This window comes from Pelobates fuscus, chromosome 3 (genome assembly GCF_036172605.1).
Source record: "Pelobates fuscus isolate aPelFus1 chromosome 3, aPelFus1.pri, whole genome shotgun sequence".
In the NCBI taxonomy this organism is placed as follows: Eukaryota; Metazoa; Chordata; class Amphibia; order Anura; family Pelobatidae; genus Pelobates; species Pelobates fuscus.
Genome location: NC_086319.1, coordinates 25,437,115 through 25,581,293, shown reverse-complemented (window position 1 = coordinate 25,581,293; position 144,179 = coordinate 25,437,115). Strand labels below are relative to the sequence as shown.

Here is a 144,179-nt window from a genome sequence, read left to right as displayed (position 1 = left end):
AAAACACACACTATGAAGTCCTACTCTTGCCTTTACTTCATATTGGTTCTTCATGTGCCCCAGGCTTCTGGACTGTGCCTGGCTGCCTTGCTGCCTATATCATCCTCCCGCCCACTTGACCCAAGTACAGGGCAATAAGCGTTAGTGATGGATGATGCGCCCTTGCTCTGCTGGCGTATTAGATGTGGGGGTGCCTGGCTCTCTGTGATCTTTGCGGGCCACAGGACATGCCAATGGGCGCTAGCCCGTAAGCGCATGTAAGTGCTCTATAGCACCTCATACCAGGGCCTGCAGCACACAATTCATAATTAGTCCCACATAGAGGGCGACCCAAACCAGCAGTAAAGCTGCTGCCATGCTGCGTCCCTGACTAGGTTAGATGTAATGTTATCCTTCACATACAGGGCCACCCCTGCCCCTTTCTTGCCTTCTCTGTCTTTTCTATATAAATGTATTGTTATTCCCCAGTCATTTTTCTCATTATACCATGTCTAAGCCACTAAATCTACTAATAGCCACTAAATCTACATTATCAGTTGCATTAATGCCACAACTTTATTATTGCCCCTCTGCCAATTTAGCACTGCCCCACCGCCTTATTTACCTGCCTTTATTTTAAATTATATACTGCAGACTACCGGCCCCTGTGTGTTTGAGGTTTGTCGGCCACCCGGCTCCCCTGCTGTCATGGCTGGCACACCCCTAAGGCTGGTCCTTCATATCAGGATCCTGCCAGTGTTCCTCCTCTAAGCAGTTCTCCAAATAGCTATACAGGCCGACTGTAGAATACTCTAGGAATACTACTGCTTGCACTGGAGGGTAAGCAAATAACTCGCAACAAAAATGTAATTAGTGAAATTTACTAAAGTGTAAATTATCATTAACCCCTTAGGTAAATTTAATTCATTAAATCACCACAACTACTTTATCTTAATGAAGTAGTTTTGGTGTATAGATCATGTCCCTGCAGTCTCACTGCTTAATTCTAGGCAATTTGGAAGTTAAATCACTTTGTTAGCAGCCCTAGGCATACCTCCCTGCATGTGACTTACAGAGTCTTCCTAAACACTTCCTGTAAAGAGTCATCTAATGTTTACACTTCCTTTCTTGCTAATCCGGGTTAAATTTACATTTTCCTGTCCTGCTTAGTTAACAGCTTGCTAAACCCTGCATGAACCTCCTGCATGAAATTAAAGTTCACAGAGCAGGAGATAAAAACTTTTGTCTGGTCTAAAAAAAGAATGGATCATTCAGGAAGATAAAATTAAAAGATAAAATGCTTCCCACCTGACAAAACAAAATATTTTATTTTCTTATAATAATTACCATGTATAATATAATTTGAAAACATAATTATACAAAACATATCTGACATACTTGTACTTTTCACCCCTTTTTAAAATATATATTAGTAACTAATGGATGTAAACTATTATTATACCCCCTTTTTTTACTTTGTTTGTTAGTTTTTGTTTTACATTTTCATTGTATTATTAATATTGTAATCGATACATTCTACACCTACTGTACTAATTGTTACTATCGATATGTACAATTATTTTAATGTGTAAGATTAAATAAAAACATAATATAGTGAGATAAAAAACTTTTAAATTAAGTAACATCTTATTGAAAATAAAACCATTTTGTTTCATGCAGGCTGTGTCAGTTAGAGCCAGGGGAGGTGTGGCTAGTGCTGCATAAACAAAAACAAAAGTGATTTAACTCATCAATGGCAGATAATTGAGCAGTGAGACTGCAAGGGGATGATCAACACACCAAAACTGCTTCAATAAGCTACATAGTTACATAGCTGAAAAGAGACTTGCGTCCATCAAGTTCAGCCTTCCTCACATTTGTTTTTTGCTGTTGATCCAAAAGAAGGCAAAAAAAAAAAATCAGTTTGAAGCACAATTTTGCAACAAGCTAGGAAAAAAAATCCTTCTTAACCCCAGAATGGCAGTCAGATTTATCCTTGGATCAAGCAGTTATTACCCTACATTGAAAGATTATATCCTTGAATATTCTGTTTTTGCAAGTATGCATCTAGTAGCTGTTTGAACATCTGTATGGACTCTGATAAAACCACTTCTTCAGGAAGAGAATTCCACATCCTTATTGTTCTTACAGTAAAAAACCTTTCCTTTGCCTTAGACGAAATCTTCTTTCTTCCAGTCTAAACGCATGACTTCGTGTTCTATCTAAAGTTGTTTTGGTGACTATAGTGTCCCTTTAAGAGAATTAAAAATGTTAGGCCAAATTAACTGAACTGGAAACACAGGTGACTTTTATATTTTCAGTTTTGCGTATACTGGCATGATACTTTTTGTTTAATTAATGAACAATTCGAATAATTCACATGTTAGCGAATAACATTTTAACACCTTATATCTATAGTCATTAGGGACTATACATAGGACACGAGGTCATGCGTTTAGACTGGAAGAAAGAAGATTTAGAATAAGGCAAAGGAAAGGTTATTTTACCTTAACAATAAGGATGTGGAATTCTCTGCCTGAAAAAGTGGTTTTAGCAGTGTCTGTAAAGATTTTTAAAGAGTAACTAGATGCATACTTGCAAAAATATAATGTTCAATGATATAATTTTTCAACTGTAGGGTAATAGCTTCTTGATCCAAGGATAAATCTGACTGCCATTCTGGGGTCAAGAAGGATTCCCCCCCCCCCCTAGTTTATTGCAAAATTGGAAGTGCATCAAACTGGATTTTGTTGCCTTCTTTTGGATCAACAGCAAAAAAAACAGATGTGGGGAAGGCTGAACTTGATGGACACATGTCTCTTTTCAGCCTATATAACTATGTAACTAAAATGGTAAAATATTACACAGTTATTAAAAGTTCAATTTCTCTGCTGTCTGCCATTTTAATAGTAAAAATAAAGAAACAATATGGTTTTTTCTAATAATACCCATCAGCGGATAGCATGGATTAATAAAAACATACAAATTATACATAGGAAACTGAATTGCTGATCTCACTCTGTGATTACACTACAGTTTGCTTATCTCCTTGTTTTCACTCCTAATAAATTTACATAATCAGTGAGTGATTTCGAGCACTTTAGTAAATACTAACAGACTAATGAATTCATTGTAAATTATTCTGCTACCATTGTGTGAGACAATAAGGGCTAGATTGTGTTTAGTTATAATCACTCCTCAGTGTCTACCGGATGCTTAGCATTATCTGGCTTTAATTTTAACCCCTTCACTAATAATTATTTTGTCGAAACCAAAAAGTAGCCTTTATTCATAATAAAGAATTATGTAAACAGACCAGCTTGATACATTGGCCGTGTTTATATTAGGGATAGTTAAACAATTATCTAAATTTTGAAAGTTTACATTTTTAATTTCTGTTCTTTGTTGAAGTACTGGGAGCATAATGTATGAGAAACTACCGTATCCCTTTTACTGCAATATTTTACACAGTTTACAATTTCACAAAATTAGCACAGCAAAATTAACACAACACAACAGATCAACATACAGCATATGAGACAGAAATAAAAATCAAACAATATTTAAATATCTATTTTATAATACACTGGTTTTGAGTAGAGAAAGCTTTTCTGAGTGTTCCCCCCAAGTTTTTTTTTAACTAAACACTAAAACTCCCCTCCATTCCATCATCGAGTCCATGTTCTCCCCTCAGCCTGATCTTCCATGGCTGATGTCACTTCCCCACGCTGGAAGGAAATTGAGGTCAGGAAGGAAGGACTGAAAGGACAACATGTACTTGGTGATGGAATGGAGATGAGTTTAGTGGGAGGACATGAAGGGTGCCACCATTTGCTCTCAGGTGCCGGCTGTCAGGGTTCCTTCTGTGGTGACCAGGAATGTCCCACATGGTACTCACCTCTTACAGAAGGAAGTAGATCCTCTCCAGCATCTCTCTTCTTTCTCCAGCGGTTTCCACGCCGGGCGCGATAGCCCCGCCCCATTTATGATGCGTTGAGGGTGCGTCAATGTCATGACGTTAATGACGTCACGGCCTGCCAAAATGTTCGGATTCGGGTGTCTTGGGGCGTGGCTACCATCCTAACGAGCCACAGTATAAAAAGGACTCACAGGGTTAGATTCATTGCCCTGTTGTGGTTCATAATTGTTCCCTATAATGCTTTATCTGTATTCATTATTCTAGCTTTTGACTTCAGCTCCGTTTTTGACTACTCTTCATTCTATACTCCTTTGACACAGCCTTAGTATTCTCGTTTATCCTGATCTCTGTCATAGGCGTGTGCACGGGGTGTGCCTGGGCACACCCTAATCCCCGCGACACGCCTGTGAGTCCTGCAGGAACGCGTAGGAACGCTGTTCCCACTGTTCCTGCAGGCACTCTGTTGTCCCCAAATGCCCTCCTCCTCCCCCCGTGTTCCCCTTGTCATTGGGGAGGTGCCAAGAGGTGATGGACACCCCTCCCCTCCCCGGTCGGGTGCCTCTCTCCATCTCAGCCATCATATTCCGGCTCCCAGCTACAGCAGACAGCCCGTGCGGCGAGAGGAAGCAGACACCACACAGCTCCCTCGCCGCGGCTGAGATGGAGAGAGGCACCCGACCCACTGGACCCCAGGGTCAAGTCCACGCCAGCTCTCCAGGTAGGGAGGCTGGGTGGACATTTTTTTATAAAAAAAATAATAATTTGTGTGTCTGTGAGTGTGTGTGAGTGTCTGTGAGTGTATGTGTGTGTGTCTGTAAGTGTGTGTGAGTGTCTGTGAGTGTATGTGTGTCTGTAAGTGTGTGTGTGAGTGTCTGTGAGTGTATGTGTGTGTGTCTGTAAGTGTGTGTGAGTGTCTGTGAGTGTATGTGTGTCTGTAAGTGTGTGTGTGAGTGTCTGTGAGTGTATGTGTGTGTGTGTCTGTAAGTGTGTGAGTGTATGTGTGTGTGTCTGTAAGTGTGTGAGTGTGTCTGTGAGTGTATGTGTGTGTGTGTGTGTGTGAGTGTCTGTGAGTGTGTGTATGTGAATGTATGTGTGTCTGTAAGTGTGTGTGTCTGTGAATATATGTGTGTGTGTGTCTGTAAGTGTGTGTCTGAGTAAGTGTGTGTGAGTGTATGTGTGTGTACGCGTGTATATAAATATATATATATACACACGAGTGTATATTATTTTTTTTGGGGGGGTGGGGAGAGCTCCCCTGTCGGCTCATGCAGAGCTGGCGCTATCTGAGTGCCGGCTCTGCTCTAAACCTCCATGGGCCGGAGGGGAGATCAAAGATCTACCTCACCAGCCCACAGCAGCATGGAGGGAGGCAGGAGAGGACCCGGGGAGCTCTAGACAGAAGCTCCGCCAGGTTCCTCTCGCGAGATCTGAGCATTGCCACGGCAATGCTCAGATCTTGCGAGAGTGAACTCTAGCCCCGCAGGCTAGAGTTCGCTCTCCCTTGGACCACCAGGGATGGCACATGGCAGCAAGGATCCCCCCTCCCTACATAAGGTAAGAAGGGAGGGGGGTTATTTACTAATTTGCCCCCACCTTCACAGTCCCTCCACACATACAGCACACACACCTACAGCACCCACACACACAGCACCTACACACATACAGCACCCTCATACACACAGCACACTAACAGCACCCTCACAAACACACAGAGCACCCTCACACAAACAGCACACTCACAAATACATGACACAAACAGCATCCTCACACACACACATAACACAAACAGCACCCTCACACACACAGCACACAAACAGCACCCTCACACAGCGCACTAACAGCGCACACACAAACAGCAGTATATGTATGTGTGTGTATGTATATATATATATATGCGGCGTGTGTTTGTGCTTTAGGGTGCACACCCTAATGCAATAGGCTGCGCACGCCTATGATCTCTGTACTCCTTGACCTCGGCTTGAATTTGACTACTCCTTGTTCTTATATGTTAGTCCAGACATTCTAAGGTCCGGTATACGTTACCTTTTGTCTACATTCCCATCCCATTCCTGACACCGGCGTTCTGTGTGTGCTGGGATCAGACATCAATTTTGAATTAAAATTAGCAAGCCTGAAACTGTTCTGGGTTGAAGAATGACATTGCTGGAGGTGGAGTTATATCTCTGGCAGCTAAGGGGTTAAGCTCTATACGTGCAATGTTTAAAAGTGAAACACTGCACATGCAGACTCCAGGCACCCTTACCACTTTAAACAAATGTATACTTAGGGCCTTGCCTCCTCACGTCCAGGTTGTCTACACATGGCAATGGGCATGGGATCCTTTACAGTTTGGGAAAGAGAACAAGGTAATGTTATTTTCAGTCACTCTGCATTAAGCAGATGAACTGTCTAAAATGTCAGCAGAGAAACTCGTTTTTTTTTTGTTTCAGCCAAGCTGGGCGAGGACCAGCAGTGAATGAATCAGATGGTAAGTGGGATTAATTGGACTATATTTTATGCAATCCAGTGTGAATGGCTTGCAGTTAGAGAAGGAGTAAGCACATACAATTTATATGCAGATGGAATTACTGTATTTAATAATGTATGCTAGCACAGGAAAAAAAATGTTTAAAATTTACATAGTATTATATTTAAGCCATTTTACTTTTCTGAGACCAAAACAATGAACACTAGATAAGAGTGATATGAATAATCAGACTTACACAGTAGAAAAGTATTGCTAGATGGATAGTGCTTAAAAAACTGTTCTATGACTTGTGATAATAATGGCTCTCACAGAGGGAAATCGCTAAATTCTAGATATGCTCCACGCTCTGTCCCTTATGTATGTCCCTCTGGAAGAAGAGGGGTGTAGATTATCAATGCTGTTATAGGATCCCTTAGCATTGTAAGCAAAAGGGTACACTTTAGCAAAACTAATTTAAAAAAAAAAAGTGTTTTTAAGGAGACACTAGGCTGGATCCAATCTATTCTTTTTTTATGGATTTCAGAATAACATATTCAAATAAAATTATAAAGATACATTTAAATGTGCAATTTTCTTTGTAACTCACTGTGATTTGTAGTTTCAACAATGGCTTGCCCAGACCAGGAAACTACTCAGCCAATCATTACTTTCTATGTTAGTGCTGCACAGCAGTGTTTTCTGGACAGAGCAGGGGTTTCTGGTAGTTGTATTTCAAATCTCAGCTTTACATAGTATTATTGGCATTTTGTATAAAGCTAGCAGTTAAACTTTAACGCACAGAAACTATTGTTGGCCAATCTGCTGACACCAGTTACAACGGTATTATTGGAGCACCTGATACAGAATTGGAGAATTGGAGACTTATGGAGCTAAACAATTTATTATATAAAAAAAAAAAGGCTGAATACTATCCACCATCTGTAACCTAACCTAAAAGTTGCACCTATCTTTTGTGGAACCCTGAAGTATCCCTTTAAAATAATCTACGCAATTTGCTTTGGTTACAAGCAAGCTGCTCGATGATCTTAAAGATGATGAAATGTTTATTTCCTATTTGAATACAAAATCTTTGCATAAATTAAGCCTGTCTATTTTCTGTCAATGTAGTTGAAAGACAATTCTTAATCTACACTAAAAGCAGTATAAGCTTTTACATTGCTAATACAATTTTAGGGAGAGCATCAAAACTACTCAGAATCTCCCCAAAACAAAGTACCGTAATCACAAGTATTCGTATTTCAGATGGACTGTCTAAAGCAGCATAGTACTGTTACATCCTCATATCTTTTCCGAGTTACTAGGAGCTGGGTCCCAACTTCCAAAATTGTACAGAGGACAAAGCCACATAAATGATGTTCTTACAAAACAATCATTCAGAGGATAACGTAAAACAAAAGATTAATGGTTTAACAAGACTTGTGTACTTTCCCACCATTCAGATAACAAAAGGCACTGTTACTTGGCAAAAGATGTTATAACAGAGCTCTATTGTTAAAGGCCATAGAATTCATTAGTAGATGTGGAACTCTAAAAAAACATAAAGACATTTTGATTACGATCGGTGATTAAGTTTTATTTGTATTAGTTGTTAAAAGAAATATCGCTGCTGGATGCATTGTTACCAGTCAGCATTTATGGTTACGAGTTTGTCACATAGAACATTTAAAAAATTGTGTTCACATTTTTGCTACATATTACATTGACCAATCTAAAAGGGATTGTACTAATGGTTTGGGAAATATTAGTAAAAAATATTCACTTTTTGGGACACCACCTACTTCAAGTCTTACATTCACAAGTAGGGCTGTTTATCTAATGGATGGATGGACGGAAGGAACGATTAATTTTTTATTTTTTTGTTTCATTTATTCTTTCATCCAAGCACAAAGAAGAAAACGTGGGTACATGGAAGATTTTGTAAAACAGAAGTGTATTCCAAAGATCTTCATCTAGGTGTGTTATGAAATGCCATGTAGGTAATGTGAAATTTCTAATTAATTCCAGTGCAATATACAGATATACAGATAATTTGTTATAAAGACTATACTTTTATGAAAAAATAGTGAGCCTGTTTTAGACTTGAAATCAACAAACCATTTGTGCAGAATGTTAAATATGGTATGACTAATGTGGTGCATCTTCTTCAGGTTTCTTCTATGAAATGTTCATCATTTGTGTTTCATTTGGAAGAGAGCCGGGTGATTACTGAAGATGTGGAAATCAAAAGATCTATCTGACTGACCCTTTGTCCCCTCATCACAGCTGAGACAGCAGTTGCAGTTGACGGTCAGCAATCCCTTGTGGTCCCAGCACTGAATGTCTCAGAGCACTGCTTTCAGACTGGAAGGACTGCTGACTTTAATCTCCACGTGCTCGATATACAGACCACACAACCCCACCAAACCAATTATGAGCCTGCTAGGAGTGCTTCCACTGGACCACCAGAGATCCCCCCTACTCACAGATAAGCAGGAGAGGGCAAAATTAATACAGTCACTCGAGCCATACAACCACCCCAAACACCAATCGCAACCACTACACACATTCGCACCCCACTCACAGGTACCATACACAACACTCATAGCTACCCCTCCAACAGCCTATGTATGTGCGCAGACACAAACATACACACACACACACACATTGAACCAATGCTCATATGCTCATAACATACAGCCTACCCCCACAAAACCCTCCTAAACATACTGTGCTACAAGCAGCCTCCACACATACACGTACAACCCCGCATGCAACCGTCAACACCCTCGGACTTGTGAGAAAGCTATGAAAACAACAGAAGGAAAAGACAGACCGGGAGAGCAGAGACACACTCAGTGCTAGACAACTAGAAAGACACTGATAAAAGAGATTGGCAGAATGAAGGAAGAGGGAAATTGACAGAGGGAGAAACTAGCGTAAAAAAACAAGCAAAGCGTGGCTGAAGGGAGATGTTGGATATACGTAGGGGTGTCAATTCAATTCAAGAAAAACAAGACTTTTGCCTAGGGAGGTAAACTCCTTTCTCTTGACCTGCATGTAGCACTGTTTTGGATCCAGCATTGTCAAGGCTTGAAGTTTGTTTTAGTGAATTGCCCAGCACTTCCAACCTCTATCGCCAATTTACATCATAATATAACAATTATACCTGTGATAGGAAACTCAGTTGTATGGATGATTTTGCGGATATCCATCCTAAATTTATTAAATGTCTCAGAAGCACCGCTCATTTAGAATTGGGCAATTGAGAAGAACAGTGCATCCCAATTGCCAAAGGACATAGTTGAAGGGTGGAGATATAGTCTGTAATTAGACATTTAATTATTATTGGCAAACTTTATTGGTGTATACAATGTATAGACGCTCCGTTGTACTACAGTGCTTGGCTACATTGCACTAGGCAAACTGGGAGGATAATTTGCTGTGATTACTATTATATTTATTGTTATTATTGCTGAGCTGAAAACATAGGTTTCTATGAGAATGTTTCCCTCAGATATTTTTGCCTACAATGTGCAGTTTTATGATTAATTTCTGACATTTCACATTTTTGTAAATAAACCTGAGGGTGTTTTTTCGATTATGGGAGGGGTGGCAGTGTATTTCTCACGAAAAGTTTAGCTTTTGGGAAAACATTTAAAATTATGAAATGTAGCTTTTTTTCAGTGTTTTTTTGTAAAAAATTTTTATTGGAAATCTAACAATCTGACAGTGATAAACCAAATATAACATCTTTACTGTAGCCCAGTCACATACAGGGCAGGCATTTATGGTGTTCGAGCAGTGTGGCTGCACAGGGTGCAATGGCGACAGGGGCAAGGGGCGGCCACACAGCTCACAATAACTAGGTCCGGCGCTACCTCAGTGCACCTTGGTGGGGGAGAGAATACGCATCCGCCAGCCCTCCCTTAGAGAAGGAGACTTGTGTCTTTATTGGCCGGTGAGGAGAATGAGGATCTCCCTTACTGGTGCTATGTCAGCCTGACATGGAAGAGGGGGCAACTTCGCCAAGTAACACTACTCTTGCAAGCTCTGCATTTAGGTTGCTGCGGGTTACCACGGCAATGCTCTGATGCTATTAGAGGAGAGCTCATGAGAATAAGGCTCCTGCTCTGCATCCAGTGAAGATGCAGAACTGAAACGCTGGCAAACACCAGAAGGCGATCACAAGGGGATCAGTTTCCCCCCCCTTCCTGGCCAAAGACATGCAAGAGAGAGCGGGAGAATCAACTTTATTTTAAAAAGCTAAATTATTAATTAAAAAAAATTAATAAAAAAAAATAGAATTGTTCCCACCCCTCATTTAAATGCTATACCCTCATACAGACAAACAATCTCTATCCCATCCACACTGTGTTCCCTACACAAACTACACACACATTAAATCCCTATCCCACACCATACTATGTTTCCTACACAAACTACATAACATACACACACACACACACATATACACACACTACATCCCTAACCCACACCACACTATATTCCATACACACTACATAAGCTACTTCCCTATCCCACACCACACTATGTTCTCTACACAAACTACATAACCTACACACACACATACACACTCACACTACATCCCTATCCCACACCACACTGTGTTTTCTACACACACTACATCACTATCCCACTCAACAATCTGTTCCCTACACACACTACATCCCTATTCCACCTCACATTGTGTTCCCTACACAAACTACACACACACAAAAACACACACACACACACACACACTACATCCCTATCCCACTCAACAATCTGTTCCCTACACACACTGCATCCCTATTCCACCCCACATGGTGTTCCCTACACAAACTACACACACACACAAACACACACACACACACACACACACTACATCCCTATCCCACACCACACTGTGTTCCCTAAACAAACTACACACACACTACATCCCTATCTCACACCACACTGTGTGCCCTAAACAAACTACACACACACTACATCCCTATCCCACACCACACTGTGTTCCCTAAACAAACTACACACACACACTACATCCCTATCCCACACCACACTGTGTTCCCTACACAAATTACATAAACTACACACACACTACATTTCTATCCCACACTATACTGTTTTCCCTACATGCTACATAACCTACACTCACTACATTCTATCCCACACCATACTGTGTTCCCTATTCAAACTACATACCCAACACACACAGTGCCGGTCTTAGGGGTGTGCAAGCTGTGCGGCTGCACAGGGCGCCGTGGCAGTAGGGGGCACCATGTGGCTGACACAGCTCCACATGCCCCGAGTGACTGATGTGAGGAGGTGCTCAGAGTACTCCTATAATGCTGGTCACGCTGTGTAGCATGGCCCCACGGCACTCGGGTGGAGGATTTCATTTTCCTCCACTCAGAACTATCATAGAAAACATCAGGGGGAAGAGCTACGCAACAGGCGGAGCTAAATGCAGACAAACCAACTGCCTGGTAAGTGAGGGGAAGCAGAAGGGCTCCCCAACCTAGCACTACACAACCGCTGCTCACCGACCTAGCTCTACACTGCCCCTGCTCCCCCACCTAGCTCTACACTGCCCCTGCTCACCCACCTAGCTCTACACTGCCCCTGCTCCCCCACCCTCCTCCACTGTGCCCCTTCTTCCCACACCCCTACTCCCCCACCTACCCACTGTGCCCCTGCTCCCCCACCTACCACTGCACTGCCCCTGTTCACCAACCTGCCCCTTGCTCCTCCACCTACCACCACTGTTCCCCTGCTCCCCCACCTACCACTACACTACTTCTGCTCTCCCACCTGCCACTACACTGCCCCTGCTCCCCTACCTACCACTAAACTGCCCCTGCTCCCCATCTGCCCACTGTGCCCCTGCTCCCCCACCTACCACCAAACTGCCACTGATCCCCAACCTGCCCCCTGCTCCCCCCACCTACCTCACTGTTCCCCCTGCTCCCCACCTACCACTACACTACTTCTGCTCCCCACCTATCACTACACTACGTATGCTCTCCCACCTACCACTACACTGCCCCTGCTCCCCCACCTGCCCACTGTGCCCCTGTTCCCCCGCCTACCACTAAACAACCCCTGCTCCCCCACCTACCCACTGTGCCCCTGCTCCCCCACCTACCAGCACACTGTTCCTGGTCTCCCACCCTCCTCCACTGTGTCCCCTGCAACCCCACCTACCATTACACTAACCCTGCTCCACCACATACCACCACTTTGCCTCCTGCTTCCCCACCTACCATTACACTACCCTTGCTCCCCCACCTGCCCACTGTGCCCCTGCTCTCCCACCAACCACTACACTGCCCCCTGCTCCCCCGCCTACCAGTCCATAATGGAAAGAGGTAACAGTCTGTCTTTATCTATGTGTGTGTGTGTGTGTCCCTGTCTGTAACTGTGTGCCTCCCTGTAACTGTGTGCGACTACTGTGTGTGTGTGCAAATGTGTGTGTGGCTGCTTTCAAATGTGTGTGTGACTGCCTACAACTGTGTGTGTGACTGCCTGCAAATGTGTGTGTGACTGCCTGTAAGTAAGTAAGTGTGTGTGTGTGTGTGTGTGACTGACTACCTGTAACGTTGTGTGTGTGGCTACCTTTAACTGTGTGTGTGACTGCCTGTACCTGTTTGTGTGTGACTGTCTGCCTATAGCTGTGTGTGGTTGTCTGTAACTGTGTGTTTCACTACATACCTGCAACTGTGTGTGTGATTATGTGCCTGGGACTGTGTGACTCTACAAAAATACATCCCTGCATTCACACATGGGCCTACATGCATATTTTTATCTGAATAAAATATCCATCACAAACAGCCAATCAACCCAGCACAAACATCAAATAAATAAGGAGCTGAGGAGTGCAACTTTATCACATAACAGAACCCTGAGGGGCCCTTTATATATATATATATATATATATATATATAAGATTGGACACAATCATATATTGTAACAAGATCTTTCAAAACGCATAACTGTTACAACCTTAGACTGTTTTTGGTTGAATTGTCACTCTAACCACTTGGGGATGGGTGGTTAAATGCACATTGCATTAGTGTTGTGATTTTACAGACAAAAACAAGCTTCCGGTACTTATACCTTCCAATCTACACATTGACTGGCAATTCTGTTAAAACAATATATATATATAAATCGCCTTGTTAAACCTACCCAAACCTTACCTGATCCAAACCTATACATGATATTGACATATGAAAGGAGACTGCAAAGCATATTTAATATGATTTTTTTCATCTTGACAGTAATGGGAACTCCCTGTGACAGTATCATCATGAATTAAGTTTTTTTTTTTTCTAAAGGTTCTGTTAGGGGGAGTTCCCATTAAACTCACTGAATAAAACCAGATGCACAAACTTCATATCATAGACGTGAAGCTCTTGAAGTAATGTTCTGTCAATCATATCATTTTAAAGAACAGCACATAGAATTCTGGGATGCCGCTGACAAAGTTCAAACTTTGTGTTTCCTAATGCTATATGAGATATGGATATGCACTGCAAAGATACAGACTCTGACCTTTATGATAAGATGACCATGATACAATTCTCTTTTTTTAAAGGAACACTAAAGTCACCAAAACATGTTTAGTTTAATGAAGCAGTTTTGGTGTATAGATCATGCCCCTGAAGACTCACTGCTTAATCCTCTGCCATTTAGGAGTTAAATCACTTTGCTTATGCAGTCCTAGTCACACCTCCCTGCATTTAACTTGCACAGCCTTCCTAAACACTTCCTGTATTAAGAGATCTAATGTTCAAACTTCCTTTTTGCACAGTCTGTTTAATTTAGAATTTCTTATCCCCCTGTTCTGTTAATAACTAGCTAGACATTATCTGTGTGTGATTAAAGTTCAATTTACAGATTAAAACTCCTGAAGTTACATCTGATTGAAAATGAAACAATTGATTTTGTGTAGGCTGTGTCAGTCACAGTCAGGGGAGGTGTGCAATGAGACTTCACAGGCATGATCTATACACAAAAACAGTTTCATTAAGCTAAAGATTTGTTTTGGTGACTATATTGTCCCTTTAACAATTTAATAGAAATTTCATCTTTCAATTATTGATTTAATTATGCACACTATTATGACAATCAACTCACAATACTTATTCCAAAATATTCTGCTGTAGATTTTTCAAATTGTTCACTCACTGAACTAATCTATAAGTAAAACAAAACAAGTGTTCCAATGTTTCATCCTAAACACAATTAAGTGACAAAACATGATTCTAAATTGGCTTGTATGGGTGTAGTCCCAGCTCACTATGATGGGGGCCATGTGGGTTAACAATACACAGAATAATTTGATGATGCAAAGATAACATTCTCTCACTTATGATGCACATTATGACGTTTTGTGTAATTATCAGCTACAAGTACACATTGTCCTTCAAAGTTTACACCTAGAAAAACCCAAAACAGAGGAATATTTTTTTTTGTACAAAATGAATCAGCACATTTAATACTTTCATAATTATATTTTTAATTTACCTGAAATATTGAATTTATTAAAAGAATTGTGCAGCTAAACCATGACTCCGTATTTTCAATGCATTATATAAAGCATTCAAATATTATATTAGAAAAAATCTGAAACAAAAAACAATCCAATCAGGATTGTGGGGACTGATTGTATCCCATCAACCCCTTAACGGCAGCGGTTCTTGGGAATATTAGCTCATCCCCGAGTTGCAGTTCCAGTCACCAAATAGGACGATTGGAGCTACATTATAAACTTACTTTAGCCGATACAGGTACCGTATATACTCGAGAATAAGTCAAGTTTTTCAGCACGTTTTTTTGTGCTGAAAAACCCCAACTCGACTTATACTCGAGTCAATGTCTGTATTATGGCAATTTTCATTGCCATAATACAGACAGGGGGCTGTGTAGGAGGGGGGCTGGCAGGGAGCTGTAACTTACCTCTCCTGCAACTCCTGTCAGCTCCCGTCTCCTCCGCGCCGGTCCGGTCAGCTCCCCTGTCAGCTCCCAGTGTAAGTCTTGCGAGAGCCGTGGGGTCATAGCGCGGCTGCGAGACTTACACTGGGCCATGTATCAAACAGGGAGGGGGGACGAATTTTTTTTAAATAAAAATATAAATAATAAAATATAATTAATAATAAAAAATAATAATAATAATAATAAAAATTAATATAACAAAAAAAAGAATATTAAAATTCTAATAATTAAAAAAAAAAATAATAAAAATGCCCACCCCCCACCAAGGCTCTGCATTGCACTCTGCATCACACACACTGCATTCACACACACACACTGCACTCATACACACACTGCATCACACACACACTGCATTCATACAAACACTGCATCACATACACACACACACTGCGCTCATACACACACACTGCACTAATACACACACTGCATTCATACACACACTGCATTCATACACACACACACACACACACTGCATTCATACACACACTGCATTCATACACACACACACTGCATTCATTATATACACACACTGTAAATAAATATTCAATTAATATAATTTTTTAGGATCTAATTTTATTTAGAAATTTACCAGTAGCTGCTGCATTTCCCACCCTAGTCTTATACTCAAGTCAATAGGTTTTCCCAGTTTTGGGGGGTAAAATTATGGGCCTCGGCTTATATTCGGGTCGGCTTATTGTAAGTTGTATTTTTGAGGATTAATTTTATTATTGAACAACAACCATGTTCTCAATGAACCCAAAAAACTCATTAATATCAAAGCTGAATATTTTTGGAAGTAGTTTTTAGTTTGTTTTTAGTTATAGCTATTTTAGGGGGATATCTGTGTGTGCAGGTGACTATTACTGTGCATAATTATTAGGCAACTTAACAAAAAAACAAATATATACCCATTTCAATTATTTATTTTTACCAGTGAAACCAATATAACATCTCAACATTCACAAATATACATTTCTGACATTCAAAAACAAAACAAAAACAAATCAGTGACCAATATAGCCACCTTTCTTTGCAAGGACACTCAAAAGCCTGCCATCCATGGATTCTGTCAGTGTTTTGATCTGTTCACCATCAACATTGCGTGCAGCAGCAACCACAGCCTCCCAGACACTGTTCAGAGAGGTGTACTGTTTTCCCTCCTTGTAAATCTCACATTTGATGATGGACCACAGGTTCTCAATGGGGTTCAGATCAGGTGAACAAGGAGGCCATGTCATTAGATTTTCTTCTTTTATACCCTTTCTTGCCAGCCACGCTGTGGAGTACTTGGACGCGTGTGATGGAGCATTGTCCTGCATGAAAATCATGTTTTTCTTGAAGGATGCAGACTTCTTCCTGTACCACTGCTTGAAGAAGGTGTCTTCCAGAAACTGGCAGTAGGACTGGGAGTTGAGCTTGACTCCATCCTCAACCCGAAAAGGCCCCACAAGCTCATCTTTGATGATACCAGCCCAAACCAGTACTCCACCTCCACCTTGCTGGCGTCTGAGTCGGACTGGAGCTCTCTGCCCTTTACCAATCCAGCCATGGGCCCATCCATCTGGCCCATCAAGACTCACTCTCATTTCATCAGTCCATAAAACCTTAGAAAAATCAGTCTTGAGATATTTCTTGGCCCAGTCTTGATGTTTCAGCTTGTGTGTCTTGTTCAGTAGTGGTCGTCTTTCAGCCTTTCTTACCTTGGCCATGTCTCTGAGTATTGCACACCTTGTGCTTTTGGGCACTCCAGTGATGTTGCAGCTCTGAAATATGGCCAAACTGGTGGCAAGTGGCATCTTGGCAGCTGCACGCTTGACTTTTCTCAGTTCATGGGCAGTTATTTTGCGCCTTGGTTTCTCCACACGCTTCTTGCGACCCTGTTGACTATTTTGAATGAAACGCTTGATTGTTCGATGATCACGCTTCAGAAGCTTTGCAATTTTAAGAGTGCTGCATCCCTCTGCAAGATATCTCACTATTTTCGACTTTTCTGAGCCTGTCAAGTCCTTCTTTTGACCCATTTTGCCAAAGGAAAGGAAGTTGCCTAATAATTATGCACACCTGATATAGGGTGTTGATGTCATTAGACCACACCCCTTCTCATTACAGAGATGCACATCACCTAATATGCTTAATTGGTAGTAGGCTTTCGAGCCTATACAGCTTGGAGTAAGACAACATGCATAAAGAGGATGATGTGGTCAAAATACTCATTTGCCTAATAATTCTGCACTCCCTGTATACGGTAGGTACTTTAAACATACTTTATGATATACTCTGACTCAAGGCTTGTCATTTAGAGAACTACCTATAACAGTTTTCGTATTTAACTCTTTTGTCCATTTGTTGCTGGTGCAAATAGGCGTGGCCAGATTATCTTTTTCGTCTGTTTCATTTGGTAACTGAATATCTCATTTTCTTCACTGAATTACTTGAACATTCACAAATCAGAACAAATATATAATAAAATGTTTACTAACAACAAAGGGTAAAGTAAGATACACTAAGTTGCTACACGCTCGTAAGAGGTAAATAACAAACAATTCTAGTCCATCTATGTGAAATCTCTAAATACATATTCAACGGTAGCTTCAAAGTTCTAGGAAAAAAATAATGTCACCATCCAAATCATTCTGTGTACTCTGTCATATCATGGGGACCTTAATATAAAACTAAACACGAATATGTTAAACTGTCATTGTTGTCTTCATTTTTACCTGTTGAAGAGTGAAATACAATCACTTTTCCCTTATTGCTCAGCAAATATCTTGGGACATGAAGCGTTACCAAGTCTTTTTTAAGGTTCAAGATGTTAAACTTAATATACCATAAATAATCTTTACAGGTAATGGCTAACTCAGATAGCATTTAAAACAATGCGGAGTAATTACGTGTAAATCTAATTCATCTTTTGAAATTCCCTGATAAAGACTGCATTAGAATAATGAAGCAGCAGATAAGTCAAAAGATTTGACTCATAATTTAGTATAAAAAGCAAGACGTATGCAGCAGAAAATCAGCATTAACGTGTTACAGCCTGTGACCAATTTTGAAAAAAATGCATTTGTATTTAGTGCCAGATATGCTCGATCCTGCTATGATTCAGAAAATGTTTGGAACATTAACTGGTCGTGCAAATGTGTTGTTTTTTTTTGCACGCTCTACGACAAGTGGGCACCAATATTTGTTGGATGTTGGCTCCCATTAAAATGATTAGAATAAAATCCGTTGATGCACCATTTTATTTGATCATGCACAACGTGAGAGGCAGTGGATTTTTGCCAACTGGCTGTAAGCTTGCTTGGCAAAGGTACAAAAACAAGTGCCAACAGCCTGGCACTGATTTAAGGCTGGGTCACTTTTAAATAAGGAACAAATATGCATGGTGACTCAAAGCAGACAGTCAGCTTCAGGGATGGAGAGGGGATTGTATTCTGGTGACTGCACCAAAACTTGAGCTGTTTGCTATTGTTATTGTTATGAATATTGGGGGAGCATTGGTGGATGCGGGTGCAGTAGATAAGAAGACAGATGGCAGTGCAGGATTTTAATATTGTTATATGAATATGAGATTGGTCACAATAAGAGATACAGAAAAGGGAAGAGGAGGGAGGGGAGTTGAGATAGAGAAGGAGAGAGGGAAGGAGAGAAAGGGAGATAGTCAGAAGGGAGGAAAATAAGAGTAGGGATGAATGGATGGATGGACAGATGGATAGAAGACAAAAAGAGAGATGACAGAAAGGCAGAGCAGAAAAAGAGACAGGGACAGTGAAAAAAAGAGCGGGCAGACCATAGAGAGAGAGAACACAAACAAAGAGACAGGGAAGAGAGGACAAACAGAAAAAGAAGGGAGAGATAGCAAGAGATAGAGGATGGGGTAAAAATGGAGAGGAAGAGAGGCAATATTTTTTTATGCCAGTTTAGAGGTCTACCCAAGTAATTTACAATTCTATATAGTTTGAAATATTACCTCAATGTATGGTACAATTTTGCAAGAGAAATCTTCCAGTAGCCACTTCTTGGTAAGTTTGTGAAATATCACCAGAGGCAAGCAGAAGAAAATGATGAGAAAGTCCCAGAAGGCCAGATTTGCCAGGAGTGAGTTGGATATGCTTCTCATGTAATAATTATGGCAGACTATACACATAACGGCCATGTTACCCATAATCCCAATAACAAATATAATAATGGACAGACACATGACTGCGTAGGCACCGTAAGAATCGTCCGTTATTGGATAAAAAGGGTTTTTTATGTGCGGTCGCTTGTTTGAGGTATTTTTTGGTACCAAAGCTTGATTAATTTCCATATTATCGGAAAACACCTTCACATCATTGGTGGCAATGTTGACTGAATGGTTCAAGGCCAGAGAGTGAGGTTCTGTCTCCTTGACCGCGTTCTGGTTTTGCAAAGTGTAATTTAAATCCATCAATAATCTATTGTCATCATCACTTGGGTCTTCTTTATTTTTAGTCCTAGAATTTTCCTTAGTGCCTCTTTTTCTTCTAGCGCCCCTAGAGATGGGTTCATCCTCATGTCCAAGCCTCACCTGCTCAGGTGTGTCACTGAAAGACCTGGTTTGGCGAATAGCACCAGTTTGCATTTTGGGTGCACTTGTGTCATTTTGTTGAAGTTCTGCACTCAACACAAATTCAGTCTCAGCAGGACTGTCGGACAGCCCATGTGGCACAGTTATCCTGCATTTACACAGTAGCTTATTTAAAGTCCTTCCAGTGGCAGACTCTGTATAAACAACCTCTGTGCTTCTCCTTATAGGGGAAACTTTGCCAGCCATGCAATGAGGAGAAAGGCACCAGTCGGAGCTAGAATCCACATCTTCAATTTTCCTAGTGCCATCCTGCAGCTCCTGGGCATGCAGTAATAAAATGCACGCACACAACACAGAAATGATCAGCCTGGGTTTGTTCTGCATGATTACAATAAAGCTTCAGCTATAATAACAGTTGTAATAAAACAGGAAAAATGCATTGGGAGTTTCAGGCATGTCATCTGACCCCACCTGAGCCAGACAAAAGCAGCAGAACAAATGGACACCTTGCAGTTTCTTTTAAATAAATTACACAGCTAACAGAATCAGGTTTCAGCTTTTTACAATGCCCAGGAAATCAATCCAAATGGCACTCACTCTGCACCCTCTCACCCTGATACACAGCCTGTTAAGTAAAAGTTAAGGTCCCCAATGTCACAGAAATCCCAGGGCTCCACCCTAGCTGTGCCAATGTCTGCACAAACTGTTGGGTTTGTTCCTTGTTGCTCATTTAATCTTTGCTTCTTCTATAGAGAATCCTGTGTCTTGCTGTAGAGAAACCATGTATGTTCCCTGTCTCCTCTCCTTGTTAATCCCAAATGAATGTAATCCCTCCTTGGAGTAAACAGGTTGCAGCCTTGTCCTCAGTGCAGATTAAGTGGTGTTGGACATGGTTAGAGAATGACAGCCTCAGGGAAGGCAGATTACTAGTTACTTGCAGTGTATCCCTTTGTTTTGAGCTGGATACAGTGTTTGTGCCCTGGCCAGCAAGGTTTGGATGCAGGAGAGGGACCCAGCCTGATCTCCCTGCCTGCTCTGTGAATGCAGTGTAGGGATGATGAGCCCCGCCTGTAGGCTTTGTAAGAACACACACTGCGCCTGTGTGAGCATGACAGTCTCTCCCCTCCTTCTACACACTATCTCCCCATCTAATGTAGCTGCAAGCAATTATCACACCTTGCTGTGCCTCCATCCTCCTGTGTCTGGTCCTGGGTGCAGGAAAAAGGTGTTGGCACAAGCATTGCAGTTATTCATTTTGGAGATCACAGCATTTCCTAGCTTGTATTAAAAGAAGAGGCTGATTGCACTGAGTGGAAGTAAAGGTTTTGTTCTGTTTGGCTCAGTATTACCAGCACTTAAGCTTACACAAAGACTGTGCAGGAGGAGGGGGGTGAATTGCAACTGCTAATGCTGCAAGGGAGATGTAGAATTGGGAGGCTGTTAGGTAGAGGCAGCTGTGCTTCCTGTGATACAGGACTGTTAGCTCTCCTTTTGGTAGAAACAAGGAGATGCAGAAGGTAGAGAGAGGCTACTTTGTCTTGTTCTAACAATGTCTGGCAATGGACTCATCCAGTGTGAATGCAGGTCCAGGGGGGTGGATAATGGCGAGGGGCCATTGGAACCAGGAGGAATAGATTTTAACAATGCTAATTAATAATTTAGCATTGGGATCAGAATCTAGAAACCTGTAACATTCACTGACACAATAAATTATAGATACAAATCAATTCAAACCTGAATACCCAAAGGCATTGTTAGTGCCCAATAACCTCAATATAATTAATTTGGCGGACTACTGGGGAATAATGAACCATGTAAGGCAGTTTGTGAACTGCAATTCCCACAATGCTACTGGGAAATGTAGTTAAAAAATATCTGGAGTGTCAAATTAGCCATTACTAATACAGGGCACAGATAAAATATAAATAGACCAATACGGGTTCGGTCATGTATCTTGTAAAGTCACAGATACACAGCCTGCTTATCTGCCATTAAAATGTCACGATGTCTCTATTAAGAGGGTCAGGTCACCGATACATGTTAACAAGTACGTCTATCAGATGAAGAGATAACATTATATTATAGGCTCGAGGAGCTTAGCAAGTGGCGGGCTACGTGACTTGACCAGAGAGCTCACAGTTTAATTTTGTAGACACGGACAAATCTTTAACTTGGAACATAGCTCAGTTTGTATATTTAGCTAGCTGCATATATTGATTACATTAATTGTATTGTCTACATGGAGGTTTTTTTTTTTTTAAAGTATAGCTGGTCAACTGTAAAAGGACAATAATATCAATGCATTTCGTTTTAATAGAAAGTAGCACGCTGGCAAGTTTGACTATGTTTGCAAAAAAAAGAGTGGGGACATGTCCTGGCCGGCCTGGGATTAGTGGATGTTGCACTTCTGGGTAGCATCTGCTGCTTGAACCTCCTCCCCATTAATATCATCCTTATGGAAATGGAAAAGGAGGGACTGCAGAGACAGAGTGATTCTCTCCAGCTCCTCTCCCAGCCTAAGCGGAATTAAAGGGACACTATGGGCACCCAAATCCCTTCAGATCATTGAACTGGTCTGGGCGCAGTGTCCTTGTCCCCTTAACCCTGCAATGTAAAAAGACAAACTGCAATGTTTACATTAAAGGGTTAAGACTGCCTCTAGCCACTAGAGACGCTTCCTGCAGTTTCACGAAGTTTAACTCACATCACACCCTGTTTCCCTCGCTCCAGTTGTCATAGCTGCTAAACTCAGAGTCTAATAATATTCTAGGATGTGTGCACCTGTGGCCCACCGTAGAAAGCCACCTTAACGTAAAGGACAAATTCTTCATCATCAGTGAAGCTGTGACAAAACATCTAAAGACATTTCACTATTAAGGGGACATGTTGAGATACTAATTCAGAAGGGCTTTGTTTCAAGATGACATTTTTTATTTTAGGGAGCAGAACACCGAGACAGGGATAAGATTCTTACTATGTCATTAAATTATGTATCAATTGGTTGGTAAATTCACACGTCAATTAGGTTTGTAAATAACAAAACAAAGTACAAACAGACCAGGAATAAAAGAAAGGTTTAGTATTGAATTATATATCTGACTGCATACACTATACCCAAAGAAAATCTCCTTGCTATTATGTATATTTAGATTCAAATCACGGAAAATAGAGGAAGCAGGATAGAATAACAAAAGCAAATGTGACTAATATAGTCAATATAATTGCGGTAAACCACAGAGAGACACAAAATATATAATGTTTCCGATTTTGCTTGATGCATGGGATTGCTTATGTAAGTATAAGGATTCCACAAATAAAGAAGAGTATTTGCAGAATTGAAAGATTTGAAATACGAGTACTGTAAGGGAATGTATATAGTATATTACAAATAGATATGTGTCGGGTATTAAAAAGGGCAAGTTCGAAAGATATTACAGGCTGGAACCGGGTAAACATAGGTAATGAGTAGAAAAAAATACGTAAAAGATACTTTTGAATTTAGTGGTTTTTTTTGCTACAAATCCCAGGGTTTGCGGCTTCCTGCGGCTAGATCTGAACAAACTAGGTTGTAAGTGACACCTGCCTATCACTGCTTTCATATTGCTTTAAATCGGGATAATGAGTATATCCCATAAACCATTCCCTTGCAGAGATTTATGGAATGTCAGAACCTCCATTCCTCATATAAAATAAATGAACCTTATAACTAAGCTGATAGCAACCGCAACATGGATCTTTGGGGTACTGATACCCAAAGGTAATTTTGTGGGGGTGATGAAAAGGGAGAGACCCCCAGTTATGAAATGCACACAGCGTACAAGCACTTGCACCCCTACAGCACCATGGGGGTTATATTAATAACTGATTAATTGGTTTAGTTATTGACAAGAATATCCTACAGCTAACCGAACGTTTAACTATTCTGTGCCCAGGGAATGGGGGTAATTTTTACAGACATGGCGTCTGTGAAAGAGACCTAAAACGGGTTAAAACAACAATAGGGGAGGAGGCAGAAAGATAGAGGGGAGAGGAAGGATGAGATTTAAAGGGTCACTGTAGGCACTGTATGTGCTTCATTTCTTTAAACTGGTTATAGTCTTAAGTCCCCTGGTGTCATAATTTCATTCAGCATTAAACATGTTTTCATTTTTTTATGTTTTAAAGCTAAATGCAAGTTCCCAGCAGCCCCTTCCCCTCTTTGCCGCTTTGGTTAATGAGGAAGTATTAGTCTGAACTCAATGGAGAGTTGCAATTGGATGAGTGTGTCAGCTGACTGCTTTCAGCCTATCAGAGCTCCAACTGATGGTATTAAAGGTATGTGTAATCTCTGCCTTAGCCACATCTCCAGAAGGGGCCGGACTGTGGGTGACCAGGGACCCTTATTTAGTGTAAAACATATCTAAAATGGTTTAGCACTGACTGGAGGCACAATGCCAGTTGACTCCATGCACTATAACTAATTTAAAGAGATGAAATAGTTATAGTGACCACAGTGTCTCTTTAAGACGGAAATGGAGCGGAGAGACTGGGGAACAGAGGGAGCGGCGTAAGGGGGGTACTAAAAAAGGTAGTACGATAATGGGGGCACAGTCCAGAATAACAGGTTAAAATCTTAAGAAATGAAGAGAAAGAAAGATATAAAATGGTAACATGATGATTGAGAGAGAGAGAGAGAGAGAGAGAGAGAGAGAGAGAGAGAGAGAGAGAGAGAGAGAAGATGGGGGTGGATAAGACATCAAAATAGAGACAGATAACACAGAACAAGGCCACAAGACAGAGATATATTAGAAAAAGGTACACACAGGCAAAGAGACACACTACAATCTGTGAACAATATTTAGAATTAGTGTAATACATAGTTGTTGTTTTTTAACATTAACCCCTTAAGGACACATGACGTGTGTGACACGTCATGATTCCCTTTTATTCCAGAAGTTTGGTCCTTAAGGGGTTAAAAATACCTTGTAATATTTAAAGAGGCATTGCTGAGAAACAGGAGGCTGATTATAACTGTAGAAATGCTATGAGATTGTTTACAATTACACAAAACAGGATATTTGTCCATTATTGTTTATATTTTGTGTTAAAAATCTATTATATATTGGTGTAAAGAAAGAAAAGATGAATGAAAAAATAATTTGTGTACATTTTCGTAGATGTATATTTTGATGTATTTCAATTAGCAGTAATTTATCATGAAATTGTTGTCTCGTCCTACATTTTTGTTTTAGATATGCAGCCCTTGTTTAAAACCAATTTAATTTTTTATTATTTAGTTTTTTGTTACAAGCAGCACACATCACATCTGCAGTCTTTGTTCTCTGGCGCAAAATATAAATAAACTTTTGATGAATCCCCAACGGTAGTTTTACTCTACAATATCTTCAGGCTTTCGAACCTAAGTGACAGATGAACTCAAAAAGCCTGTTTTGAAATGATTGAACTGGACATTGAAGGAGGCGGATTATGTAGATGCTTCCTAAAAAGGATATACACCTACAGCAAAAAAAAGATAGCAGAAAAGATCAAATACGATTGGCTTAATTCAAGCAGTCACACAGAGTGCATGCTGTAAGGCTTGTGAGATTGGAGAAAAAAAAAAAAAGGAAAAGGATTATGGGAAAAAGAATTAATGGAATATGAAAGAAAGGTATATAGCATGCAAGATATTGGCGGCTACACAGGGATTATTACTTTTATATTTTATTTATAATTTTTAATTTTTATTTTATTTGTTGTTTTTACCATTATGTTTTTATTCCTTTTTTTTTAACGCCTTTAACATAATTTCAGTGACATTAAACTATGCATATATTACTATTAATATGTAGTAACTATTATAACTATTATCATCAAAATGATAAGACAAACAAAACGCATAACGTATAAAAGCATGTGCTTCTTCAATTTCCTATTATTAAGTAATTCAATTGGTGGTGAGATATTACATTTATCTAAATAATGTTAGTTTTTCTTAGTATGACTATTCTCTGGTTTTTAAGTTTTTTATATGTACCGGTACTTTTTTTTTTTAATAAAAAAAAATATATATAAAAAAATAAGAATTGTTCCATTCTCTTTCTTGTTTTGTACAGTGATAGAATACCATGTTCATGATCAGCTCATCATAATTAAAGAATTGTAACACAAAAGAGTCAAATGTTTTGGCACATGCATGTATTGATCTTCATTGTCTAGTTATACAAAAAAACTTCTAGAATGTCTAACACATTGATTTCACTTTGAGCTATACAAGAGAACAAAACCCATCTGACATCTAATTCTGAATAAATAGTGACACCTTGTGGTGATATGTGGACTGTGTACATTTTGTCTAACCATAAAAACCACATGTAAAAACAGTTATTCATTAAATTATCCATTCTGATAAATTAAAGAAACACTCAATTTATTTTTTGTTATCAAGTTAATACTATAATATGTTTTCTTTGGTGTATACGATAAAATAGATTGAAAAAGCTACAGGTCTGATGTCTGCGGCCTTTGCAAACCCCTCCCCCTATTTCCCTAACACAGATATTTAGTGGTCACTGAAGATAGAAGGTCCAGGCACGCCAAGCCTTGGAGTGCCTGGGCCTTTTTCTATCTTTAGTGACTACAAACTACTTCTTGGGCCTTAGTGCTGTTCCCATGTTGGGCTGCACCCAGGCTTTATTTATGGATTGAGTGCAGGTCTATTTTTTGACACAGATATTTAGGCTGTGCCATGGAATTCACCAATCAGAGACTTCTTACCGAGTTGAGAAGGGTGAGCTCTATGGAACTGACAGAAGCAGAAGAAACCCAGATTGGCTGTCTGAGTGGCAATTGGGTTAGCATGTCTAACTCCCCCCCTCCCCCCCTCCTCCATTTATAAACTGTTGAAATTGACACATTTATAATCAATCAAAAAATGTGAGAGTCCAGTCAAATAAAGCATGTTTGCAAGCTCCTATAACTCTGGATGGTAAAAATGGGATGTCATCAGGGTTGGATTTTTTTTTTTTTTTTTATCAGTACAGGCATTTCAGCAAATCATATTTAATTGGCTAAAATGTGGATTTTCGAGAATAAGTCTATCTACGGAGTATACGTTGAATTTCCGTATGGAAACATAGATTTAGCAAACTCTGGACAATGCAGTGGATACAATATTTTAATCCCAAGATAACTGAGAAAGCTATTGCATATTTGCTTGTTTGTATCATAGGTCTTGATGATCATTGGATATATTTCCTCACCTGTATTACTATTACAATAAAATGTCAGCTGGCAGCTAGTTAAATCAGTGGCTCTAAAACAGTGGGTTATAGACCACCAACGGTCCAATATTCAGGACTTCCCTGATTCTATTTCTTTTTTTTTTTAATTCTTTATTTATTCCAGTACAAGACATCACAAGCAGTTCACATACAGTATCTATTAGTTTGAACAAACAGGCAAGTACATTGTGGTAATAACACATTACTTTAGCAAGATGAGGTAACAGCCTAGTTAATCCAAATCCCATGCCTATAGACTGCTAAGTGCCAGTATGTGTCCGATCCTTAGAGTATACGCAGCTCTATAGAAGCTCGGATATCCCGCCTGGGTTTTAATAATATATAAAACAGTAAACAGATAACAAATGACCAGTGAGGACCGCGCTAAAGGCACAAAGAAAATAATAGGGATGATACAGCTATGCATAGTATAAGAGCAAAACATTTCCCCATGAACCTATCGCATTCCCTTGTGAGTTCCATCACGCGCGGTCGGGCCCAAAAGTGAAAATTTTAAGAATTGGAAAAGAAAGATAGAATAGAGGAAGTGCCCTGAAGATCCGAGGACTTAGAAAAAGGGGAAGAAAGGGATAGGATAGGGGGGGGGGGGGGGGTTGGTCCGAGGAATATTACCCAAGAAGAGGGCGCCTCGAATATTTTACTATACTGACCTCACCCTCGCTAGAGTCCGTATCGATTCTCCCCATGGCCTTTTTGAGTTAACATAATGCACCGCCTTTCGGAGATGACCCCAGATGTGCGTGCGGGAGAGCTGACTCCCCCTCCCTATCTCAGACGTTCGCAGTGCTATTTGTCCAAGGGCCCCAGATTCTATCAAATTTCTTCAGTGTCCCCCTGACCTGTGCCATCAGCTTATCCATCAGGAAAGTATCTGTAATTTTTTGTTTTACCATCACTATATTAGGCGTCTCCCTCTGCAACCACACCTGCGCCAGAGCTCTCCTACCTGCCAGGTTTATTTTTTGGACGAGGGTTTGTTCTGCTTTTGTCCATCCATCCAGGGACCTAGACAACAGATACACCCATGGGTCCAAATTGACCTCTCTGTCAAAAACTTCTTGCTGCAAAGCAGCAATCCGTTTCCAATAGGTTTGTCCAATAGGTTTGACAGTCCCACCACAACCTCTCCAGCACAGGTCCGTCGGATTTACACCCATTCGACACAGTTTCACTGGGGTGGTGTACCACCTGAACAACGTCTTATAGGACTGTTCCTGCAAGGATACGCACACCGAAGATTTTGCAGCGGCCTCCCAAATATCTCCCACTGATCCGCATATGTGAGATCTCCCCATTCCAATGTGTGCGTGCTCAAATGGGAGTACAAACAGGAAATGAGGCCGCTTGGGAATTATCCCTTCTTACACATCTTTTAGAAAAACGTCAATTGTGTCAGCGCGGCCGCCTTGATCCGGGGGCCTCTGGCAAAATCCCTAAGCTGAAGATACCGGAAATAATCAAAGGGGCGCAGTGGAGCTCTGCTTTGTAGCGCATCGAACGTGACGAAGGAGCCGTTGTCAAACATCTCACACAGTCTTTGCATCCCCGTGCCCTCTATACCTTTGAAGTCCCGGGGGTGCATGCCCGGCGCAAATGCCTTGTTTCGTAAGAATGGGGTCATGGGCGACAGAGCTGAAGTCAGGCCGTACTTGATGGCGGCTGCGTACCAAATCTTAAGGGAGTTGCGTATTGCTGGGCATATCACCTGATCAACAGGTCTCTGTTCTTTAGGGGTCCACATAAGGAACTGGGGCATATCCGGGCCCATCATGGAGGATTCCAGATCCATCCATCTCCTCTTATCTGGGGGTGAGTGCCATAATGCAATTTGGGCCAACTGGGCCGCCGCGTAATAATAATACAGGTTTGGAAGGCCCAGGCCTCCCCTGTCCCTAGCTCTATAGAGGATGTTTCGAGAGATCCTATGCCTTCTATTCTGCCAAATAAACTTACCTATAGCCTGTTGAAGCGGACCCAAATTAGACTTAGTCACATGTATCGGAAGGGCCTGGAATAAGAAGAGTATCCTTGGCAGCACATTCATTTTCACTGTATGTATTCGTCCGATCCACGAAATCGGTTTGTCAATCCAGTTATCCATATCGTTTATCAACTGTCTAATCAGCGGGGTGTAATTTTGCTGATATAGTCGTGAGGGGTCTGCTGTCAACCAAACGCCCAAGTATTTGATCTGGTCCCTCTCCACTCGGATGTGATAAGTCCTTCCTATATACGATGCCTCGACTTCGTTCATACCAATGGGGATCGCGCTTGATTTGCATAAATTGACTTTATAGCCAGCTACCTCGCCGTATTCTGCCAGAATCCCGGTCAGAGCTGCCATTGAAACCCTCGGATCTGTGAGCGTCAGCAATACATCGTCCGCAAATCCCGAGACAACGTATTGCGTGTCCCCTACGGTAACACCTTTGATATCTGGGGCGTCCCGTATAGCTTGCATGAGGGGTTCGAGCGAGAGGACAAACAGCAGCGACGAGAGGGGGCATCCTTGTCTCGTGCCGTTGCTCAAATGAAACGGTGTAATTCTCACTCCTGAGATCTGAATCTGTGCCCTAACGTTGGAGTACCTGAACAGTCGTTACGAACCTGGCCGGCATGCCGAAGTGATGTAAGACTTCGAATAAATAAGGCCATTTGACCCTGTCGAATGCCTTTTCGGCATCGAGTGACAGCATCAATGTCGGGGTGCCCTTTGTAACCTGTCTCCCGATAAGGTCTATATTGCGTCTCGTGTTCTCAAACAGTTGTCTGCCCGGTACAAAGCCCACCTGATCCGGGTGTATCAGGCCTGCAAGGATCGGGTTCAACCTGCCTGCGAGAATTTTAGCCAAAATTTTGGAGTCGTGATTAATTAACGAGATGGGGCGTTCTCCGGGGCCGAGTCGTCTTTACCCGGCTTAGGTAATAGAACGATATTCGCTAAAGACATCTCCCTATCAGGCGTCTCTCCATTCATCAAATTGTTGAACCAGGGTTCCATGTGGGGTAGGAGTTCCTCTCGGAAGGTTTTATAATAGCTTCCGTAGAAACCATCGGGACCCGGCGCCTTGTTACTTCTCAAGGCGGAAATCGACGCATCTATTTCGTCAACTGAAATGGGGTGTCCCAGGGCCGCCGAGGCAGCCACATCTAACTTGGGGAGATGCGACCGAGAGAGGAACGCCCGTACCGCATCCAATTCCTGTCCTGTGTCTACGATACTACCTGTAGTATGGTTGTAAAGCTTAGTGTAGTAATCCGTAAACACCTGAGCTATCTCTGTGGGGTTCGTCTGGTATGCTCCCGCTGCATTTTTAATCCTCGTGATATGCGTGCCCCTTTGTCGCGGCCGAAGGGATCGTGCCAACAATGTGTCCATCTTGTTCGCTTTCTCGTAGTAGGCTCGCTTGGACCATATGATAGCTCTCGCGGTGTCATCCAGAAGTGTTTCCCTAATTGAATGCCGTGTGTTTTGCAGCGCCGTTAAGTTCGTGGGTGAAGGGTCCGACTTATGCCGTTGTTCCGCCGTTCTTAAAGCTCCCAATAATGACGTTAATAGTTGAGACTTGCGTCGTTTCTTCCGTGTTGCTTCTCTAATCAGGACCCCCCTAATAACCGTCTTATGAGCCGCCCATACCGTGGCTTTCGAGATCCCTGTCTCCGCTTCCCTGATAAAGTAGTCCTTAAGTTCCTTCCTAATGATATCGACGATTTCTGGGTCTTGAAGTAAGGACCTATTAAGCTTCCAGGACCAAGGGGACGCGACGCTCAACTTGTCCAAGGTAAGGGTGACATCTGCGTGATCTGACCAGGCTATGGATCCCACCCCAGAGTCCGAAACCTTGGGAATAGCCAGCGAGTTGACCAGAAAAAAGTCTATTCTTGAATATGTATCGTGTGGCGACGAATAAAACGTATAGTCTATAATATCAGGATGCTGAGCCCTCCATATGTCTATCAGACCTGTTTGTTGCATGAATGCGTGCAGTAATTTGTCTTGCCCCCCCCTCCTATGTGACCGCGGGATTCCCCTACATGGCCCCTATCTATCGCCGGGGACGGAGCAGCATTAAAATCCCCCCCTACAACAACTATGCCGTGTGGCAGCCTGTGTACTATGTGCGTCAACTCCTTCCAGAATGCACTGGACGGATCGTTAGGAGCGTATATGTTGAGGAAATGCATAGCCTGAGAATGCAAAGACCCCGACAGTAACACGTAGCGCCCACCCGGGTCAGCACTAACCGCGCTGACCCTGAACGGGCATCTATGATGCACGAGGATGGCGACACCATTCCTCTTATTGAGGGCTCTAGCCTCATATGTGGTTCTGTATAAGTGATCTTTAAGGGCGAACTTCGCCGATTTCGACAAGTGTGTCTCCTGTAGGAAGGCAATATCGGGGTTCATACGTTTTAATTCCCGAAACATGAGCCGTCTTTTTTTAGGGGCGTTTAGGCCTTTAACATTAAGGGATAATAGTTTCACAGGCATGAGTTAACCTGTAGGATAGTTCTGTATTTAAGCTTTCTGTTACCTCTGGTCGTAATCGAGCCTTCCTGAGCGTCCTCCGACTCCCCCCCCAGAGGAGAAAGATAAGGAAAAGGGACAGACGGGAGTAAGGGCAGAAAAAGAGTAAAGGATAGGAAAAGAAAGAAACCAAACAGTATGTACATGTATCGCCTGGTCTTACCCATCGCCAGGCGTAGTTGGGGTAGATGTCCCGACATCCCCGGAACGACAAGAGATCCCTGGGGCGTTGGGGACATGGACCAGCCAATAAAGGCACTACTAGAGTGCCAATGGAATCAACGTAAGAGAAAAAAACACATTATAGTCTGTGCCCCTGCACTTAGTACATAGGGCAGCGATGGAAGATCTATCAAGGTACATATCCACATAACTGAAAGCAGATTGTCAAATACAATTCACAATATATCTATAACTTTATTTTTTTTTTTTTTATTATTCTTTTTTTTTTTTTTAGTTATTTTTTTTTTTTTTAAATTAAGGGGAATCCACATACACCATGGTTAAGTTAGGAACATGAAAAAATAAGCCGGTCTTCAATACTCGTTTAGTACTTAACAAGCAAACACGTTAGGAGAGCTTAACTACCCAATGACGCGGGGCTTCACGGCCACCGGTCCGGAGGGGCTTCCCCAGGGGTTATCCTCTAGCAGTGAGCCGTGCACTTGAAAGCCTTGGGGTAAGAGGGATTAGGAATACACTACACCAACTATAGAAGGGGTCCTCAGTACAGGCGAGCTACTCCGGTCCCCTCCCCCCGCCCTCGGGCGGATGCAAGAAATGGCTCCAGATACCGGCCCCCCGCCGCGTCTACCCGCCCCCCTCCTTCCCCGATCCTGGATCCGATTATAAAAGATTCTGCCAGGTAGCCCCCCCACCCTCCCCAGCTTCCGCTTAGGATAGAGCCGAGCTGACTGAGCGAGCTCAGGCGACCCGCCCCAACATAGGCCGAAACCCTCCCTCACACACTCTCCTCGAATCCGGCTGTTGCCTATGCGATCCAAGTTGAAGCGCTATCTCTGCACCAACATAAACACATTATAATGCATACAGATAAATAAATAAGTCCGGGTAAGCGCCGCCCCCACCCCCCCATTCAATCGTGGGTACCGAAAGAAGACAACAACAAAAATAAAAACATTTCAACAGGGGTAGTCAATGCCGCAATACGCGGGAGTTCCGTGACCCGCTCCGTGCCGGCCACTGGGCGAAGAAGTGGCCCCGATCCCCCCTCCCTCCGACAACACCGCCACCCATAAAAATTAAACATCAATGCATACAGTAAATATCGAAACCAGCACAGTGGAACATCCCTAGCCCACCCAAAGAGGGGAGAAGACCCCCCCATACCCGCTATGACTTGGGATCCGCCCGCGCAGCACTAACGGCTGCTCCCAATCCCAGCACCCCAAGAGGGCTCACCGGAGTGGACCAGGCCCCAAAAACAGCCATCCCACACGCAACCTACATACCCTCCCCGAGTGCTACAGCCGACTCGATCCCCCACCTGCCGACCTCCTGTGGATCTGGACCTACCGACATCCGTGGGCCTCACTCACCCGCCTCAAACCACTCACGAGGGAGAGGACAGAGCGCCTCTTCAGCCGGGGGGAACTCCGCCATCGTGACCGTGTCCTGTATGCCGAGGCCCCTCAGGAACTCCGCCGGGTCTCCATCAGCGTTCAGGATTTTAGTGCGACCATCCTTGAACGCCAGCAACCGGAATGGAAAGCCCCAAGCGTATTTGACTCCATGCTGCCGCAGAAGCCCCGTCACCGGGCGCCAAAGCCTTCGTTTTTGAAGGGTAGCAGGAGTCAGATCTTGAAATAAGGTAAGTTCCGCCCCTCCATATCGGATAGGGCCTTCCCTGCCTCGCTTCATGAGGGCTTCCTTCGTCCTGTAAAACAGGAATTTGATAATAACATCCCTCGGGCGGGTATCAGTCGCCCGTTTCGCCCTGAGGGGCCCTGTGCACTCTCTCCATGTGCCATTGGTGCTCAGGCACATCGGGCAGCAAAGGTTTGAGGATCTTGGCCACCACCTCCATCAGCGGGCCTTCACCCTCTTGTTCAGGTAGGCCCCGAAGCCTGATATTGTTTCTACGGGATCTGTTCCCCATATCATCCAGGGCAGATTCCACCGTAGTTAATCTGGTAGAGAGCCGGTTAATCTGGGCTACAGCAGCGTTGTGGGCCACCGCCGTGGACTCCGCCCGCCACTCAAGCCCTGCCATCCGCACACCCAAGGCCTGTATCTCGGCCTTTACTTCGTGGGTGTTCCTGGTGATTTCGGCCGCCAGATAACTGCGGACCTCAGCCAACTTGGCCAGGATTTGTGCAGTGTTAGCCACTGATACCTCCGAGGCCGCCACCGCGCCTGGGCTGGGAGGTGAGCATGGCGCCAGCGGGCTCTCCCGTCCGCCATCTTGGGTGCTTGATCGCATGGCGCGGGAGGCCGCAAACATATCAGGCACCGTTGCTCCCTGTTCCGTCGGCTTTTTAGACGGTTTCTTCGGGGCCCGCTTGTCCATGTCGACTCCCCGGCCCGTTACCTCAGTCAGATAAGTGTTTTCTTTGCTTTAGTTTGCTATTGGCCTCGTGGTCCTAGCAGAGCTTCACTTGGACACGTCCATCTCGCTCCGGCTGCAGACCACGCCCCCCCCCCCCCCCCCTGATTCTATTTCACTGGTACTCAGGGCTGGTGCAAGGATTTTTGCCACCCTAGGCAAAAGAAAAATTTGCCGCCCCCACCCATATGCGCTGCCCACCATGTGACATCACAATGCCCCACACATATGATCTGCCATATGAACTAAAGCCAGTGCTGCACACAGTGTGTGTTTACATTAAAAAGCCTGCAGAGACCGGCTAAAGACACCAGAACCACTTCATTAAGCTGCAGTGGTTCTGGGGACTATAGTGTCCCTTTAATGTAAATTAAATATTAGTGCCACGAATAATATACTAGATTGCCTACTTACAACCAGATGAGGATGGTGATGGGCTCTGGCTGCAGTCTGGCTCCACTGGTCCGGTGTAGAACAGGATCTCTGGAGGCTGTTTGTAACTGTGGTCACAAAATTCAATGTTTTTGGAGAACGGGAAGCAGCTCCATTTTTTGGGGCCCCTTACACAGCTCAAGGTCTGGGCCCCAGGGCCTGGCGGTGAGGATGCCCATGAGGCCCACCCATATGTCCACCTACATGTTCCACCCATGAGTTCACTCACAGGGAGTGGAGTGTGTAGGGGATGTGTTATAGTAGAGGATCTAATGTGTGTGCTTATGGAATGTAATGTATAGGGATACCAGTTTGTGTAGATGATGCAGTGTGTTTGTGTGTAGTGGAAGCAGTGTGTTTTTGTGTAAGGGATATAAAGCAGTGTGTGCTTGTGTGTAAATGATGTATTGTGTGTGTAAGGGATGCATTGTGTGAATCTGTGTTTGTATGTGTACGGGTTGCAAGGTGTGTTACTGTGTATGTAAGGGATGCAGTGTGTGAGTCTGTAAGGGGTGTGTTGATTGTGTCTAAAGGATGAATTGAGTGTGTGTAAGGGATGCATTGTGTGTTTCTGTGGATGTGTGCAAGGGATGCATTGTCTTTGTGTGTAATGAATGCATTGTGTCCTCTGTGTGTAAGTGAAGCATGGTGTGTGTATGCATGGTGTGTTTCTGTGTATTTATAGGGACTCCTTACTCCTGCCGTTTGTGTATCGCAGGAATGGAGAGTCAGGTGGGGTGTTAACCCCCCTCCTTACTGAGCTGATAAAACCCAGATCTGGTCAGAAAAAACTCACAGGTGAATCTATCAAATAAAGGAATCAAAAATGGGATTTTTTTTAAGGAAAGTTTTTGCACAGTTTTTTTTTGTGTGAAATTGGATACTTACATATGGATTAAGTAACTTGAGTTCTTTGTCATCACTAACTTTATTCTTATGAAGTTAATTGGCACCTTGTATGCGCGTTGTATATCTCTGCACTTTATATATTTTTCAGTTGCATCACTTTTTTTTCTCTTTGTTGAATGTCTGCAGCTCCGCTATTTTGGATTAGACAAGTGATTTCCTTAACAGTTCTTAAGATTTTGCAGATTAGTCAACGGGCCAATGATCCTATACCTTAAAAAAATCTGTAAATTGCAGTCTAATTGTACACAGTACAATACACACATAATGAATACAGGTACTCTGTTTTCTGATGTTAAAATGTTACTTTTGAATACATTTACATATTATACATACAAGAGATAAAAAAAAAGAACTCATGGGTACATTTGCACAAAAAAACAACAACCTGTTAAAGTATTATCATGTAGCCATCAAGGTCCCCTAGTGAATTATAATATTAACACAATTCATTTAATTTTCCAGCCAACCTAAAGTATAAAAAAGGAATTATCGTTTTACGTTATATAGCATACAAAAGGAGTGCAGCATTAAAAGTACAAAAATATTCAATAGAACATGTAAAAATACTTACCGTAAGTCACTTCCATAAAAATCAAATCCCTTTTCATGAAAAATGATTTACTTTGTCCTATTCCTAGAGTAATAGAGGACATAACATAGGATCGGAGTACAGAGGATCGGAGTTCTTTAATAAAATAATATCAGATAGTTGTGAGATACAATGCAGTCCTTTGAACTGGTTTTGTAAAAGACTGAAAAGTTGTACACTTTAATCTCTAAATTACAACAGCAGGCTACACTGATTTTTTTTTTTTTTACCTGGGGTCCTCTGTTATTGTCACTTGGCTTAATATGAAACAAGTTAAGAATGGTTTATAAACTGGGACACCCAGCACTCTCAGACAATCTGCGTCATAGGGCTTAGATGTAATTTACATTGATAATGCAGAGGTGTTAGGTGTCATTAATGAGGCCACGGTGAGGACTGCTCCTGGGCATCAAGATAACCAAGTTAATATAAAACTGTTCTCATATGGTTTGGTATTAAATTCCCAGCTTTTATCAATCAAGAGTGTTAAGATCATTTACAACCAACGTCATCAAAAGAGCATATACAGCCAGAGAATGTCTAGCATTAGACTTCTGAACATCACAATGCGTTGGGCACACTTCTACAACGCAATGGGCAAAACAAACAGTTGGTGTAAAAACCAACTTCAGAGCAAGAATACAAAATATAACAATTCTGTGTTCTCCAGCTAAAATATAACAGGTGTTTGTAATTCAACATACATGACCTGCCACCTAGAGGAGATAGGAAGGAAATGCGGTGTAATGAGAGAAATTATTACCTATAAACAATCAGATAGAAGGTTAATGGTAATCACTAATAAACTACGAATTTATCTTTTTATTTGAAATATCAAATTGTTTATAAAAAAATAAGAAAATAATTACTTGCGCACGATCCCAAATTTCTATGCATATTTAAATAGCTGGAGGTTTTCTATTATGACTCCAGTGCCCATTAGATTGTAAGCTCACCTGCCACATCAAGACAAACCTCTTAGGTGAGTTCTACACTAACAATTCACATTGCTTCCTTCAGCTTCAGGTAGAAAAAAAAATCTCTAATGAGACATGAGAGGGGTATTTTCTGAACTCCTACATACTTCTTATCCCTTAATAGGGAACACAGAGGGTGGGCGGCAACACTGTAATATAGCTGTGTGATACAAACGTGAATACAAACATACAAAATAAGCCCTGCGCTCAGACTACTACTATATCTGGGCAGCAGCAATGACCATAGCACACAGCAGCCGCAATACATACAAAAAAAACCATGATGTGTACTGATGTCAATGCTGCCACCCAGGAGTACTAGGAGTCTGAACGCAGGACTTAATTTTTGTGTATTTGTATTAAGTAGTTTATGTTGAACAAAGATGCAAGTACAAGGTTAAGGGACAGACAGGCAATTGAAACACTAGTTGTACAAAGAATGTATTTTATTAAGAAAAGATCGCATCAGCCAAGCTGTGTTGTATATAAATTGCCACAAATTAAGTGTATTTACACAATAAGATTCTAAAACACAATTTCAGATTTAGTTATTGGTATTTACACTGCAACAGAACGCCATAGATCTATATTACAATGCATTGAAAGGTAGCTGCCACAACAATGAATAATCCATGATTCATTTATTTTTGTCTTCCCTTCAACAGATCATATTTAAAAATATATATACAAAAAGACATCATAAGGGATATGCCAATATAAACATGGTCACTATAACAAAAATGAACCACAGCGGTTCATTAGCAGTTAACACACTTATACAAAAGTGTCAGTCGTGTGTTTAATTTAGAATCCACAGTGCTTGATTGAAACAATAGGCAAATTAACATGTTAAACACACAAAAAAATAAAATAAATAAAATTGCTGCTTCTGAACGGGCTTCTTCTTGTAGCTTTGAAGAGATCAATGATTTAAAATTGTTCCTGTGACTTCAGTATCAAATACCTCATAGCAAATGTGTTCTTTTCCGCCATCTGAAGAATTGTAGGAACGAATACAGAATTCCAGCCAAGGACATTCACCTACAAATACAACAAAGCACATTAAGAATGCTAATAAATGCTCAGAAACTTGACCAATCCTGGTCAGAGTATAAAGGCTTTTTAAAGGGACCCTGGTACAAAAACAAACTCTAAAGTTGACTTTTCATAGACAGCTAGGAGATGTATAACATTTTGAGTTATTACAATATTATGGTAATAAAAATGGAATTACACTAGAGATTGTAACAAGCGTGCCCAACCAGGAGTCTGGTAACTTGCAAACGAGATCTCATCCGTGAAGCCACACTAATGTAAGAAAAAAATTCCTAACTAATGTGTACATTTGCAACATTTTACAAGTCTGCCAATTCTGGATATTCAGTTTTTCTCTACTGAAATTTATAGGACAATGCACTAAAGGGTAATTTGTCAAGGAGTGGCTTAGTTCACTAAAACATGATCTGAGGGCATCTGTATATTTCACTATAGATAATATACCTGCATGTATCTCGCACTTAACAAAACCACAGAATGTATGTACAGTTGTGCTCAAAAGTTTGCATACCTTGACAGTAATTGTGAAATTTTGGCATTGATTTTGAAAATATAACTGATCATGGAAAAATAAAATATTTTATTGAAGGATAGTGATCATATGAAGCCATTTATTATCACATAGTTGTTTGGCTCCTTTTTAAATCATAATGATAAGAAATCAGCCAAATGGCCCTGATCAAAAGTTTACATACCCTTGAATGTATGGCCTTGTTACAGACACAAAAGGTGACACATGAAGTTTAAAATGACAATTAAAGGTTAATTTCCTACACCGGTGGCTTTTTAAATTGTAATTAGTGTCTGTGTATAAATAGTCAATGAGTTTGTTAGCTCTCATGTGGATGCACTGAGCAGGCTGGATACTGAGCCATGAGGAGCAGAAAAGAACTGACAAAAGACCTGTGTAACAGGGCAATAGAACTTTATAAATATGGAAAAGGATATAAAAAGATATCCAAAGCCGTGAAAATGCCAGTCATCGCTGTCTAATCACTTATAAAGAAGTGGAAAATTTGAGGATCTTTTAATACAAAGCCAAGTTTAGATAGACCAAGAAAGACTTCAGTCACAACTGCCTGATGAATTGTTCGGGATACAAAGAAAATCCCACAGGTAATCTCAGGAGAAATAAAGTCTGCTCTGCAAAAAAGACAGTGTGGTTGTTTCAAGGAGCACAGTACGACGATACTTGAACAAAAATGAGCTGCATGGTTGAGTTGTCAGAAAGAAGCCTTTACTGCGCCCATGCCACAAAAAAGCCGGGTTACAATATGCCCAACACCTTGACATGCCTCACAGCTTCTGGCACACAGTAATTTGGAGTGATGAGACCACTCAAAAGGTATGCAAACTTTTGAGCACAACTGTACACGGTGTGCTCCCCAATCACCATTTCTCTTTGTATATTTGGAGCCTTCATTTTCATTTTTAAGTGTGCTTGTGTAATGCTGGCTTATTTCATCAGCACCACTATTTAGAACAGCACATTCGGAGCGTGTTCCCCAAATCCTTTTTTTCCATTTGAACAAAACTGATATTTCATTATAAAAATGTTTATACTTACTGTTATTTTTTCTTGGAGGGCACAGTGTTTCCATTATCTTGCAGAGTTTGTCTTGAAGAAGACTGTCCATTAATATCTCAGAGGCAGGTATCTGAAAAAACTGTTCCTAAATTTGGGAAAAGGGAGTGTTACAGTGTAAAACTGAATATTTGTACCATGCCAGCAAATACAATTAAAACGCTGTATGCAAGCCATATGGAATTGAGACAGCATTTAATACACTGACAATGTGTGAATATATTTTTTAGAATTGTAACTTTAATTGTAATTAAATTTAAAACATTCCATTTAAATAAAAACCTTAAAGGGCACAATGTATGCCTATGTATAAGGAATGTTCATCTTAAAGGAACACTAGAGTGTTAGGAACACAAACATGTATTACTAACACTATATTGTTCCCCTAACTATAGATGTCACCCCCCTCCCCCTGCTGTGAGGTTTGGAAAGTAGTTTTACTCATCTTTACTATCTCACCATGCTGGCCTCGGCTGACTCTTTGGCTGAGCTCTTCAAGACTGATGATCTCAACCAATCCAATGTCCATGTTGGCAAAACACTGTGCTGAGCCAATCAAATGGTCTCCAAGATCAAATAACCAAGTTTTACTCTGTTACAGAGGCTGCAGCGCCTCTAGAGGTGCATTTAACCCTTCCATGTAAACATTGCTGTTTTAAGAAAATCACAATGTTTTACACGAAGGGGTTAAACTGGCAGGACCTCTGCAGTGGTCTGTGTGACTTTAATTGCCCTTTAATAAAGTTATTTAAGCTTTTTCTTTTTCCTTTTGTCTGATTTTGACACTATAGTCACCAGAACAGCTACAGTTTAATGTAGTTGATCTGGTGAGTATAATCATTGCCTTTAGGCATTTTGTTGTAAACACAGCCTTTTCATAGAATTGCCCCCACATTTCACATTGCCCCCTAGGGACACCTCCGGTGGCCACTCCACATGGTCAATGGAGGTGCTACCTGGGGCAGTGCTGCACAGTAGGCAGCACCGCCGTTCAGCATCTTCATGGAGACACTGAACTTTCCTCATAGAAATGCATTGATTCAATGCATCTCTCTGAGGAGTTACTGAATGCTCAAGTTGGTGTTTGGCCCAGTCATCACCCCCCCCCCCCCCCCCCCACTTCCGATTTCAGACATCCAATGATTTTCCTATGGGAAAGCATTGGATTGGCTAAAAATCTTAAATTAAATAGTGTCACCAAGGAGGCGGTTTGGGGGTTGGGGCCAGTGCCGGCAGACCCACGCAGAGCTGGAAAAGAGGAGAGTTTTAACCGCTTTTAGGGGGCAAGGGGGGAGGCAAACAACCTTGTTGTTTTAACACGTTTGTGTTTAGTACATGTTTGTATTCCTGATCCTATAGTGTTCCTTTAATTATACTATTACCACTTTTATCCTCAAGTTGACAAATACATGAATAAAGCCTGTTTAGAGAAATTCTTGTGGATTTCTAAAGCAAGTTGACAAACATACATGTCTATTCCTTCAGAAACTGGGAGTAAGATACTACATTTGTTGACGTGTTTGGGTATCGAGTGCTTTATATGTACAGTGAAACCTCGGAACCCGAACTTAATCTGTCCCAGAAAGCTGTTTCAGTTCCGATTTATTCGAGAACCGAATCAACATTTCCCATAAGAATTAATGTAAATTTGATTAATCTATTCCAGACCACCACAATTTTCTGCATTTTAACACTAATTTTATAGTTTAATAATGCCTTAAAATGCATAAAATCGTATAGAAAAAAAAAACAATAAACACAATGAAAGAAAATGTAACTTCACTTTACCTGTAATGATGAGAGTTGATGGCATAAGTGGAAAGGAGAATAAATATTATTGATTGGATGGGGATAGGCATCTATTCTTCTGGCATTTGAAATGTATCTAAAGTGAGACATAGCTTTATAATCGAACATGTTTGTGGCATGATTTGTTTGGTAACCGAGAATCGTTCTTGTACAGAGATTTTTTTCTCAATGTTTTTTGTTCGACTACCGAATTATTCTGGTAAGGGACCATTCGAATTCCAAGGTTTCACTGTACTTTGTTTCATTAAGCGATTAGCAACTTGACTGCATCTATTGTTTTGCAGGCTAGATAATACACTGTCATTTCAGAGACCCTTAGTGTTTCTCTTGTGTACCAGCACATACTGCATACTGAAAAATGAGCAGCTACTGTTACCACTTTAAAAATATATTCATAGTGGAGCATAATGTCAGTACACAATATCTCAAGTCAAAAGAGGCAAGAACACATGTAAACAAAAACCCATAGAAACACAATAAACAAGGAATACAGTTAGAAAAATATATACCGTATATACTAGAGTATAAGCCGAGTTTTTCAGCACATTTTTTGTGCTGAAAAACCCCAACTCGGCTTATACTCGAGTCATAGTCTGTATTATGGCAATTTGCATTGCCATAATACAGACTGGGGGGAGAGGGGGGCTGGCAGAGCTGTACTTACCTTTCCTGCAGCTCCTGTCAGCTCTCTCCTCCTCCGCGCCGTCCGTTCAGCACCTCGGTCAGCTCCCAGTGTAAGTCTCGCGAGAGCCGCGGCTCTCGCAAGACTTACACTGGGAGCTGACAGAGGGAGCTGCACAGACCGCGCGGAGGAGGAGAGAGCTGACAGGAGCTGCAGGAAAGGTAAGTTACAGCTCTGCCAGCCCCCCTCTCCCCCCACTGAACTACCAATGCTGGACCACCAGGGAAGGAGAGCCCCCCTCCCTGCCATGTATCAAGCAGGTAGGGGGGACGAAAAAATTATATAGTAATAATAAAAAAAATATAATAATTAAATTAAATAATAATAATAAAAAAATATAATTAAATAAAATAATAATAATAAATAATAATAATTAAATTCAGATGTAATCAGATATAATAAGGGGGATCTTTAAGTCTATACACTGTAGTTCCTGTGATTGTTACTTTCACATGTGAGTTTTGCATTTGCTAGAGCTGTACTGAAATGAAAACAACAATTTTAAAGAACTCTGACATCAGCATTGGATGCTTTTACCCAATGACAATGCCAGAAGACTTTTAATTTATATAAATTCTCAAAAAATAAAAAAAAATGCCCACCCCCCACCAGGGCTCTGCAACACACACACACTGCACTCATACACACACACGCTGCACTCATACACACACACACGCTGCACTCATACACACACACACGCTGCACTCATACACACACACACGCTGCACTCATACACACACACGCTGCACTCATACACACACACACGCTGCACTCATACACACACACACGCTGCACTCATACACACACACGCTGCACTCATACACACACACGCTGCACTCATACACACACACACGCTGCACTCATACACACACACACGCTGCACTCATACACACACACGCTGCACTCATACACACACGCTGCACTCATACACTCACACTGCATTCATACACTCACACTGCATTCATTATACACACACTGTAAATAAATATTCAATTAATATATTTTTTTTAGGATCTAATTTTATTTAGAAATTTACCAGTAGCTGCTGCATTTCCCACCCTAGTCTTATACTCGAGCCAATAAGTTTTCCCATTTTTTGGGGGTAAAATTAGGGGCCTCGGCTTATATTCTGGTCGGTTTATACTCGAGTATATACGGTAAGTAAATATATAATAAGAGAAATGTACAATGACAAATAAAAGATCCCACGAAACGGGAGAAAGCAACATCACATCGGACACTCATTTGTAGTAGAAAATGTATTTAACCCCTTAAGGACCAAACTTCTGGAATAAAAGGGAATCATGACATGTCACAGATGTCATGTGTCCTTAAGGGGTTAAGAGGAAACCCCCCCAAAACAGAAACAGAGATAAATGAAACAAACAAACAAAAACTTTCCACTAGTGTAGATACTAGGTATGTTAGGATAATTTAAAAAAGTAAAGCTTCACATAATTCAATGCTTTCAGTAATATCTTGGGCCAGAACCACTAGGCTTGTCAAACCTTTAAGAAAATCTGGGGGCACAATACGCCTAATGCACCATTTTCTATAAGGTTACGGCAGGGCTTGATAAATTTGTTTGGAATCTAAGAGGCAGCTAAAAAAATTAGGAGCCAGTCATTTTCAACGAGGAAACGCAATTCTTAAAGGGACACTATAGTCACCAGATCCACTACAGCTTGATGTAGTTGTTCTGGTGTCTATAGCCTGTCCCTGCAGGCTTTTCAGTGAAAAGGCAGGGTTTACATTGCTGCTTAGTAACACCTCTAGTGACAGTCACTAAGACGGCCACAAGAGCCTCTGCATGAAGGCGCTGAATGTTCCTCATAGAGATTCATTAAATTAATGAATTTCATTCTTTATGAGGACATGCAGATCTGCACATTTGTTGCACATGCACGAAATCCCCTCAATGCTTTCCTAACAGAAGTCATTGGTTTAGCTAAGATCATAAAGATTGATAATCTCAGCTATGGAGGTGGAACCAGCCACGGCGAAACTGGCACGGCGTTGGAAAAAAGGGGAGTAAAAACACCTTCCTCATGAGATCAGAGGGGCCACACTCTGACAGGCTAACATACACACTCACGCTGATAACAGTCAGTCTCTCTCTCTCTCTCTCTCTCTCTCTCTCTCTCTCTCACAGGCCGTCTGGGATTTGTTGAGCCCTGGGTTACGGTTTTATGTGTTATTAGTATTTCTATAATATACTGACTGGGACCCTAGAGAGTTTCTATCACCCAGTAATAGAAAGTGTAGTTGTTTGTAGGACAGAAAACAAATACCACCATTTGTCTGGGAATTCCTTTGAATTACTTTCAAATAGAGTTATTTTACATTTTCTCAGCATATATATACCTCCAATATATTTTACAGCGTTTTACGGTTATAAAATGGGGATAATTGACAAGTGATTTATATCCAGAATAAAACAAGGAGAAGAAGTCTCTACTCAAATGAGTTTATGATCTATTAGGAAGGAGTACAGACACACAAGAGAAATAACAGCATGTCAGAGGGGAAGAGGAACTGATGGATAAGATGCCGGTGACGAAATAAGTCAGTAAGACTTGTGTTGGGAACAAGCGAACAGTGGAAAGAGACAGAGTGGGCTGTGATATATACAGGAGAGGAAACAGATGAGGGCAGTGAAATGAGAGGAGTGTCATCCAGGAAGATGGTAGGATTTCCTAAAGAGGTGTGGTTGCAGTGACTTGTTAAAGGACTGGAGGCTAATGTAGAGTCTGATGGCATGGGGCAGGGAATTCCAGAGGAACGGGGCTGCCATTGAAAAATCCTGCAGATGAGAGTAGGCAGTGCGCGAGAATGAGCAGATGTCTAGAGTTGGTCATTTGCAGAGTGAAGGGACTGAGAAGGGGTGTATTTGTTGAGTAATTAGGAAATGGAGTTGAGTGAAGACTTTGTAAGTTAGTGTTAGCCTGAGATCTAATTATCTTAAATGATAGTCAAACTTTAATGCACTGAACCACAAATAAATATATATACACACGCATACACATACATTTTAAAACACTTACTGCACTCGCTAGCATCTCACCCCCTGTACATTTATAAAGACTGCAGGGATCAGGAAACTGGAAGCAGTTATAGTAGCTCCAAAGAAAAGGAACGGTTTACATTTCCATTTGTAAAACTATACATTTTCTGTAGTACTGTAGTATTATCTGTATGGATGTTCGAATAAGATGGTGGAACTGTAAAATGCAGGGTTTACTTTTAAGCAATTCTACTCACAGCATAGTTCCATAGGTAGGCCTTAAGCAGACCCGTTTCATCGGCCAACGTAAAATTCATGACAAACACGTGTCTTAGCGGTTCAATACCCAATGCTAGGGGGGGGGGAAATAAGGAAATATTTAGAACAAAGATCAATCATATATTCTGCTATGGGTTTTAATTTGACTATTTTTATAACGCACTATATAATATGCTTCAGCCCTGTGAAAAATAAATCCTACATGTACATGATAACGAAATATCATATAGTCATACATGTGAAGTGAATGTGCGGTGTTCCATGTCACAGACACTCACGGTAAACTGGATACATTGTGGATATTGTGGATTACATTATAAATGTTATAAAAATAATATGTGTTTGGATTATTGTTATATGAAACCTCACCTTCTGCTATTGCAGTGGTCTCCCAGGAAGATGTGTTTGCTAGAGGAATGAGTGCATCTATACGTTTAACATTGGAACAGTTTCTGCACCTAAAAATGGAACAAGTAATCTTTTGTAAATATTGCTGAACACGGTAAAATATTTATACTAACTTGCTTATATTACGAGAGCGATTGTCAAACACATGTGCCAGAGCAACATTCAGAAAAAAAGTGCATTACTCACTGAAGCATGATACAAACATCTTGTTAAAGGGACATCATAGTCACCAGAACCACTACAGCTTAATGTAGTTGTTTTGGTGTCTATATCATGTCCCTGCTTTTCCGAGAAAAGTCTGTGTTTACATTGCTGCCTATGAACACCTCCAATGGCAGCCACTAGAAATGCTTCCTATCGGATGCAATGCATCTCTAGAAGGACATGCTGATTGGCGCAGCACAATGTTTTGCCAATCACCTATTGGAAAGCATTGGATTGGCTAAGATCATCAATATTGAGGCCATGGAGGCGGGGCCACTACTCCATAATGTGTCTGGCTTAAACATTATGTATTAATCAGGAATATTCACACCCATAACCAACACAGATATAACCAATGTGTCAATCTATGAAGAGTATTCTTTATCTGAATTATTAGTGTAAGATGCATATGGAATAAATACCATAAAATGACAGATTCATAAATAATAGTCAAAAAAAGATTCATACAACTTCAATCTTACCCATAATGCCATCTGTTGCCTTCAATGAGAAACGGGGCCGAGAGATCTATTTCGAGTTGTTGCTTGTCAGATTTAACAGGTATTACGCTGCCGAAGTGTTTTGATAGTTTGTAAATTTCCTGCAACGCAGCTCCTGAAAACACATGCAGATAGTTATAACACTTCACATATGTACTAAAAAATAGGTGTACTAAGTATTACTTGGTATAAAATATTTTAAAATTATACTCTATAATGATCTGGTTTAAGAAAAAAAAATCTTAATTTTTTTTTTTTTTTTAAGTATTCGTAGCAATGTTCATAAACAAACAATTTCCAAAAAGTACTGATATTTTTTTCATTAAATGAACACTCCAAACACCTAAAGCACAATAGCTTGCTGAAGTACGTGAGGTGTGAAAATGTGTGCTTTTTTCATTTTTAAAAATGTGCAGATTTCAATACAAATTGGCATGTCTATACATTAAACTTGTTACACCCCCCCTGGCTGTAAATCTTGATACTACCCGGTTTGGTTAGCTCAGTGGAGACAAAGTCCACAAGAGGCAGCAATGGCTCAGAGCACCTGCCTTGCAAAGACTTTTCAATAAGCTGCATTGGGAAGTCTGTGATTGGAGTCACAGAAAGTCTGGGTGGGGGGAATTGTACGTGTTATGCAAAAATAACCAAGATATACAGGGTGGTCCATAAGTCCATAGGGGCTTACGGGCCACCCTCTAGAATGTTTCAAAAGCCTACTGGCTATATTGGCCTAAAAAAAGGAATGTCCCTGTCAATTCTTTAATATATATATATATATATATACACATACTACTACTACTAACTGACTCTATATGTTTGGCCAGGTACAAGGTATTTGATCCAAAACACATCAGACAGATTTTAAATGGTTGACACTGCAACAATCTGTCAATAATATACTTTATATTACTGGTACCATAAGAACACTACATATAGATGATCAATCTCAGCAGAAGATGTAGACAAGACAAAGTAAATACCATCTGAATCAGCTCTCTCACAGGGGATAAAACGGGTTGAAAACGTGTGCCTGCAATTTTATTCAGAATTCCCAAAAATATGTTAAATTAATAGAATTCAGTAGAATAGCACGGCTATGTTTTTTGGTATAAATACACTTTATGGACTACGGGTAGTTATTTTGTTTGAGACACTTTTTTAAAAAGTTGTAGCAGGAAGTGATTTAAAGTGACCGTATTAAAAAAAAAAAGAAAAACTAAAAGAAACAACCCCCCCCACCCAAATAAAAAGTTTACTTTTTTTACATTTTTGAATAAAAGATAACCTATGCAAATAATAGTCTGTTTTACTTTTTACATTTATGCCATTAAATATACAATTTAATTTCCACCTTAGTTTGTGGTATACAGTTACATAGTTACATAGCTGAAAGGAGACTTGTGTCCATCAAGTTCAGCCTTCCTCACATATGTTTTTCTCTGTTGATCCAAACAATACAAGTAATGAAACAATAGATGCTGCACACAATTTATATACGTACTATGGAATTACAATTAGATACATATTTTGTGTGTGACAATTTGAAAGTACACTGGAAGTTAACTGAAGTCACAGTGACACCTAGTGGATGTTTTCGAGTTCGCGTTTTAATCAGGTATTTTCAGGAGGGAACGATCACAAAACACAGAAAAAATATTCAACTACACATTTTAGTACCAAATTCAGATTTTAGTTTATGCACATCACATATTACCTTCCACCATGATTAAAGTGTTTTCTGGGTCTTGGTGTAAATCACATTTTCTCACAAAATGAGCAGCTATACACCTGTTTGGATTATTAGTGCCCCATACCGCAGACTGATACCACTCTGTATTCTGGATAACTGGCTTTGGATGTAACATGACACGCTCTTGAAAAATAATGTTTAAATCGTGCTCCTCTGGAGCATCCTGCCTGTAGCAATGTAAGTAAAAATAAATCAATTACAGCAGTTATTCCGATTTTATCAACATAGGACAATACCTAAATGGATAAAACTATTTTTATTTTACATTTTTTTTAAATTTAATGTATTTTAGATTTGCAGTAAAAGAAACAAAAACATTTTTATTCTTCTGGAGCTAAGAAGAATAAAAATATATAAGAAAATAAAAATACATGTAACCTTTCAATAAGTATGAATTAATTAAAAATTATATAGTATTTCTTGAAGCTCAGTGTATTTTACGAATTTCTTGATTGAAATAATTTAAAAAGCACATGATAAAATATAAATCTCCTTGCAATAAGTTGCCTGCACATCTTATTGATTCAACATTCCTTACAGAGAAGGCATATACAATTATTTATAAGTGGTTACAGATCAGATAATAGATAATAAGACAAACTGTAAAAATCAAAGTATCCACAGTGGTAATGATAGTATGTGCTCAATTTGAGGGTAAATCTAGAGGATGTAGGAGGGAGGAAGGACAAACTTCACATGTCAGCGGATACGCCAAGGAAAGTTAGAACATATATTGTGTTCCACCGATGACCGTAAAGCCTGGGAAATTTGAACTGAAGAGCTATTTAATAAAACTCTCCTGGGGACACTCTCTATTGTGCATCTCACCAACTGAGGAAGCCAGAATCGGCAAAACGCGCTTTGGGTGCCTGTTATTTTATACTTTATACCCAATTGGCTTTTGTTTTATTTTATTTTCAGTGTTTTTAAACCTTGATTTAATAAACTGTTTATACACATGCTGGCTCTGCCCCTGATCTGCCTCTTTGTCAGTCTTAGCCAATCCTATGGGGAAGCACTGTGATCGGATCAGGCTATCACTTTTTTTTTTAATTCTTTATTTTATTGAGGCTTTTGAGTTATACACAACATAAAATAGCATTATGAGCTATTGGCACATGAACAATAAATGCAATCAAGTAAAATAGGCTCCAAGGAAACACTGCCTCATTTTTTTTCTCTCCAGTAGATAACAATGCCTGTGTGATACATGAAAAGATGAGAACATAGGATATTCTTACGCACTAAAATGAATGAGAATTAACAAAATTATTGATAACCAAGCTGGGTGTTCATGTCTATTAGGCAGACTATGCGTTCAGTTAGACTTAGAGAAAAGGCAAGACATGGTAAGGGTTTTGTATGGAGTATCATGCTAATTGTCAGGTGCTTGTGTGGGTGAGCTCTATGGCCAAGTGAAAACTGGCCCATTAGCCAGTTGGCTCGTAAGATACAGCTACAGGTAAGGTAGCGTGAAGCATAAGACTATGTCATCTTCCCTGTAGTGCAATGTGACCAATAGGTCCATATGTAGACCAAGGGAAAATACTCAGGACAGAGATTAAAATAACACTATGGTGGTGGTCCTGCGTGATTTGAGACCATGGGGTAGGTATGTAACCCAGAGAGACCGGGGTAGACTTTGTGTTGCTAAGGGGGAAGCCTCCCTTGAACCCCAACTCCCATTGTCATAGGTGTTTGGATTTCATCCAATTCCCATACATGCTCTCAAGCCTCTACCTTCCTGCACAGTCTCAGTGAACCAGAGCCCTCTGTTTTGCCAGCTCCAGGGACGGAGAAGGGCCTGCATGCGAGACCCACTGCTCCGTTTGCTCTCGGCCTTGTGAACTTTGTCCTGAGAGGGGCGTGAAGTCTTGCATCGTCTCAGGGGTTGTAGGTGAAGCACTGGAGTCTGCCTCCTCCTGGCCCTCTTCCCGGGAAGGCAGTAGTGGGCGCCGGTGACCTTGACACCTGGGTCGGTGCTGGGGTGTTGGTACCTTCTAGTCCGGTGGTACTTGCGTGCAGTCGGTGGCATCTTCCGCTGACACCGACCTGGTTTAGTGCTGCGGCGATCAGGAGGTAAGCTGCACGACTGGTGAGTATGTTTGCTCTTCTCATCACGCCCAGTCATTCTATTCAAGCCTGTCTCAGGAAGAGACTCTAGGTATCTACCGTAGGTGGAACCGGTGGCACGGTCAAAAAGAACGTTAGTTATGCTTTATTTAGAGCGTTTCGGCCGGAGCTCTCTCTATGTGTGGCCGCTCAGTATGGCGGTCAGGCCCTGCCCCCCAAGCTACCACTTCTGATGATATCAGCAAGCAGTGGGCAGGTCTAAAGGAAACAGGGACAAAGACAGCAGCTTAAGGCTTGAATACAGATTTTACTACATTTAGGAAGGCATGGTGGCTAGATGGTGGTTTTAACCCTATAGGTTCAGGAATTCATGTTTGACCCTATAGTGCTCCTTTAAAAACGGGACGCTGTGAGGCAAAAGAAAATAGAAATGATGTAATTCTCCCTAAAATGTTCAGCTATCGATGTAAAAAGTGATTCGAAGAGTTCCTCAATATTAGAAATACTTACAGTGATTTACATTTCGTGCAGTGAAGCTTAACAGATTGATCGAGTCTCTGCGGCTGAAAACGTTGCAGTTGCGCTCGGACACGGAATTTGTTTGGAGCGGGACTGTTGATTACAGTGGCCAGAGGTATAGTCTGCCAATCACAATGAGATGTGAGAACTGCAAAGACATTTTTGGTTTGCAAAATAAATGCCAGAGGTTTTAAGCAGTATTTAAAGCAAAATTATTTTTAAAAAAAAAAAAAATATTTCATTAGCTTTACGAGCAATGTTCACAAAGGCACAGAGACATTGAATTAAAAGTATAACAAGAATACATTCATGAGGGAAAACTACAAAATAAAAATGCAAATAACTCAAGCCATCAGGGTGTAAAAAAGAAAAAAAACTTGAAAAAGGTTTCTCCAGGTAACCGGGATTTAATTTTAATGCATTAAAGCTCACAGTAAATAACTTACCTTGATAAATAGGCATCTGGTTTTCACAAATAAAAAAAAACTAAACCAAACAGCCTAGGTTTCCAGACTATAATCCTGGCCCGCTGAGCCTATTGCAAACTTTAACAATTATATATGAAAATCTCTTTCCATTGGTCATCTCTGTAGAGTGATACAGGATGCTCGTTTGTAGGAAGAAAACGGATGTGTCGAGCGTGGCAACACCTGCACAGTTTAATTAATAAGCCAGCCACAGAATATAAGGCAAACTAGTTTGCTGGGGGAAATGTTGATGAAATTAAATGAATTTTAGGTATTCCCTGTACAGTGCCTAAGTTGGGCTAATAGGCAATTTCCACAGAGTTTCAAACCGTTGGTGCCATGCTCTATTGATTAATCCCATTCTTGATAGCTACAATCATCAGCCGCAGAAACATTGTTAATAAGCTGCTTCCTTCAAACAACACTGAGGATTCTCACAGGCACTATATGTGTGAGGTGTCCATGGCACATTTGCCAGGGCTAAAATTCCAATCGCTAATGCCTAGCCAGTATCACACAACAGGACGCAAAATATGAACTTTGGGGTCAATATTAGTGGAGCAGTGGGACATAGGTACCCCAGGCTGCCAAAAACTGGTGGGAGTCATGTTCTTGGGCAGAAAATGGAAAACATGAGAGTGGGACAGAATGAAGTATAAATAATATAATAATAAAGTACAGCAGCTTCTTAAATTTAATTTGTAAATGAGACTTCAATCATTCTCAGGTTATAAATATTTATTCAGTCACTAAACGCATTGAGGGATACTTTATTAATTCAATACATAGAGCGTCTTAGGAATGTTTTGACCCCTTATCAACGGTCAACCGCTTGGCAAAGACACCAGCAGTGGTCAAAACGTTACCAGGGAAATTATTTATTTCTAATCATTGACATTTGAAATCTCTGCTCCAGAAGGCAACTGGATGAGTGCCTCTCTGCTTCAGCACTCTCCAAGTTCCCACCAGTTCCAGGCAGTTTGGGACATCTATCCATTGCTGCACCAAGACAGAAGCAACTACGATTTTATAACAAGACAGGAGGCTCGTATTATGCATTAACTTTCTTTACTAAACTCCAGCAGCAAAGAATAGTTCAATAAAGTTTTAATAGATAACAGAAAAAACTATCAATAACTGCAATGGAACACTCCATAGCCAATCAGCACCCAACGTAGACTATATACCGAATGATCCCCAAAGCTCCTTCATCTTTCTTTTGCTGCTCCAGTAGAGACAAGTATTTAAAGTGTACGACTGTATTTTTCTCTTTTGTAATTTATATTAGATTTATTAAATTATCCTTACTATTATTTCCATTATTACCTATAATATAACATCTGTAATAGTATTTGGTGATAGCGTTTATCTTTCCCTGTATCTTGTATCTGGTATTTTATTTAGACCCCTTTACGTATTGTTTTTTAAAGTTGCTCGATATATTCACAGCACCGTTCATGATGGTGGTGTCGTGTGAATCCGCTCGTAATTTAATTGAAATTCTCTTGTATTTCGGTCTGTATTCCTTCTCACTTATACATTCATTTGGCTCACTCTTACTCCAAATACAAGAGCAGAACTATTCTGATGGCTAGACCTCGTACAGACCTGGAACGAGAAGGCCATTTTCACATGGTTCCCACATCTGATTATAGAGACCGACGTGAGTCGTATTGGTTGGGGAGCTCCTTGGGGAATAAATTCAATATGTGATCCGCTTCGGAGGAACACAATCCAAACAACTGGTACTGGTACTGGCACTGTTACTTTGATCTGGACATTGTTTTAAGAGTAGAATATCTTCCCGGTCTTTCCAATACTGTAGCAGATTGGAATATCACATTTCTAGTGGATTAAAGCAATTGGATGTTGGATCCTACCATTTTCCAACATCTATCTTCCCTTTACTGCGATCTCTTTGCATCACGTCTCAGTCGCCAACTAGAAAAGCTTTTCAAGTTGGCTTCCAGATCCGGAAGCGATAGATCAAGATGCATAAGAATGGGAAGCCTGAGTTATGTATTTTCCCTGTTTGCAATGATATATTGAGTTCTTCTCAAAACATCATCACAGAAAACCACCCTAGTGTTAGTGACACTTCTATGGCAATCACGGCCTTGGCACCCTCAACTTCTAAGCATGTTAATAGATTACCCAAGACTCATCTAGATGTGTCAGGATTCTCTTCACAATCCAGAGGGTAATTTTCATTCTCTGGTAGTATCAGGCCAACTACCTCTCAAAGCATCATTTATTTCGGTTCCCACGAATCTCATAGAGAGTTTTCAAATTCAACTAGAGACATTTTTTTTAAATGTATGGGCACCAGGTGTACGTGCAAATTACGGAGCAGTCTTGAAAATTTGGCTCAATTGGTGCATGGAACTGGTTGTTGATCCCGTACATTCCGATTTACCTTGATTTGTTAACCTTCTTTTTTAATTCTGGTAAAGCTTACAAATGTATGTGTTTAAAACCTTGTCTATAAGAAATTTAAATTTATTTCAATTACCAATTTATTTTTGTAAACCTTTTCTTCTTGTCTCTTCTACATCTTTAGCCAGTATTGGTGTTTCTATTTTCGGAGCTTACTCTTCTAGAGGTACTACGTTTACTAAAGTTTTTCAGGCAGGGGATCTTTGTCAGATTTATTAAAAGCAGCAGATTAATCTTCTGAATCTACATTTAAAAGATTTTACTTTCCAAGGGTTACTAATCCAAAAGAAGCAACTAACGCTATTGCAGGAATACACAAAGGCTTTCTTCTCTAAACATGTTGAAAGTAGGGTACTACATGGTCTTATTTTACATCTGCCAGGCCTGATGGCATACTGTCATATTTAACACTGTCATGACCAAAATGCCCGTACACACTGTATTCTACCCATTAATGTAACTGTATGCTATAAATGTAAGACATGATTATTCTGTTATTCTCTAACTACGGGTCCTACGCCAGGTAAACTGCTTCCAGAGACTACCCATAAACTTGGGCTCTCTTGTGATCACTTCCAGAGGGACACCTGGAGGGTAGGGGCAGGGTGCTGAACCCATAAGGAATCTGATCTGGATTCCAAATAGACACAGAAAAAAAGGAACAGGGTGGCACACCCAGAATATGCATTTCTTAATAGTGGTAATGCTTTAAAGAGCATACGTTTGCTTCTATGGAAGAAGTCTAAGCAGGACATATTGCATTGAGTATGTTTATCTTCCATGTTAAAATTAGAGTAGGACCCACCAATATTGAGGTACGTTGGTGAAGTGGTGGGCTTAGCACATCCTGCTTTAGAGAAGGAAGCCCTAATAAAGGCAGCCCAGCTTCTGGGAAGCTAAACGTAAAGGGACTCTATAGTCATCAAACTTAATAAAGCAGTCTTTGTGTATAGATCATGCCCCTGAAGTTTCACATCTCAATTCTCTGCCATTTATGAGTTTAATCCCTTTTGTTTATGCCTACGGAGCCCGAACCACACCTCCCCTGGCTGTGACTGACACAGCCTACATGGAAACAAAATGGCATTTTCCATCAAATGTAACTTACTTTAAATGTTTTTATCACTTGCTCTGTAATTTGCACTTCAATTGCATACAGGAGGCTCCTGAAAGGTCTAGCAAGCTATTCAAAAAGACAGAGATAAGAAATTCTAAATTAAACAGACTGTGCAATAAAGGAAGTATAAACATTAGATGACTCTTTACAGGAAGTGTTTAGGAAGGCTGTGTAAGTCACGTGCAGAGAGGTGTGACTAGAGCTGCATAAACAAAATGATTTAACTTCACTTAAGTGGCAGAGAATTGAGTAGTGATCTACACACCAAAATGGTTTCATTAAGCTAAAGTTGTTTTCACAACTACAGTGTCCATTAAAATGAACTTATAAAACACAAACAAACAACAACTGTAAGACAAAAAAACAAACAAAAATAAATAATGTAATTTTCAAGTTCTGGAGAATTTCTCAATATAATCCATCATCAGACCTCCAGAAGCTCACAATTGACCTGTTTTTCCCACTTAACACATTTCACCATTATGTGTCCCCTCACAATCTATTTGTAATTGGTTTCCGAATCAGTGCATGTTTAGAGAAGTTAAAATACTAATTTAAAATGTGCCTAATGCTACTTTTACTGATACTGCATTTTACATAAGACCAGAGGCTGCCATTAGTTTATTCTCAGCAATTCATTTTCTACAGAAAAAAACTTTAATTAGAATTGTAGCTACCTTTGAATTGTCTGAACAAACATTACATATTACAGTTCTGATCTAAATGTGCAATGTTTGTATTTATTCTGTGTCTCTCTGCACTCTTTCTACATCATTTCTTGCAACAGTACACGGCAAAACAGATGATTTCTGCAAGTTTACAAACAAAGATTAATTTAAACAAGAAAAAAAAGCCAGTTTAGAGACAAGCGGATTAATTTCATATCCCATTTATCTGAGCTTACAAAAATCACTTGTCATCAAGGACTGCAATGACATTGGTGGCGCTACAGCAATGCATCTATTACCGTTGGTTACTGTAACAGCACAGCTATCTCCAGTGCAATGGAGACCTGTTCAACAATGTCAAGAGCCTAATGAAGGTGTTTTGCAGAATTCATTAGGTGATTTTATAATGGATGAATCGGTCACCATGTCCATGAGAATGTCATGCATGCAATTTCGTCTGTGTGAAAAATTAGAAAGAGCCAGTCATCGAGTAAGTCGGAAAAGAATACATGGTAGACATGGGTAGCTAACCAGCGAGATCAGACATCAAGGATTGCATGTCCGCATTGTGTGTCTAAAGTTGTCTAACATGAAAGGACGAGAGTGCTGGGCTTTCGTACTAACCGAGCAGCCGTAATATGGTCAGAACTTGAGTACCGAGGAGAGTCCAAAACCACAGTGCACCACAAATAGCACAATCAGCTGCAGTGGTTATGATCCACAGAGCATCTCTTTAAGAGTTCAGAGTCTTAACATTGTCCAGTGGGATTTTGCAGTACGCGTCTGAAAATCGCTAACAAGAGAGCTTGCATTAGAATGCATTAATCTTCACACAATTATGATAAAATCAGATAGTATCAGAAAAGAACAGAATTACCTTTTTCAGCCCACGATGCTGTCCTTTAAAGAAACATTTAGAAATGTCCTTTTTTTTTCCTCCTTTGGCGCTCGCTCTTCTTATCACGAGAAAAAATGTGTTTGAATTCAATTATTTGTGCCCTTTTACAACCTCAACAACCATGTAACAAAAAGATTATGTTTTGCGGAGAGATACAGCTTGTCAAGTTAGCCTATTCAATTTCTGCTGGAAATGTAAACAGCGGCTTGGGTTTATTTCTGAACTTTAAGCTGTTTTCTCAATAGTTGCAAGAAGATGCACAGAAACAATATAGATACACAAATACACAATTGGTTGCCCGTTTGCAGCTACAACTGCAAATATAACATTGCGAAAATAGATTTTAAACAGGGGCTCCCACAAGTTTAATAAGTGCTTGTCGACCCAAAGAGAAATCTGGCTGCCACCTTGGAGTCAAACATTTTTTACTCAATTTGTGGCAAAATTGGAAAAGGCTTCAAACTGGGTTTTTACCAGCTTTTCAATTAACAGCAGTAGACGGGAGTCTTTTTCAGCTTATATTACTACGAAGTATATGACAATTACTATTGTTTTTCCTTAGAACAGTGGTAACATCACTGCCAAAGAACTGCGAAACCCAGTCAGACCACCTCGCCAGTAAGTGCCACAGACAGCTAACAATACACATCCGCCTAGCCCAAATTCTCATAGATTTGAGCATGGCCTACTTCACCTAAAAATATCCTCGTTCTAAAATTGTAAAGAGTTACAGAATATATTGGCGCTATATCGGGGATATATCCCATATCATGGGATTTGTCGGGCCCATCCGCCCTTAAGGTGGTCGGTTGTCTATGAGTGGAGGCGAGTGAATGGGCGGCCGGCCTGCCCATGAAGAGCACTGGCGTGCGGGCAGCCGGCCTGCTCATAAAGAGCACTGGCATGCAGGCGGCTGGCCTGCTCGGGAAGAGTATGGGCATGCGCATGGTGGGAGGCTCCTGGAGGATTGAGCCAATCCAATGATTTCCCATAGGAAAGCATTGGGAGGCTATTGCGCATTTGTAGCAAAACGGCATTCTGCGCCAATTAGCATCTCCTCATATACATGCATTGAACCAATGCACCTCTATGGGAAACATTCAGCGCCTCCATGCAGAGCTTGGAGATGCTGAACGTAGATTCTGCTTAATGTGCAGCACTGACCCAGGAAGCATCTCTAGAGACCGTCTGAGTGACTGTCGCTAAAAGTGTTACTAGGCAACAATATAAATACTGCCTTTTCTGTGAAAAGGCAGGGTTTACATTGAAAAGTCTGCAGGGATGGGCTATAGACACCAGAACTACTATATTAAGCTGTAATGGATATGGTGATTATGGTGTCCCTTTAAGAATTTTATTTTTGACCTTGGAAAAACCTGGCTCCTAACTTTTTTATGATGGCTCCTAGATTCCAAGCAAATTTGTCGAGCCTTGTGCTACATAGAATCTAACAATAATAATAAAACAGTGTTCTATCACCACAGCTCTGACATCGGCAAAAGCAACAGATGCTTTCTATAGAGGACCAAAACTATGAATGGAAAAGAGATGAAAGAAAAAAGACCAATGCATTTTGTATTGATCCAACACGTTACAGGCATCACTCAGAGTTATCTGTCCCACTGCCAGACTGATGGTGAGGCTCCAGAGAACATGTCTACACCAACACAAAATTCAATAGGAGAATTTATAACTAGCCCACTTCCGTCCGTATTTACTTCTCAATGCTCCTCTCAAGATGCTTTTGTGAGTGGTCCTTTTGAGCTATGGCTCATGTTTTGTTTTGTTTGTAAACTTGCAGTATTCCTTGTGTAGCACTTATTTATGGAGGATGAACTCAGTCGAGGTATTCCACATTTCCTGTACAGAGCACTTTTGTTACATTGGGTGCTTTGTACACTACATTTTGAACAGATCACAACTCATTCATTTCATTCTGTTTGTGGCAATGTAAATGTACTTCATCAGCCTGGTAAGTGGACTTCTAAAAAAAATAGGAATACTTCAAAACTATTAAATATGTAAAATCTCTTGAAAACCGGTGGTTCAAGCGGACCACTGCCAGCAAGTACCTAGAGGTACACTGTCAGACTATCACACAAGTTTTCATACTATTAAAGGTTTACCGTAGTTTAGGGAGGATGCTGTATCATGCACAGATTTTTTGTAACAAGTTTAATATTTTTTAACATATTTGGCTTTATATACAGGTTTATATTCATCTTTTATTTTAAACATAACCTGACCAAGGATATCACTGCATTTTACTTGGGGCTAAGTTGATCTGTATAACGTTCTACTTTCTAGTATTGTTAAAAGTGTAAAAAATATGAAACATTTTCACATATAAAACACAAAATATATAAATCATAAAATGTGATCTAAAATCTAGAAATTCAAACAAGAAAAAAAAAAGAATTTGCTAGATATCTCAAAAAGTCTGCATACCAGGTACATTATGTGTATGTATATATATATATATATATATATATATATATATTATCTGAATTCTCGCTTTTTATCCTTTCATCATTTTATTACTTTACTGCATCTTACAGGAGCCCTACAATAGAGCTTTGAACAGCTCCTTTCAGATAACTGCACAGTCGGCTTTGCTCGCTGTGATCTTGAAATCCATTAATAGTGTTCTACCTGCCACAGAACGCTGCTGGCGTCTCTTGGGAACATCAGAGGGCGGAACCTCTTGGCCTGTATATGAAATTAAAGGGGGGAGAATATTTCCAAAAATGCCTTAACAATTTATGATGGTAACTTAACAGGCAATTCTTATTCTAACCTTGTGTACTGCAGAGTTATGGCAGCAATGAAAATAGATCCATTCAATTTAAAAATGATGCATTCGAAACATGTGGGCAGCTCAGGAACAGTACAGTTCCATTCATAAGAATGAAGGTATGGGAGAGATGGGAGGGGGAAGCCAAGGGAATTTGCCAATATGTTACAGCTAAACAGAATTCTACTTGTTTGGAGCCAAGAAGTATGTCAGTTAGTAACTCACGAACATTAAGGCAAAAGTAGATTTGTGTAGGCACTTATGATTTATGGAGTCCTGTAGCACCGATTCTTGGATTAAAATCAAACTGATTAAAAAAGGTTAATATACACCAAGCGTCTGCCTGGCATATAGGATTTCCCCCACTCGGCAGCATTGATAATGCAAAATTATCACTTTCTCATTATTAATGTCAATTTTGTCCAACTTAGATAACACTGATTGGCCAAGAGGCCTGATTTGTCCTTTGAGGTAATCCTTTGAAGGAACGAGTAAGCAAGATTCCTGAACAAGAAAGTGTGTTCTATAAAGTTGAGAGAGAGAACACTGAAGGCTTGAGTAAATGCTTTAATAGGCAATAGCAAGGCCTTCAAAGTCAAGTTGTGTAAAACGTGATAGCGAGGCCTCAAAAGGGGAAATTAATAATTTAAACAAGTAAACGTATTCCCCAAGATGACAGAGGCCTTAATAGATGAGAGGAAAGCCTATGATGCCGAGATTGAGACTTTCATGATGGCAACAGTGAAATTCTGAAGTCAAAAGCAGGGCTTACAAATGCATCATCATCTCCTTCAAAGGCAAGGGGTCAAAAGTGATGGTGAAGGCTCGTCCCCAAAGATGACAAAAAAAAAACCTCAGAAATTGAACAAAAAGCTCCCAAAGGACAATGAGAGACTCTGAAAAGGACAGAAAGACCACCTGGCCTCCATATTTCCAAAGGCAACAACACATCCCATAAAAATCGACCCATAGGGGAAGAAATAAATCTCAAAACATGTCAGGGAGGCACCAGAGAGACCATCGAAGGAAAAAATGAGGACTTCAAAAAGGTTAGATAGAGATATCACTGAACGAAAGAGCTAGGTCTTTTTAAAGGGTGCAGGGGGCTAAGATAATAATGAAGACATTGAAAAGAATGAACAGTCCTCTGAAGGAGAGATTATGATCCTCAAAAGAAAGGAGAGAGCCCTAAAAGAAAGAAACCAAAGTACACCCCTTCACCTCCCAAAAGGATGGAGACGCCTTAGAAGCTGAGAAAGGTCCATGAATAAAGCTGAAAAAAGAACCTAATGGAGAAAATGAGGCTCTGGAAAGGACAAAGGAGGCCTCCAGAATGATAAGGCAAACCACCAAAGGAAAGAGCAAGGCTCTCAAAATTATGGAGAGGCCCCTGAAAATGCTGGAGAGGCCTCCACAGGATCAAAAGTCCAAATTGAATGAGTGGCTCTCCACAAAAAGAGAGTGAGGCACTCAAACAGGTTGGAAAGCCCCCAAAGTAGATAGTGAAGTCCCTTAAAAGGACAGAGAGAGCAAGATCTTCAAAAAGGAAGGAGCAGTCTCCAAAAGATTAACTATTAACAGTCCTTCAAATACATACATATATAATCTGACCACTTACAAAACCCTATCCAGAAACCTTATTTGGCGACCTCCAGATAGCCGTGATCAGAGCTGTAGGTAGCCAAGCATAGGAGCTTGGCATATGCATGGTTTTAATGGGTAGACCAGGATATTACATAAACTAGACTCATTGAGTTTCTGCATTTACCTTGATTTATTCTCAACAACACAACATTTATCGAACAGAATAAAATACTATTCAATAATTAGACATTTTACACAAAATAATAGGTTCATCATATCTGTATACATGGATTTCCCTAATTATTCACAATTCATAACAAAGACTGGCTGAACACCATGGAGGTACAGTCAGATTAGACAAGACTGGACTTTTATTGTTATAAAATCTCTAGAATCCAACGTTGTCTTAACAAAAAAACAAAAATAGAATAGGCAGGATCTGCACAGCAGAAAACTATCAACTCCTCAATAAAGTGATGATTTGGGCGGGTTACAGTCACTGTTCAATAAATAACCTTTAGCAGACAGATAGCTAAAATGTAATTTTTTTTTTATCAGAATCTTGCACTTACACTGATCACCATTTGATAAAGGGACACATCCAATTTATCCAAACTGCGGTAACTACAGGACCGTAAAACAACATAATCACGCAAAGGTCTGTCTACTTGTTGCAAAACAATGTTATGTTATATTATCTCGGGGTGGGACAAATTTTTTTATTTTTTTTGTCTACGGTAATTAAGTATGGGCACAAATAGATTTAGTTACTTTTTTTATTTTAAACAAGCTACGCAGTTTTAGGAAGAATTTCATTTGAAACAGACATCCACATATGCCTTCTATGTTATTACAAAGAACAATATTCACAAACTAATTTAATTGCCAAGTGTCACCATTGCTGTCCTTGTCTGTGGATGATTATCAGGCAAATAGGAGATTCTAAAATGCAACATTTTGCAAGCAAATCAAAGTGTTTGATACCTTTAAAGTGTCACTTAAATACCTGGGTTGTAATCTTAGATAGGAGTAAGTTGGCTGTCCAGTCTGTCTAACATGGAATCTCTAATTTTGTACTTTTATTCTCTGTAACAGCCTTATTCCACGTGCTGAATTCCTTAATTATCGTGTTAATCTCCCAGTGAAAGACTGTCCCAAGTACTCACCAGCTTTTCTGTAAGGTAGCATTTTCTCATAATACCTTACTCTATTCTAATTGAAAAGGCTGCTATATTTGAACCCCTAAACTGGTTGAATATTTTCCATTGTTTCACCCTTCCGCTCCAAGCTGGTGTAAAGTATACCTGCCAGTAACATACGCTCATATTAAAGAGCGGAAAATTGTGCGAATTGCTAGGAAATGTATGGAATTTTTTTTTTTTTTTTTTTTTTTTAAATTCTTTATTTTGTCAGTGTTGTAGTTTGACATACAAGTTTGCCCTGTCACAACGGCAGGTGTAATTCAACATCAATACAGATCATACTATCTCATAAGCAAGGGAAGCGTTACATATTATGCGTGTTCAAGGTGAGATAGGTATTCTGTGTCACATGCGGCTCATGGCTGTATTCCGCTTTGCTGTGGTTGTCGTCAACACTATTTTTTGTTTGAGATGTCATGTTGGCATACAGTTTGGTTAGGTCCACAGTCACCTTTGGCGTCAAGGGTTTAGCCCGTCGGTGGTGCCACCTGGTGATGGCTATAAATTGGTTACGCTGTGGTGTGCTGGGGGTCTTGGGTCAGTTGGGGGTGTATCCGTATAGTTGGATTCAGGCTGGTTATCAGTGACCCATCTATATGTGGCGTGTCAGGCTCGGTTACAGTTGTCGCCCGTTTCTCGTTGAGTCTCTGTCAGTGTTTCATGTAGGTCGCTGGGTTCGTGTTAGTCCGGTTGTGTGTTAGCTTGTTGGTGTCGGTGCGGGCGGGTGTTGGGCCCCTGACCTGGAGGAGGACATGGGGGGGGGGGGGGGGGGTAGTAAGACGTCATGTGATTCGTGGGAACCTACCATGGGTCAAGTGGGTCTGCTTGGTTGAACCTCCTGTATTGAGGTGTATGTCATGGGGCTTCACCTGTCAGTCCCCGTACTAGTGGTGCGGTTAAGTATTACATGGGGTCGTCAGGTGAGTGGTGGGGTAGCGGGTGCCGAATAAGCATATATACAAATAAACATAAATGTAGGTAAATAACAACATTTTAAAACGAAAAGTGATAAGGTTAAGTGATCTCAATCGAAAGTCCCTTCTTCGTCACTAATGTCCGCATCAGCTCCTGATCAGTACCGTTACTCATCATAGCGTCCTATGTTACAGGTGGTGGTACAGCTTGGGAGCGCGGGATGAAGGGTATAACAGTGTTCAGGTCCCAGGATCTTGCTGGTTGTTCTGGCGTCATCGGTACGGCTGATATGCCCAGTTTTCGTAGAAATGGTGCTGCTTCTTCCATGGTGTGCAAGGCATGTACGGCACCGGCTTGTGTGACTACTATGGAATTGTCCGCTCCCCATCTATACGGCAGGCCTGCCGAGCGTAGCTGGGTAGTAACGGGTCCGCATGACTTCCTCCACAGTAAGGTAGCCCTTGACAAGTCTTGAAAGAATAGTAAGGTGGAGTCCTCAAAGGTAATTGGTGTCTTGCCTTTAACAGCTTGCAGAATATGTATTTTGTCTTGGACGGTGTGGCATCTTAAAATAACGTCTCTGGCGAGGTTGGATTTCGTGTTGTTTGTCGAGGGGAGACGATATATACTTTCAGCGTTCATTTTGCGGGCCACTGCTGGGGGCAATATAGTCGCAAGGAGGCGCCTTATATAGTGGGGTAGTTCCTCTGCCGATATCGCGGCCGGGATCCCCCTGATTTTTATGTGGGTTCGGCGGTGTCGGTCCTCCATGACTGCAAGTTTCCCCATTAGGAGTGTTTGGTTCCGTTGGAGTTGGAGTATTGTGTCCTGTACTGCAGTGATCTTAGTGTGTGCGTCTTGTACGTTGTCGGTGACTGCTCCCACTGTCTCCCTGATCTCTCGCATCTCAGATTTGAGCTTTGCGGAATCTGCGTCCAGTAGTTTGTGGATACTGGCAAGGAGTAATTTTAGGTCCCCCTTTGTGGTCGGGGCAGAGTCATCGTCGGCAGCTATATTTAAGGGCGTTGTTGTCACTATGTTTGGTAGTACCTCTGTTTGCCTTCGTTCCGGCTTCTCCGACCTCTCCGGCCTCTCCGGTTCAGATTCGGCCTCACTTTGGGATTCTTCCGGTGGCGGAGGAGGTTCGGGTCGCGCCGGTCTTTGGAGCATGGCCCCGATGTCTCTGTTGGCGGGCCCGGTAGCCGACTTCTGCGATCTGCGGCCCATGGTCGGGTCGTGTGACAGCGGCTCTGCTCCTGGCTGGTCTGGGAAGTTTCTCCACAGGAGTGACTCAAGGTCTGTGGTCGTCAGCGGTCGGTAGGCCTCCAGGAAATGTATGGAATTTAAACAAGATAAATAAATGAAAAAAATGGTCCCTTTAATTAATTTAAAACAATTCTCAGAAAAAGAGGAGCAACGTGTGAATGTAGAAAGGTTAACAGATGAGTTCTAGAAGGGCCATCCTCTAGGCCAGGCATAGACAACCTTCAGCACTCCACATGTTTTGGACTACACCTCCCATGACGCTTTGCCAGCGTTATGAGTGCAAGAGCATTATGTGCGACGTAGTCCACAAAATTTGGAGTTCAGAAGTTTGTCTTTTTCTGCTCCAGGCAGTTGGCATAAATGAGAAGGTTTTCCCTGCTTTGGGAAGCACTTCCAGGATGGGCCATGACGTAGCAGTGGGACATGAAGTTGAAGAAAAGGTGTTACACAAACCCAATGTTCAGAACCACAACTTTGTAGTTTCATGTAACTTCCCTAAAGAGACATTGTAAGAGATGGAAAATTTAATTCCATAATATATATTATTTTTATATTATTTGTCCCTTAATATCCATCCTTGTTTTACAACAGTGAAAAGTGAGCCAACAGGATTCAAAACTTAAGCACTATGTCTTCTATCATATTTAGATATTTAGGAATATTTATTTATTAACAGAGATAGAGATATTTTTCCACTATTTCCCATTGTGAAAATATCAGAGTTAATGGTGACAGTTGGAGGTGAATTCCTTTTTCTATTACTATGTTGGTTATAAATATTTAGTGACATAACAAAAGCATTCATCTAGTAACATTAAAAAAATGCCTTAAAAATAATTTGCCTACCTAATGGTGCTTCAGAGATGCAAGGCTCCTCGTAACGGTCATACTCTTTTGGGTCAACAGTGTCTAGAAATCTTTGGATAAAAATAATTTTATTAAAAAAATATCCAAGATGAAGCTTCACATCCCACTGCCATTTTATCCTTTTATGAACACAATGCATTAAAAGTATGACAAATAAGTACTGGAAAACTGTCAAAATATGGAAAAATATAAATAAAAATAAACACAAAAAAAAGGTAACTAAATGTTTTGAAATGTACATTTTTAAATTCATTGTACTGCAACTTTCATTCAGTTGTTCGTACAAAACTATGTTGAATTATATTAAGCTTGAACTGAAAAGTAATGAATGACAGATGACAGGGCCTGACAGCTGACCAAGACTGATGCATGTAGCAACTTGCTCCTAAGTGAAAGCTAGAATATTAACATTTCTAACCAACTAAATGCTGGTTTTTTGACTGAATCTAAGAGAGAAGCTTTGACTAAACACATCGGGCCCTGTTTCTCTTCCTTTGGATGGGTGGGGAATATCCTGGTCCTTACTGGTTTGCTGACCTGATTCTCAGCTGAGAGACTACAGATTCCAGAGGGCTGGTAAAACTGATACCTACTCATAAGAAGGCAGCCTCCCGAGGGCCTGCACCTGCTCATACTCTCATGCTACAGACCTCCTCAGAAGAGCAGCCTAACCACGCCTTTGCATGACTGTGTTTGCAATTTCGGGCTAAGCTGCGACGATGAGCGGTGGAGTCCAAATTGATTAGAAGCCCACAACTCTTTTCTCTTCAGTGACTCTAGTTAGATGGCCCACTTATGGCACTTACAGTGCAGAGGCAGAAAAAGAGGCAGCAGCGAGTGCTTCATTAAAGAGGGCCCAGCTCTGCACCATGTTACCACTTACATAGACCACAATTGGATCAGTTTCAATTCCATGGGCACAGCTCACATCCTAAACTGAGAAGGAAGATCCTAGGAGTCTGTTACAGTCGCTGGATGCAGGTGGACACGTGGAGAAAGCGTGCGCTGGATTAAACTAAAGTCTTGGGTTGGTGGAGTGACTTCTAATGGGCTACGGGATTCATACCTTACCACGGGAGAGCTAAGTGCATGGTGGGAATTGGCTTAACTCCTACTCTGTTGTTTAAATAAGTCTCTCAGTCTGTATTAGGGGTGATCATAGTACCGAATGGCATTATTATTCTTATCATTTAATCCTACTTATTTACTCTGGTTTCTAAGTAGTCACTAGACCACTGTTTACTCCGAACACTTCAAGATCTGGCTATTTTGGTTTTGTTGACCCTGTGTGAATTCTGAACCGGCTATATTTTGTTCTCTACAAAAAAAAAAGAAAAGAAAAGTGGTGACAAACTTTTATGCACTTGTACTATATCATCCTTTGTTTGACAATTGCATATGTATTGCGCACCCTGTGTTATGTGCATTATAACACTAAAACAAAAAATGTTATTCAAAAAGTAATGTAATGATACAAAACATTGTAAAAAAAAAAACCTTGGAAAAACTTACTTCTTAAGCTCTTGGGCGTCATAATTATTGTCGGGTAGAACAGTAATTCCACGGCCATAACCTGTGCCTCCATGAAGGTAAAATTCCAGATATGATGCACTGGTTTGATTCTCAGCGTTGGCTGCATGAAGCTTTGTATGTACGCTGTGAATTACAATGCAGCTTCCAACCTAGAAAAGGAAAAATAAACTGTATTTAAAATGATAACGCGTCAAAGGAGGTTGTTCTACAATAACACACACGCACAAAACTCTGAAGCACAATCAAGTTTTTTTTACTACACTGTACATTAGAGAGAATTCACCAGGGAATAGTACATTTTAGTAAATACAGTTGAGTTAGAAAAATATCTGCGAGTCCAGCTCGGCTATTTTATCCTTAGAAGTGCAGTTTACAACTCAAGTCTGTACAGTTCATGGCTTAGTAAAGAACCTTGTCTATGTAATCATTTAGGTATATTTTTACATAGCCATTTAAAAGAATTACCATAGCGTTAGGAATACATACCTTCTTTCTTAACTCTACAGTGTTCCCCTTTTCATTTAGATTCAGTCCCCCCCAATGCTTTACAATGCATAGTTAAAGCTAAAGTACCGCTGAGTTGAGATGAAGTGGTCTTTGTGCAGACAGGGTAACACAGCTATATAAATTATGAATTGGGCGTGTTTATGAAAGAGCTTCATTTTTAGAAGACAGCAGCATACTAGTATATACACGGGGTTCTAAATAAAATTGAGTTGCCACTGGTTCCATAGATAACATTTTGCGATGAGCGAGACGATGCCTGAATCGCACAGACGTCACTTGTGACGGCTGCAGAAATTAGACAAAAGTTGACGGCAGAGCTCTGCTGATTGTCAATCCCAGACTTGTCCTTAAGACATATTGCCCAGTTTGTCTTGTGGTAGCTTTAAATTGCAGTGGAGTTTTAATGCAGTCAGCATTATGAAATACTGATAAGTAATAGAGCTACTTTAATAAATACAATAGGACTGTTGTGTTATCTGCTTAAATGTATTGTCAGAAATTCACAGAGACATTGCAAAGACCACAATATAGGAGCTGGAAACTTGGATGATTAAGAGATTATTTTCCATTTTGGAAACTGTGTCAATTTCCTCATGAACCTACCTGTAAAAAAGAGGAATTCGAGCTCTATACATATTTCTCATGTGAATTAGCAAGAACAAACAAAATGTATTGTTCCAGGAAAAAACAAAACAATACTATAGCACTGTAAAAAAAATATATATTTTAGCAAGTAATATTTATAAACAATGTCACACTCGTGATTCCACTGCAGTCAGTCATTAAAAAGAATTTGAATAGTTATTCTACCACTTGGGGGCAGCATTGCCCTACTTGTTCTATAGGAAAAATGTGGAATGTTTCTCCAATGAATTTACAGCATGAAACGAGTGTGTATTTGAGATATGATGGAATTTCGTGAAAGGTGATTTACACGTTATAGGCAGGCAAGGCTCAAATTAGCGTTCGAGAATAATGATCAAATCACATGACTATTTTACCACACGTGTTAGAAAGAGGCAACATTTAAAAATGTCACTTTCATGAAACAATGTTGCAAGATTACATGTCAACAATCAAAAACACCTAACCCCCACCCCCTAGCTTAATTGTCTTCAATATAGAAATACACCACAAATTACACAGCAAAATGTAATCCTATTGTGCATATGGTTTAAAGGGTTATTTAAAAATGTAGGAGCGTAACACAGGATATTACCACTTAAATGTGCTGACATATTTTACTATTTAAAATTGAATATTTCTATAACCTGTGTGTATTATTCGGTGATGCATGCATGTAAGTAAATACCTCCTTTTAGGATTACTGGTTGTCCTTTGCTTCATAAAGGAGTAGACATCTGTAGGTCCTCTTTGGTGGGAAGCACCACTTGCCAACCCAAATACCATGCACGTAATGAAGAGCCTAGTGCATGTTCACAAACCGTCGCCATTTCAGCCATTCTAATTGTGCAGGGTATTTTTAGTAGAAACAAACAGTGCCTCCAACCAGTGAGGGCTACTGCCGCATAGCAAAGAAGGAGATGCTCTAAACAGAACAATCAACTTATGTAGCATAGCAGACTTGTTCAGGGTGGACAGGTTCAGCCATATTATGTTCTCATAGTGTGTGGCTAAGACCACGCTATCGGATGCCAGGATTCTGAAAACACTAGCTTGTGATTACCTGCAAGAGTTTTGGTCAAATAAGTTCTGCTTCCTAACAATTTTGGATTATAGCGCCTCCCTCCCTTCTCCCCCCCTCGTAGAGCAAGGGTAAGTTACGAGATGTACCAAAAAAAGGCATTCTTATCTATATTTGTTTTACAAATACACTTGAATGTAATAATTTATTTAGAAATAATAAAAACAAAATACAGGTTTCCTTTAATTATATGGGAACCAAAACAGTAAGTAAAAAGCTATTTTTTTTCTTCTTTTTCTTTTAGTGAGTGGAGTAAAAACATTGACACATTCCCCGTTTCAGGCTTTGCATTTTGTCTGGCCAATTGAACGCTCAGCTTCCCCTATCCAAAGTAATCTTGGAGTATTAGGAAGATTTAAACTGGCAGCATCTTAAAGATGATTTTATTAGAACAGATTATATTTCAACCATCAATCTACTGAGAGCACCAAGTTAGTAATCAGTGGCTGGACACTCGAAACTGAATCAATTCTAGAGTTCTTTATTGTAGCCTAATGAACAAAAACAGAATGCAAAAAGCCCCACAAACTTCGGGTAGATAGAGAATTATTATACATTTTGTCCTTGAAAAATTGCCAGAAAAATATATACTTAAATGGGGTGCTGCTGGAAGCCAATAAGTACAGTAAAAATTTAAATCCAGCGCACTCACTTATCTACTAAACAGTTATTATAGAGATGGAAGGATTTCCCCAAGTGAGTAGCTCATTAAGCAGACTGCCAAAGATGGGGTACATTGGCGTTGTGGCAGGCTTATGCAATGTATGATCATATAATGTAACTAAACCCCCATTATTTTTTGCCTAGATTAGGTGTTTTTAATAAAACTAATAAAATTGTTCAGCACTAAAAAAACCTGTTTAGTAGATAAGTGAGTGCGCTGGATTTTAATTTTTACTGTACTTATTGGCCCCCAGCAGCACCCCATTTAAGTATGTTTAGGTGAGTGAAGCCAAACCCTTGTTTTCTCCTAAAAAGGAATGAATTGCACCCCACTAATGCCAAAATGGGTGACTTGCTAAGATTTATTATTATTCTTGGAATTTCTATAGCGCCATTTATATAGCTTTACAATATTATAAAAGGAGGAAATTTAACAATAAATGAGACAATTAAACAATCTGACAGAAGCAATAGGTTGACGAGGACCCTGCTCAAATGAGCTTACAGCCTAGAGCAGGAGTTCCCTACCCAGTCCTCAAGCACCCCTTAACAGTCCAGGATTTAGAGATTACCCTGTTGTGTCTAAGGTGTTTTTCTTTTCTAAATACACCTTAGAAACAACTGGGTATTCCCTAAATCCTGGTCTGTTGGGAACTGGCCTAGAGGATGAGGTCTGAGGCTCAGCTGCTATTGGACTCCACATATGTAATATTCCCACTATGTTGATAGCATAGTATATATAAAATTCCCTGAATTACCTGAAAAGGGACACTATACCATATTTGGCTTAATGGGTGCATTGTAAGCGTTTTTATTTCACAACTCTGTAATAATCAATGGGATTCTTACCATTAGCACCATGGATCAATAATTTACTGCAAAACTACCCCCCCCTTCCCACCCCAACCCCCCCCCCCCAAAAAAAAAATAAATAAAAAATAAATAAATAAACAGTGACTCAGGCTGTGAGTCCTTCTCAGAAGTCTGTATGAAGGATGGGGAACTTCAGGCAATTATATCGTTACTGTGAACTTTCCAAGAAAAAGTGTACAGATTGAATATCTACATACCAGAATGTGAACCTGCCATGAATATGGTTCGTGGATCTAACCTCTACTTCTGTCACCTTATACCAGCTCCACAATCTGTTCAAAGTCAAACTCAAGGTTTGTTGTAAAGTATATACAAATCTAAACAATACAACATATCCTATATGCATTCCCCAATGTCAAACACTTGAATGCTATATTAAATAAAATACTATCCAATACATATTTATCAGTGATGTACAAAAGGACTACAAAGCACTACACAATCTGTGATTGCCAAAAAAAAAAAGAGAATTCAAACCACAAAGTACTATTACAGACAAACGTTAGTGTTTCATTTAAAAATTAGAACTGAAAGTGTTTAAAAAAAAAAAAAAAAAAAGCATTTAGTTTACCATCAAACCACTACAAAATGTTTTGCTCAATATTGAGCTATAGCGGGCTATACAGGCTTTGATGCTTGGTGTATCACTTTAACAAAGATCTTAAAAAAGCAGATTGTTGCGACAACACAGCACGTCAGGATAAAATAATGGGATAAAATTAAATGCTTAGCCCTTGAAATCTAAATATAGGAAAGTAATATATGTGTAATTTCATTTCAGAAGTCATTTTCAAAGTTTAATCATTGTAAATCAACGATCATAGAAATTAATATTTTATTTCCTAAAAAGTAAGATAAATACAACACAAGTAGATAACCTTTTAAACTTTAACCGAAGCATCCTCAACGCTCAGTGCCACATAATGTGATTTACTGCGCAGAAAGCAACGCAATGAGAATTTATATCTGATCAGAATTTCTGTAAGTGTCACTATTTCACATAAATATAAATTGTACCTCTTTGACGGGGCAAAATAATTCTTCCAAGCATAGTGGCATGCTGCCTGACTGATGGATGGATGGATGGACTAAAAATGAGTTTGACATATAGTCACATATTAAAGGAGAAGTGTAGCAAGACATTTTTATTCTTGGCATCAGTGATGCAAATCACGATTTGCTTCACTGCCTTGGGCGTACAGCTCTGAGCAGAGCTTTACTCAGATATATGGGAAATGCACATTGTGGAGACATAAAGTAGGTAAACACTTTTTCTGTCAATTGTAAATGGCTCATGTGTCATGTAAAAGATGTACGAGAAGCAGCCCCTGCCAACTACTGAGCTAAGTTTAGAACTCAGTACACAGTTCTGGTCGAATGAACAATCAATAATGGAGATAAAAAAAAATACTCTTACATATTGGGCATTCTATGAAGCACAGACGGAAACACACATAATCGCAATACTAGGTTTTATGGGGGGAAAAACAAAACAAGTTGCAATACATACACAAACAAATTATTAACTATTAACTATTAACAATTTCCATGAAGGTGCTTTTGTAAAACCACAAAACAAATTTTTTTTCACTAGTTTTACTAGGAAACAGGTAAATTAAGTGTCACTGTCGTAGGAGATAGGTAGATAAAACAGGCTAGGCTGGAATGAGCAAATGATGGGTACTGTACAGATTCAGGTGTCCAGGATCGATCATATATTGAATAATTAAAGGAGCACTATAGTGCCAGGAAAACAAACTCGTTTTCCTGGCACTATAGGGTCAATAGGTCCCCCCACCCTCAGGGCTTCCCCTCCCGCCTGACTGAAGGGGTTATTCTACCACTTACCTTTGGGCTCCCTCTGTGATGGGGAACTCTCCACCCCCTGCCGGCGTCAGCGCCGAATGCGCATGTGCACGCATTCAAACAGCCCATATGAAAGCATTACTCAAGGCTTTCTTATGGACGTCCAGCGTCTTCTCACTGTGATTTTCACAGTGAGAATTGCGGAATTGCCTCTAGCGGCTGTCAGTGAGACAGCCACTAGAGGCTGGATTAACCCTCTCTGAAACTGCTATGTTTTCAGCTGCAGGGTTAAAACTAGAGGGACCTGGCACCCAGACCACTTCATTTAGCTGAGTTGGTCTGGGTGCCTATAGTGGTCCTTTAAATAAATGATGATTTAGTGAAATGTACATAATGTGGACTCATCGCAATTGACAAAGAAATCTGGCGAGAGAGATCCTGCATTTGGAGAGTCTTTGGAAAGAGTCAAACAAACGTACGGTCCAAATGGAAACTGATGAAACATACAAAAGGGGTGGCTTTTAAGATGTCAAGCTTAATTCATATAAAACAAGTATATAAAAAAAATGTTTATGTAGCAGAAAGCTTGGCTGTTCCTCACGATTAGTGTCACAACTAGCATTATGCTTGCAGACAGGCGCTTCTATATTTAAAATAACACTTTGGATGTTCCGCTCGTTTGCATTGCCATGTTAGACACTACACATATTGTTTGCTAATATGGCTTCTCCCTCCTGACAGTTTGGAGCTTTTTTTTTAATTAATTGGGTAATCAAGGTGTGGACTGCTTGCTCACTGTGCCTAGAAACATTAGCACCATTTCACACACATCGATCTTCTTGGTCTACACAAGGAACCCTATTGTTTTTACATTTATCTGTGCTCTCCTAGGTAGGTACCTGGAAATACTGTGCCTACTATTTAATTGAGATAAGGATGTGCATGTTTATTTGTGTTTCTTCACTCTTATGTGTAAGAGTGTATGAAGCTTCGTTTGCACCACTTTCCATCGTCTATCTTGGGGGTAGTCAACCAGAGGTTGTGGACTACATCTCCCTTGATGCCTTGCCAGCATTATCACTGTAACAGCATTATGGGAGATGTAACATCTGGAGGACTAAAGGTAACCCACCCCAGGCCTAACCCCAGCTTGCCCCTAACACGTTCACATTGTGGTGTTACTGATTAGGGCACACGACACGTCACTTTATGTTGGTACGTGGATGCTATGGCAATGTTCACATGTGGTTCTTTCACTATATTTAATATTTGACTTGAAAAATGTCCAGCATTAGGAGTGACTTGGGATTTAATGAAGACCCTGAAATGTTAAATCTGTGTGTCGGCATTATATATTTGGAAGTCCAGGCCAACTCACGTGCCTTATTCCAGGGTCCTATGTAATCTTTCACTGCAGAGAGCCCCAGGACGAACGATTTCCCAAGTAAGTGGATTAATCTTATAAGAGCAGGCATTATTAGCTTGCAAGGACAGTACCTGCCAAAATTGGGGTACATTGACGTTGTGGCAGGCTTATGCAATGTATGATCATATACTGTAACTAAACCCCCATTATTTTTGCCTATATCTGTTTTTTTGTTAATTTTAAACTATTGAATATCGTAAGCTTTGATGTTTGTGTTTAGTGAGTGAGTGTGCTGGACCTTGTATGTTCTAGTTATATATAGTTAGTGTGAGAGATATAAATGTATATATCACAAGGTATTCAAATTTGAGATGTTTTATAAATATATCTACCCCAGCGACTAAATCAAATATTCATTATTTTACGGGCTACAGCATGCATGTAATTCACGAAAATCTCATTCAGCGTTTGACATTTTCAACATAGGAATTTGAAACTACAATTTTCCTGAATTATCGCTATGCCATTTACAGTATCTCCTTGCATACTTAGTAGTAAGCTATTGAATCTACCTGAGGCGCCCAGAACTTTAGCAATCTCATTTTAAACTCCGACATTCCATCTGTCTGATCATTCATCCTTCACTACTGGCTCTTTTACCCGATTATAGGTTCCAGCGTTTGAGAAAAAAAAAAAGAGGGTAACATTGGACCATGCATATTTATATAAATAATGCATCAGAATTATAAACTCCAAGTTAAAAACCAAAGCCTGCATTCTTCATAACTAATATTCTTTCCAATGTAGTTCATACAGTAGTTTTTGTTTCATTTTTATTTATTCTCTGCCTCGAATGATGAATGTTGTTGAAGTGCGCAATCAATTTAGAAAGACATTTGTTTTACGCAGGCTAAATTCTCAGGTGTGCTTGTCAGCTCATCAACCATTTCTTACATTTATTATTTAACAATTCGAACAAAACTCATAATTAACCAAACAAATTAGAAACAAACAAACAAAAAAAAAACTGAATTGAGCAGGGTTTCTGTGAAATATTCATACACATTTCTGCTTTCAAGTCTGCATAAAACACACTGTGCACCAAAGTATGTATGTGAAAACGTATATCGGCTGGCTGGCAGGCAGGCAGGCAGGCACTCTACACTAACTCAGCATTTTAATTCCACAGTTTATCCACACATTGTTGCAGACCAGCTACTTTCTTGCATGGATGTATATTTCAATGGATACTTCCAACACGATAAAGCCTACATCACAGTAAATCGATCTCATAAAAAGGACTAGTTTAATCAATCCAATAACGCACATTTGAGATGAGGTCAAAAGGATAATTGGCAACGTGAGACAAAATATCTACATCAAAGCAACACTAACATTAACCCCTTAAGGACACATGACATGTGTGACATGTCATGATTCCCTTTTATTCCACAAGTTTGGTCCTTAAGGGGTTAAAGGGACATTATAGGCTTTAAAACAACAAGCTTAATGAAGCAATTTTGGTGTATAGATAATGCCCCTGCAGTCGTACTGCTACATTCTCTGCCATTTAGGAGTTTAATCACTTTGTTTATACAACCTTAGTCACACCTCACCTGCATATGACTTGCACAGCCTTCCTCTAGTGTTTAAACTTAATTTGTTGCAAAATCTGTTTATTTAGAATTTCTTATCTCCTGCACTGTTGATGGCTTGCTAGACCCTGCTAGAGTCACCTGGATGTCATGAAAGTTCAATGTACAGAGCAACAGATTAAAAACTCCTGAAGCAAGTTAACATCTGATCAGGGCTGCATAAACAGAAAAAAGGTGATTTTATTCCTAAATGCATAGAATTGAGCAGTGACACTTCAGAGGCATGATCTATACGCCAAAACTGCTTCATTAAAGGGAATCTCCAGTGCTAGGAAAACTATCCCCGGTTACTGAAGGGGTGAAAACCCCTTCAGTCACTTACCTGAGGCAGCAGCGATGTCCCTCACCGCTGTCTCCTCCTTCGCGCCGCTCCTCCTCTTCATTGCGTCGGCCGGTGGGCGAGACTGATCCCTCCCACCGGCCGAGGAGACCTAATGCGCATGCGCATTACGTCTCCCCATAGGAAAGCATTGAAAAATAATTTCAATGCTTTTCTATGGGGAAATGAGAGACGCTGGAGGTCCTCACACAGCGTGAGGACGTCCAGCGACGCTCTAGCACAGGAAACCTGTGCTATGAAGGAGGAAGTGACCTCTAGTGGCTGTCTAGTAGACAGCCACTAGAGGTGGAGTTAACCCTGCAAGGTAATTATTGCAGTTTATAAAAAAACTGCAATAATTACACTTGCAGGGTTAGGAGTAGTGGGAGTCGGCATCCAGACCACTCCAATGGGCAGAAGTGGTCTGGGTGCCTGGAGTGTCCCTTTAAGCTAAAGTTGTTTTGATGCCTATAGTATCCCTTTAAATATAAATAAAAACATATTTAACCCCTTAAGGACACATGACATGTGTGACGTGTCATGACTCCCTTTTATTCCAGAAGTTTGGTCCCTAAGGGGTTAAAGGGACACTATAGTCAGCAGAACAACTACAGCTTAATGTAGATGTTCTGTGTGTATAACATGTCCCTAAACACCTTTTAATGTAAACCCTGCCGGTTTACATTGCTGCAAGTGAAGTGTATCTTCTTATGGGAGGAATGTGTGTTCAACAAAGTGCTAAAATCAAAGATATAAATTACAGCAGCTCTTAACACATTGCCGCCTAGTAACACCTCTAGGTGCAGTCACTCAGACTGATGTTCACAGTCTTCATGCCCCGCATGGAGGAGCTGAATGTTCCCCATAGAGATGCATTGCTTTAATGTATCTCTATGAGGAGATGCTGATTGTTGCACTGCGGCATTGTGCATTAGCCTCCCAATGCTTTCATATGGAAAAGCATGAGATTGTCAGTTTTGATGATCTCAGCCAAGGAGGTGGAGCCAGTCACAGCGTACACACGTGGCGCTGGAATCAAGGTGATTTTTCTTTTTAAAAAGGGGTAGCGACCTAAAATGTTTTTTTAACACTATAACGTCAGCAATGCTGGTTTGTATTCCTGACATTATAGTGTTCATTTAATGTTAGAGGCTTCCTAATCTCTTATACATGTCCCCAACCTACTTTTTATTTATTTTTTAAATGCTGATAAACATATCAATAATACGGTGTTGGGTCCTAATGATATCACCCTAAAGGATGACACAAGGAAGTGTCTTTAGAGTCTGTCTGATGTCTGATGGATTGTTTGATTGACAGCCACTAGAGGCATCCTGGCTACCAAATCTAAACACTGCAGTTTCTCACAAATGGTTTAGATTTGTTAAGAGTGCAGGGGCAAGTTGCATGCATCAAATCAAGGTGAATGGTATGTCCCAGGTATGCTGTCAAATCATTGTTTAAAATGTTGACAACTTACAACCAAACAGAAGGGCACCATATACACTACAATGGGCAGTACAGGTTATAGCGCTTGTAATGTCCCTTTATAAACCCTTATACCATAGACAATATATTTACAAATGAAAATTAAACGATTCAAAAGTTTTTGTATAAAAAAATCTTGGAATAAATAAAAAATGACATTTAACATATTAGGACAAGTGAATCTTGGCCTGTTAACTTCTAGCACACCAATCTCAACGACCCAAGTCAATATAGACAGTATTATATTAATCTACATGCATCTTAAAATGATTTATGGACACGAAGAACTACGTGACACTGACTTTAAATGAACAGAAAAATGCTACTGTCTAATAGTATTACACACATTATTTCAAAAGGCAGATTAGGTTATAAAATGTTTCTCTACGTGGATGGTTACATCATTCCAATCCTACAATTAATAATGGTGAGGAGCAGGCCATAATGAACAGTTACTGATTAGGAGCAATACACCTAATTGTGGAGTTGATACTATGCAGCCAGGTTGGTATCCTTGTAATATTAGAAAATGTTTCAAACTGAAACAATCTGAAGATATAAACACTGCTTAAATAATATGAGAGAAATGGTAGTGCTAAAACTGCAGGAATAAGGCAAAACATTTAGAACACTGCAGTGGCCCCTGACATTAACATATGAAAACATGCTTCACAAAAAGTTCACTTTACATAATGCATTAAAGGAACACTATAGTGTGAGGTATACAAACATGCATTCCTAATGCTATAGTGTCTTAATATTTTAATAAGAGTTTAATTATTGGGCCCTCCATTAGAACTAAAATAAGAGATTAACTTATCTTTACTCTCGGGTCGCACTGGCCATGCGGCCGTCCCACCTCCCTGGCTGAGATGATTCATCTCAGTTCATTCAATGCTTCTCCACAGGTAGCATTGGGAGGCTAGTACACACGAGTTGCAAATCACCTGCTGCACCAATCAGCCTCTCCTCATAGAGATACATTGAGTGAATTCATCTCTCAAAGGTGCATTCAGCATCTCCATGGAGACCCTGAAAGTAGGTCCTGCAAACTTTGCTGAACAGAACTCGGGAAGTCCCTCTAGGAACTATCACAGTGACAGCCACTAGACTAGAGGATGCCTTAGGCAGCTGTGTAAACAAAGCATTGTTTTCAGAAAAGCATCGTTTACAGCGATGAGGCTGCAGAAGGCAGGCTATGTGCCCCAGAAGCACTACTTTAAGCTGGTGCCTATGCCCCTTTAACAGGTCACAGTCCATGGCCTTTTATAGTTATTTCCTAAGAGTAACCTCCAGTTTTTTTGAAAGGATTGTTAATACAGTAGTATTTTTTATTTTTACTGTAAACCTTTTGGTAAAGTTCAGTGTGACAATTTCCATAAATCAAGTTTCAGAAGAAGGGACAGACAGTTCTACTGGTTTACACCAGAGCAGTATGCAGATGCAAATCTGTATTCCTAACTCTAATGAGCCTTCTGGTCTTCTCCTCTGGCAGGTAAAGAGTTAAAAAAAAACAAAAAAAACTTTAGTAACTTGCCCGATTCCAGCGCCGATCACGCTCCACCTCCTCTGAAGGAGGGTGTGGGGGGGAGGAGAGGGCTAACATTGCCTCATGCTTTCTGTAACGGCACCCCAGGCATAAAAGGGCACGTTTGGAAGAAAACACAAAAAAGTAACAAATACAATTACAAATTAGAGTTAAAGCTCCATGGAGCAAAGTGCGCCTAAGTGCCTGTTTGATTAAATAGATCACAAAGATTTCCTTTTTCACACCATTAAACACATATGGGGGTCCTTAAATCAAAATGATTCTTGTATGACCATAAAAGGGCACTCCAAACTCCCGAACCGGAACCGCACGAATAGCAGACGAACAGGAAAAGCTCCCAAGCGGCTTACACTCCTGGCAATCAGTCTCTAACAGCATACAGTGAATCCCCCCAAGAACGAGACAGATCTCAGTGTTGAGGGTCAAGCAGTGGTCTGTTTTAATTAACACTCACAGACTTTTATGCAAGTCCCCATGCAAGGGGACATCCCACAGGGACAACATGTAACCAATCCTGTACAGTAAAACATAAAACACACCCAGCACAAACACATAAAATCCTCCCCTCTGCCTGTGATATAATTACTGAACACAATGGGTTAATGCAATTTATCACAGGCAGGAAAAATACAGTTTTTACAGCATATTCATAACTTCTAAAATATACATCACATTCACATAAAAATTGTATATTCACAATCAACCCATTCAGGGGAACAACATATCAAAAAAATGGCATGAATCAGAGCAGGGGCCTGGCTGGCAGCATGGCTATCTGGCCCAAACCGGTTTTACAGAGCCCTCTATCCTGGAGACAATTGGGAAAATAATCCAATTATATCCAGGGATATAGGCAGACTCCATTGAGCACATGTTACCAGTAAAACACAAAAGGATACAAAAATACATAACTCCTATCATACTGAATTGAACGGGCCAAATCTCCCAGGGTCCATAGACACAGGGCAAGAGGTGGGCAACCAGGCTCCTCCAATGCAATGTGGCGAGATTGGTCTCGTCACACTTTCCTATTGAGATTCTACGGGCACTGGATGTCCTTATGCAGAGTGTGAGGACGTGCAGCGTCAGTTAGGCGACCTAAAGACGGTTAGCAAGCAGGAAGTGACTCTATTGGCCGTCTCACAAACGCTAGAGGCAGTCTTGGACCTGCAAAGTAATTATTGCAGTTTCTCAGATATTGCAATGATTTACATTGCAGGACTAACCAGGACTGGGACACTGCACCCAGACCACTTCAATGAGATGAAGTGGTCTGAGTGACTATAGTGTCCTCTTAATGTTCAACAACATATTGAGCCTTGATAGTAAATCAGCCTATGATTGAGTTGAGTGGCTTTTTTTTTGCTACATTGTTGACACTAGCATCTATCAGACTGCTAGATTTGGAAGTGAGATTGATATATCTGTCCAGGAAAATAATTTCCACTATAACAGTGTCAAATGCCAGTGAGTGTTACACCATTCGAATCCACGATTCGAATCGTGTAAATAATGCATTAAATTTGGACTATTCTACCAACTGTTTTGGTCTTGAGACTGCATAACTGTGCATAACTTTATACCAATGCCAGCAATGGTGCTGGCTGCAACAGGAAAATAAACTATTTAGCAGTGTCTCTGCAATTTGGCCTTACATTGTGGGTTTCAGTGTATGGGAATAAACATAACTATGTGAAGTTAGTCAATAATCTTATATAAATCTTATTTTGTATTCAGGACAAATAAACAATTATGCCAATCAAATCAACATTTAAGATTTTATTTTTTTAACAAAATGTGAATTAAATGCATTATAAAAACCATAATTGTCAAAATTTCTTGAAACTCTTATCATTCAATGTAAATATTCAGAAAAAAAATGCAATTTACAATTCTTAAACTAAATAGATGTGTCTTACAAATTGCCAATTTAAAGATGAACTGTCAGAATTGTGGTAAGTGATTACATATCAAGCCTTTAAAAGCAGCTATTTGAATTACTTTTCTTTTTAAAGACGTGGCTTTTTTTTCCTATATTTCAATTAAGAAAACTATACTCTGATATAAGTACCCTATGAAAGAAAAAAAAAGATTTTCATGAAATTAACTTCCTTTTCATATCATCTGACACAGTGAAATTGTGTCTTTTACATTTCTAAGAACCCCATACCTAGAGATTTTCACTGCGGGATACATCGTGATTCCTTCTGAATTTAAAAGAGCTTGCTTAGATTTTTATATTAATCTACGGTACATGTATGATTGTCTTAAAGGGATTCTCCAGCCAACCCGTTTTACTCACCTGGTTCCAGCGCTGGGAGCCTCGTGAAGCCGCGCCCCCTATTTTGTCAAAATGACGAAATAGGCGGGCGCAAGCAATCAGACGCTTCCATTTGGCTTCGCCGCACATGCGCACATACTTCATAGGGCGGCATTCATGCCGCCCTATGAAGTCCTGAGCGCACTAACGCCCATGCGCGCGGTGTGCGCGGCCGCGAGCTGAGCTGACTGACAGCTCAGCTCGCGGTCTTTGCCCGCCCCCCTCCTCTCTGACAGGCTGGAGAGAGAAGGCGCGCACACAGTGCCTTCTCTCTCCTGCACACGTCAGACGTATCTCAATACGTCTGACGTGTACAAGGCCTTTTTAGGGCCCTATATGATAGGAAGTCCCTCTGGTGGCCGTCTGAGTGACGGCCACTGGAGGTATCCCTATCAATGTAAACACTGTATTTTCAGAGAAAATACAGTGTTTGCATTAGATTGCCTGCAGGGAGCTATAGATCTCACTTGAACAAATACATTAAGCTGTAGTTGTTCAGGTGACTATAGTGTCTCTTTAAAATGATTTATGGAAATAAAACCCATGACACATCTGCTTTAAATGTTTGAACATAAATATGCTACCGTCTACAATGCTATTACATACAACAATAATTTTACACAATTAAATATTTTTTTTAACAGGCAGATTTGGTACAGCGAATGGTCACATCATCCTTTCCATGCAATTATACTCTGTAATGAGCAGCCCTGGTTAAAACTAACTCCCACAAAGCTAAGGCAGTACTGAGGTGTGTGTCTTTCCCGGTCTCATTATTAACCTGTACAACTATACACACACAATGTGGAAGAATTTAGTTACATAAATAAATTGCCCAATATGAAATTTCATGACTTGAAATAAAATGATTATATTAAAAAAAAAAAAAAAAAAATATATAATAATTCAGAATTGATAGTTTTATCCAAATGCACCTGGTGTACATTTACAGTTTGGTTAATTACCTTCAGAGATTTCGCAGATTCCACGTGATTATCATAAACCAAAACATCTACTGTGAGATTGCGCAGTTTGTGGATAAGACTTCTTTCCCCTTCCAGGGCCTCGTCTTCTACACAAATTTTCCATGTAGGGGAAACACATTTGGTACCATCCCAAACCTGCCAAATAAAGTGAAATGTATATATTTAAATATAAATAATACTACTCCCCTTTAATTTTTGATTCAATTACATCTGCAAAAAAACCTGAGAAATGGCACTGATAAATCATATCTTTAAAGCAACATTCGAAAGACATAAAGCACATCAGCCTTGGCTCAAAGTGGAAGTAAGGGTTTCTCACAGAAAGCATTGTATTCATTATCACTCTCTATGGGAATCATTGTATCTGTGCAGTGTGATTACTCGTAATCTAAATGATCTATGCATCAGTCTCAAGTTACAAATGCATTTAGTTATTTCTAATGCTGGAGTCGGCCCTTAAACATGCATTGGCTCTCAAGAAACATGCCACAGTGTCAGTGAAATTCCAATAGTTTGATCTAAAATGTTCAATCCAGCACAATTTTAGATTTAGTAAATAAACAAGTTTGCCTTACTAATAATAACATTTGGAGGATTTTGATCAAGAAGAATGGGACAAATACTTTTGAATAACCTTATATTACACAATCTATTAAAACAAAATAAAAGGTGTATTAAATTAAACCTCAAGTGCAATAAATTACTGCAATATATTTATAAACATGAGTTAATGTTTCATCCAACTGGCTCCTATGTTATTACAGTTAAGTGTCCAGTATTAAGGCATTCTAACATTTCTATATACATTTTGCAATAACTAGGTACGATGAATACGGCAATGAACTTTTAGTCTTGTTGTTACTTTTGTCTCCTGTTCATTTTTATTTTCTTATGTAGCCTTCAGTTTGAGCAGATTAATACACATTACACATGCACGCACACAATGGCATTTACACACTCAAGTCAACATTACCAATAAACAAATAAAAGATCAGACAGGATTGTAAGTATACTTTACATAATAATCAAAACTAAAGGATAAAGGCTTTTTCCTTTTTTTTGAATGCACGGGAGACTAGCCTCTTAGTTTGAATTACAAATATTATTAAGCCTCTGCGGTATTTTATTTAATTTAATGAGGTCACTACGGTTGATGCAGATTTTTTAGCTCAATAAGACCATGGAGAAGGGTGTTTGCAAAGGTTATGCTTGTTAGATAATTGCAGAGACAACTGGTACGTTTGGAAAACTCTAAGAATAAAACCACTAGTGCGCATCAATAAAGTTTACACACCATCCTTTGTGTAAAGTTAAAGGAACACTATAGGCACCAAAACAACTTTAGCTTGACGCAGCACTTGTTTGTATAGATCATGCCCTGCAGTCTCAGTGCTCAATTCTCTGTAATTTAGGAGTTAAATAACTTGTCATGTGTGTGATTGAAGTTTAATTTACAGAGTATGAGATAAAAATGTCTAAAGCAAGTTAACATCTGGTTGGAAATGAAAACATTTCCGTGAATTCTGTGCGAGTAACAGCCAGGGAATGTGTGACAAGGGCTGTATAAACAAAGTGATTTAACTGCTAAATGACAGAGAATTGAGCACCGAGACTGCAGGTGCATGATCTATACCCCTTACAATAAGCTTACGTTGTTTGATGCCTATAGTATCTCTTTATTTTAGACATAGGGACTAATGGAGACTTGATCACACAGTGAAAGGTGAAAAGCACAAGAGAATAGGTGCAATAATTAGATGCATCATCTTACTTTTAGGAGATAAGATGTTTTATCAACCTCTGCCTTTGCAACAAGATGACAGATCAAATCAAAATATTGTAGAGGCTGCACGTCTGACAGTTTTACTCTCGATCCTGGAAGGTCGAGATGATTAATTGCCCATTTGCGTAAAGCGTCTACGTTTTTTTCGTTTTCTTTAGTAAAGGTGTACGAGTTACTTGAGGTTCTGGGACACATCGGTGCACCAACCGTACCATCAAATACCAATGCTGAAAAACCAGCTGTAGTAATACCTTGGATTTCCTCATGGAATGATTGAATCTGCAAAAAAAAAATGAAAAAAAATAGCATAACTTTGATTACATTGGAACAATGCAAATATCACAATACAGTATACGTTTTTGACTGTTCAGCCATGTAGTATGAGAGAAACAATACTTAATTATCGTAGCGCTGTTGCAAAATAACAATGCAATGCACATGAAAAATAACAATGAATACAACATCAGCTATTCAGCACTGAAAGCGGCACTGTCAGGCCAAACTTACCTTTCTGGAGCGGACTTAAGCTCCTCCCTGAGTTAAAGAAAGTCAAGCATAGGAAAAATACATAAGACAAAGTAGTCCCTACATAAGACAAAGTAGTCCCTAGTAGTAGTTTTAAAGAAAACTAGATATAAATAACAAAAGAAGAACAGATCCTGAGACAGGAAGAGAAGAGGAAACAAAAGGAGAAAGGTAAGTTCCGCGTTACAGTTCCACTTTAGAACTGAGCAATATAGTTATAGCAAAACTGAAATGTAAAGTAAATATATATATATATATATATATATATATATATAAATATATAAAAATATAAAATTATTTCAAATGGTTGTTTGAGTTTTTAAAAGTAATGTAAAAAAAATTATTACAATTATATGTATCAATTATAATAGTAATTAAATTATTACTAAAAGAAAAGAAAAAGTGGGAATACATACATAGTTTTTTTCCATTTATAATAATAAAATGCATTTATTATAGCCTCTGTCTGTATAAACGTGTAATGCCCATTTAGTGTATATCATGGCTTACTGCTGCTGCCAGAGGACAGCCATTTTTAAATCCCTTTCTGCTAGGAGCACTTCTTATATAACCCCAAACCATGCCGGTAATAGAGAGAGAATGTTTATTCAGGAATCTGGACATCTCAGAAATGCACGCTAGGCAGCTTTCCAAAAAAAGACTTATTGATAAAGCAAGGTTAAATCAGGAGATGCACGGAAAATTATTAAGTTATATGTGTGTGTGTTAAAAAGAATATTACACAAAGAGGGCTATATGATACATGAAATCTTATTTTTAATGATCGCAATGAAATATCATAGTTTTCTCTTTTTAAAAGGGAAAATGCACGGTGGATTTAAAAATTTTACTCCCACTATTTTAAAAATAAATAAAGTTTGTACTCCGGATCAAGTAAATGTTTTTAAGTGTGTACCAAACATGGGGGGGGGGGGGGGGAGCACATAGAGCATAATACGATAATTTCTACACAATTAACTGTAGACCACATAAATACATTTTTGAGGATATTGAGGAGGAGTTCTAAAAAAAAAAAAAAAGGGTACAATCACCATGGAAACCAATGGTAGCAGGCAGCACATCCCTTGGGTAATTACTGCATCTAATAACGTTGCAACACTTCTAGAACACTTTCAGAAATCAAATATTTATATGATTTAGAGTTTTTTTTTTTTCCTTCCACCCACTTTGTTAATTGCACCTTTACTGGCATCAACACAGGGATATGAACATCTATTACATGCATTTGTGACAAACTATGAAAAATGAAACGTTTCAACCTTTGCCTCCAAAACACAGACATTTATTTTTTCCAGATTCAGTAAATTCAGTTGTTTTTCACGGATATGCAGAAGTCAGATTTCGACTTCTATAAGAGTACGCTGAGGAGTAGCTTAAGAAAGCAGAACGTTAATTGGGAGTAGCGTAGCCTTTGGTATCGATATAGCATAACATGCATCTGAGAACCAATTAATAGTCGAGACAGCAAAGAACGCTGCCGCCAGCAAGACTTAAAAGACTGTACATAGTACAGTGTGACGCAAGTGTCTGTTTGCCGTGGACAGCTGGTGTATATCCACAGTAAAGCTTTAATTATTGCATTTGAAAACCATCACGATACGATCAGACAAGTACCACAGTAGGAGAGAACACGAAAGCGAAGGTCTAAAGATTTCTATTTTTAAAGCAGCTGCTACAATATAAAAAAAAACTAAAAAACTATAACACCACATAAACCACATGGGTATAAACAATTGTCTATGTTCTTAAATTTTTTGGAAATGGTTCCGTTGTTTATAAGAAAAGCTGCTGCTTCCATTTTAATTTTTTTAGGATCCTACCCCTCTCCGTAGTTGTAGTTATTACTATCACACACTGCTTATATGGACACTTTACGCACCATAACCCCTACAGCGTATTATGGAGGTTATAATGCCAGGAACCTATGGGTGCAGCCCTTACAATTGTTGTCAAACCATTTTCAAAAGACCAGAATAAAATATGGGGCTTTCTGCCCCTCCCCCATCCCACCTTCTACCTCCCCCCAGCCCCCGATCCTGTTTTTAAGCAGTTTAACAACAATAGAGAGACTCCACCATTAGCCTTCCCTACCAAAGTAAATTGACCAACACCAAAAATGTTGAAGCTAAAACCTATGAGGACCAAATTTTCTCTTTGCAGATCATAAGAAGCCTTAAAGTTGAAAACTAGCAATGTAGTCTAGACAGCAATGACAATAAGTATGTCTAATTATAGAGTTAAAGGACCAATAAAGTTTTATTATTTCAGAAACTGCAATGTTTACAATGCAGGGTTAAGTCCACCTCTGGTGACTGTTATACTGAAAGCCACATAGAGGTGCCCCACTGAGTAAAACTTGGTCGTGTGACGCAGAAGCCTATAGAAAAACATTGATTTGCTGTGCGTGCGTATCAGGTCCCAATGCTCCTTTATGATGATTGGGCTACTCTGGATGAAGCCAGGCCTCCTCCACGACATCCTGGAGGACAGAGAGGTACGTAGCGCCGAGGGAGCCTTGGCACTGGAAAAAGTTGCATGAAATACTTCAATTATCTTTAGAGCACACAGAAGGAGGGGTGCAGGAATCCTATATAAACAGGGACACTAAAGCGTTAGAAATACAAGTTTGAAATCCTACTGCTTTAGTGTTACTTTAAGGCAACTTACGAAAGTCACTGCTAAAGCCTTTTGAACTCTTCTTGGGGAAGGAATTAACAAGAAAACGTATCTTGCATATAGACTAGGCAGACCCCATATAATATCTTGCCATAAAATACGATGACTGTGCAACCTTTACAATAAATGCCTATTAAACGTATTAACATGTACCTCTTGGAAAAATAAAACCTTTTATATTCCATCCAATTCAGAGTGTTAAAGAGAAGACTTTCTTTCTCTAGAAATGATGCAGGCGAAAAAAATGCTGAAATTTACCTACAACGTCTGTTACCTTCTTTCGTGCGATGCTCAATTTTCTTTTAAATGTGGATTAAAGACTTAGGAACTTAAATTAAAATTCAGTTCAGTCCTGGCACAGCCATGGCACACCTCGCATGGGAGGAGATTTCTTGCTGTACTTTTTAATTGCTGTACCTTTAGAACTTTGTATCATGACAATTTAATACATATCTCACAATATTTTTATTTCTCCATCTCTTCGTTACTATGTTCCAGGCCATTAGTTATCTCCGCCTGCGAGAAGATATATGATTCAAGTGGTCGGGAAGTCTCTATGCTGACCGTGGCAAAAGAACCAGCATTTTGTGGTGAAATGGCAGAAAAGGCAAGAGCTTCTCGAAATGATTGTCAAGGAGCCAAGATGGGGGGCACCCAGTTCCAGTATAGAGGTAAATCCAGCTGTACCGAGTTCTTCATTTACCTTTTCAGTTCTTACAAACTCATTTGACTATTGGGGATAAGTCGACATAAAATCAAAAATCTAATAAGGAAACAGATCCCCCTTGATGTTACTTAAATAAATGAATGCTAATTTCAGGTGCCTTTAACAGGAGACCCAGATCCAATTCTTGGAAAAGTGCTTCCAACGTACAAAATACTTTAAGACTCTCTACATTTTTCTTATTCGAGGCTCTGTTATTTGCTGAGCACTGCACTGCTTCATCACCATTCAACAGTGTTCGCTTGTGGTTTGTTTTAATGAATAGATGCTTTCAAAGGGAATCAGTCTTTGGAGTGTAGTTTTTCTCCCCGTTGTTTGAACTACTGTCGATAAGACTGCATACACAGCAATATTGTCAAGTGTCCTCTTGCTGTGTTCAGGCTTTGGGCGAAAGGAAGTAACAATGGTTTCATGAGTTACAAAACAAACACAGGGTGCATTGAACTAGTATAAGAAGAAGATAAAAGGGTAAACAGGTCAGACAAACACCACGCTGAGAAAACATTCAGAAAGAACATGATTTTCAAGCAATGCATACTTTTTCATGGGAGGTTGTCATAATTCCTTGTGAACAAGACAAAGAAGCTGTAAGAACCATGTACAAATTCTCAGAAAGGCTTAAACAAACTTCTGGAAACCTGAGAGCCAGCATGTTCAGAATCTTTGGTAAGGCTGACCGGTCAGAGTCCAGACAATTGCAACAACGGCCAAGTAAACCGTTCCCAAGGCCATCCAGGGGAAAACACTCAACAATTATTTCAAGAATTCCCAGATATCAGACAGAATACTCCATAGACATACAGCCTCTCATACCGACTTAATACATGCCACCTCTTCCTTTTTCTGCACTGACAGAATTTGAAATAGTCAAAACAGTCAACTCTATTATACTGTTTACCTTCATTATTTAATAAAATGCCAAAAAGTCAGTTTTCAACCATTCTACTTAAATAGCTTCTTAACATTTAGAAATTCTTAAAAACATATTTGTATCCGTTTTGTCGGTGTGGTTGTACATTAATTTGTATGTTTATTTACAATATATTAAAACATACATCACAAATTCATAACCACTGCTATGAATACATTTATGAAGAGGCACAAGAAACCTATTCAGTTGGAATACAAGAAAATTATTAGACACTGGAACCAAGGGAGATATTTCTTGAAAGGAAAAAAAATAAGTCTACAAGGGTTGTAAATAAAAAAAATTGCGATAAATAAAAAGATAAATTGGAAGGCAAACGACGTATGGTTAATTTCTGACAAACAGAAATACACAATCTTAACCCCTTAAAGACACATGATATGTGTGACATGTCATGATTCCCTTTTATTCCAGAAGTTTGGTCCTTAAGGGGTTAAAGTGGGAGTAATGTCTGTGTTTTTCTCCTTAAAGAAATGCCCAGACTATTACGTGTGGACTTGCCTGTTCTTCGAGTAATTGTTGCTGTAGATAAATTCTATTTTGCGCTGTGACTTCATGTATCACAGAGCTTTATGTCCTGCTGTTCCAACAGTAACGGGCTGAAAACACCATAGAGAAGTATAAATTCCATATAGCCTTGCGGCAACTGATTGAGCAACCCACAACTTTATGATATCTAAAACTATAGCTGCCAGACCATATTTCATAACACTGCCTTCTATTTAATGAGGATAACATAAGAGGATAGATGCTTAGACCTTAGGAATGGTCTTATCACAAGGACTCTGGGCAGTAAAGCAAGTTATCCATCACCAATGTGAATCTGGTTGATTGTTGCAAATTTTCTTGGCATAATGGATACAGACTTGTGCCAGCACTACAAACTCTGCCCTATTCTACCTTCTTATGTCCTGGTTACCTGCCACGTACAGTTAGACATGGGGGGTAGCAAATTGTTTGCCATCAAATTCCTTAAAGGAACACTAAAGGGTCAGAAACACAAATGTATACTCCTGACCCTATAGTGTTAAAAACCACTATAAAATGCCTTGTCCCCCAACATATAGTAAAAACTTGCATTTATTCCAGCACCATGCAGGTCTGCCGGCACTGGCTTTGCCCCCAATCCACCTCCTAGGCTGACCACATCAGAATAGATAATCTCAGCCTTCCAGCTGAAGTGGTAGAGGTTAACACAGTAAAGGAGTTTAAGCATGCGTGGGATAGGTATAAGGCTATCCTAACTATAAGATAAGGCCAGGGACTAATGAAAGTATTTAGAAAATTGGGCAGACTAGATGGGCCGAATGGTTCTTATCTGCCGTCACATTCTATGTTTCTAATCCAATGCTTTCCCATAGGGAAGTATTGGATTGGCCTGAGATAGTCAATGCTAATGATCTCAGCAAAAGAGGCAGATTGGGGCAGAGCCAGATGCCACCCTGGCCAATCAGCATCTCCTCTTGAATTTTCTTCTCTAATTCGTGACTTTCTGCTGTATGTAGTTTTTTTGGATTTTTTGGTTCGGTATATTAAACTACCGAACACCGACCACGCTCCTGGCTCATTATCTTCAAAAGTAACCGTCTACTAAGCGCTCTCTGGGCGGCCGTTCATATAGCCGAATGCCACGTGGAAGAGAAAACGGCGGCCATCTTGTTTGCACGAAAGGAGGCAGACTTGGTTGTCGAGTGTCTGGAACTAAAATCAGACACTCGACTTACCGAACACCGCTGAAACATACGAACGCCTGTTTCCTTTCGTTACCGAAGAGCTAGGAGAGCGCCATTCGGTACTTTGATTCATACGAACACATGGAACAATCGCTCCTATGAGCCAGGAGGCTCCATTTGTGCTTTTATTCATTTTTAGGCTGTTTTCTTAATTGACCGACCACACACACTGAATTCGTGGAACTGTTTTGGGCAGGAGCCTCAAGTGCGGTCGGTGAACTAAGACTTCCACACTTTTTGAGAACCCCTGAACCGATCTGGGTTAAATTTGAATACGTTGGTCTCCCAGATCGGGGCTATCAAGGGACATGTAATTTGTGGGGATACCTTGTGTATAAAGGGGTGTTTCAAGTTTTGGGGAAATCTCTGCCTGGAGATAATAGGGTTATTCCTTAACTTATCTCATTATCTCCCAAGCAGAGGAAGGGAGGGTTTTACTGTAATTCTGTGTTATGATTGGTTGTTCCTTTTGTTTATTGTGGGAGGTCCTCTTGCACGAGGATTTCCATAAAAGCCAGTGTGGCATCAATAAGACAGTATTCCTGTTGTACCCTTCATGAAGTCTAGGCTTTTATTTGCTGGGAAGATTGGTCTTGGAAGCTGCATTCATCTACACTGTTCCTCTACACCCTAACTGCAACTATAATCACTTATACGCAGCTATTAGGAAAGGAATAGAAGAACTCCGTACCACAACCACTGAGGTACTTAACACAATGCATCTCTATGAGGAATGTTCAGTGTCTCCATGCAGAACGCGGAAACGCTAAACGTCAGTGCTGCACAACCTTATATGGACAGTAAATAAAGCACCAAATACAACATGCGCTGCATGCGGTGTGTATGATAATGTAAGGCTGTAAAGACTAAAGATGCATGTAATAGACACTAAAGAAAGTTTATACCCACATGATGCTTCCTGCTTGAGTTGGTATAGCTCAATTAACAAGTGATGATATTTAAAGGGGAACTTTCATTTTCCAGGATTTTAATATAAAAGTTTACTTATCCTCTCTATTTAACATATATGCATTTATTAGTACTGAAAAGTAAAAATAAAATGTTGAAATCCATTATATGATGCCTCCATCTTAGCGCCCTGTCAGCCATTGTAAAATAATCTGCCTGTTGCATACAAAACACAGAGGAGGAGGATTAACTAGACACTTTATCATCTTTATTTGCAGTATGTGCTGTGGCTGTGCCTGGAATAAACTGGTTTATGATGGAACTTGCTAAAACGTTAACATTATTTTAAAAACAAACAGCAAAGTCTGTTAATGCATTTTTCTTTGAATAAGAAATAAAATCATCAACAGATACACTATGTGTCGTCTAGCTATAATCACTGAAGTGCGATTGTGACGATCTGAGCCTCGTCAGGTGTTCTTGGAGGGGCCTGCTGGCCAGCCTCTTACCTCAGGACTATGGGCCAGGTCAGCGACTGTAAAGACACATATTTTATTCCCCCTGGTTCGACACTTTCCATAGAACCGAACGCTAGCTCACTGGCGGCCATTCACATTCACCAAAACCATAAATAGACTTCAGGGGGACTTAGCCGCGAATGCCCTGGAACTATTTTCGGCATGAAAACTTTGCGGTTCCCAGTCGGTCCCCCAGCGGCACTTAGCCGTGATTCTATGGAACGGTTTTCGGCAGAAAGACTTTGCGGTTCCCAGCGGCACTTAGCCGCGATTCAATGGAACTGATTTGGGCATGGGACTATGCGTGCAGTCTGGCTAAAATAAGACTTCCAGGAAATTCCTGAACCCCTGAACTGATCTGGGTGAATTTTTGATATGTTGATCACCCAGATCAGGACTATTAGGGGATGTAACTTTTGTGGGGGGTGTGTGTGTTTTAGGGTACTTTCGGGGTGTTTGGGAAAATGTATGTTTTTTCTGTGCTTGGAGAGGATTAGATTAGTATAGTTCCTTCTCCGATTATTTCCCAGGCACAGAGGAGGGATTATCTGATTTTATATGGGAGTGTCCTGGACCTGAGAGCCAATGTGATTGTGTATTTATTTCTACTGTTGTTTATTCTTAGGTCCAGGGGGGAGTGCCCCTTGCATGGGGACCGTCAGAAAAGGCCAGTTGTGGCTGCCGTTAAAGCATTCTGGCTTGTACTCCCAGAACTATGTGTCCTCTGGTTACTGGGAGGGGAAAGGGCTACTCTTTAATCACTGTTCCAGTGTGGAGGATTCAACAGGGAAAGTCCTTGTAAAGACTAGAGCTCCCAGGACTGAGTGTTGTCCGGTGCCTGGGGCTGTCTAGAGCGAGTTCCCTATTCGGCTCCAGGAGAGAGCGGTTCCAGGGCCCCAGTCACGCCACGGCAACTGTGGGCAGAAGTGCAGAGGTTCGCCCCCTGTTCCAGCTAGGAAGCGGTCCTTGGCAGAGGTTACAGTGATTTTCTCCCAGAATAAGAAAAATACTAATTACAGAGTACTGAGCTCCGCTACCGACCGAGTGTCTGGATATTATTTAGAAGGTTACAAAACCGACTGACCAAGAGAAAGTTTAGAGAGGCACAATAAAATGTGTACACCGCACTAATAAAAAAAAAAAAAGCAGAGTAAAGTTTAATAAAGTCACAGATTCAACTAAAAAAACTTAATTCTTGGGGCATGCGAATTATAGGTATCTGCAGATTTCACAATAAAAAAAAAAAAAAAAGATGTCCCTGTCAACGGACCTCATACATACCCTGAATGCTATACCACCACATAATTATTGGTTCATAAGTGCACTTTACAGCTATTCAGTTGAGTTCTCCTATTATTGACCATCTAGCTCTATCACCATAGATTATACAATAAATGGATACACTTTGCAAATAAATGAAACAGACAAGGACACATATGCACATAATATATCAACAGATAATCAACACCTGCAGATCAAAATGTAAAAACATACCTTTATTCTATGAAATCTTACAATATCCCCAATTTTATAAACTTTAGGCAGAGTATCTGTACTTCCGCTGAAGAGCATACATTTTAACTTGACATCCGATGGATCCACAATAGTTATGGCTGAACAATAGTCTAGAGAGAGAGAGAGAGAGAGAGAGAGAGAGAGAGAGAGGAAAAAAACACAAAACAATAAATCACATCAGAATCTTCACGATGTAGGAATAAATCATATGTGGAAAGGATGATTTAGATTTCATTACATTAGGGTTTTTGTATTAAAGGACCACTATAGTCACCCAGACCACTTCAGCTCAATTAAGTGGTCTGGGTGCCAGGTCCCCCAGGTTTTAACCCTGCAGCTGGGAACATAGCAGTTTCAGAAAAACTGCTATGTTTACATTGCAGGGTTAAAACCAACCTCTAGTGGCTGTCTTCTGGACAGCCGCTAGAGGCGCTTACACAACGCTCAATGCGAAAATCGCATTGAGCACGCAGAACGTCCATAGGAAAGCATTGAGTAAATGTGGCTCTGGCCGCGCATGCGCATTCGGCTCCACTCGGGAGCTGACGTCGAAGGGGGAGGAGAGGTCACCAGCGCCGAGGGAGCCCGGCGCTGGATTAAGGTAAGTGGCTGAAGGGGTTTTAACCCCTTCAGCCCAGCGGGAGGGGGGCCTTAGGGTGGGGGGGGGGGGGATATAAGAACTATATAGTGCCAGGAAAACAAGTTTGTTTTCCTGGCACTGTAGTGGTCCTTTAAACTTTTCATTTCTAAGGTCATGACACGTGTAATGCACTCTTAATTTATTAATGTGTGTTTCACTCAAGTAACGAAGAAGTACATTTATAACTAATCAAAGTGTAGCAAGTGACAGATACAAAAAAGAGAAAGTCAAAATACAAATGTTGTAATGTACATAAAAAATGTATTAAAAACTATACCAAACATTACAAGCTGTGCATTAGCTTATTGCATTCTGCAAATTAGTTTTAATTTTTCCAAATGTTTATTTCAAGCATTTTCTATTCAGTTAATATAAAGAACCGTGCAGGAAACTATAAAGAATACGTTGGCTATGGAGCCTGTGTTTTCCTCTTTGTCCTGAATAAATTTCACATTTTGAAATAAAATGTGTAGTCAGACAGACACTATCATGATATATGGGGCAGGGCAACCAAACACCAGATATTTAAGATGGATCTATGACACGGTATGCCCGTAAAGGTGTTCAAATTGCTATTGTAATTGTTAATACATCAGGTTTGGAAGTATTCTGAAATGGTCCAGTCAGTGATCTTTGGCAATACTTCTGAGCATCTAGCTCAGTGCTTAGAATTTGAATTCATATGTTATTAGCCAGCCCTTAAAAGATACCCACCACTGCAAGCCATAGCTTTCTCACTAGCGGTGAGAATTCATACACACTGGGGCAAAATTTTTACTTACAAATGACTAGTGGCAAATGAAAATTTGGAACCCTGGTCTAGTTTCTGGACTTAAATGGACACTATAGTCACCAGTACAACTACAGCTTATTGAATTTGTTCTGGTGAGTAGAATCATTACCTTCAGGCTTTTTGCTGTAAACACGGTCTTTTCAGAGAAAATGCAGTGTTTACATTACAGCCTAGTGATAACTTCACTGGTCACTCCTCATATAGCTGTTTGAGATCCTTCCTGGGTCATGGCTGCCTAAAATGCATCCAAACATTCAGTGTCTCCTCCCTCTGCATGCAGACACTGAACTTCATTGATTCAATTCATCTCTATGAGGAGATGCTGATTGGCCAGGGATGTGTTTGAATTGTGCTGGTTCTGCCCCTGATCTGCCTCTATGTCAGTCTCAGCCAATCCTATGGGGAAGCATTGTGATTGGATCAGGCTACTACTTCTGCTGATGTCAGCAGGCAGGTCTAAAGGAAACAGAGCCAGAACTAGCAGCTCCAGACTTGAATACAAGTAAGATGTTGCTATTTTTAGGGAGGCATGAGGGGACCAGGGGGGCTAGATGGTGGTTTTAACCCTATAGGGTCAGGAATACATGTCTGTGTTCCTTACCCTGTGGTGATCCTTTAAAGTTGCACTCCTGTACACAAAATCTGCAGCCAGTTAAAAGTTTACATTTAATTGTTACAATTTATGACAATCCATTGCCTTTCGCAAGCATTTTGTCTCACACATGGCTTATAACCATATTAAAAAACTATCATGTTAATCTAGTTTGAGTAGTGACATTTCTGTACCCAAGCCCTTCACAAAGTGCCAATAACATAGGCTTGAGCAATGCCAGGCTTCATGGGAGAAGTACAAGTACTACTGTGTTTAATCTTAACACCTGGGGGGATTAGGAGAAGATATATTGGCGATTAAAATACACAATTTAAAATAATTTTAAAACAAGCAAAGTGGTAAAACCAGCTGTCGGCTACAATTAAGAATCTGGCAGGACGTCAGTTTAACACTATTCTAGCATAACTTTCATGGAATATATTTAATTATTTTGGGCAGTAAAGCAGAATAAAAAAAGAAAAAGTAAATGGCACTAAAAAACATGTCACATTAACCAAACACCTAAAGAAAAGGATATTTAAAAAAAAAAAAAAAAAGTTTCATGTACAAATCTATTCATTAACACTAAACAATACTGAAGATAGTGGAGCTCACTTCGACAATTTTATTCGCTGTTTTGGAAATGCAACTGTTATAATTATTTCAGCTGTCAAATTACTGAAGACAGAATACAAAAATTAAAAGCGCAACTTCAAACTACAGTCGACAACATCTGCGGTAGACCTCACAAGGGATCAGACTAGTGCAAATATTTCCCATGTAATTCAGACACACTTGCCGTTACAAGGAGTTGCCTAGAACTCAAGAGGCATAAATATTTGCTGCTGAGAGGCTATGACAGCGTGGCACAGATGTTACAGTATTCATTTTTAAATGAAAGGCATATTATACTCCTTTGTTGCCCACAAGATAGCAGATCAAAGTAGGAACTATCTTATAAATATACCGTATATACTCGAGTATAAGCCGACCCGAATATAAGCCGAGGCCCCTAATTTTATCCAAAAAAACTGGGAAAACTTATTGACTCGAGTATAAGACTAGGGTGGGAAATGCAGCAGCTACTGGTAAATTTCTAAATAAAATTAGATCCTAAAAAAAATATATTAATTGAATATTTATTTACAGTGTGTGTATAATGAATGCAGTGTGTGCGTATGTGTGTGTGTATGAGTGCAGCGTGTGTGTATGAGTGCAGCGTGTGTATGAGTGCAGTGTGTGTATGAGTGCAGTGTGTGTGTGCATGAATGCAGTGTGTGTGTGTATGAATGCAGTGTGTGAATGCAGTGTGTGCAGGGCCGGTGCAAGGATATTTGCCGCCGTAGGCAAAAAAAATTTTGCCGCCCCCTCCCCCCCCCATATGTCCTGACTTCCCCTCCTCCTCCCTCAGTGGTCCTTACCTCCCCACCCCCGTGTTCCTTCACCCCCCCCCCCCCAGTGGTCCTGACTCACCCCTCCCCTAGTGGTCCTTACCCTCCCCTCCCCTAGTGGTCCTTACTTCCCCCTCCCCTCCCATAGTGGTCCTTATCCCACCCCCTCCCTCTCATAGTGGCCCTTATCCCCCTTCTCCCTCCCATAATGTTCCTTATCCCCCCCCATCCCTCCCATAGTGGTCCATATACCCCCCCCTCCCTCCCATAGTGGTCCTTATACCCCCCTCCCTCCCATAGTGGTCCTTATACCCCCCTCCCTCCCATAGTGGTCCTTATCCCACCCCCTCCCATAGTGGTCCTTATACCACCCCTCCCTCCCATAGTGGTCCTTATACCCCCCTCCCTCCCATAGTGGTCCTTATCCCACTTTTTTTTGTTATTATTTTTTTTTATTATTATTATTTTTTTTTATTTTATTTATATATTTTTTTTTTTTCGTCCCCCCTCCCTGCTTGATATATGGCAGGGAGGGGGGCTCCTTCCCTGGTGGTCCAGTGGCAGTTCAGTGGGGGGGAGAGGGGTGCTGGCAGAGCTGTAACTTACCTGTTCTGCAGCTCCTGTCAGCTCTCTCCTCCTCTGCGCCGTCCGTGCAGCTCCTTCTATCAGCTCACACTGTAAGTCTCGCGAGAGCCGCGGCTCTCGCGAGACTTACACTGGGAGCTGACCGAGGTGCTGAACGGACGGCGCAGAGGAGGAGAGAGCTGACAGGAGCTGCAGAACAGGTAAGTTACAGCTCTGCCAGCACCCCTCTCCCCCGGTCTGTATTATGGCAATGCAAATTGCCATAATACAGACAGTGACTCGAGTATAAGCCGAGTTGGGGTTTTTCAGCCCAAAAAATGGGCTGAAAAACTCGGCTTATACTCGAGTATATACGGTACATTGCTTTCTGAACATAGTGGTAATCCTACCAACAGTCAGGAAATAAGAGAACAATGTTTGGCTAAAACTACAGTATTTATGTAGAGGTTAATTACATGGATATAAACAGTATATTGCAGACAAACCAAACATTTATGCATTACATTCTGTGGCCACTTTATGAAAAGCATGTATGACGACGACGACTAGAGGTGCTTCCAGGGTCAGTGCTGCTCAATGTGCAGCACTGACGTTCAGCGTCTCAACACTCTGCATGGAAACGCTGAAGGCAGCCCATAGAGATGCACTGATTCAACGCATCTCTATGAGGAGATGCTGATTGGCACAGCACGAGGCAATAGAAAAGCATTGGATTAGCTGAGATCATCAATCATTAGAATCAAAGTTTCGATATGAGAAACATTTGATTGGACAAGCCCACAGATCACAAGTAGCACTGGATTCAAAAGGTGGGACTAGGACACTATAGCATGTTTGTATTCCTAACGCTATAGTGTTTCTGTAACTTGCGTCGTTACAGTCCATAATGAATGTGGGGGCGAGGCTCATCTTCCTCTCCGCCCGCCCCTCCCACGCCTCACCCTTCTGTCAGCCCCTCCATTGGCTTCCTGTAAGATATAGGGCTCAATTTAAAATTCTGGTTCTTGCTTTCAAATCTCTACATAATGCTGCTCCCACCTATCTATCCTCCCTAATACGCAAGTATGTCCTGTCTAGGCCCTTACGATCTGCTGAAGACTTACATCTATCTTCTGCCCGTACTCCCACCTCTGATGCTCGCCTTTAAGACTTCTCAAGGGCTGCACCGTTCCTGTGGAACTCGCTTCCCTCCTCCGTTAGATGCTCACCCAGTCTCCACTGCTTAAAAAAATTGTTAAAAACCCACTTCTTCATAAAAGCGTATCAATTAAACCATTAATAGCTCCCGACTGATTCCTTTTCTGCAACTATCACTAGTCTAATACTATCCTTTCCTTTTTGTGTCACTTTACCCCTCTCAACCCCTCTGTCCCTGTGTGTCCAACTTGTCTGGTTACAACTACATGTCTGTTCGTCCACCCATTGTAAAGCACTGTGGAATTTGATGGCGCTATATAAATAACATAATAATAATAATAATAGATCATAGCAAATCTGTCACAAAGGGATAATAAAAGGTGGAATACATTTTTAAATACAGCAGTGATTTTAGGGTAGAAATACATTCCTATAAAGTTAGCTATGTTAAGGCCTTGAGAGTAGAGAAACACTGATTAGTAAGAGGTATTGGAACTGTAGAGAAACTTGGAAACAGTGGAACACTTACATACTGCATGGAAAACACTCATATTTAATGAATCACATTTCATATAAACTAAACGAAAAGAAAGAAGTGAAGAATGAAACTTTGATAAATGATGCTGGCACAATTTTTGCAAATTCACCTACTGGAAATAAATTCACATGCCAACGTGGTTTATCAAAATCCGGAACACTCTCATTGTTCAATTATATTTTTACTTTATGTTTCCCAAATTTATGATCTATTCGAGCTCCAGATTTTCCAATCTGTCTTTTGTAAATCGCCAAACGGCACAGAATGTATAAATGATTTCACACACAAAATGAGAAGGTGACAGAAAACAAAGAGAAGCATCTGCTTTTCAGAAAGAATAGAAACATAGAAACATAGAATGTGACGGCAGATAAGAACCATTCGGCCCATCTAGTCTGCCCAGTTTTCTAAATACGTTCATTAATCCCTGGCCTTATCTTATAGTTAGGATAGCCTTATGCCTACCCCACGCATGCTTAAACTCCTTTACTGTGTTAACCTCTACCACTTCAGCTGGAAGGCTATTCCATACATCCACTACCCTCTCAGTAAAGTAATACTTCCTGATATTATTTTTAAACCTTTGTCCCTCTAATTTAAGACTATGTCCTCTTGTTGTGGTAGTATTTCTTCTTTTAAATATAGTCTCCTCCTTTACTGTGTTGATTCCCTTTATGTATTTAAATGTTTCTATTATATCCCCCCTGTCTCGTCTTTCCTCCAAGCTATACATGTTAAGATCCTTTAACCTTTCCTGGTAAGTTTTATCCTGCAATCCATGAACAAGTTTAGTAGCCCTTCTCTGAACTCTCTCTAAGGTATCAATATCCTTCTGGAGATTTGGTCTCCAGTACTGCGTACAATACTCCAAGTGAGGTCTCACCAGTGTTCTGTACAATGGCATGAGCACTTCCCTCTTTCTACTGCTAATACCTCTCCCTATACAACCAAGCATTCTGCTAGCATTTCCTGCTGCTCTGTTACATTGTCTGCCTACCTTTAAGTCCTCAGAAATAATCACCCCTAAATCCCTTTCCTCAGATGTTGAGGTTAGGACTCTATCAAATATTCTGTACTCTGCCCTTGGGTTTTTACGTCCAAGATGCATTATCTTGCACTTATCCACATTAAATGTCAGTTGCCACAACTCTGACCATTTTTCTAGTTTACCTAAATCATTTGCCATTTGGCGTATCCCTCCTGGAACATCAACCCTGTTACATATCTTAGTATCATCCGCAAAAAGACACACCTTATCATCAAGACCTTCTGCAATATCACTAATAAAAATATTAAAGAGAATGGGTCCAAGTACAGATCCCTGAGGTACCCCACTGGTGACAAGCCCAAGCTTCGAATATACTCCATTGACTACAACCCTCTGTTGCCTGTCACTCAGCCACTGCCTTACCCATTCAACAATATTGGAATCCAAACTCAAAGATTGCAGTTTATTGATAAGCCTTCTATGTGCAACAGTGTCAAAAGCCTTACTGAAATCTAGGAAAGCAATGTCTACTGCACCACCCTGATCTATAATTTTAGTTACCCAATCAAAAAAATCAATAAGATTAGTTTGGCATGATCTCCCGGAAGTAAACCCATGTTGTCTCTGATCTTGAAATCCATGTGTTTTTAGATGTTCAACAATCCTATCCTTTAACATGGTTTCCATCACTTTCCCCACTACTGAAGTAAGGCTTACTGGCCTATAGTTGCCCGACTCCTCCCTATTACCTTTCTTGTGAATGGGCACAACATTCGCTAACTTCCAATCTTCTGGGACTACTCCTGTTAACAATGATTGGTTAAATAAATCTGTTAATGGTTTTGCTAGTACACCACTAAGCTCTTTTAATAGCTTTGGGTGTATTCCATCAGGTCCCATTGACTTATTTGTCTTTACTTTTGACAGTTGAAATAGAACCTCTTCCTCTGTAAACTCCTTTTTTTTTAACAGAGGTCCCTTTCCTTCATTTTCAGCTGTAAATACCGAACAAAAATATTCATTGAGGCAGTCAGCTAGACCTTTATCCTCATCTACATACCTTCCTTCATTTGTTTTTAATCTAACTAATCCTTGTTTTACTTTTCTTTTCTCATTTATGTATCTAAAAAAAGTTTTGTCCCCCTTTTTTACTGACTGTGCTATTTTCTCTTCTGTGTGCGATTTGGAAGCTCTTATAACTTGCTTAGCCTCTTTCTGCCTAATCTTATAGGTCATTCTGTCTTCCTCACTCTGGGTTTTTTTATAATTACTAAATGCTAACTTTTAGTTTTTTACTATTTTGGCCACATCTGCGGAGTACCACAGTGGTTTCTTGAATTTTTTGCTTTTACTGACAAGCCTAATGCAATTTTCTGTTGCCTTCAGTAGTGCAGCTTTTAAATAATGCCATTTATTTTGGACTCCATTTAAATTGCTCCAGTCTGATAATGACTCCTTTACACATATTCTAATTTTAGAAAAGTCTGTTTTTCTAAAGTCTAAAACTTTTGTTTTTGTGTGGTGTGACTCAGTCACTGTTCTTATATTAAACCACACTGACTGATGATCACTGGATCCTAAACTTTCACCTACAGTAATATCTGATACCAAATCTCCATTTGTTAACACTAAATCTAGTATGGCCTCTTTACGAGTTGGCTCCTCAACGACTTGTTTTAGAGACAATCCCAGTAGGGAGTTTAGAATGTGTGTGCTTCTGGCACAAGTAGCTATTTTTGTTTTCCAATTCACATCAGGAAGATTAATGTCACCCATGGTGATAACTTCCCCCTTCATTGTCATTTTAGCTATTTCTTCAACTAGTAGATTATCTAACTCTTCAATTTGTCCTGGGGGCCTATAAATCACACCTACACGAACTACTGTGTGATTACCAAATTCTAACGTAACCCAAATGGACTCTATGTTCGTCTCACTAACCTTTATTAGGCTTTATAAAACTTTTTTTTTTTTTTTTTTTTTTAAATCTACAGCGGCAGGACCATCATAAATTGCACCTTTCCCACTTCCCTATATTCCAAGCCAGCAAACAGATAGGACCCTTTTCAACCTATTGTTCCTGCAAGTTTTCTTGTAATTGTCCTATTTATAGTTAAATCTCCCCCCCTCCCTCCCCCTTATAATATTGTAAAGCGCTACGAGATCTTTTGGCGCTATATAAATGGCAATAATAATAATAATTTAAATTTAAGCATTAATTTGCCCAAAGTTCCAGAGGACATATGCTGCTATAATATTTCACCTTTGCTATTTCATGGTCTATTTGGACTTTGAGTAAACTAACTTTTTCTAACAGGACATCATTCTCCAAACTCCTATACTCTGAAACTTTGCCCACTTCTACAACTAATTGACAAAAAGCAAATCAGCACTTTAATAAGAAAATGTAGCTGACAGGGTAATGCCAAAGTAAAACAGTTATTGGAGTCATTTGCAAATCACAGATGGGAATAATTGCATAACGGCTACAACTTGTTCTGAGCCCTTAGATAAGAAAGCATACATAATGCAGCCAAAAACCAGTGGGAGAAAAAAATAAAAAAAATCCAGTTCCTTTATTGCTTCATTATTTAAAATTGTGGCTAGGAACAGCAGTAGGGGGGAAACACACCACCACGTTAACGCTAATGCCATCAGCTTACATAAACTTTACCAACATAAATTTCAACTCCTCCAACTACTACTCGACCACACCATTCCATTCCTGGATGCAATTGGATGGATTGTGGACATATAATTTGTGTCTAACAGATTCAGGCACACTATTACTTACCTGACACTAAAACCCAAACACCAACATTTGAAGATCTCTCTGATTGCCTACGTTTCAATCTAATAGCTGCTCAACCACCATTACTCATCAATTCATTGATAAAGATTGGACCAAAATCCAAGATAATCTCCCTCTCAGAAATATTTCCTCTACCCTATCTAACCCCAGGCCCTACCCAGGGCATCACAAAAAATCTAATCAAAAACAGGGATGATAAAACAGACTACCTACTTGTGATGGTAGTAATCTGTATCACCATCTAGTATTCCCTTTTTCCCAATAGCAGAATAACCACAATAATCCACAGGGTAAAATAACGCTGGTATCGTCAAATAATCCACACATGAGCCAAAGCTTAATGCTGGAACAAGACTGATTTACTGGGATACATCCCTGGGTAGCTGATGGTCTGGGGAGCAACATACTCAAATTTCACGAAAATCCGTTTGGTAGTTTTCATGTCGCGTCGTGTGGAAGTTTGACCGGCTCACCACGTGTTGGTAACCGATTCAGAGTTCCACAAAATTGGGGCCAAGAGCCGGTCTCCTTTCGGGTCAATTTACACAAAAACTACCATGGTTAGAATGCAGAGTGTTAGTGGAAAGTGCTCCTCTCATTCGGTACTTTGAACTTCCTGAACGCCGTTCGTGTACAAATCGTGGAAATAAGTCAGACGGACTTCCATGGAGGACCGGGGCGTGCTGGAGGGCCATGCCGAAAATAGTTCCAGGCGCTTGACGCCTAAGTCCCACTGACTGCGTTCGAGAGTTTTAAGATGGCCGCCATCCATTGTTCTCACCACGTGTTCAGGTCCCGAAATGGCGGCCACTCAATTAGCTTGCGGTTTCGTGTAATAACATGCGATTCTACGTTCTAATTACTACCCAGGGTGGTCCTCGTTCGGTAAAATAGCTATAAATAGCTAATAGCTAACAAAGGATTATAACGAATTGAAAATACAGAATAAACCAGCAATAAAGGCAATACATTTAATGAATAAAATAGCAGGGAGGGAACGAATCAAATGAATGGAGGGTGATTCTTCACACTACTTCTCCCACCTAGGGACCTATCCTAGGTGAAGCTCTCACTCTCTGTTAGTCGATTAGAAAAGCCTTGATTTACATAATTTCGACATGCAAATTTGGACCCCATCTCCAGAGAAGAACATGGAAAGGCAATGACAAAATTTTCCATTATGTAATGATGTCTTGCCCGTGTGACACCACCATATTTACCAGGAAATGCAATACAAAACTTTCCATTATGCTTATACCTCACCCAAGTGACAACACGAAAATAAACAAACAGATGCTCAAATGTGTATCCAGAAGCAGAAAACTCTACCATTGTGTTTAAGCATACCTGAACGTGGGAAGATTTTGGACAATCCTTAACACGCACTGTGCCTCACACTCCCTAGCCTAATTTCCAACAGCAGAACTTGCTATACTTGAAACCTCCCGCAAAAAGCCATTATCCATACTCAACCATGGGGGAAAAAAGGATTCTGAAACAACAGATCCACGCAGGTCTCCCCAACTACTATGCTTTTCACCAATCTCTTTTCAATTTGGTTCTACGCTACTATTCTGAAAGAACAACTGACAACTATGGGGAACTTATGAAAATGCTCATGAACGGGGCGTGGCCAACCGCTGAAGGGAACAGTCGCATGCTGTAAGTTGTCCGCAAACCACCAGGCCCAACAGCGACAATTGAGCGGTTTATTTCCCGAAAAAAAAGACAGAAATCGGGTGGAAGTTCTCCCAACCCCCTGATGGCACCCCCTAAGCAAACTAAGCTTACCGACCCGGTCCGCCACAGTAAAAAAGACCGTGTCAAATTGTTCCAAGATGGCGACGGCCATGTGGATAGGCCTTCTTCACCGGAATGCGACACGGACAGGGATCTGCAGGCACTAGATGATGCTCCGGTCACAAACAAAAGTCTGCACACTATGCTCCAAGACCTGAAAACGTCCCTACGCTCAGACTTTCGTCAGATCACTACTGAATTGAAAAAGGAGATAGTGGAGCTTGGGGGAAGGACCAGCCGTCTGGAAACCAAGACGGAGGAATTGTGTGTGGCTCATAATGATGTGGTTGACAAGCTGCAGAGGCTTGAAGAGGACCAAACAGCCCTAAAACATAAGCTGGCGGACATAGAGGACCGCTCACGCTGCAACAACCTTCGTTTCAGAGGTATCAGCGACTCTGTTAGCACAGAAGAACTCCCTATATACATTAAGTCTCTTTGCAAATCACTGGTCCCGAATTTGGAAGACTCCGCATGGGAGCTGGATCGGATCCACAGGATACCGCGTCCGGCTCGCTTCACTGCGGATACGCCCAAGGACACTATAGCCAAGTTCCATTACTACAGCTCCAAGGAACTACTGCTCACGGCGGCGAGGAAACTCACCAGCCTCCCAGATACGTACCGAAATGTCCAGATCTATGCGGATCTATCCGCAGCAACGATGGCCAGAAGAAGGGAATTCGTGGATGTCACCAAAACCCTGAGAAATAACAACATTTCGTACCGTTGGGGTTACCCAACAAAGCTGCTGGTTTGGCACCGGGGAAAGACTGTGCAGATTCTGGAACCAGAGGTGGGGCTGGCGAAACTGAAGGAGTGGGGCCTACATCATGCTCAAGGCCAGGCCTTTCCTGTTCGCTCATCCCCGTTGAAACTGCAACCGGAGTGGAGGATGGCAGGGGCCGCCAAAGAACCCACCCCACGGGACTAGAATATGGCATACCCGGGAACACCTAATGACCAATCACTTGAGTATTATGATAGTAGCACGGTTTTTCTGTATTATTCATGTTTTATGTATTGCGGAGGGGGGGAGGGATGCTAAGTAAGCCGACTTAGACGGGTTTGTTGCACTATGCAGTTGAAGTAATGATACCATAAGAGTACTAATGGGGGGACTGTGTGGGGCTAATGCAAATTAGATGGCCAGCCTGGATGGGCTGCTGTAGACAGGCCCTATCAGCCCAACAAGCTCTGACAGTATGGCCGCCCTCAAAGAGGTAACCCACGCACCGAGTAGCGCCCAAATCCTTGGATGGGCTAAATACACCTGAGTTCGGAATATCCGACTATTAATACAGAGGCCCAGTTGGGCCTAAAGGTCAGGGTCCTCGCACAGTCCGCCCCGGCGTATTCTATATTTTGTTAGCTAAATTTTTGCTTAGGTTTATTGTTGTTTTAATGCTTAGGTAGGGGTTGGTGTGGGGGTTACTGTAAGTGAGTTTGCTACCTAGCGGGGGAAAACCTGTTGGAGAAAGGAGGAGTGGTGACCAGCCTTAGGAGGAGGTCACTGGGAGGGTCATCCGGTGCATACCAGCCCCCAGTACCGACGCAAGAGTAGAAGTCACCCACACTCCACTCCGCATGTGAGATGCTAGTAGAGATTCTGGAAGCAGGCAAGAAGGGACAGGCGGCTTTACGACCCTCTCATCCCCCTACCTATTATCAGGAGCGGACCACCCAATAAGCCCCCAAATATAATAAAATATAATATTATATGACAGTTTCCTAAAGTTGAGTAGCTAGCAAAAACAAGGGAAAAATACAAAACAAACTGGAAATAAATAAAACAGAAAAACAACAAAAATAAAGAGGAAAAAAAAAAAAAAAAAAAAAAAAAATAATATTGAAATAAAAAAAATAAAACATAAAAATTTAAAGGGGAAAAAAAATATATATACACATATCTACTAGTTGTATTTTAGATATCATGTATTTAGAGTAGAACCAGTCGGTCGCCGCCATCAAAGGCGTATCACCGAAGAATAAAAATAGCTGTTAGAGACATGCATAAAACACGAGCTGCAGTAGTCTGCTTTCAGGAGACTCATCTGTGCGCCCAAAAGCCCCCAAAGATAACCTCCAGGAAATATCCTCAAGCGTATCACGCCTACTCCCAAACCAAAACAAAAGGGGTCTCAATACTTTTCCACGCGGATTGGGTATTTCAGCTTGACTTGCAATATGCCGACGATGCAGGGCGACTTCTAATTCTGGTGGGCAAACTAAATGGCATAATCATGACAATAGCGTCCCTATACGCTCCGAATGATGGGCAAATAAGCTTTCTCAGGAAAGCGCTCAGGAAAATAGATGCATTAAAACAAGGCCATGTTATCATTGGGGGGGACTTTAACAGCAGTCTAGACCCTAGTTTGGATATCAAGCGCGAACAACACAAAAATCCCACTGCTGTCGCGTGCGGGCATAGTAATTCACTGACCTCTTTAGCATTCGAACTAGATTTTTATGACACTTGGCGAAATAAATTTCCATCAGGTAGAGACTATACGTACTTTTCACCGACACACTCCACGTACTCTCGCATCGACATGATCCTGGTAGACAAACTCACCCTTACGAACTTAGCTGAAGCAGATATAGGTCTACGGACCTGGTCAGACCACGCACCAATCACAGCCACTTTCAATAGTTTATACCCTGCGAGAGGTAGGGGGAAATGGAGACTAAATGAGGAGCTACTAGATAACGATGTGACATTCCAAAAAATTCTTCAGTCTGCGACAGATTACTTTACAGAAAACGCAACAGAAGACATTACCTTACAATCCCAATGGGTTGCACACAAGTCGGTAATCAGGGGGGTTCTAATTCAGCTAGGGTCCCGCGTTAAAAAAAAATACAACGAAGAAACAGCTCGCTTAACTCGTGAACTCACAGTTCTAGAGGAGCGAAACAAAGAGAACCCATCCACTAAAATAACAAAACTCATTGCACGCACACAAAACGACCTGAACACACTCGCGCTCCAGGTTGTAGAGAGAAGAATGAGGGCCTTAAAACTGACATATTACACACAGGGCAATAAGGCAGGCAAGCTACTGGCAGTTAGACTGAAGGCCCAAAGACTACAGTCGAAAATCCCATATATAGACTCACCACAAAATACAAAAATCTATAACCCTACGGACATAGTAAACACGCTAGCCACTTACTACACAAAATTATACAACTTGAAAGATGACTCCGCGACGCCCCAACCAACGCACGACTCTATAAAACAATTTCTTGACAATATAGATCTACCACATCTATCCCAAACACAGAAGGAATCTTTGGATAGTCCATTCACTGAAGAAGAAGTATCCAAGGCCATACTTTCTCTTCCGAAACACAAGGCCCCCGGGCCAGACGGATTTTCAAACTACTACTACTTAAAACTAATGAGCACTCTGACACCATTCATCACTAAGTTGTTTAACACCTTCAAAACAACTGGGATTGTGCCGAAGGAAATGCTAGAAGCCCATGTGATAACACTCCCCAAACCGGGCAAACCACCCTCCAAATGTGAAAATTTAAGGCCTATATCACTGCTTAATGCGGATATCAAGCTGTACGCCAAACTCATAGCATCCCGTATAAAACCTCTCCTCACACACTTAATCTCGGCTGAACAAGCCGGGTTTGTCCCAGGGAGACAAGCGGGAGATAATACAAGGCACTGTATGAATTGGGTCAGCTGGGCGAATTCCTCACTCCAGCGGGGTGTGCTTCTAGGACTAGACGCCGAGAAGGCGTTCGATCGTCTAAACTGGGACTACCTGGAGGCTACCCTGCTGAGGATGGGATTCCCAAACTCATTTTTGAGGGCAATCATGGCATTGTATCGAGCTCCTACGGCCAAAATATTTAACACAGGATTCCTCTCGGAATCCTTCGAAATAAGCAATGGTACAAGGCAGGGGTGCCCATTGTCACCTTTACTTTTCATCCTTTGCCTAGAACCGTTGATTCACAGCATTAACAAAAATACAGGTATATTAGGACTAAACACACCGGCGGGTACGCAAAAACTAGCCCTATTCGCGGACGATATCATATTATTTCTCACGCACCCAGACAAATCAATTCCTGCTCTGATTGATTTACTAAGTCAATATGGCCAGGTATCCTATTATAAGAACAACGTCAACAAAACACAGGTGCTTCCAATCAACCTAACTAACACGATAGTACAACAACTGAAGGTTAACTACCCGTTTGACTGGAGGAAATCGTCGATAAAATACCTGGGGGTTAATCTGACAGCTTCCTATTCTAAATTAACTAAGGAAAACCACCTACCTCTTAAGCACAAACTGCAGACGCAACTGGATAAGTGGCACCCTCTAGAAATTTCATGGTTGGGACGGGTTCAGACAGTTAAAATGATGGCTCTCCCACACATCCTATACCTGTTTCGAACACTTCCTATTGCTCTACCAGACACCCTTCTCAAACAATTCCAATCTATGTTCAACTCATACATCTGGAAGAAAAAACCTCCCAGAATCCCACGCAGATTTACATGGCTCTCACCGACAAAGGGGGTCTGGGTATCCCAGACATTAAAACCTACACGACCACAATCACCAGTATGGCTGCCTTTAGAAAATGCATGCATTAAACCTGACACAATATGCAATAACCTGTGGTCCTCAAATGTACCAAAGAAATCAGTTGCGCCCGGCCTTCCCAACACCACCTTCCTGCTTACAAGCTGGAAGCGATGGGCAGGGGCCTTGATAGGACCCGCTCATCCACTCATCTTTGCTCCTCTCACCCACCTGCTGGACCTCACCAGCGATCTAGCGCTGGGGGCGTGGATCGAGGGCGGGATTACCACCATAGGCGACCTAATCACTTCACGGGGTATAAAACCATTCCCTGAGCTAATTACAGAATACGCACTTCCCACCAAGGAAATATTCTCTTATCTGCGGATCAAACATATCCTAAATTCGATGAAGTTACGACACTGCGATGCCGACCAGCTGTCAGCATTCGGCAAGCAATGTCTCCACCCTAGTAGTACACGAAAACCACTGTCACTATGCTACAATGCAATTAACGATGTTGACAGCTCTAAAAAACACCCCTACATGTTACTATGGGAAACGGATGTACACACCACATTTCCACTCCCCATGTGGTTGCATTCGTTGCAAATTACGCGCTCGTCCTCTCATAACTTAGCCCACTGGGAGGCATATTGCAAAATGCTGATGAGGTGGTATCTAGTTCCCACAAGATTAGCTCAGATGTATCCATCCTCCTCCCGTTCTTGTTGGAGATGCGGGGGTGGTGAGGGCTCCTTATTGCATATATTCTGGGAATGTACGAGTATAAAGCGTTATTGGCAACAAGTAAGGGAACTGATCCTAAATGTAACTGCAGTTGATATCCCACACCGTCCAGAATGTTGCCTTCTACACATACACGCTGGGATATTAACTTCACAACACAAGGTGGTTATCTGTCATATACTCATGGCCGCTAAATCCGGTATAGCTAGCAGATGGAAGAAAACATCCTCTCCAAATATCCAGGAGGTGAAAGATAGGGTCCATGTGACCTGTGGGTTTGAAAAGATGGCATACAATCTCAAGGGCCAAGTGGGTAAACACTCACGTTTATGGCATAGCTGGCTAAATAACCCGGCTCCGACCTGTGTGGTGTTTAACGCTACCAGTCCGGGTCACCTATCTGATTAATCACCCTTCCGTAGACCCAACACCACAACCCATCTGAATCCAAGAGAAATACTAGGGCTTAGTTTAGCCCAGTGTAGCCCAGCATAGTAGTTGGCGACTTTGGTCATTAAAAGGTTTTCTGGGCAATACAGTGCCAGGTTTGGGTTCGCAACAACAGCAAATATATGTCAACTTATGTCTGCTAATTGTAAAGATATCACATGTCAATGTCGTGATTTGTTTCCCCTTCCCTCTTTTCCCTTCTGTACCCTGTTGCTTATGAATAACATGCAAAAAACACAATAAAAATTAAGACATTGAAAAAAAAAAAAAATGCTCATGAACTTTGCTAGGCTACTTGCAAATAACATCTTACTTACTTACTTATGGGAAAATACTTTGTTTGTCCTTGACCTTAATCTACATCTGTGATTGGACACTGGGATGGGGGACGTTGCTACAACTAGCCAGCACAGTACAGCTTAATGGCTCAATTATTGCCATTAATAGGGATCTTATGCGAGAACCAGAAAACAAGCTTGACTGTGCAGTGAGTTCTCTTAACATATTGGGTTGAACTAGCACATACAAACCCATATATTAGGTCTTGCTAACAAGTTGATGGAAGAATTTGAATTAGCTTTTAACTTGTACATTGGCTGCACAGAAGCCACATAATTTCTTGTACATTGGCTGCACAGAAGGAGAGTCCATATTGGATCACCCCAGATAAAAAGAACAAGCTATCTGCACTCATTAACATTTGACAAAAATACAAGTTTTTATTGATATATATTCACAAACTCATATTTAATAAGCCAGGCTAAGTAAACCAAGCCCTTCAAAAATTAATTCAGCTACACAACAAATGTACTATCGAAATGAGTCTTTGTATGATATTTCATTTAATCTTGTGTCGTCTGTCCGATAGATTGCAACTAAAATGTTAATTTAGCCACTATAAAAGTTGTGGATGATTAAGAGAATTTTGTATCTAAATCTTCAAAGAGATGAAAATAAAATAGTTCTACAGGGCAGAAGTAATCTTAATCAATTCACATAATATGATTAAGTGTGCATTGCTGCAAAGTTAAATAAAAATAGCTTCACTTTTTAACTAAGCCTTTAATCACAGAAACCGGTCGATACACTTCTTACCTTGTTTAAGGTTCACATTCGTTCTAATCATGTATTAAACGGTTTTCTAGAATAATACCCGTGTGCATCTAATGCGGTTTTTATAGCAAAAATGTTACTTTTGCATATTTTTCTAAATTCAGATTACTTTTCATAAAATAATAATAATGTACTTGATAAAATATAAACTATGAACTAAACAAAAAATAAATGCAACACAGAACAATTGAACATGTATGGTATTAACATATTTCAAATGTTTTACATTCACATTAGAGGAGATTTGCCAATAGGTTGTTCTGGCACTCAGAATTCCTATGCAGAGTAGTTTGACATATGGTGGATGAAAACAATAGAGGTTAGTCTCTTTCACTAGTAATTTTGTTCCAGTTATTTGGAAACCATTTGTCAAAAAAGATCAAAAGAACAAACTAAATGTGTGCTCACGAACACAAAAGTGGCTACAATATTATCACAAAGATACTAAGCCTACCATTACTACCCCTGCCCTCACACCAATAGGTTTACTTGGTAATATCCAAGTGGACAGCACCAGAAGAAAACAAGGGAAGCCCCTGGTCATCTTAGGATATATGGCTTTTAGCCGTGTCTTTGCACTTAGCTCATCACAGGTCAATGCCTTATCTGTCACAGGTGCATTATGTTCCCTCTGCGTACTATGTGTGGCTACATGCACACACAAATGTATACTTCCAAGCAGTACGTGTTTAGGAGAGATTGGCCTAACTTTGGGCACATTCCATTTTTCTATTCGAATGTCCGTCTTTTCCAAGAGCTCCATACTGTTGGTGTGTCTGAGTGCTACAACAGAGCTCCACAGCAATAATACTCTCAGTAAAGTCTATGTAAACTACAATAAGTGTGTTTAGAAATCAGTCTGCATAAATAAGATACATTGATCAGGTTCTATATTACATTTTAGTTCCAGAAATTATTAGTAAGTCACTTAAACTTTCTCAGAACAGCCTCACCCCTGGTCACACTGCCACGCACACCCCTAAAATTAAAGTGTCCTAAGTGTGTCCATTTTGAAATATTGAGAAGTTAGCACCTGCCCTCCTGTCCCGTGGGTATGGTTAGCCCTTCCAACAGCCTAAGAAGGCACAATTTTACCAAACTGATTAGGGCACTTAAGGAAGTTACTTTTGCAACCCAATCAGAGTTGCTGAAGTATTTTGATTATTAATTTCTGGCTACGCTATACTTGTGACCCACATTTCTGGATCTACATACAGTGGCAACATTTTGTCATCAAACTAATATGGCGACCAGGGGTCATGTGACCAAGCTCATGTATGCCTTTCTTACAGTGGGATTAGCTTTACCCTTTGATATGGTAATTGGGTAATTCAATACCTTTACAAGTCAGGAAAGAGATAACCACTTCCCCCTATCTCCATCTCTTCCTGTTCCTTCTTGGCTGTGCGACTGAGCAGACATGGGCTAATTTTTGTCATGGTGAACTATGTTACTGTCTGTTGCTTCCTTTTCTTCCTTGATGGATGTGATGTCGAACTTGCAGCAGTGAGCCATTACTAGATGTGAAGGCCTAACCATGGGTGAGATCAAACGTGTGCGGAAGGGGATCACTATATAGATAGATAAGATTTAAAAAGGGTTGTTGCTCCGTGGGTCTGGGCTGTGTGTTTATGATAAATTTATAGAATAGTGTTGTTGCCTTCTAATAAATACCTTTTAATGTAGACGAACCTTGTGTAATACATATATTAATTTGGTATTACACCACATTTTGGCAAGCACAAATTTTAGACTTCTACAAAGGTTATTTATAAGTCAGATTATTTTTAATGAGGGGGGAAAAGAGTAATCTATTAGACAGCCACTAGAGGTCACTTCCTGGGTTCTAGCACAGGTTTCCTGTGCTAGAGCGTCGCTGGACGTCCTCACGCTGTGTGAGGACCTCCAGCGTCGCTCAAAACCCCATAGGAAAGCATTGAAATGATTTTTCAATGCTTTCCTATGGGGAGACGTAATGCGCATGCGCGGAATTTCCGCGCATGCGCATTAGATCTCCTCGGCCGGTGAGCGAGATTAGTCTCGCCCACCGGCCGACGTAATCACTAGGAGGAGCGTTGCGCAGGCGGAGACAGCGGCGAGGGACATCGCCGCTGTCCCAAGTAAGTCACTGAAGGGGTTTTCACCCCTTCAGTAACCGGGGATTGGTGGGTGGGAGGGAGAGGGACCCTCCAGTGCCAGAAAAACGAATTGTTTTTCTGGCACTGGAGTTTCCCTTTAAGTGTATATTTATATATATATAATAATTTTTTAGAAGCCAATAAATCTTTTTTTGTACCCGACCATTGGGAGTGTGTGGACTTCCTGATAACCAAATTTGGCGTGGTAACCAGCAAAGGAAAAAAACCCTAACCTAAGGGGAGGCACCTTGCGAGTGTAACCTTGAAATGTGAAGCGAGTGTTCAAAGTTGTAACTTTATCACACTGTGTTGTATTTCATGTTTCTATTTTAGTGGTACAAGCTGGATCCCTGATCGTTTTGTATTTTATAAGATTTTGTATATAGTTACCGTGTTGGGAGGTAACTCAAGAGAAGCAAGTACCCAAAGCTAAGTTAATATTTTATTTTGTTTTCCACGGGTGTTTAGGTGGAAGTTGTATACAATTCTAGCACTGTGCCTATATACAGAATGGTACAACTACTTTACCAATAGAATACACACTATAAGTGTTGTATTGTCTTTCAGCTCTCTCTGGGTTTCAAACCAGTTTAAGCAGATATATACCATCTCTAAGAATATAATTTCCAGATGCCCTATTCAGGGATGATGACCCGGACACACTTCGTGTTCTTGTGAGTTCTCCCATTTATTTTGCGTGTCCATTTTGGTTTTACTTTATCACACCATGTTCAGTCTGTTCTTCCATCAGATATTCCTGGCTTCTATATGGTTTTAATATTGAGGTTGTATTATATTTCTTATTTTTTTCACTTGGGAGATGTCACTCCTATATATTGGAATCCCTACTTATTTGTATGTTTACAATATATTTTTTTTTCTGTGTATGAGGGTACACTGTTTAGTACGTTTTCCAGGTCACTTGCATATAGTGGTTATATTTCCTATGTTTTTTCATTTTATGTGTAAATAAGATATTGTTTCTTTTGTTCTAAATTACATTTTAATTGCACTAATTGTTTTTATTCACCTAAAATATCTCAGAACAGCCCTAAAATTAAAGTGTCTCTCTTTGTCCATTTGAGATGTTGGGAGGTATGACTTTATTTGGTGACTCAGCCTGTCCCTGACTATGTTATACAACTGAACACACGTCTGTATCAAGTGATTCTGTTGCTGACCCAGATAGTTCCTGATTACGCTATTACGCATAAACACAAGTAATTAGTACAAACTGAGCAATAAGCACCGTTGCTGAATATGTGCACATGCTAACATTTACATATGGATATGTTTAGCAAAATAATTCACGGTGTTAAAAATTGAAAAGACAAACTCAGCGCCCTTCCCGCAGCCTGTACAAAACCAAAAAAAGCCTCTGTAGGGAGTAAAAGGGAGCTTCTGTCAAATAAACCAACAAGCCCACCCATATGTCTATAAATTAAATGGAAATCTGATAAGATGTAAGAACACTATACATAGTAACACAGCCACAATAATATTGATGCTGACTTTAATTAAATATTACACAACTGATATTAAAATAAAACCAGACAACGTATTCCTGCATATATGCCATCAGTTACTTTCATTTGTCGGATTTCATTTTACAGCAATTTTACGGATATGAGATCCGAGAGAATTGTAAATGTGTCAAGATAGGATGCGTGTAATAGGATACATCTGTTTAACTATGTAATAATGTGACTATTTTAGTTTAAAAGAAACTTCAAGATTTATATGAGAACCCGCTGGGAATGGGCGATGGTAGAAGAGTTTCAAAAGGAACATAATAAGATCAATTTTAAAATGACGTTCTAGTAAAATAATCGAGCAAATGGTAGGAAAGTGATCTATGGAACATTTCTAGGACTCAAGCGCAGACCACTGGTGGAAAAGCAATTTTTAAAGCAATGATTTCCAAAAGGTGTTTTACATACTAAGGAAAATCAAGTAACAAAAGTAATGCATTGGGATAAAAGACAGACACGCTAAAAATAAAGGTTTGTACTGGTTTCCAAAACTATGAATGATGGACTCAATACAGTTTAGTTAGCGCCACTCAAATATTCATTTAAACCATAATTGCAGGTTTTAATTTTAATCTTTTATTTTTATAATAACAATAATTGGGGTTGCAAGAATAATATTTGCAGTGGGCGTTGATCTATTTGTTTCCATCCAATATCACGTTTAATTTCTTTATTTTATTTTTTTTGTCAATCTTTGTCTATTCTCAAACGACAAGATTAACAGACATTACAATATTAAAATTGAGACGATATGTAAAATGGCAAAGATGAGAGCAAAACACTAACAGAATTTAGTTTTCTACTTTTTTTTTGGAAAATAAAAGAAGCATACAATTGTAAAGTTCCCAGTGGATAAACTATGGGTTAAGGGAAGCCTTTCAGGGGATAGAATGCCATGTGCCTCTGACAAGCTTATATTCCCGAATATGGTAACTGATGTTTCCAGAGGCGGATGCCCACTATGATGGAATCAGACTAAGGCAATCAGTGGGTTGGGGGGTAGGATACTCTGTCAGCAGATACAGACCTCGTCTGCGAAAAAATTATGTGTTCTTAAGAACACTATGTATCATATGATATAAAGAGCAAAACATATATAGTTAACTATACAAATGTAAAACATAAGGAAAACAATAACAAAAAAACAAGCAACATGAGAGATCAAGGCAATGCCGCACAAGGTATAGCTGCAGTCGCTGGGCTCTCTCTCGTGGAACAGGGACAAACGGGAGAACCCGGGCAGGATTCCAAGTGGTTGGATACGCATCGACACTCCTCCAATTTTCTCCCTGAATTGGCTAATGTCGGCCGCAATATTGCGGCAGAGTTTGTCGAATATGCCTCATAGTGTACTCTCCATCACCGGTGCATCTATGGCACTCCAAGGGTGCAGGAGAGTACTCAGATGCTCTGCACGCTTCTCTGGCACATCCACAGCCGCAAGGGACGCCTCACTAGACGGCAAGGAAGGGCCCTCAGACAGCGATGCCATGACAGGCGTCTGCGTGGCTTGAGGCTTCCAGAGCAGTCGGCGGGCATCTGTCCTCTTTATATTGTTTATTTTCACACCTCATTGATGCAGTAAGGGAGCCCCAAGGGTAAAACGTTATATTTCATTTCTACATGTTTTAGGCAGTAAGGTTTATTAAACTGCAATTTCATTTCAGATTTTTCCTCAATCTTCCATGATCTGCATAGTTTGGAAATACATTGACTGTAACTGGCAAATGCTTACAGTATGGTAAGTGCAACAGGGTGTCATTTAATAGCAGTCACTTCCCGATTAACATTGATAGATAATTAGTAACTGGACCAAAAATAATTAATTTTCTCATAAGTACATGTCACGGAAAAATACTGAACATAAGCACAGTCTTACTGAGAAGCCATTTTAGTTTTAGTCGTATTTTAGTCTTGTGAATGGTTTTAGTTTGAGTTGACTAAATCCCCAGTAGATTTTAGTCAAAACAACTAAAATCTAATGGTTTTAATTAAAGCCTCTATCTTTCTCTTTTGCCCCTTACCCAGCCCTTCTGTGGCTCTTTCGTCCCACCTGCCAGCCCCTATGTGTGTCTCTTTCTATCCACAGCCCCATTTGGGTGTCTCTTTCCATCAGCACCTTGTCTCTTTTTCCCCTAGCCCCTCTATACTGCCCATGTTTCTCAATTCCTCCCCCCCAGACGCTCCATGTGTCTCATTCCCCCCAAGCATTTCCTTGTGTTCATTCACCCAGCCCCCCATGTGTCTCAATTCCTCCCCCCAGCCGCTCCATGTGTCTCATTCCCCCAAGCATCTCCATGTGTCTCATGCCCCCCGAGCATCTCCATGTGTCTCATGCCCCCCGAGCATCTCCATGTGTCTCATGCCCCCCGAGCATCTCCATGTGTCTCATTCCGCCCGAGCATCTCCATGTGTCTCATTCCGCCCGAGCATCTCCATGTGTCTCATTCCGCCCGAGCATCTCCATGTGTCTCATTCCGCCCGAGCATCTCCATGTGTCTCATTCCGCCCGAGCATCTCCATGTGTCTCATTCCGCCCGAGCATCTCCATGTGTCTCATTCCGCCCGAGCATCTCCATGTGTCTCATTCCGCCCGAGCATCTCCATGTGTCTCATTCCGCCCGAGCATCTCCATGTGTCTCATTCCGCCCGAGCATCTCCATGTGTCTCATTCCGCCCGAGCATCTCCATGTGTCTCATTCCGCCCGAGCATCTCCATGTGTCTCATTCCGCCCGAGCATCTCCATGTGTCTCATTCCGCCCGAGCATCTCCATGTGTCTCATTCCGCCCGAGCATCTCCATGTGTCTCATTCCGCCCGAGCATCTCCATGTGTCTCATTCCGCCCGAGCATCTCCATGTGTCTCATTCCGCCCGAGCATCTCCATGTGTCTCATTCCGCCCGAGCATCTCCATGTGTCTCATTCCGCCCGAGCATCTCCATGTGTCTCATTCCGCCCGAGCATCTCCATGTGTCTCATTCCGCCCGAGCATCTCCATGTGTCTCATTCCGCCCGAGCATCTCCATGTGTCTCATTCCGCCCGAGCATCTCCATGTGTCTCATTCCGCCCGAGCATCTCCATGTGTCTCATTCCGCCCGAGCATCTCCATGTGTCTCATTCCGCCCGAGCATCTCCATGTGTCTCATTCCGCCCGAGCATCTCCATGTGTCTCATTCCGCCCGAGCATCTCCATGTGTTTCATTCCGCCCGAGCATCTCCATGTGTCTCATTCCGCCCGAGCATCTCCATGTGTCTCATTCCGCCCGAGCATCTCCATGTGTCTCATTCCGCCCGAGCATCTCCATGTGTCTCATTCCGCCCGAGCATCTCCATGTGTCTCATTCCGCCCGAGCATCTCCATGTGTCTCATTCCGCCCGAGCATCTCCATGTGTCTCATTCCGCCCGAGCATCTCCATGTGTCTCATTCCGCCCGAGCATCTCCATGTGTCTCATTCCGCCCGAGCATCTCCATGTGTCTCATTCCCCTCAAGCATCTCCATGTGTCTCATTCCCCTCAAGCATCTCCATGTGTCTCATTCCCCTCAAGCATCTCCATGTGTCTATTCCCCTCATGCATCTCCATGTGTCTATTCCCCTCATGCATCTCCATGTGTCTATTCCCCCAAGCATCTCCATCTGTCTATTCCCCCCAAGCATCTCCATCTGTCTATTCCCCCCAAGCATCTCCATCTGTCTATTCCCCCCAAGCATCTCCATCTGTCTATTCCCCCCAAGCATCTCCATCTGTCTATTCCCCCCAAGCATCTCCATCTGTCTATTCCCCCCAAGCATCTCCATCTGTCTATTCCCCCCAAGCATCTCCATCTGTCTATTCCCCCCAAGCATCTCCATCTGTCTATTCCCCCCAAGCATCTCCATCTGTCTATTCCCCCCAAGCATCTCCATCTGTCTATTCCCCCCAAGCATCTCCATCTGTCTATTCCCCCCAAGCATCTCCATCTGTCTATTCCCCCCAAGCATCTCCATCTGTCTATTCCCCCCAAGCATCTCCATCTGTCTATTCCCCCCAAGCATCTCCATCTGTCTATTCCCCCCAAGCATCTCCATCTGGCTATTCCCCCCAAGCATCTCCATCTGTCTATTCCCCCCAAGCATCTCCATCTGTCTATTCCCCCCAAGCATCTCCATCTGTCTATTCCCCCCAAGCATCTCCATCTGTCTATTCCCCCCAAGCATCTCCATCTGTCTATTCCCCCAAGCATCTCCATCTGTCTATTCCCCCCAAGCATCTCCATCTGTCTATTCCCCCCAAGCATCTCCATCTGTCTATTCCCCCCAAGCATCTCCATCTGTCTATTCCCCCCAAGCATCTCCATCTGTCTATTCCCCCCAAGCATCTCCATCTGTCTATTCCCCCCAAGCATCTCCATCTGTCTATTCCCCCCAAGCATCTCCATCTGTCTGTTCCCCCCAAGCATCTCCATCTGTCTATTCCCCCCAAGCATCTCCATCTGTCTATTCCCCCCAAGCATCTCCATCTGTCTATTCCCCCAAGCATCTCCATCTGTCTATTCCCCCCAAGCATCTCCATCTGTCTATTCCCCCCAAGCATCTCCATCTGTCTATTCCCCCCAAGCATCTCCATCTGTCTATTCCCCCCAAGCATCTCCATCTGTCTATTCCCCCCAAGCATCTCCATCTGTCTATTCCCCCCAAGCATCTCCATCTGTCTATTCCCCCCAAGCATCTCCATCTGTCTATTCCCCCCAAGCATCTCCATCTGTCTATTCCCCCCAAGCATCTCCATCTGTCTATTCCCCCCAAGCATCTCCATCTGTCTATTCCCCCCAAGCATCTCCATCTGTCTATTCCCCCCAAGCATCTCCATCTGTCTATTCCCCCCAAGCATCTCCATCTGTCTATTCCCCCCAAGCATCTCCATCTGTCTATTCCCCCCAAGCATCTCCATCTGTCTATTCCCCCCAAGCATCTCCATGTGTCTATTCCCCCCAAGCATCTCCATGTGTCTATTCCCCCCAAGCATCTCCATGTGTCTATTCCCCCCAAGCATCTCCATGTGTCTCATTCTCCCCAAGCATCTCCATGTGTCTATTCCCCCAAGCATCTCCATGTGTCTCATTCTCCCCAAGCATCTCCATGTGTCTCATTCTCCCCAAGCATCTCCATGTGTCTCATTCTCCCCAAGCATCTCCATGTGTCTCATTCACCCAGGCCCCCCATGCGTCTCATTCACCCAGGCCCCCCATGCGTCTCATTCACCCAGGCCCCCCATGCGTCTCATTCACCCAGGCCCCCCATGCGTCTCATTCACCCAGGCCCCCCATGCGTCTCATTCACCCAGGCCCCCCATGCGTCTCATTCACCCAGGCCCCCCATGCGTCTCATTCACCCAGGCCCCCCATGCGTCTCATTCACCCAGGCCCCCCATGCGTCTCATTCACCCAGGCCCCCCATGCGTCTCATTCACCCAGGCCCCCCATGCGTCTCATTCACCCAGGCCCCCCATGCGTCTCATTCACCCAGGCCCCCCGTGTGTCTCATTCACCCAGGCCCCCGTGTGTCTCATTTCCTCTCCTCCCTCTCCCATATATCTTAACCACCAGTGTTAATTTTAGCGTCATATTTCAATTTAGTTTTAGTTTTAGTCAGTCTAAAAAGCCATTTTGGTTTTAGTCGTATTTTATTCATCTGAATTGTTTTAGTTTAAGTCAACTAAATCGGACTAAAATTGTTAGTCGACTAAATAAACACTTATTACTTGTAACACAGCTGTAAAAACATTATGGGAGACACCGTCCACCAAACCTGGAGCCCCTGCCCATGGGGATGTGGACTTCTCTCTGCTCCTTCTGGCAGCTTCACAGACCAGGAGTTTAATCACAAATGGTTTGATGCCGGCTGTGAGTGACTGGCAGTAGATATAAATTGAAAAGCTGGATGCACTTTCAGGTGCTACTGAAAATGCAATTCCTGCTTTGTTTTAAGAATATTTCAGCATCTGAGTTTTTTTTCCTTTCTGAAGAAATTTCATCATAAGTAATAGGCAGCCTTAATACAAAATGTATCTATCTGGCACTATAGAATGTATCTTTATTAAGGCTGCCGCCAAGTGACTGGCTCACTTTAAGTATTCCTAAAATCATTGCAGTCCTGAATATTCTGAAGTGTGATTTATCTATTATTTATTAATGGCCCAGCACAGCTCTCATTATTTTATACCTTCAAGGGAAAGCAAGGTAATTTAGAATATTTAATTAGCTCTACATTATTACATGCCATTTTATTGAAAGGGATGTGTGATTTGGGACAATGTCTATGTAAAGGAAAAGCTATAAAAAGACATTCCTAAATCTCAGATTTTGCTCTACAAGATAAACATGTGTAAAGCCTAAACAAAAATAAGGAGCCTAATACGGAGGAATAATTGGAGTTTATGCATCTATATGTTCAAGATGTTGACAATTAAAGAAAATAATCTTACATCAATGGATTTGCTTAAAGGAACACTATAGAAACATGCATTCCTGGTACTATAGTACTTGAATGGCTATTTGGATTCCTGGCCCTGTTTTCTGAGTGACTGCCACTAGAGGTGTTACTAGCCAGCAATGTAAACACTGCCCTTTCCCTGAAAAGGCAGCATTTACAATTCTGAGACTGCAGGAACATGCTATAGACACCGGAACCACTACATTGAGCTTTAGTGGTTCTGGTGACTATATTGTCCCTTTAAAGGGTTAATCCAATCACCATAACCATTACAAGCTCCCGTAGTGGTTATGATACTAGTAGTATTCTGGCCCTGTTTCCTATTAATTTTTTAGTGCAGTTTGCCCTTTTACCTCGTCCTGCTGGGTACTGGGGCTCCTCTGTAGCTGGCTGTAAAGTGCATCGAGCTTCAGAAAATCTGCAGAGCCAGACATTGTCCAAGAGTTCTAGCTGACCGTTGAAGCCAATGATTGCAATTCCGCGTATAGGCATATGAGGACACCCCAATGACGCAAGAGGTGGAATTATCTTAGCACATGGGTTATTCTCTGTATGTGCAGTGTTTCACAGCTCTACATTCTGACTCCAGGCACCATGACCACATCAATGACTGAAGTGGTCATGGTACTTGGAGTAACCCTTTAACTGTGTTCATATGTTAAACAACAAATGCAATCGCCTTCATTAAACAGATGTTGAATCTTCGTATGTCTGCTGTAAGATACTATATTTTTTGCTTTAAATTGTTTTACATTTAACTGGCTCTCCCAGCAAACATAGTCTGAGAACTACACAGCTGACCCACAATGACATGTGCATGAAAATCAGTGTATTCTTAATAAAAATAAATATATATATGTCCACTCCAATTTACAGTCATCACGGAGATCACTACTTTGTGTTGATAATATTTTGAACCTTTTGGGGTTAGTTCTTTTATTCTCCATAACTATCCAATATATTATTTCTCAAATTATCGCTGCCACATTCTGCATCTGACTTCCCCAAATCAACTTTTACTACCATTCTTATCCCTCTCAATAAAACCTTCCTAATTATTCTACCTTCTTATACCCCTCTTCCTCATTCCATTTTCATTCCTTGACTGAACCTACTCATCGCATCTCATCCTAATTCCACATTAAAAGTTTTAACAAACACAAGTTAATAATACACATTTACATTTGGCAACCGGGTATGCTTTAAAATCTAGACTACCAACTAACCACCACAACCACCACACACGGCTTCATCTTACAATGTTACACAAAATCTTCACTTGAATAAAAAATATAGTATATCAATTACCTGTTCCTTTGCTTCGATAAGGCGGCTTGAAAAATTTGACAACGCCAAAAAGGTTGGCTACCATGCCTTCTTTGAGTTGGTCAAGAGTAGTATAGGAATATTTTGATCCAGAAGCCTAAAATATGAATATAATGCATATTAACAAGAACGCTGTCAAGCTGTAAATATACTATGAACTAAAACACGGAAACATTTTTTTAAATAGTCCCCTTTAATGCATTACATATCATTAAAGGAAATAACATTGGGGTTTTATTTGTGTGTGTATTTTTTTTTTTTTTTTTTATAAATCGCCGAATGATCAATCCATTTGTATAAGACGGTTTTAAAGTGTATCATTATTTTTGTTGACTCCATAACTACAAAAGTGCTGTTGTAGTGTGAGAAACGGAGAAGAACTCCAACAGTAAAACATTATATGTACTATAAAATTGGGCATAAAACGGAATTTGAAAAAATCAGTTTTGGCAGTAACAGCAGAGGAAGTGTGATTTTATACCTCACTATACCCAATTAAACTCTATTGCGTTTGTAATATTTCCTTTAGACTCTATGATATTCTCTCCACTTCACGTACGGGAAAAGTATCCAAGTCTTTACAATGTCATTTTTATGCTGCTATTTCACTGTTCCTTAAAATTCAGCTTCTTACTACAGAATATCGTACAGGGCAAGGAAGACATAAGGAACATATACAGTTGCAAGAAAAAGTATGTGAACCCTTTGGAATGATATGGATTTCTGCACAAATTGGTCATAAAATGTGATCTGGTCATCATCTAAGTGACAACAATAGACAATCACAGTCTGCTTAAACTAATAACACACAAACCCCTATCCCTAGGTGTTACAGCCTACCTTAAAAGGCACGTTGGCCGATGTGTTTTAGAGCCTATACCCCTATAAAAGGCTCTTTACAATGTGAGTTTCCCTTTTTTATTTATGTACTTTCCACTAAAAGATTACTTGACAGTACTACTCTATATATCTATTTTCTGGTTTACTTTACATGCATACCCCGTGTGTACTGTAAGGGGTAAGTGCATAAGGAGTACTATTATCACACTTCTAGCGCTGCACTTATATCAAGTTGTTTTGAAGTTTGTTGCATTCTGATTCACTGCTTGGTATTTTGTTTTCTTTTAATAACACACAAAGAATGAAATGTTGCCATGTTTTTATTGAACACACCATGTAAACATTCACAGTGCAGGTGGAAAAAGTATGTGAACCCCTAGACTAATGACATCTCCAAGAGCTAATTGGAGTGAGATGTCAGCCAACTGGAGTCCAATCAATGAGAGGAGATTGAAGGTGTTGGTTACAGCTGCCCTGCCCTATAAAAAACACCAGTTCTGGGTTTGCTTTTCACAAGAAGCATTGCCTGATGTGAATGATGCCTCGCACAAAAGAGCTCTCAGAAGACCTATGATTAAGAATTGTTGACATAAAGCTGGAAAGGGTTATAAAAGTATCTCCAAAAGCCTTGCTGTTCATCAGTCCACGGTAAGACAAAATGCCTATAAGTGGAGAAAGTTCAGCACTGCTGCTACTCTCCCTATGAGTGGCCATCCTGTAAAGATGACTGCAAGAGCACAGCGCAGACTGCTCAATGAGGTGAAGAAGAATCCTAGAGTGTCAGCTAAAGACTTACAAAAGTCACTGGCAAATGCTAACATTCTTGTTAGCGAATCTACAATACGTAAAACACTAAACAAGAATGGATTTCATGGGAGGATACCACAGAGGAAGCCACTTATGTCCAAACAAAACATTGCTGCATGTTTACAGTTTGCACAAGAGCACCTGGATGTTCCACAGCAGTACTGGCAAAATATTCTGTGGACAGATGAAACCAAAGTTGAGTTGTTTGGAAGAAACACACAACACTATGTGTGGCGAAAAAGAGGCACAGCACACCAACATCAACACCTCATCCCAACTGTGAAGTATGGTGGTGGGGGCATCATGGTTTGGGGCTGCTTTGCTGCGTCAGGGCCTGGACGGATTGCTATCATCGAAGGAAAAATGAATTCCCAAGTTTATCAAGACATTTTGCAGGAGAACTTAAGGCCATCTGTCTACCAGCTGAAGCTCAACAGAAGATGGGTGTTGCAACAGGACAATGACCCAAAGCATAGAAGTAAATCCACAACAGAATGGCTTAAACAGAAGAAAATACGCCTTCTGAAGTGGCCCAGTCAGAGTCCTGACCTCAACCCGATTGAGATGCTGTGGCATGACCTCAAGAAAGCGATTCTCACCAGACATCCCAAGAATATTGCTGAACTGAAACAGTTCTGTAAAGAGGAATGGTCAAGAATTACTCCTGACGGTTGTGCACGTCTGATCTGCAACTACAGGAAACGTTTGGTTGAAGTTATTGCTGCCAAAGGAGGTTCAACCAGTTATTAAATCCAAGGGTTCACATACTTTTTCCACCTGCGCTGTGAATGTTTACATGGTGTGTTCAATAAAAACATGGCAACATTTCATTCTTTGTGTGTTATTAGTTTAAGCAGACTGTGATTGTCTATTGTTGTGACTTAGATGATGATCAGATCACATTTTATGACCAATTTGTGCAGAAATCCATATCATTCCAAAGGGTTCACGTACTTTTTCTTGCAACTGTATTTCACACATAAGGCCACCCCCATTTTCCAACGATTCTTGCGTACCACAGAATTCACTGCTTTCTGAACGTTTCAGAAATATATATTTTTTCCTTTTGCAACTATGGCTAGAAAAATAGGTCAAACATTGTAAACTCTAGTTAGCTAAAGTATGTGTTCTCCCCTTGTCGATTCTCAGACTTTAGCAGTTAATGAATAAACACCAACTGTCAGCAGAAAACAGCTCTGTGCCCCCCACCATATAATCATTTACTGCCCTCACCCCAACTGACAGCAACTTTGTGCTCCCAATGACCACTTCAAATAAAGTTATAGTCAGGGCTGGATTAAAAGCCCATTGGGCCTGTTGCTGACAGTTATGATGGGTCTAATTACAGAATCTTATCGACAGAAACCACTAAACCAGTTATACCTCCCAAGCATCATGTATCTGGTGGAGATGGTGTGGGGAGAAACTCACAGGATATAGCTATCAGAAAACACATACCCTGTGCTAATCTCTCACTTTCATCTTCCAAGTAAATCCATACCCCCTAACGGCACGTAACCAGAACTGCCCAAAGGGACAAACATGCCCAAAAAGAGGGTGTGTCAGCACCTGCTGCAGCCCAATAAGAAGAAAGAGCTTTAGCGGAATGAGCCTTAAGTCCTTCTGGAAGCTGGTACTCCCAAAGCTCTGTAAGCTTGAATGATAGCCAAAACTACACATCTGCTTATAGCCTCTTTGGAGGCTAAAAGTCCTTTACGAGCTCCATTTGGAATCACGAACAACCTTTGTGAGAAAGACAACCACTAGAGGAGAACCTAACCCTGCAAAGTAATTATTGCAGTTTATAAAAACGGCAATATTTACACTTGCAGGGTTAAGGGTGGTGGGAGTTGGCACACAGACCACTCCAATGGGCAGAAGTGGTCTGGGTGCCTGGAGTGTCCCTGAGACAATGGCACACTAAAGACAATGTCAATGCAGACCTACAATACTTTCTAATGAAATGATTGGTGGAAACTGATGCAACTGTCTGTGAATAGGATTCTAGTGGGTTCCTCAGCCGTGGCCTGTGCCATCTTTCAAAAAACCCATACTCGCGCTTATTTCGTTAGGCTACGCGATGCGCCGTACAATCTACTCTCTCACATGCATACATTAAAAAAGAAAACGGATTTCCACTGCTTAATACATTCTGCTGCAGACAAAAGAAACGTAATATTAGAAAACGTACTTACTGTAGATTCTGCCCGGGAACCTGATTTATTTAAAATCTGGGGAAAGAAAGAAAAAAAAAAAGACAAATCTTAGATTTAAATAAAGATAAAGATAAAGTAGTTCCACATCTAGAACATCCACATCTAGGTAACATATAACATATGTTGGTGTACTGTGTGTGTCTAAATTTTACATTTTGGGTCTAAGTAGCAGAATTTGAAGTACAGTTGACTTAGTGAATTGTAATTCAGCAATGGTGGCCTAAATGTTTTAAAGTCACCTTGAATTCACTATGAATTTTTGTCAATTACATTTTGGTGAATAAACCATTAGCATAACAATCCCACCAGCTGTTTATAAATAATCTCATGTTTCTCTTCTAATTAAACTAATCTTGATGTTCAGCTATACATAACAGCCACAGCAGTCTCATAATGTCAAGCAAAATCTTTGGTGGCCTACACATGCTAAGCAGAATGCACACACCCACCAAAGATATGGGTTATCCCGACCAGGCAAACCACTACTCTGCTTATCTGTTTCCTCAAAGCTTTAAAGGGACCCTATTGTGCCAGGAAAACAAACCCGTTTTCCTGGCACTATAAGCTCTTGGAAGAGCCCCCCCTTGGCGATGAAGGGGTTAAAACCCCCTTCAGCCAATGACCTTAAACTTGGTGACCTCTCCTCCCCCACCAACGTCACCAACTGCTATGTTTTCAGCTGCAGGGTTAAAACAAGGGGGACCTGGCACCCAGACCACTTCATTGAGCTGAAGTGGTCTGGGTGACTATAGTGGTCCTTTAATACCCAGGGGTAGATAGTCTGTGATCAAGTCATTTGCTAACCATCGTCATCTACTTTTGGTGTTACGTTTTGTCCCATTGCAGAGCTTGCAGGGAATGCCAGAATTTAGCATTTGGGCATTACAATGTTAGCAATGAATCAGCCAAGAAGTTCTGCTATCATAGCGATATTCACTCTGCATAAACAAGGACACCGCAACACTGGTGCTAGCATTGAGTATCAGACAATTCAGTCAATAATCAGCATATCATACAGTTCAGTCAATAGGGAGCCACTCCCTGCCTCCACTGGTGACGCCAAACAGCCAGAAGTTCCTAATTAAATACTCCTGAGCTAAACCCTGCAGTGCAAGACTTCCCTTAATGGCTGAGTGTGTCAGCTGATCAGGAGCTGTAGTGGTTGTTGTGCTTGGAGTGTTTAACATTTAATTTGTGAATGTTCAATGAAACACAGAACTTGATTAACTTACATAAATCTCTGATCCTTTTTCTTCAGACAATTCTATTTGGCATCTATGTCGCCCATCTCTGCTTACAGATGGAGACTTCGTTAAATCAAAACCAAAAACCACAACAGTATCCTGTAATAGGGTAAAAAAGTATTAAAACATTTACAAAATAAAGACACCCCAAACATACTATTTACTAGTATCAAAATGGACAACTTAGACAGACATAGTTCACTACTTCTGGAGAGAGTACCAGCATGTGCAAAACTACAGAGATGCTGCTGCTCCTTGTGGCTTCACCTGTCAAGATCTAAAAACGTGAACGGATAGCACTAAGAAGGGAGAGATTCTAAGAAAAGTGACAATTATCCTTCAAGGTGCAAAAATTAATAAAATGTGCTTGAAACGTGAGCTTTAAAATCCTCATGATGACACGGAACATTTAGTGTCACCAGACTGACAGATGAGTTGTGCTTAAAGTGAGCGCTGCACATAGCCCTTTAAATCCCAGTGGCTGAATGATTGCGACAGCCAGTGTGATTATTTTGGAATCCTGAAGGATCCGAGCTTGCCCCAGACAGAGGGAGACCCTTGGAGGGCTGAAAAGACTCTGATATGGTCTCCCTGCATGCCCCTGTCATCAGTGATCGGAACCTGGCTGTGCGTGCTGCCCATTACTAATCACTATTCAATCAGCAAGGACAGCAAGCAGGAGCTTCAGCATGAGAGGGATATCTCCCTCTCAATGCAAACACACAGTATAGAATGACAGAGCAGTCTGTATTGTGTGAGCTAGGAAATCCCTTTGCTGTCAGTATTAGTGTCCACTGGTTAAGGTTGGTGTAGTGGTAGGGTTAGTGCAGGGTAATGAAAAATGCTTGGTTAGGGATAGTGTAGGGGTGATCCGAGACATATGAGGCATTTAGCAATACTTAATGTATAACATTTATTAAGAGCAAAACTGTGAAAAACCATCATATAGCACAAATTCTAGGTTTTCTTTTGGCTCAGGATTTGGACAATTTCCCTGTATTTAAAGAGTTCAAATTACAGAATTTAGTCTCAAACTGCTGATTCCATGGTATGTCCATTTACAATATTGCTGGAACGCTTAACATGAAGTCAATGCAAACACTCCTGATTCCACATCTCATGCTTATATATGCACATACATGCCACTGTAAACACACAATCAAACATGTACATACATGATACATCATGGGTGCTGTGCACAAAATCTCACTTTTCAGGTTATACTAGTTCATTTATATTTTATTTAATCATTTGAACATGTTCTAATGCATTACATACTCCGGGGCTTGACAAACCCAGGAAGCAGGGTTACAAATGTGATACATATAGGACCTGGGCCAAAAAATGAACTTTCTGACCGGAGAAATCAAAAGATCTCTGCTGTCTGTTGCCAAAAGTTTTGTGTTATGCAGTGGCAGAGACAGCTTTTCCCAAATAAAATCATGATTCACAGAGCTTAAAGCAGGAATGGGATGTCACATCTTCATGGCTTGGTATCTGAAAACAAGATTCAGGCATATGAGAGGAGGTGGGAAAGCTTACTGCTGGTGCACCATGCAGAGACAGCCTGCTCCTCAATTAAGATCAGAGATAGTGCGGCCGGCCGACCTCCCATCTCCACTAGTTTCTCATTGCTGACGGAGAGAAGCAGCAGATGGGGAGGAGGGTTAAATGTCTGTGTGTGAACACGAATGTTACAATATGTGTTTGACTGGCTAGTTATATGTGTGTGTCTTTGAGTGATTGCCCATTTGTATACATGCTTTCAAATATTCGTCTGTTTTAGTAGTTCATGTGTGAGAAAACAGCTTGTTTATTTGTGCAATGCCGCAGAATACACTGTTGCTTTATCAATAGCAAAAAACGTGTGTATAAGTGTGGCTGATTTTTAAAAACGTATGCAACACAGTGGCTCATGGTGTCAGTGTGTGGCTAATTAAGTATGTGTTGCTAATAAAATCGTAACCTAGGGCTCGCTGACCTTTTATTCCTTGCCCTTGAATTTTAGGGAAATTTGACAGGTCTTGATCTACACAAAATGTACAAACACATCAGTAGACAGAAGATGGAGTGTCAACAAATGGAATTACAAGCTGACCAGCTGTACACAAATAAAAGATCATCTCAGCTATAAATATGTGTGTATGGTAGAGAATATTAAATGCGCTATTGCAATTATATAAAAATAGATGGTTTGCCTTAAAACAAAATTAACGAAAATCTTCAGCTAATAAAAGGACATGAAATTATTGAATAAAATTTAGCTTGTAACACAAAGCATAATTTACACAAACATCCTGGTATATGTTGGCTGTTAGGGAACCTTTATAAATAGTGGTCATAGGCTGCACAGAATGTGTTACGCAGCTAAAGATAAGGTGAAAGCTAATCCGTCTAGTATTAAAAGCAGAGAGTACCTATTAAATTAAACCTTGACAAAGGTGTATTTTTATTAGATTGAAATGAAAAATCTCAACCAGGCTTTTCATTTTCGAGATATATTGCATAAGGTATAAATGTCAAAATTATTAACACCTGAAACCTATTACAATTCCATATCATGCCTGATGTGTTATGGATGTATATCAACCAGGTTTCTAAATGGCAGATTCAGGGACAAGGGGAAAGTGTATTTTAGCTTCTCAATCAGGGGTTCGCCTAATGAACAATCAGAGCACGCGTTTACTTTATGTTCCATTGTAAACATCACAACTAGCGGTTCTGAGAATCTTTCTCATAATCCGAAATCATTTAGCTCTTTTAACCCCTTAAGGACCAAACTTCTGGAATAAAAGGGAATCATGACATGTCACACCCTTAAGGGGTTAAGAAAATGTTTTTCATATTTCACTCATTTAACATTTGAGAAACCCATTCTGGGATGAACATATAAAGGAAACGAAAATGACATTCTGCCAATCTGTTTATATTCACAGAAAGATAAATATTGATGGCAGATAAGAACCGTTTGGCCCATCTAGTCTGCCCAATTTTCTAAATACTTTCATTAGTCTCTGGCCTTATCCTAAATCAAGGGGAGCCTTATGCCTATCCCACGCCTGCTTAAACTCCCTCACTGTGTTAACATTTACCATTTCAGCTGGAAGGCTATTCCATGTATCCACTACATTCTCTGTAAAGTATAATTCCTGAAATCATGTTTAATTTAAGAATATGCCCTCTTGTTGTGGTAGCTTTTCTTCTTTTAAATATTTACTCCTTTACTGTGTTGATTCCCCTTATGTATTTAAAACGTTACAATCAAATCCCCCCTGTCTTGTCTTTCCTACAAGCTATGCATGTTAAAGGAACACTGTAGGCACCCAGACCACTTCAGCTCATTGAAGTGGTCTGGGTGCTGTGTCCCTTTTGCACGTAGTGCTGCAATGGAAAACATTGCAGTTCCAGAGGGGGGAGGCAGAGGGATCGGTAGTGCCAGTTAAACAGCTTTGTATTCCTGGCACTACAGTATCCTTTTAAAATCCTTTAACCTTTCTTGGTAAGTTTTATCCTGCTATCCAGGTACACCGTAAATAGTTTTAGGAGCCATAGCACTAGTCAGTTGGTCTATTTTACCAGGGGAAGATTTAAAAAGATAATTTAGGAATGTGGATTTCTTTCCAGGGTACTAAAACATGTGGTATCCACTGAAGAGCAGATTTCTAAGGTCCGGAAAAAATGGTAGGTTTCTTTTTAAAAGGATATTTTAAGCAACATAATCACTACAGCTTGTTTCAGTATGGCATTTCATAAAAATATATTTAATATTTAAAAAAAAAAAAAAAAAAAGGAAATAAGAGAGAAATATACAGTATCTCACAAAAGTGAGTACACCCCTCACTTTTTTGTAAATAGTTTATTATATCTTTTCATGTGACAGCACTGAAGAAACGACACTCTGCTACAATGAAAAGTAGTAAGTTCACAGCCTGTATAAGAGTGTAAATTTGCTGTCCCCTCAAAATAACTCAACACACAGCCATTAATGTCTGAACCGTTGGCAACACCTCTAAGTGGAAATGTCCAAATTGGGCCCAAAGTGTTATAGTGAGATCACACATGACAAATCCTGGGAGTAATGCAGTTGATAAATATATAGACAGTGTTGAATGTTCCAGGACCCTCACCCAGTTTTAATCCTGATCGTTCATATGAATTACAGGATACAATACAAATACAGAGTTTTCTAATAGGCACCCCACACTATTTAGATCAAGCATGTCAAACTCACGAAAATGATGTGAGTGCAAGAATGTGTAAATGTGTGTCTGTCAGCGTCTGTAAATGTGTGTGTGTGTGTGTGTCTGTAAGTGTGTGTGTCAGTGTCTGTATGTGTGTGTGTGTGCGTGTGTCAGTGAGTGAGTGTCTGTCAGTGTGTGTATGTCTGTCAGTGTCTGTCTGTAAATGTGTGTGTGTCTGTCAGTGTCTGTGTCTGTGTGTGTGTGTGTATGTGTGTGTGTTGGTCAGTATTGCGTTGGCTGCGAATGGACAGTGGAGTACCTGGAGGTGCATGGAGGCACGCAATGCCATGTCACATGCAGACATTACATCAACATGCTCCACCTTCACAGGGTTTCAAGAAGTAGCGGGAGGATCAGATTTGGCACAGGGTGCAGACGGCGCCATTTGGGGTATACCAGAGGCCGGACTCCAGAGTCGCATACTGGCAGCACAATGTGAGTGGAGTCTGCTTTTTGGCTAGAGGGGGTGCTGGGATTTAGTAGAGGGGGTGCTGGGATTTAGTAGAGGGGGTGCTGGGATTTAGTAGAGGGGGAGGACTGGGATTTAGTATAGGGAGGGGACTGGAATTAAGTAGAGGGGAATACTGTTTTTTATTTTTTTTATTCTGTACTTTTCAAAATAAACCTACGTTTCAATGAAAATGTAAGGGTTTTTAATTTTGTGGCCCACATAAACTTAAATCTTGTTTATGTGGCCTGTGCTAGACTTTGAGTTTGACATGCTTGATTTAGATTGTTCCCATGCTATGCAAAGTATAGATGTTCTCAGAATACAGATGCTGTGTATGTGCTCCCAAATCAGAGATACACATGGATACACAATGTTGGGCACCGATCCTCATTTCCTCGAATACAGTGATTTTCACAGGGAGAAAATCTCTCCTTTTTTTGGAAATTGTTCCGATGCCGATACTACTCATGGTGAATGCAAATACTGTAATGAGTGACATCTACTGGCTGATTGTAGAAACTACAAGAAGTAGGACATGACATTGTAAATAACACCCATCAAAGTGACATAATTGTCACAAAACACACCTGGGTGTGTGGAAGGTGAACTCTGTATGAGAGCAGCAGCAAATTAATTCCTACAGTGCCTCTGGTTTTGAAACTGCCTGAAGCTGCATCATTGAGACCTGGGGACTACAGGAAGAGGCTTTCTCTTCCTCCTGATTAGAACTTTAACCTACAATTAAATGTGAGCACTATTAGCCTCAATATTTAGAGAAAACTGTACATTTACAGTTTTGCCAACATTCACATTTTGCCAATTTAGAAATAATAAAAAAAAAAACACAAGATTAACTAAATTCCTGGTGACTTTTATTTGGTTTCCTGAATGCAATACAGACCCATCCACCTACAAAAAAAAAAAAAAAAAGATGCAAAACCATAGAAACATACCCCTTGTCGCATAGCTTTTCCACATTCTACAGCCATCTTTCCGAAGATAAAAGTGTTAATGGCTTTCAATTTTGCATTTTTTTCAGAAGGATCTAAGTTAAAAACAAGATTTAAATTATATTACTGCTTAGCCCCTAAAACATCAAAGCAGGTTTCAAAATGATTCTTCAAAAAACAACAAACCTACATTAAATCTATTAGCAAAAAGACACATAAAAGTCAAACCATCCTAATAATTCCTTGAATCAGAATTTATGAGTGTGAACTTGTCACAGAACACATACTCACAAAATAGTGCATCTTCTGAATTATAGTGATAAAAAACCATTCGTAACTTTGATTATATTTACTCTGTGGTTAATTATATATATTGTTCCATATAACTGGATAATTAAAGAAAAAAAAATAACATTAAAAGTTCCATCTACAACAATCTAGCTCCAGGAAACAATTTTGTTCTAAACGAATACAAAAATTATTGCCCGAAGCTTGAAAAGTGAAAAGGTAATTGGTACTTTGATTATATAAAAACCCAGCTGTCAGTACAGATTAGAAGTTCAAGACAATGAAGATAAACTACTTGCATTAAGAGGTTTACTAGATTAAAATGAAATGTGTACTCATAATTAATTGTTCTTTGTTATTTTTTCTTTTGTCTGCCTTAAAGGGACGCTACAGTCACCAAAACTATTTTAACTTAATGAAGCAGTTTTGGTGTACAGTTAATGCCCCTGAAGCCTCACTGCTCAATTCTCCACCTAAGGAGTTAAATCACTTTGTTTATACAGTCCTAGACATACCTTCCTGCATGTTACTTACACGGCCTTCCTAAACACTTCCTGTAAAGAGTCATCTAATGTTTATTACTTCCTTTACTGCAAAAGATGTTAAATTTAGATTTCCTTATCTCTTGCTCTCTTAGTAGCTTGCTAGACTCTGCAGGTGCCTCTTGTATGTAATTAAAGTTCAATTCACAGAGCAGGAGATACAAACTTGTAAGGTAAGTTACATATAATGAAAGTGAAAACTGTTTTTTTTCCACATAGACTGTGTCAGTCACAGCCAAGGATGGTGTGGCTAAGGATGTATAAACAGAAACAAAGTGATTTAACTCCTAAATGGCAGGGGATTGAGCTGTGAAAATCCAGATGCATGATCACTACACCTAAACTGCTTCATTAAGCTAAACTTGTTTTCGTGACTACAGTGTTCCTTTAAAGCATGAGCCACACTATGAAAGATAATTTGTTACTAATGAACAAAGAAAAAATTCAACACACCACATATGCACACACATTACATATAAATACCACTCATCTCCCACTTTCTAGGGAAAAACGCAACATATCATTGAAATATGGTCGGCTGTGATTTGTATTTGAGTGAAATATGAGTCATTCATTTTTAAGAAGGTGTGAGCATACACATAGACCGAGGTTTGACAGAGAGGTGAGCCAGATCTTGGTTTTTCAGTAAATCACTGCACACGAATATTAACTTGTAGACTTGCTGTAATATAGGGACATTGAGATTTCTGTTAATGGATTAACTATAGAATACATATGAACGATAGAACCTTAAAAATGTATTCTAATAAATATTAATTCAGCCCACATTCATTGCATAAAGAATTTGAGAACCGTAAAAATTTACCAAAACAAATTGTTTACATACTAACAGTCTGGCATTGTTGGAAATTAAATAATTGTATCAAACACCGCAGCATACCAATAACTTGTGCTAATCTTTTTTCCTCTACTTAATTTATATACAAAGGATTTAGCAAATAATATCACACATTGCAAATAAGAAGAAGAAACGTATCACTGTTTCGTTTCTGTTATTCTCTGTATACCTTTCTCTATTCTGACAGTAAGGTCCAAAGGACAGATCTTACAGCAACAACTGGCCGAGACTAAAACAGGCTTCATGGAAAAGGGTGTGTTTTTTTTTTTATAATTTATTTTTCACACCTCACAAGTACATATTTGTTAAATATAGGAATAGGAAATAGTTAAACATGGAATTAAAAGTCAAAGGAACTGATATTGTTTTACTTAAAGGGACATTAGAGGCACCCAGACCGCTTCAGCTCATTGAAATGGTCTGGGTACAGTGTCCGTATTGAACTTAGTGCTGCAATGTTGAACGTTAAGTCTGCCAGCACTGACAGCCACCGGAGGTGCTTCCAGGATCCTAACGAACCTTTGGTCCAGTAACTGATGCTGTACATCCTCATGCTCTGCATGAGGACATCCAGCGTCAGATTTGTACCCATAGGAAAGCATTGATTCAATGTGTTGCTATGTTGAGGTCTAATGTGAGTGCGGATTTGACGCACATGCGCATTAGCACCAGCTTGACGCTGGCCGTCAGCGGAGATAAAGCCGCAGTGGTAAGGTAAGTAAAGGGTTTTATTTACCACCTCGGGTGGAGCTTTGTATTCCTGGCACTTATAGTATCCCTTTGAGGGACACTCCAAGAAGTATAACTGTAGGTTTGTAGTAATCAATGGAATTTTAAAGTTGAGTATTTTGGCATGTTTTTCTAATTATAATGGATATTAAAATGGTGGCGAACTCTTGAGTGTGCTTTCAATACTATACTGGATTCATATTTTAAATACAATTAACAATATATGCTTAGATAAAATGATTACAGGTCCACATACCTTCAAGAACAAATTTGAATAATTCCAACCCATTTCCAAGCTTAGAAGAAGGATAGGTTAGTGAAACCTGACCCTGTCAACAAAATGTACAATTTAATTTTGTTTACTATCAAAACAATACAGTAAAAGCATGAAGAGCTAACATTTTCTATTTATTTTTATAATCTCAGACAAAACAACACACACACATAGTGGACCACATATCACTAAAATGTATTTTGTTCCTGGGGCCTTAGCCTAGTCCTGGTGGTTGACAGCAAACTTACACTTACAATGTACTGAAAGCTAAAGCAGTAAGACATGAACATACATGCTGACTTAAAAAAATCCACCAACCACTGCTGGACCGTCCACATCAGTGGAAATATTGACCTTGGGACAGGAAACTAAATCAAGATTAACGAAGCACTCTACACAACATAACCACAGTCCAGGCACCTTTTTTTAGATATTGGTGCAGTGGAAGTTCCCCTTCTGCATTCTGTCTCTCCTTGGACAGAATTAAAGGGTTACTGCTTTCTGAAGTGGTCATGGCGGTAGGAGTATGACTGCTTGAAACACTACACATCAAGAACTCTGTTCAGGGATACTTAATGTCAATTCTGTGCATATTTTATGTCAGTCATTAGTACACCCTGCAAGAGAGAAGCTGTTTCTCCTCCGCTATATTATTATTTTTTTAATTCCCCCCCCCCACTAATACTGACTCAGAGGGAACACATGCACCCCGAGTCAGTAAAAACGTTCAATCAAAGGAGTCTATTATAAAACAAGATGAATGCACAATTTTTCGAATATCGGTCTAAATTTTGCAATTTGGTTTCCAAATTTCAACTTACAGGGTTATTAACAAAAGTGACTACTGTTGCCTTAAATTTGAAACTCTGTTTCCATTCACTCTGAATTCTAACTTTGGAGGATAACCCGGATCGTGAACAAACGTCAAATTAACTGAGAAGATGATTTTTGTGGATCACATAATATCCAAGTTGGGGGAACAGTGGAGTTTGACAATTTATTTTTCCTATTGGCCTTGTTTGGTCTAAAATACGCAAATACCTTGGTAAATTCTTTACAATTATTGCTTAAGTGTATATTCTCACATTGCTCTCTCAACCACATTCAGACAGTGCTTCCTTTCTCATCATATTGTCATTCCCGATTTTTTTTTTATAACGTTTGCTACTTCTATGGACAATCTGATCCGTCATCCAAGCACCTCCTTTGTTAAACACACTTTATTAAGACCTCTGTTCCCCTTTGTCAAAGGACGGGTCAATATAAATGTATTTGGGCTCTCTGCACCCCAGTGACCAGCTAATTATAAGGTTAATATCTATAGTTATTGTTTTCATTTGGGATTCAATCTGCAGTATATTAATCATAGTTCTGGGGGGCCATGGCACTCCTGGTGCAGTTCCAGGGTATACAGTCAAACCATTTACTAACACTCTGAGTTATCAATCTTTGCAGGGTGCACGCCTTCTTCCAGTTTGAAACCTTATGCCATAAGTCCATACTTCAGCTTTAGCGTACAAACTCTGAACATTATTCATCTGCTGAACTGAGGGCCTCAGCGGACAGCTCTCAGACAATGAATAAACTCCAGATCTGCTTTACTAATGCTGAACTATGAACTGTAACACATAGCTGTACAGACCAGAAGGACCTTGGGGCACTACAAGGCCAGGTAAGTGTCAAACTCTTTGTACATGTAGGCTGCTAAAGTGGTTATGGTGATCAGGGTCCATCTAAAAATGACCTGATTTCCTCCCTGCAGCCTCTGAGTTGGGGGGTGTCAGTTATCAGGAGGTAAGGGTCTGCAGTACACATGGTGGATATGTAGGTAGGTACCAAGCAGTAGGGGGGCAGTTACCAGGAGGTGTCTGCAGTACACATGGTGGGTATGTAGGTAGGTACAAAGCAGTGGGGGGGGGGGTCAGTTATCAGGAGGTAAGTGTCTGCAGTACACATGGTAGGTGGGTATGTAGGTAGGTACCAAGCAGTAGGGGGTAAGTTACCAGGAGGTAAGTGTCTGCAGTACCAATGTTGGGTATGTAGATAGGTACTAAGCTCTGGGGGGTCAGTTACCAGGAGGTGAGTATCTGCAGTACCCATGTTGAGTGGGTAGGTAGGTACCAAGCTCTGGGGGGGGAGGGGTCAGTTACCAGGAGGTAAGTGTCTGCCAGGTTAGCGCCGAGCTGCAGGGCTCTGAGCTGGATCCTGCGCGCGGTGCTGGGAAGCTGAGCTTCAATGTGCCCATCTCGCACTACATGGACAGGCATGGCACCCAGCAACCACCCGCTCTGTGGAACGCACGCTTCCCGTGGAACGCACGGCGCTGTGACGTCATCACGCCGCGTACGGACACCACGGTTACCGCTAGCAACAAGATGGGCGGGGCAGATAGAGTCCAATACACCGGGGATAGTGTGCTAAGGGCTGCCGGGAGTTGTAGTTCAGTTCAGCGGTTTGCAAAGTCTGCCGGGAGTTGTAGTTCAGTTTAGCGGTTTGCAAAGGATGCTGGGAGTTGTAGGCATGCTCTGTGCATTGTGATACTAAATAAATAGAATGAAACAGGTCCATACAGACATTCTATGAGTTATATTAGAACTATACTGGGATAATGTTTATAAGGCATGGAAGCAGGATTGTGACTGCAGTGCAGAGGCAGCAGATGGCATTATTAAAATTTTTGTTCAAATTCTCCCATCACCAGCCATGCTGTGCAATGTATATTTTATATAGTGCAGCGATTTACAGATTGTTCTAGACTATTTTTTAGAATATATATGGATATCGTGGTATCCAGTGCTGCATAATGCCATCGTGCTCAGCTGAACGCTACCAGTAAAAAGTTTTAGAACACTTCCATTTTTCCAGTTTTTGTTGAAATTTTCCCAGTTTTATGTCTCAGTGTACTTCCACACAGCCGTTGGCTTATTGTTCACACCGCTTGCAAAAATTTATTTACACTTAGCTCTCTCTCTCTCCATTTTGGGGACATTCCACTTCTAGCGCTGTACGTGGTACATCTACTAAGTCATATTGTTTCTGTAAGCACTGAAAATGTTTCTGGGAGTTGTAGTTCAGACATTCGATTTAATAAGGTGATAAGTCCTATAAGTCCCCGATTTGATTAGTAGTAAGACATACATATAAACCACACCCACACCAATCTGTGACAAGTGGGGTAAAATATAATTATCTTGTTTAGAATGAGTACAGCTACCTCTAAGGCAGCGTTTCCCAAATTGGGGTTCCGCCGTGATTGGCCCTTTGGGTGGCCCAAACCCTTAGGACAACCTGATCAGCATTTGCTGAACAGGGGCCCATTCTGGCACTGGGGCCGTTTAAGAGCGTGACCAGGCCCCTGTAGTATCGGATTCTGGGAGGAAGTCAAAGCCTGGCACTTCCTTACCGACATAGAGAACAGCAAGCAGGACTAACAGAGGCAGCAGTGTGGTCTGAGCAGCACACCGGCAGCCCTCCAAGCAGGTCACCCTCCTGCAGAAAGGGTTAGGTTATAACATTATGACCTGTGTGTGTATCTGTGAGTGAATATGTGCATGTGTCACAGTGTTTATCTGAGTGTGTATCTATGTGTCAGTGTGTGTATCTTGTGTATGTGCCAGTGTGTATCCTTGTGTTTATGTATCTGACAGTGTGTATCTGTGTGTCAGTGTATCTGTCAGTGTGTATGTGCCAATGTGTGTATCCATGTGTCAGAGTGTGTATGGGAGTGTGTATGTGCCAGTGTTTGTCTCTGTCAGTGTGTGTGTATATATATATTCGTGCCAGGTAGTGTGTGTATGTGGCAGTGTGCATCCATGTGTCAGTGTATTGGTGTATCTGAGTGTGTGTCACTGAGTGTGTGTCACTGTGGTCAGTGTGTATCTGAGTGTGTGTGTGTATCTTTGTGCCAGTGTGTGTGTATGTGCCAAAGTGTATCCATGTGTCAGTGTATCTATTAGTGTGTGTATTCTCCATTGTGTGTATCTTTGTGCCAGTGTGTGTGTATGTTTCAGTGTATGTAACTGTGTGTCAGAGTGTGTATGTGTGTATCTGTGCCAGTGTGTGTGTGTGTGTGTGTGTGTGTGTATCTGTGTGTCAGTTTGTATGTGCAAATATATAATGTGTATGTATATCTGTGTAAGTGTGTATGTGCAGACATCCCAATAATCAAACACCAACACAACATGCAAACATGACATACAAAGACACCCTTGAACTCCAACTCTAAAATTACATACAAGCACTCAAACACACCCTTCATTCAAACACCAATACTATACACAAATGTGTGTCCTCATTTAAAATCCAGCACTACATCCAAACACACCACTAAACATAAATGCAAGAATAACATGCAAACACACCCCTGTATTAAAATGCTAAAATTATATACAAACACCAGCTCTGCACACAGAATCACAGCGGCTCCAAAAATAAAAAACACAATAGTGTAATATTTAAAATCTAAAGTATGCACTAGTGGAATTGAACTCACAAGATGAAGACTGTGAAATAACGGTTCCCTCCCCTTGGAAGAATTGGGGTCCAATACAGGACCTCTTCTCTTCAATGGCAGCCGTCACACCAATATTGAAGATAGAAACCCAAATTAAATCCAAATAATAATCTGCTTTATTTCTTAAAGCAATATAGGTCCTATGCGTTTCGTCCTACATCTAGGACTTCCTCGGAACAAAATTAAAACCGTTAAAACAATAAATAAAAAGCTTTATCTTGCAAAGGGTTTACGTCTATTGCTTAATACTTCATTTTGTTTTTACTTTATATTCTTGGGATTAACTTTTTTTTCAATTAATTTATTTGTTTAATTTGCTTTCATTTTGCATGTGTTTTTTTTAATTGTCTTCAACATGCAAGAAAAATGTTGGTTACTTCCTGCATAGAATGCCGTTTTATCTTTTATGTAATCATAAACTAAGATTTTGCAACTTTTAAGTGTAATGCTACAAAATAATGAATCTTCCATGGGGTGGGGGAGGGTGAATACTTTTTTAAGGCAAAATATGTACAAATTACATTTGTGATCATAAATAGTTTCATACAGCTCTGCCAAAGTAAATCTAGCAGATATAATTTTGTACTTAACAGCAATCTTTAAGACATTTTATGTATGCTAATAAGTTCAAAACCCTATACCAATCTGACTAATAAAATGTTTATATAAACACTGAGATTGTCTGTAATGGTTCATAGAATCTATATTGGCAAATTATTTCATTAGACAGTGCATTCACAAAGGTTAACTAAAAAGAAGAGACACGAAGATAAGTGGATTTGGGGAAAATTAATCATGTTTATATTAAGACAAGGTAGAATTGAATACATTTGTTTTTGTTTATTTTTAATGAAAAATAGTTTCCAAATAATTTGTGAGGCAGATGTCACATACAATAAATCATAGAATTAATTTGATATTACCTTGTTTTGTGTGCCCTGGGTAAAATGAAATGTATTGTCTGAAGCTTCAGCTCGCGGGCTTCAGACAGATGCTGCAAACTGTTCAACGCATCCGAAAATGTGTTTTTTGTGTACGTAAATGTGTATTAACATTGTCAGATGTTTTCTCAAAGGTAAAAATTATTTCTGTTTTTGTGTTTGTCATGCTTTCGTCAAGTTGTGTGTTATTTCATTAAAAAATAAATAAAAAAGAATTGCCTTAAAATGTTTTGAAACCAGGAAGGAATTATTAGCACGTTGTGTAGATTTAATACAGCGGCTTAATTATTTAAATTAATTACGTTTTTTTTGTTCACTGCACTCATGTACTGTGCCAATTACCTTTTTTTATACATATTTTATACTTCCTGGCGTTTTCTATTCTACAACACCTACTCCAAAGAAATCCCAGATCGGGATCATACCACCAACACTAACATCATAGAGCAGTGAGTCTGCTCTATCTTTGTGAGTACAATTGTTTTATTTATTTTAATGTCTTATTATCTTATTGAGAGCACTATCTGTTGCCTTTTCTATCTTTTCCTGAGTGTCCGGGCATTTCCCACACAAGTAGGGTTGTACCACTGTACTGTGAGGATATTTATGGGGCGATAAATATTACAAATAATATTTTCAGAAAAATTATCAAAAAATAATTTAAAGGATCACTATAGGGTCAGGAACACAAACATGTATTCCTGACCCTATAGTGTTAAAACCACCATCTAGCCCCCCTGGGCCCCTCATGCCTTCATAAATATAGCAAAATCTTACTGTATTCAAGCCTGAAGCTGTAACTCTGCATGCTGTTTGACTCAGACAAGCAGTCTGCTGACATCATCATAAGTGGTAGCCTGATCAGATCACAGTTCTTCCCCATAGGATTGGCTGAGACTGACAAAGAGGCAGATCAGGGGCAGAGCTAGCATGATTCGAACACAGCCCTAGCCAATCAGCATCTCCTCATAGAGATTAATTGAATCAATGAATCTCTATGAGGAAAGTTCAGTGTCTGCATGCAGAGGTAGGAGATACTGAATGTTTGGATGCATTTTAGGCAGCCATGACCCAGGAAGGATCGCTAACAGCCATCTGAGGAGTGACCAGTGAAGTTATCACTAGGCTGTAATCTAAACACTGCATTTTCTCTGAAAAGCCTACAGCAAAAAGCCTGAAGGTAATGATTCTGCTCACCAGAACAAATTCAATAAGCTGTAGTTGTTCTGGCGACTATAGTGTCCCTTTAATAATTTGCATTATATAACAAATTGATATCTTGGCACTGTTCCCCTTGATTATTGATTTAAAGCTGAGAATAACCCACTATTTTAATCCTCATAGATCCTGGAGTATGTTTATTAGAGGATTTATATTTCACACATTAATCATAAACTAATCACAAAAATATTATTTATTGTGACAATTAATAATAATAATAATAATAATAATAATAGTAATACAGTCAGGTCCATAAATATTGGGACATCGACACAATTCTAATCTTTTTGGCTCTATACACCACCACAATGGATTTGAAATGAAATGAACAAGATGTGCTTTAACTGCAGACTTTCAGCTTTAATTTAAGGGGAATTTACATCCAAATCAGGTGAACGGTGTAGGAATTACAACAGTTTGTATATGTGCCTCCCACTTTTCAAGGGACCAAAAGTAATGGGACAATTGGCTGCTCAGATGTTCCATGGCCAGGTGTGTGTTATTCCCTCATTATCCCATTTACAAGGAGCAGATAAAAGGTCCAGAGTTCATTTCAAGTGTGCTATTTGCATTTGGAATCTGTTGCTGTCAACTCTCATTATGAGATCCAAAGAGCTGTCACTATCAGTGAAGCAAGGCATCATTAGGCTGAAAAAACAAAACAAACCCATCAGAGAGATAGCAAAAACATTAGGTGTGGCCAAATCAACTGTTTGGAACATCCTTAAAAAGAAAGAACGCACCGGTGAGCTCAGCAACACCAAAAGACCCGGAAGACCACGCAAAACAATTGTGGTGCATGACCGAATAATTCTTTCCCTGGTGAAGAAAACACCCTTCACAACAGTTGGCCAGATCAAGAACATATATCACTGAAGTAGTTATAGATGGTGCTTGGATTCCTCTGCCACTATCTCCCTATTCAATGTTAAAATGTTTTTTCGAGGACAGCTCACAGCCCAGCCCCCACTAGTTATATGGCTAAGGCATAGAATGCACTCTTCCTTAGCCCTCCTAATTCATACCAACAATTCTTAGCCTATCACAACCACCA

General features: G+C 40.5%; 2 protein-coding genes across 2 annotated transcripts in view; both read right to left on the bottom strand.

The window, feature by feature from the left end:
• The window catches only part of GPR37 (G protein-coupled receptor 37), a 25,278-nt gene extending 4,301 nt beyond the window's left edge, over positions 1-20,977 (bottom strand). Inside the window, exon 1 of the mRNA XM_063445081.1 lies at positions 19,336-20,977. Within this exon, the coding sequence (XP_063301151.1) occupies positions 19,336-20,298 (963 nt within the window). The 5' untranslated portion in view covers positions 20,299-20,977. The remainder of the gene's footprint in view (positions 1-19,335) is intronic.
• Positions 20,978-37,668: 16,691 nt separating this feature from the next.
• Positions 37,669-138,761, bottom strand: POT1 (protection of telomeres 1). Its single transcript, XM_063446808.1, has 18 exons — positions 138,601-138,761; positions 136,433-136,505; positions 133,762-133,853; positions 128,105-128,215; positions 126,852-126,887; positions 122,992-123,106; positions 93,368-93,498; positions 83,828-84,118; positions 82,036-82,191; positions 66,799-66,968; positions 65,266-65,336; positions 51,064-51,220; positions 48,445-48,647; positions 46,710-46,842; positions 45,985-46,073; positions 45,594-45,688; positions 39,824-39,929; positions 37,669-38,241 (listed from the first exon to the last, which is right to left on the bottom strand). Exons 1-18 carry the CDS (start codon positions 138,715-138,717, stop codon positions 38,123-38,125), a joined length of 2,265 nt encoding a protein of 754 aa, XP_063302878.1. The 5' UTR covers positions 138,718-138,761; the 3' UTR covers positions 37,669-38,122.
• Between the last annotated feature and the right edge of the window lie 5,418 nt (positions 138,762-144,179).

Coding starts and splice junctions, on each gene's coding strand:
- POT1 (XM_063446808.1), bottom strand. CDS start 138,717: ATGCCTGTCCATGTAGTGCGAGATGGGCACATTGAAGCTCAGCTTCCC. Junction 82,192..83,827: donor AAACATCTTATCTCCTAAAA/GTAAGATGATGC, acceptor TTTATTTGGCAG/GTTTGGGATGGTACCAAATG. Junction 51,221..65,265: donor CATCTCTGAAGCACCATTAG/GTAGGCAAATTA, acceptor ATGTCTTTGCAG/TTCTCACATCTCATTGTGAT.